General features: G+C 36.5%; 1 protein-coding gene across 4 annotated transcripts; it reads right to left on the reverse strand.

Moving 5' to 3' along the window:
* Positions 1-39,193: 39,193 nt before the first annotated feature.
* FAM204A (family with sequence similarity 204 member A) lies at positions 39,194-78,401 on the reverse strand. Of its 4 annotated transcripts, none has more exons than XM_070945376.1 (9): positions 78,312-78,401; positions 73,572-73,811; positions 72,410-72,503; positions 70,901-70,934; positions 70,366-70,465; positions 68,031-68,120; positions 52,494-52,600; positions 52,095-52,191; positions 39,194-39,212 (listed from the first exon to the last, which is right to left on the reverse strand). In XM_070945376.1, the coding sequence occupies exons 1-8, from the start codon at positions 78,399-78,401 to the stop codon at positions 52,140-52,142; spliced, it is 807 nt and encodes a 268-aa protein (XP_070801477.1). In that variant the 3' UTR covers positions 39,194-39,212; positions 52,095-52,139. The 4 variants fall into 4 exon arrangements, with proteins under 4 accessions (XP_070801477.1, XP_070801474.1, XP_070801478.1 ...); XM_070945373.1 differs by lacking the exon at positions 39,194-39,212 and adding an exon at positions 43,993-44,171; XM_070945377.1 differs by lacking the exons at positions 39,194-39,212; positions 78,312-78,401 and adding exons at positions 43,993-44,171; positions 76,588-76,606.
* Positions 78,402-144,179: the final 65,778 nt, after the last annotated feature.

The raw sequence follows: 144,179 nt of genomic DNA on the forward strand, positions 1-144,179 counted from the left end.
TTTAGCTCCTATGACACCATCAACACAATTATTTAACTTTCTTGGTAAAAGGAAGGAAAGGACTACCATTATCTCTTTCTTTTTTAGTCTCTAGTGTAGTTTATAGATCTGATATTCCACCATGCTGTCCTAATCCTATATCCGTGATAGCGAACCTATGGCACGCATGCCACATCAGTGGGCATGCCAGTTCAGCTCTGATTTTCGCTGGCCAGCTGATTTTCGGGCCTTCTAGGCCCACTAGAAGTAGGGAAACAGGGTGTTTCCTGCCTCCGGAGGGCCTGTGGGGTGGGAAGGCCCGTTTTTCTTTCTCACCTGGCTCCAGATCCTCTCTATGCACCTGGGGAAGGTGAAAACAGCCTTCCCCTCCCCCTCAGAGGCCCTCTGGAGGCCTGTAACATTTCCCAACTCCCGGTTGGACAGGAAGTGACATTTTTTGCTGTCACCAGCCTCCAGAGACTCCTAGAGAGGCCTACTAGGCCATCGCGTGCCAGGAGCAGGGGGGAGGGGGGATTGCGCACACATGCGCAAGGTGGGGCGCATAGAATTATGGGTGTGGTCACACACACACGAACATCTCCCACCTCCCCACCTCCTGGCACACGATGGCAAAAAGGTTAGCCATCACTGTCCTACACAAACACTGGCCAAACCCAGACCTATCCCTATACAGTTTCTAAACCCTCAGGTATTGCTGCCTGCTGAAACTTACTTGGGGATTCAAGCTTCTCTCATGAATTATTCTTCACATCAAGGTGACTCTCCAATATATTGTTCTTGGGATAATCCCTTACTTCTACTTCCACAAAGTAAACTTTGTCATTTGGTCTGAAAAGTTTCTGTGTAATACTGCAATCTCATACTTCAGCCATTAGACAACCTGAAGCTCTCCAGTGTCTTAAACAAACAACTCCATCATACCAGCATGTGAAGAGAGAAGTACTGTTGCTGGAAAAGATTGACAAGAGTGCTTTAAAATGGAAGTAGCATGTTATTAGACATTTTAACATGCTTGCACTTAGAAGGGGTAAGGACAGATACATATTTGTGCCTGCAAACCTCTGGAAGACACGAGGGCATTGAAACCAGTCTGAAAACACTAAAGTGGGCAGAATGTCTTCTAAGAGTTTTGTATTCTATACAGCTGCTGTGCTAGACCTCTAAGACCTTCTTTTAGCCTCGCTTGCACAGTTGTCCCTTACTATGAAGCTTGTAAAAAAGAGATAAGGGACAGAAGCATTGAAGCAGATTTGGGGGCCTCCAAATCGGATAATTGGGCTTCCTGCCATCATTTTTCAAGAGCGGGGTGCATACAAACAAGATCTGCCCCTTCAGTAGCTGCCACCTGCTTGTGAAATGATTCCCCAGGGAAACATCAAGTGTTTAAAGACGTTTTATGGAAGATACATCTCTGAAATAGAAACCCCACCTTCTCTCTCATCCCTAATTTTCTCTCTCTCTCCCTCCCTCCCTCTCTCTTCCCCATCCCATTTTAAAATGGTGGTGAGGAAAAATTCTCAAGGGAAATGGCACGAAATAAATCCTTGATCGTTCAAATATGCTTGAAGTGGGGGGAAGGGAACCATAACAACAAAAATGTCTTTGAATTTCTTGAAACATTCATATATGATAGGAGGTGGCTGCAGCAATTTTTTTTAAAAAAAAATGCCTTTAATTCCATGTAGACCATGGTGTGTGTGTGTGTGTGTGTGTGTGAAATGTCTAAAAAAGAATGTGAAATGGTATCTTTCCTCAGCTGCAAATCAGCTGCTAATTAAAACTGCATTAACCCTAATGGATTGGAACGCAGATCTAATTTAGAAAACCTCTGTTTATACAAGGCAGACCGGAATAACAAACTCCACTGGACTTCCCTCTCTCACTTTCTCACTCTGGCATCCACAATTTGTTAAAACAGCTTTGTGGGAAGGAAAGTGGGGGAGGGGGAAGAAAGGGCGATTCTTCCTGCCTCAAACACTGCGAGCTTGAAAAACACATTTTTATTGTTGGATCCGGCAGGAACTCCTGCCTGAGATATGCTGGTGCTAATCAGTGTCACAGGTGCTTATAAATAGTCCACCTAATTGCTTCATTATTTTTTGCCACTCTGCAGACCAGTTTTGTATTTACTGTACAGTATATAGTTAAACTTATTACAGGCACTTACAGGGATGATTTCCACCAGCCATTCTGTGAATTCTCTCTTGGTTGAGGCAAGTATTGTCTTGTTTTCCTTTTATTTCCCAGGTGGCTCTGTTAGAGGCATCAGTATGGAATCTAATTAATGACAGGAGCTGTTCTAGCTGGAGTGATAAAGGTTGTTTTGGAAAGTCAGTTTAAAACAGGGCAGTTGGAAGAGCAGGCAACTGACTCTTGCAAAGAGACAGTTACTCGCCAGCTATTCCAAGGGTATTCCTCTCACATTCGCTATAACTACAGGCCTTGAGGTCTTCTTCTATGTGGGGGCAGGAACACTAAGCAGTCTGTACCCCCTCCTAGAAGCTTGTTGTTCTAATGAATGTCAGATTACACATTAATTAGCAGGTTCAAAGAAGAATTGTGATGTTTAGCCAGTCAAGCATTGGTAAATCTGCTAGAAGAGAGGGACAGCTGGTGGTGATTGTTTACAGATGTGTTTTTCTTTGAAAGATAACCAAGATATCCAAATGTTACAGCCATTCACATTGGAACACGTCTAAACTACTAATGTTTTCACTCTCCCTACCCAATTTATCACACAAACCAATTTGGAACCGAGTCGCCATCAGCTTTTCTTATGCAGATCTTGAAAGGTAGGGAACATTATGTGCAAATTAGCGCTTGCCAACTTTTCTTCTTCTATTTCAACAAGAGTATGTAAACAAAGTCATTAAATCAACGTCCTCTTCCCTGGGAGCTTCCACCAAGCAGGGATTAAGAGAACACGTTTCTTCTCAAAAAATGGAAAAATAAGGATTACTAGCACCTCGACTCCCAATTCATTTTTCTAGGGGTATACCTGGGTGTAAATTTATTTGGTGCTTGCAAAATAAATAAAAACAGAGAGCTTGTCATGATGGATACCTATGTGAACGAAGGATGGCTTGTAAAAGAAGATTAAAAAGTACACTAAAATCCTTCAAAGGCATCCCAGCCACCTTGTGGCCATTCCTCTGTTGTATTTAAAAGTCCCAATGAGTGGTGAAGGTCAGAGTAGTATGTGTTAGCAATTTGTAGGGTTGGCTTGGAGAGAAGGAAAAATAAAACAAGTCCTAAGAACAGGAAGTGAAATATTAAGGAGCAAGGCAAGAGAAAAGTAATATCTAGCAAGAACGGTAAGGCAAAAGTTTTTGACAACTGTAAAATGGTACACCCATAAGGTTTGCAGGGTTGCTGTGATTCAAAGCAAAGTGTTAGCTTTGCTACAGTTTCTACCAGAATATAGTCAGAAGTATATCAGCACATTGCCCCTAAACAGAGAATCTTGTGAGATGAATTATATGATCATAAAGTGATTTGAAGCACTGTTGTGGTGGTACCCCACAACATTTCTTGCACTGTTGTTGTGGTAAACCTAGCCTTCTTCCTCAAGGTTGACAGATCTATCAGTAGCCGCTTAGCAGTGCCAAACCAAACACAGGCATCTGTTCCTAACCATGCAGATGACAAAATGTTAAGCACCACCATTTTGTATTTGCATCACGTCTTATGCAAGTACATAAGGAACATAGTTTGCATCATGATGCATGTTTCATTGCTTACTCCATTTTTGCTTCATTCTTGCAGATGCCGATGAAATCAAAGGAATTTGTAGTTCTGCTTAAGTCAGTTCAGCATTATTGGGTGTTGAGGTCCCACAGGCCTAACAATATACCATTTCTACTTCACATCAAGCATTCAATCAAACCAGATGAAGCCTGGAGATCTTCATTTAAATATTCAAAACGAGGGTACTGTGTTCAGAGCTCACAAAAATTATTTGCATTATTATTATTTTAAAGAATTGTCTTTTGTTACAGATATATAAATAGTTAGGGTACCGATTCATAACCCTATCAGGCCTCCTGCAGTGTGCAAATAGATCCCCATAACTCTTCAGAGTTCAATATGAGGAAATTCTCTATGATTACTAGATAATGCATATTTATATTATTCTTTAGTGTATAGAAGATTTTAGACTCTTTTCCCATTCTGTTGAATTCTGATTTTTAAAATTATTTCTTATATTAGTAATCATAGTTTTGGAATGTATTCCTTATTTCATATACCACTGTTTCCTGGCATGTTTCTTATCTCTGAAATACTTTGAGTTTAATATTCAATTCAGAACAAGGTTAGATACTATTTTTGTAAATATATACATGATCATTTGGCCCAGGTATGCTGTGAGAACCAAGGTACCTTTTTTATTTTATTTATTTTATTTTATCAAATTTATATACCGCCCTACTCCCGAAGGACTCAGGGTGGTGAACAGCCAAAAAATAAAACACATAAATTACAACATTTAAAAGACAGTATAAAACCACATTAGATAATTTGGCCCGGGACAAATTAAAACACCTCCAATATTTAAGACAAATTTAAAATTTACAATTTAAAAAGTTAAAAAGGGAAAAGTTAGGCCAGGCCAGCCTGTTGAAATAAAAAAATCTTGAGGGTGCCTCAGAAGGTGCGTAGATCGGGGATCCTCCGTATCTTTTTGTCCCTTCAAATTGCTTGATTGTTACCTTTGGAAAGACACATCCTTATAGGAATGGCCTTTTGACTAGCTGGTCTTCAATGCTAGGTCAGTTGCTAGTAAAACATCAATTAACTGAGATTTAATACCACATGAAAGCATTGGACGTGCATTTGTCATAGAACTGATAAAAGAGAAGGGAGTTCATTTCCCTCAGTTCAGTAACCGTGGTTCAAGGCTAGGCATAGAAAATAAGGAAATAAGGGGGAATTCCATCTTGCCAACTAAACATTCCATCTGTCACTCTGCCAATTCATGATGTCTCACTTGGGTAACCAGGACAACATAAAGATGTAGAGATGTAATATTCCTTCTCAAGAGCCAAATCTCAGTTTATCACTGAAATTATAAACTAGATGGGACTTCAGCACAAGTGAATTTCTAAGGACAGTTGTGACTGGAATGAGGCTCTTCTGCAACACAATGAAAATGACAGCATACATTTATTTCTTTGTCTCCCGCTGTGTGTGTGGAGAGTCTGTGCTTACTCCCTCTTACTCCTATTATCCATGATAAGAGTTGTCCCCAGCTATGCTGGCTGGAAAATTCTGGGAGCTGAAGTACACAAGTCTTAAAGCTGCCAAGTTTGAAGACCTCTGGTGTATACCATCTTCCTAAATGGGGCAATATTAATAATACCTCACTGGAGGAGTAAGTAAGATTCCTTACTTTGACCTGGAGATCTATACATATATACAGTAGGCAGTTTCAAACATTCCTTTTCTGTGAAAAGTGATTGAAAAAATGATGGCTTCACAGCTTAAGGCACCAGGCTAGAAACCAGGAAACTGTGAGTTCTACTCCAGTTTTAGGCATGAAAAATTGTCTGGGTAACTTTGGACAAGTCACTCTCTTAGACCAACTGACCTCACATGATTGTTGTGAAGAAAATAGGAGGAGGAAGGTGTATTAGGCATGTTTGTTGCCTTTAGTTATTTATAAAAATAATAAAGGTAACAATAAATAATAAAGAAAAAAGAAGAAAAAAGAAACAGCTTTGGTTGCATGGGTAAGTGATCTACATTGGTAATTAAATGTATGGAGAAAGCACCTTGTATATTATGCTTGTATATTTTGGTGGCTTTTGATATTATCACTCATGATAACTTCCTAGGAAACCCAGCAGCACTGAATTTTGGAGACAGTATTTAACAATGTTTTTAGTCTTCCCTGTAAAACCATAATAGAAAAATGTTTTAGTGCCTTCTGCTTGATGTCTATGATGCCTAAAGGATTCTACAGAGTTCCATCTTTTTGGCTAGGTATATAACATCTACATAAAATGACTGGAGAAAAGCTTTACAGTGGGGTGCAATCAGTACACTAATTAATTGTACAGATCAGTACATTAGTGCATATTTTCATTTTTACCAACCATCCACATCAAGGAAGGAATGAGTATTCTTAAATTCAATAAGGAAGTGGACGGAAAATAACATTTTCATGAAATTATATTGACACAGGAGGTCACAGGTGTTGTTAGTAAATAAACCCTGGAATCAGGATCTCAGATACTCCATTTTGGACAGAATTGTACTTCTCCTGAAAGAGCAAGTTCATAGTCTCAATGTACCTTGAACTTCCGCTAGTCCTATTTTGTAGGTTGTGGCTATGGTGAGGGGTGTATTTGCACAATTATACTTAGTTAACTGGCTTTGTCCCTTACTGACATTGTTTTTTCAACACTGTGGACACAGTTCACAGAGCATGTGTCTATTGACGAAAAAAAATCCTGAATAGATTTAATTTGTTTATTATGCTTCCTATCTTGCATTTGTCCTAGTAGCACATGGGTTTATCTGCTCCCAACAACATTTAGTCCTACTTACAATAAGGGCCTCTGTGGTCTGATAGGTTTATCATTTTTTAAACATTATCCGTGATTGATTATTATCACACAGCAAAGGACTGCAAAATCCTGACCAAAAGCAGAAAATATTCAGCTTGTCACTTGGCTCACCTAAGGCTGCAGAAAATCAGTATGTGCAACAGCTTCAAATAATTATATGACTACACCACCTTTCCCCATAACATCAAGTAGCTTTCATTTAGACCCATCCATTCTCCTACTCTTACTTTAACTTTACAACATACATTATTTTATATCTCTAAATTTTCATCCCAGAATGCTTCATTGCACATCTATGTTTCAAATTAAAAGTACTGTAAATAGAAATTATCTGACATATTTTACATTTTGTCATGAATTAAATGGATTCTCTTTCTTAATCTAAATTCTTTACCCATGAAAGCATATTTAAAAAGACACATGAACATTTTCTTTCTGTAGTTTTTTTTTTAAAAAAGAATGTGCATTGTGACTAGCTTGTATTGAAATCAACAGATAACTTCCTGTGTCTTAATCTTCCAGTGGGAAGAAGGAATGCTAATTTGTTTGCACTGACCCATAACTTTGCTGGCAGAATCTAAAGTTACCATAATGACCCTCAAGCATAGACAAAAAAGACAGGTTTTTCTTTTGCTACAAATCATTTCATTAATCCACATTATTAAAAAGCATATAATCACCCAAACACAACAACTCTTAAAAGATGTAGTTTCCAGTAGGTTCCACGTTTGTATGGACTCCATCTCCAGATTCCATCATATACTTTTCATCCCCCAAAACATGTTATTTTTGTACATTTTTTCTCCTGTGTGTGTGTGCATGCACATGTGCATGCATGCACACACATAGGTACACACACACACACACACACACACACACACACGCCTCTCCCTTTCTTTCCAAGTCATGATTTAGTGCTTCTTTCAATAGCATGATTTCTTTTCTTTTCAGAAGATGGAGACCATAAATCATGCTGTGATCCAGCAGCAATAAAGCATTAATTTCCTGGTTGCAAATGAATGCAGTGCATAATATCCTTTTGCCATGCTGACCCAGGGCTATTAGTCCTGCTGCTCTGCCAGCTGGATACTCCTCTGAACAGAAGATAAGATACTGAAAGATTTTGCCTGGTTCATGAAAACATTCTCCACTGTCACTCAGAGCATGCTGTCTACTTCCTATACTAATTCCTTCTCCAGCACTATCAGTTTAGTATCACCGCTAACCTCTCTCTCACGCCAGGTTATTGCCTCTGTGCAATTATAGGAAGGTTAGAGTTAGAAATATGTGCATCATTTCCAATTTACCATTGATAAGAAAATAAGAAAAAATCCTGCAAGATGTATTTATGGCTGTCTGTCAAGCAAATATCCAGAATACTGCAGCCCAGGGACACTAAAATGATGCATGGATAATGGCAAGTGCTCAAGACAGCAATAAACACATACTGCACTGATACTTGAACTAATATAGATCTCCTGAGATCCACTGGCAGTGACAGTGCTCACAATAGCATTATCATATTTAGTTTTATCATCTACTAGAAAGGTTGTAACTTAAGTGGTGGACAGCTCATTTTACTATTTTTATTTCCTGAAACATAAATATGTTCTCCCAATTAAACTATTTATTTGACTGGTAAGATAAAGGGCATAAGATCCTTAAATAACCCTTCTTATCCTTCAGGATAGAGTTAAAATGTGCAATAAATAACAATTAAGTTCATTATCAGGTTTTTAATTGTTGTAGCATACTGTTTTGAAGGGCTGAGACTCAAAAGAGACATTGGATCAAAACTTTCCATCATAATTGCCACCTAGGAAGCTGTAATTCAGTAATTTCTGGATGACAACATCTTGCCATTCCTTGGCTATTGAAAAGAATATAACAAAGGGAAAATTATTAACATCCTTCAACAGCTAGAGACACTGACTCTTACTCAACACATTTGCTCTGGTCTTTGGCTGTAATAAACATTGACTTGACTACTCAGCATATTTATGTGACACATAACTTTTAACACAAGTAACTTTCCAACAATTTGCTTGGTTTCCTTTCAAAATCAGGGACAAACAGCTCATCCTTTGCTGTATTAATTATGTAATATGAATAATGACATGTTCTATTGTAAGTCTTTAATCAGGTATTTATATTAGATGACTACATTTGGTCATTCTTAAAATGGGAGATGACTATACAGTGTATGTGTCCACATTTTCAATGCTTCACAATTTATCCTACTCTCCTCATTTGGTAGTAGTACACTTGTACAAATTATACAAATCTGCATAATAGTATTTATCTCCATTGTATATCCAACTTATATTAGTGGTAATTCAAGATAGCCTGCAAGGTGGATCTACCAATTGATAGATCTGCAAGGTGGATCTACCTATTGAGACAGCAACTGTTTACTAGAGGTAATGCAAAGTGTTTCCATTAGGCATCTTTTCCCATCAATAAATCAGTGCATGTTTCTGTGAAATGAAACAGCTCATTGAGATGGATCATCTGAAATCCATATATACCTTCCAAGCAATTCTATTTCCCCTATTCCGTACTATCAACTAAGAATGTTCATACAAATAACCAGCATTCCCCAACTAGGAATGCAAGGCTTTGTATACCTGGATATTATTAACTTCATTATTGCAGGCTATTTTACAGGTCAGTGGCACAGCTGCACTAACCAAGTAAACGGCTCCTGCCATGCATTCTTGCCAGCTTTTCTTTAAGTCATCTTGAGAAAATATTTTCTTGATTGAGAAACTTTGGCAACTTTCAAGCTATTCATTCTGGACTGCAGGTTACCATGTGTTCTCATATCCACACAGAAGACATATAAGTGACCTTAAATGTATGTCCATTTATTTGTGTTTATGTGAATATAGAGGAGCACGGTGGCTCAGCAGTTAAAGACTGGAAAGCTGACAGCCTGGCTTCAAGACCTGAGCGCTGTGCAATGGGGTGAACTCCCGTTACTTGCCCCAGCTCCTGCCCACCTAACAATTTGAAAGCATGAAAATGAGAATAGATAAATAGGTACCACTTTGGTGGGAAGGTAACAGCGTTCCTTGTACCTTTGGCCTATAGTCATGCTGGCCACATGACCATGGAAATGTCTTCAGACAATGCTGGCTCCCTTGGCTATGAAACTGAGATGAGAGTCATACATTACTGGAGAGAGGAAACTTTTACCTTTATGTACCAGTGGTGGGTTGCTCCCAGTTCACCCCATTTCATACGAACCGGTAGTAGTGGTGGCAGGAGGCTCCACCCACCTGCCCGGACATAATCAAATACACTCTCCGCATGTGCAAAAGTGGCATGTGCATGAGTGAACCAGTAGCAAAGGTAAGTGAAACCCACCACTGTTATATACATATAACACAGATATAGATTAAAGCATCAAATGCATACATGTGCAATCACAGCAAGCACTGCTGGCTTGTTTACAAAGGTTGATTAAAATAGGCCGAGGGTTGCATATGTCTTCAATGCTACACGTTACCATCCCAATGACTTCAAACCCTTCACATACCCAATGTCATCTTGCTGTTTAGGACTGTAACTTTTTCCCAGCTAGTAAGGCCACACTGCATGTTGAAATTGTATTTCAGCAATCTGGAAGACTTTGGGTTATAGAAGGCCATTTTAATACATTTGTCAGCTCAGCATGAGACAATAACAGCATAAATCCCTACTGCAAACCTGTCCTTACATGGTGATGGAAAAGTGCCAAAATCTTCTAAAATCCGAGGCCCATGAATATGGGTTATCCATTTCTGTCTCAACAGATCATTTACTTGCATACAAGTCTGTAAATGTTTCTGCATCTGTAGCGATGAGTGGAGATGCCCCATTCTTATTTACCTCACTGAATTATTGCCAACATGTGACTCACATCTAGACCAGATTTTTTTTCATTAGTCGACATGCAATCTACACTGACTGGAAACACCTTTCTATCACTTTTTGGCTCCAATAAGTTTGTAAGGCAAAACCAACATTGTTTATACATTTTTGTATTCTCCATTCTATTTCTATTCTGTTCCACATCAGCAATATTCACACTTTCCGCAAATAGCATGAAAAAGGCTCTGAGGTGCACAATTCTCACTTGTGAAAATCTTCTAACTTTGAACTAATGAAAAGAATCTTCTATAGCCACTGTGAACTTATTCAATAAAAGCAAGGAAGCAATTAACAAGACTGAGTGGTATTTTTTTTTAACTCAAATGTAAATTTAAAAAAAACAAACTCCCATATTTGACTTTCAGGTTAATAGGCCGTGACCTGAAGTTTGGATGGAATGGATACTTATAGTATGATACTGTTAAAATTGATGTAGATTTTAAAACTCACTTTATAATGAGATTTTGAGAATGTGGACTAAATATACAACAAGACGGTGCTTGAAAACACCTACTTTTTTCATTAAAAAAATAATGTGCAAAGACAAATGGTTATCATGCCAGGAATCATTGGGAAATCATCAAGGAGAATATAACATTAAATCAAGAGAGCAACATTAGTTGCAGAAGAATCTAATTGTCAGTGGTTTTGCCAATTACCCAAAAAAAATCAGAATGGATAAAAAGACTTACGGCATGAAGCAAAGTGGGTCAGAATTTGCAGTATAATTGTGTACTGATCATGAACATGTAAAATAATTGCTAAAATGCATAAATAATAATAATAAATAATAAACAGAATGTATAAATAATTTTTTTTTGAAGTTTGAAACAAAAAGAACAAGTTAAATAAAGTGGGCTATGAATTGTGGCTACAATATGCAAATGGATCAGTAAGAAAACATGTGGTAAAAAAGACTGAAATTTACCTCACGTTATGAACTTAAAGAGAATGTTCATCATATGTTGGTATGTGATACCAATGAAATTGTCTAGTGTTTATCATGGCAGTTCAAATGTATTTTTGAAATATGAATAACATGAAGGGACATCTTATCATGCTTGGTAGACATGTAAACCACCCCTCAAATGGATTCAAATACATACTTTGATATTAAATAGCAATAGCACTTAGACTTATATACAGCTTTACAGTGCTTTAAAGCCCTCTCTAAGCAGTTTACAGAGTCAGCATATTGTCCCTAACAATCTGGGTCCTCATTTTACTCACCTCGGAAGGATGGAAGGTTGAATCAACCTTGAGCCGGTGAGATTTCAACTGCCAAATTGTAGGCAGCTGGCATTCAGCAGGAGTAGCCTGCAGTACTGCACTCTGACCACTGCGTCACCATGGCTCATTAATTAAGATTCTATTGAAGCCAGAACTTTTCCTTTAGTATTGGTTAAACAGTTAGAAGATGGAAAATGCAATGGAAGATTATTTTAGTATAAATTTACTGCAGTGAAATTATTATATGCAGAAAAATGGAAAGATTCAGCATTTAGCCACCAAGGAAGAAGGGGGTTAAAATATATTTATATTTAAAAATGATATAAAGATTATTGGAATTCACTTTTTTATACTTTTCTTTATATTTTTCTCTTTCTACTTTCTTCTACTTTTTTCTTATTGCATTTTTAATTTTTCCTGTTATTTCTCTTTTTTTGTTTTCTCTGTTCTGTTAATTCTGTTGCTGTTATAACTTTCAATAAAAATTTATATGGATACAGATATACTATAGAGATATGCTATAGATATAAATATATATATATTTCTCCTATATTTTAGTACTTATTTCTTCCTCCACACATTGCAGTTTCAAATGATTGTACAAAAATTAACTGGGTAATTAGGCCAACGATGAGCTTCCTTTTTAAAATGTATTCTGTGTTTTTTAAAACATATATTAATATGTCATTCTTTGTCACTGCTCTTTGTTCTAAAATATTACACACTGGAAAGGGCACATCTGAAATGAGTTTGCCTTCAACATTTTGTGTGCATTTTTGAGGAATAGGAGGGGAATTATTATCTAAAGGGGGGAAAGACTAATCATACTTTGTCCATACATTGAAGTGGCTAATAGAAATTTAGTAGAAATGCCAGTAATGTCACACTAACTGACATTAGATTGATCTGAACTCCAAAATATCTGGAAGGGACAAGATTATTGAAGATCAATTTCACTGGCTCTTACCTTGCATGATTTCACCTTTACAAGAAACATTGGGGTCATCTCAAAATTTGCTATGCATTATCTATTAGGAATAATATAATTAAGAAACGCTAGATCAAGTACTAATTGTTAGCAACAGACACCATAATATCCTTTAATAGTATGCATGTGGCAAGGAATTGGGAGATATTCAGTCTGATAGATGATGGTAAAGATAAAAAGTAAAGGAGTCTCTGTGGGTTTTATTTCACTAGTCATTGCCAATTATAGGGGGGCAGTGCTCGTCTTTGTGTCAAGGCCATAGAGACAGTGCCGTCCAAAGATTTTTCCTTGGTCATGTGTCACTGAAGTGGTTCCTATTTATCTACTCGCATTTGCGGGCTTTTGAACTGCTAAGTTGACAGGAGCTGGGATGTGGAAGGGAGCTCACCCTGTCGCACGGCCTTCGAAGCTGGGCTGCTGACAGTGATGCCAGCAAGCCCAGCATCTTAACGACTTTTCATCAAAAGATTAACTACTTAAGGGAGGAAGCAAAAATACACCAAAGCAGGATACAGAAAAAGCTACATTTTTTTCTGGAGAAGAATGGATAGTTGTCAACCTCATTCAAGAGTGAAAAAGTGCAATCTGCTATATATATTTGAATACCATGCTTAAATAGATTAGAACACAGCTTGAGGTTCTGATGTGGCTCATTCTGACTAGAAACTGGCCGTAATGCAACCGCCTTTCCCTACTCCCCTTTGAACCTGCCCTGTGCCACAAACCTCTTTTGGGCATTGAACGTGGCACATTGTGTAGTAATTAACATGTTCCTTGTGCCTCTACCACCATCACTGTTTTCCGCTCATGGATTACATGCTAATCATGTAAACTACCCAAAACGTTTGGAAGGATGTTTTATAAATTTAAGGAAAAGAAAAAAGAAATGTGAAATTTAATCTACGCCTTTTGTCTTCCCAGAAAATAGCTAGAAAAACCCGTTTTCATCTTTTATACCAATACTTTCATATTAATAGTTAAACATTAGAAGTATTCATAAAAAAATCATTCAGAGTTAAAAAATGCTACTATGTCAGGATATATCTTAAAAAACAATTACTCTCCAAAGTAGCCCAAAATTAGGACAGGCCTAATATCTTGAATGACCTCTGTCCCTCTTGGGGCAGATGGAATTAGGATGGTTTTGTGTGAATATTCATATGTCATGGTTCCTTTTATTAATGAGCTGCAGAGATAAAAATTTAAATGGGAATGAATAAAACTAAGGTCATTATAGCAAATCATCAGAAAGTTTTACTTGAAAAGGAAAAGAAATAAAATCTCTCCATTCTTCTGAAATACTGAATGGTGTTTCAAGGAGAAATATTAATTGTGTTTGTAGAATAGCCTCTGGGCATCCAAATCACTTGAGTATGCCTTCAGGGAAAGGCGGAGTTAATTAAATTATCTTATATTTAGCATTAATTTTCTTCCAGGCTTGTCAGGTAGCAGACAACAAGCCTAGGCTTGAGTGACTCTGAACACTGGCTCTGTGCAAAGATCTGAGCCTCTTCCTACCAGGAGAAGAGTCAAACGAGGCTGCATTATTGCCCTTTATTATTCATTTGTATACCAATTCCACCACCAATTTTCTGACAAAACCCATCACCCGTCAAACCTTGCTGTCAGGAAAATAACGATGCTATTCCATGCTGCCTTTATTTGACTACAAACCTCAATACGGCTAACGAGGGCCTTTCATTCTTTATTCGTCTTCTCCTTGCATCACACAAAATGGTTATGATGTTCTTAAAAAGGCCCTCAAATCTGAACTGGGTTGTCAGTTGGCACAAACTGGACCAGGCACCTTGTCTGTGGAGATCCTCGGTCATCCAGATCAGGGGTCTCCAACTTTGGCAACTTTAAGCCTGGCGGACTTCTGGGAGTTGAAGTCCGCCAGGCTTAAAGTTGCCAAGGTTGGAGACCCCTGATCCAGATCATAGTTGTCTCAAAAGTACTTTTTTAAAAGGTAACTGGACTGTTTTTTCCCTTAGGAAGAAGATGTTTCACTTCTCATCCAAGAAGCTTCATTAGTTCAGAACCAAATCATATGTGAAATGTTTAGTTAGATAAATATATTAGAACTTTTACTATTTTTGGATTATTGAACTCTCAGAAATCATTCAGTTACTTTGACAGGCAATTTTAATAAAGAATGTAATAAAGTGTTTTACTTTACTTTACTTTTATTTGATTTATATACCACCCTACTCCCAAAGGACTCAGGGCGGTGAACAGCCAACAATAAAATACATATATACAAAATTTAAAAAGCAGAAATAAAATCGAATTAAATAGTTTGGCACAGACAAATTAAAACCCCAATCAATTTAAAACAAATTTAACTTTGAGTATTAAAAATATTAAAAAATATTAAAATTATTAAAATTGTTTAAAAAGAGGGAGAAAGTTAGGCCAGGCCCACCTGGTGAAATAAAAAGGTCTTTAGAGCACGGCGGAAGGTGAGCAGATCCGGGATCCTCCGTATCTCCGGGGGGAGCTCGTTCCAGATAGTAGGTGCCCCCACAGAGAAGGCTCTCCCCCTGGGAGCCACCAGTCGACATTGTTTGGCCGACGGCACCCGGAGGAGCCCCTCTCTATGAGAGCGTATCGGCCGGTGGGAGGCTATTGGTGGTAGTAGGCGGTCCTGCAAGTACCCCGGTCCTGAGCCATGGAGCGCTTTAAAGGTGGTAACCAAAACCTTGAAGTGCACCTGGAAGACCACCGGGAGCCAGTGCAGCTCGCCCAGGAGGAGTGTTACATAGGAGCGCCATGTCGCTCACATTACCACCCGCGCGGCCACACTCTGCACCAGTTGGAGCCTCCGGGTGCTCCTCGAGGGGGGCCCCCATGTACAGAGCGTTACAATAGTCCAGGCGGGAGGTGACGAGGGCATGAGCGACTGTGCGTAAGGAGTCCTGATCCAGAAAGGGATGCAACTGGCGAATCAGGCGAACCTGATAAAAAATCCTCCCGGTCACAGCCGTCAAGTGCTCTTCTAAAGACCGCCATGAATCCAGGAGGATGCCCAAGTTGTGTGCCCTCTCCGTGTGGGCCAGTGATTCACCCCCAATAGTCAGTGATGGCACCAACTGACTATATCGGGACGTCGGAAACCACAGCCACTCGGTCTTGGAAGGGTTAAGTCTGAGCTTGTTCCTCCCCATCCAGATCTGTACGGCTTCCAGGCACCGGGACATCACGTCAAGGGCATCATTGGGGTGGCCCAGGGTGGAAATGTACAGCTGAGTGTCATCAGCGTACTGATGGAAATCCACCCCGAAGCCACGGATGATCTTGCCCAGCGGCTTCACATAAATGTTGAACAGGAGGGGCGAGAGGACCGACCCCTGTGGCACCCACAGACTAGGCACCTCTGCCCCCCTGCCAACACAGACTGCGTACGGCCGGAGAGGAAGGAGGCGAACCACCGCATAACGGTGCCCCCCACTCCTAACCCCTCCAGCTGGCGCAGCATGATACCATGGTTGATGGTATCAAAAGCTGCTGAGAGATCTAACAGGACCAGGACAGAGGAGCACCCCCTGTCCCGAGCCCTCCAGAGATCATCTACCAACGCGACCAATGCCGTTTCCGTGCTGTACCCAGACCTGAAGCCCGACTGGAACGGATCCAGATACGTCGCTTCATCCAGGTGCTGGGGGAGCTGTTGCGCAACAACACTCTCAACAACCTTTGCCACAAAGCGAAGGTTGGAGACCGGACGATAGTTTACCAACATTGCCGGGTCCAGGGAAGGCTTCTTGAGGAGACGCCTCACCACCGCCTCTTTCAAGGTGGCGGGAAAGTCACCCTCACCCAATGAAGCATTTATAATCCCCTGGAGCCAGCCTCGTGTCACTTCCCGGGAAGCCAGCACTAACTAGGAAGGACACGAGTCCAATAAACAAGTGGTCGCGTTCAGTCTGCCAGAATCCTGTCCACGTCCTCAGGGTTCACAGGATCAAACTCATCCCAGATAACATTCTCAAGACCTGTCCCAGTCCCTCCCCCTGAGACTACCCAGTCGGAGTCCAGATCTTCCTGAATCTGAGTGATTTTGTCATACAGATACTGAACAAAATCCTCGGCTCTACCCTCCAAGGGGTCTTCCCGCGCTTCCTGGTGGAGCAGGGAGCAAGTCACCCTAAACAGGGCGGCCAGGCGGTTATCTGATGACGCAATAAGAGCAGCAAAATAACTACATTTCGCTGCTTTTATCGCCACTAGGTAATTCCTAATATGAGATCTTACCAGTGTCCGGTCCAATTCAGAAAGACTAGCCGTCCAACTACTCTCTAGGCATCTTTTCCGGCGCTTCAACTCCCTCAGCTCCTCAATGAACCAAGGAGCCAAATGAGATCGGCGCCGGGTCAGAGGCCGCAAAGGCACTACCCGATCCAGAGCTCCAGCGGCCGCCCTATCCCAGGCGGCCACTAGGTCTCCAGTCGAGGTGTGTGCTAGAGCCTCCAGAAATGGCCCAAACTCCATCTTTTATCAGGAGTCTGTGGTTTTCACTAACTATTTTAGTGGTTCCATTTTTAAATTTTTAGTATATTAAAATAATGATATAGTAAAACAGTATTTTGGTGCATTAAATCATTTTTGTACAGTATGCATTATATAGAGAGATATAAATTATAATCTTTTGTTCTAGAAAGTCAATCTGAAAAAATGTGTTTTGGTAGTTTATGAATCATATAAAATCAGTATTCAGCAAAGAACTTGGTCTTGGAAGCTTTCTTGTGACAAATATATAAATAGCAGGCACCTTAATTTTTTCTCCACTTTTTCAATAATGAAACAACATTTGTATTTTTAAGCTGATCTTCTGCCTATGAAAATAGAGGAGGGCTTACCTTTAACTAGCTTATGTGCTTAGCTTTGATTACCCATCAATATCCATAGTATTTACAGTATATGACACTAGCTATTTTCATTCTATTATTAAGGCTCTAGTATGGTTAAGTGGCAAGAAAAGGAGTTAACCTTAAAGGTTAATGTTAGTGTATGGTGTTATAGACAAACATATGTAGAGACTGGCCAAGATAACTACATATGCCTAAAACAAAGGAAGTGGAAATTTATTATGATTATATTATATAACTAATCATAAATAATATTTTAAAAAATGCTCTGGCAACATGTTCAATTTTTCAAAAGAAAACCAAGTTTTTTTTTTTTTTTTTTAAAAACCAATTTGAGGAAAAGCCCTATCAGAAGAGAGCATGCTTGATGGGAAAATAAAAAATGGGAATGGGAAATAAGTGAAATCCTGGACACCAAGTTTGTTTCTGAGTTCACTTATAAAATAAATAATTTAAAGCATTTGTTAAACACTTATAATTGCTAGTCCTGCTGGACTTCTTCAGTGCCTGGAACTTTTTGCAACCTAAATTCTATCTCACTAATCTCTAACAATCTCTCTCTCACACACAAACACACACATGCAAACAGACAAACATGGCAACGAGTATATAGAATGCAAGAAAGTTGTTTCTGTGACCCTCTGTCCTTTAGAAAATCTTTATCATTTCTCAGGAGCAAGGGACGCTTTACATTTTAGGTTTTCTTTTAAATGTTTTGTAAAATAAGCCTCTTAGAAAAGATAAGTTTCAGATGATTATTAAGATTAAGAATATCAAATAAGCATATCTGAACTTTTCTTTTAAAAAGAGGTCTTTGCAGAAGTAATCAAACACCCTCAAATGTCCTTCCTTCCTTCCTTCCTTCCTTCCTTCCTTCCTTCCTTCCTTCCTTCCTTCCTTCCTTCCTTCCTTCCTTCTTCCTCCCTCCCTCCCTCCCTTGTCATTCTGTCATTTCTATTAAATTATAGTTTCACGTTGTTAATTATGATACCCAAGTTTTATACAACTTGGTGTCCTCTAGATTTCAATTCCTTAATTCGTCCCAAATCTCATCATTGGACAATATTTGAATAACTCCTGGTTGGAGTGAGCTACAGGGAATATAGAGAACCCTACACACTTTTTGGCACATCCTATTATTAATTCCACTGTAAGTAACACACCGTGTATGGATACATCTATGGAGAGCATTGCATTGCAGTCCATATGACCCTGTGGATGGGAAATCAAGAATGATTTCCTACTTCACATCTTCCCTGATCCTGACTGTAGCTGGTGAAGAGAAAGAAAGGATTTCCATTTAGTTGGCATACAACCAGGAAACGATTTCTTTTATCTCCTTGCTCAGGAATCCCTACTGAAGGTCAAAAGAGAGAAAATGATAGCCAGAACCATGCAATCAAAGCACCATCCTTTTTTGGCTGGCATCAACACACATGAAACAAGGCAAGGTTTCATGGATGTGGCTGCAATTATTATCCCTGTTTATGAATAACCAAAAAAAAAAAAAAAAATAAGATTTTGCTCTTTCCATATCTTCATCTTGTGATCTAGAAAGTGTGTTGTTCCAGCTGAGTAAATTATATCTATGATTCTATTTTGAATGACTTGCATAATTAGATGGAGAGGATGCACAGTTAATCCATTTAAAAGTATAAAGAAATTCATTTAATGAATATTATGGTCCTATTAGACTTAGAAACATCCAACCCTTTTGTTGAATAAAAGTTCAATGAGATTAACTTCTTTTAGTTGGTTTTAAAGAATAATCAAACATGTCCTACTCTGATAGCATACTACTATTTCTTAGTGCATGACTTCTGCATACCAATATCTTCAGTATAGGAATATAAGATTAAAACTGGATGACATTAGATTTCAGTTAAATAATTAGAAATTAAAGAGGATCACTTCTACTTTCCTTGCTTACTATAGTACGATAAGACTGCTGAACTACTTGAACTTGTAATTATATAACTGAAATGTTAATCTTCTGGTTTGCTATTCCATTTGACTCCATTAACTATTTTCTTAGAATTGTCAAGTTTACTCCTTGACACAAAGACACTTCCATTGGGAGAACTATTCTTTTATCACATCAGGTTTGACCATAAATACAGTAATGAAATTTTGTTGCCCAGTCTTTTATTACAAAAACAGTTAATAGGATCAGTCTAATATTTAAATAAAGAATCTGGGGCGGAAAGTGCAAATGACTGATATTTCAATTCACAATGCTAAATAAATCTTTAAATATTTTTACAGTTTCACCACATTTTTACAAATAAAACAGTAACTATAACTGTCAATATTTAAATACAGCATTGTCTAAATTGCATAAATGTTCATAAATGTATGGTAGAAAGTATTTATCCTCCACTAAAAAAGACAGTAGTTCTGGCCACAATCTTTCAAGCCTAACTTTTTTTTCACCAAACACTATAATACATGCTTTAGCTTCAGCTAATGAGATATTCAATATACATATTTGGCCTCTGTTGTTTATTCGTTTATAATGTTATCTGTGAATACAAGTCACAAGACCAAATGAATCTAATTAGACTTCATTGGTCCAAGTAGAAACTCTCTTGAACCAGGGTCCCTAAATGTTAGCTTCCTCCTAATGACCAAATCCAAAATCTGTTCAAAGTATCTATTAAAAGCACTTATTTTAACGAGAACACAGAACTATGGCATCACCCTGAGTGCAAAACTAATCCCTTAAGGAGGAATTTCATCATTCTCCAAGAATGGTTCTGGCTTGTATCTTCAACAGGAAGATGCATTCCACCTGGCCACTATAAAATTCTTGCTTTGTTGATGTAGTATCCTCTGTAATTCAAAGTCATGGAGATGCTGGTTGATTCAGTAATTATTATGTACACTGCTACAGAATATTTATATTTCAGCCAACTTCAGTGATAATGTATAATGGCAAATCTCTTTGGTCCACAGAAGGTCTATCCAGAATTGAGAAATGGATAAAATTATGTGCAGTTACAACAACCAAGAAGCAGATAGATATCATGCTTTTAGATCCAGGTATCATGTAGTATCAGTTCAATCAATTCAGTGTGAAAATGTTCAACCAATGTATTATATCCATGTAGTGAAAATTTGTTTTCATTATTTTTTTTCCCACCGTTCTTTTTCAGTTTGGGAGTAGAGTGGTTTTGTTATTGTTGTTTGAGAAAAATGCTCAAATTAAAATTAAAAAATACAAATTCTTTAAGGTGGGGATCAGCTTCTTCCAATTATGTCCGTAATGAGGTTCTCTGAGGAATGTGTGTGTAGCTACCAACATGTTCATTGCACAATCATCTTTCTGGACATTGACCACCATATTTTGATTACATTCTATGGGAGGTCTTCATGTAGAAGGGAGAGAATCATTTTGTTTTTTTTCAGAACTAAGAACAACAAAGAGGACTGTGCAGTAGGAAAGCCTAAGAGGAAGAACAACAGTATGCTCACACAGTTTGCAACAATAACGAAAAAAATGATTTATCATTATTAGAATGTCAAAATAATTTCTAAACCATGCTGAAAATAAGGTTGAAAAAGCAGAGTTCACAAGGAAAAATAATTATATAGAACTAATCCTACAGAAATGTAAAATCCACGAATAAATGATGCCTTTGGAAAATTTGGCGGACAGAGAAGAAGATAGTAAGAAATGATCCTAATAAATTCATGTGACCCTCGTTCAAATATAGCCTAAAGATTTTCAAAATACAACTGAAAAAAATCCCCAGATATTCCTAAATCAACTGTTTCAATATGGGGAGATGCTTCACTTGATCATTCCAAAGACCCATAAATAAAGGCATTCAGTGAATCTATTTTAAATCCACATTTCTCTCTCAACTGTCCTGAAAACACACACACACACACACACACACACACACACACAGAGAGAGAGAGAGAGAGAGAGAGAGAGAGAGAGAGAGAGAGAGAGAGAGAGAGAGAGAGAGAGAGAGGCATAACCTCTTAAATTTGTAGTAGCACTTGCAGATCAATATATCTTGATGTGGTTTATAGAGACCGCTTAGATACAGTATCATAAGAGAACAGCTTGGGAAAGGCTCTTCGTAACCATTAAAGATAAAGCTATGGGAACAGGCTAAAACTCTGCCAGGAGAATATAAAGCTGTAAGATTAGTAGAAGATAAATTCTTATTGCTTAGGAGCATGCCCTGCTCTAGTGCTTCTGGAGGAGGACAGAAAAGTTATTAGATATGAAATTAATTCCATAGTACCTAGAATTCCACTGTTATAGGCTGGATAACCTAATCACTTTATCCTTACTCCCTAACACATTAATCCACCTCCTAATTCTTTACCTAATTAGAGAGAAATTTGGAGCAATGCTGGTCAGGAAGGTAAGGATTAGGGTTAAGCAAACACTTGTATTTGAAACCCACTGCCTCCCTTAGTCAGTGTGAAAGATCCTTTAAGAAACTCCCACCCTAGCTAATCCATGACCCACAGCAGGGAGGAGTGTTAACAATTTAGTTTAAAACTCACACTCTCTGACAAATGCATTTTTTTTTTAAAAAAAAAAACAGATTTGCTTCTTTGATTTATAGGTATTAGTTGTTTTTCCAAAGCCCATTAATGACTCTTCATCATGTACTTGCAAGGAGCATTAAGCAAGAAAAGTTGTTCCCAGCTCTGTATTATTCAAAGGCAATTTACACTAATTATTGGAGTCCATGGTGTTGCCCATATTAGCAGAATGATCAATCCCAGCAGGCTAAAAATACTTTTAAAACGCTGGGGTTTTGTCAAGGTACAAAAGAAGGGCTTTCACTGAAGTGTGATTTTTTTCACACTTTAAATCTCAAATGTTTGTAATGTTCAAAGATGAGCTTGTTTGAAGACAGAGCTTTATTTACTGATGCTATAATGTATCACATGAAAAAGGGTTTAAATAAAATATAAAAAATATAACCTGTATATTTTAAATAGTGCTTTTAAAATTTACATCCCATTCAAGATTTGTTTTAAAAGATTATTTAATAGTTTCAAAAATCAGAAATATTTGTGAACCTTTCTTGTTAAAAAGTTTTTCTAAGATCTACTTAACTGGTCAACTATATTTTAAAATAACTGATATATAAGTCAAAACAGAAGAGGCTCTTTATTGTAAATCTTACCCTTGTTTTACCAGGCTCCAAACATAAAATAGGAGGAAGAAGGAATATTAGATATTTTTACCATCTTGAGTTGTTTATAATAATAATATAGGTGGAATATAAAATAAATAAATAAATAATAAAACCTTTCTATTTCAATGTATATCCTACTATAATATGGTCTAATGAGATTTGTTAAATTATTCAAAGGTAAAATCTTTGAAACTAGAACATATTTGTGCAAATAAATTAGAATTTGTACCTTGTAGGTGATATTGCAATTGATTGCACATTAGCAGGGAGAAGAAAAAAACTGTTGTGAAAGGTACAACATTAAAATATTCAAGGATATTATTTCCAGGATCAGTGGGAACTAGTGTCCTGATATAATTTATAGATATTTTAAAAATATTTATTTTACATTTATATTGTAGTTGCACCCATTTCTAAATAGGTATCTATTTCTTCATCTACTTAGAGCACAAGTGTCAAATTCATGGTGTCACGTTGCCATCACATGACATTTCATGACATTTTTCCTTTCATGGAGCTAGGGTGGGTGTGGCCTGCATATGATGCATCCGGCCTGTGGGCCACCATTTTGACACCCCTGATCTAGACAATAAATTAGAGAAGTTCAAGATTCATCATCAATTTTTACAGGGAGAAGAGCAGGGAATGTAAATACGAGTCACTTTTCAAAATGAGATGGGCAGCATATAGAATGAATAAATGAATGAATGAATGAATGAATGAATGAATGAATGAATGAATGAACAATTATTTTTTATACTGTTCATGGGGGGTGTCTTTGTGACAACAAAGGGTAGTAAGATGTTGTTTTTAGAAAGTTATAAACAGACTCAGGGTCCAGGGGGATTTGAAATAAGATTTTAAATTAATTATAAGAATCTTTCCCATGGAAAACAACTTAAAAATGATAGGATTGGAGTTTAAAGATTGAACACTAGAAGGAACCAGAAGAAACTGAAGCTTACAATTCAAGAAGTACATTTAAATTCATCTAACTCTTATAAATCAAACTACTTTAATATTAGATGTATTGAAGGATATTTGTGAAAAAAATGGACGCAGAAGTTAATTTTAAGAATATCTGCTATTATAAACAGATCGTATGCAAATGATGTTATTGAAGAAGAGCATTGAAGAAAAAGAAAGAAATAAGAGAAAGGGAGAAAGGGAGTAAAATATTAAGAAGTGGAATTCTGGAGAGCTTAAAAGAAAATAGCTAAAAGGAGAAGAAGAAAAAAGATGGTAGAAAGGGAATTAAAGCAGTAACATGTTGATTTAATCCACATTGTATATATTTGATCATTTGAAGGGGGGGGACTTGAAATGCTGATTAGTTCTTATGAAGAAAAGCTTTTCTTGCAGTTACTGCAAAGCTAACTGGTACAATTACTATCTTCTTGAAAAGCTATAAAGTAAAAAGAACAGGTTACAATTTTGCAACCGTTTACTCTATCCCCACCTGATAATAAGCAGTTAGACTGGAGAGTGGGGGGAGGGTTAGAGAGAAGCATTACTCAAACTGTCTACAAACAGGAATATGGAACTTGATGAGAAAGATCAGGGAAAAGAGAGATTGGGGAGAACAAGAGTTCCTGCATTATCCACAAGCTTTGCAGAGCTTCTGTGCTGAAAATGAAATGATTACCTCTTTTGTTATTCTATTTCCAGCATATATCACAGCTGAGCCAGGAATAAATTATCTGAGCCAAAATGATAACACTAGTGCAAAGCTTCTAGAGCAGAATAAACATCTTATGTCAAAGGACTTCAGTCAAGACTAAATTACGTTCAATTAAGTTCATGCTTTACTTTCTGCCTCCTCACATTCTCCCCTTTCAAGAAGTTGCAAACTCAAGTAATGATAGTTGCAAGGCTATGGCCTTGAGGTCATTCTACCCCAAATATGGTTCTAAATCTAATATCAGAATATAAATTGAATAAATAAATTGAAAAGCAGCTTAATTAATTGCATAGTGTTCTAGATGTTTTCCTTAAATCGTTTTAGAAAATTCACATAAACAGACTCCATAATTAAGAAATCTTCGTTTGATTGAAACAGACATAAAGAAATTAATGCATAAGGGGTTTGCAATCATCAACAAAAGTGTGATGCATTTGTTTTCTCATAATTCATATTTCAACACATGAAATGTTAGAGTTGAGTTTAAAAGATGCATGATGTTTAAGCCTTTTTTAAATAAAATGAATAAACTTCTTTGTCTCTATGGTTGGACTGCAACCCCCATCCTAATAATTATCAGAAAGTGTGGATCTATAGTCTAACTATTTAGGAAATTAAGGACACGATATTCATTTACTTTACTAAAGCAGTGCAGTGAAAATGGTCATTTTACTCTTATTTTTAATATTAATATTGTAGACAATTGTCATATTTAAGGTATTAAAACCATCATCATCTAGCTCAGGGGTATCAAACTCAAGGCCCAGAGTATCCCTGGAAATAGTAAAGGACCGGTTCGCAGTGCCTCTGGCAGAAAAAATGGAGCTTGGAAGGTGATGCGCAGCCCTACCAAACTCCATTTTATTTATTTATTTATTTATTTATTTATTTATTTATTTATTTATTTATTTATTTATTTTTCATATTTCTACGCTGCCCACTCTCCAAGGACTCTGGGTGGCTTACAACAAAGACAGTATACTAAATAGCATATTGCCCCCAACAAACTGGGTCCTCATTTTACCCACCTCGGAAGGATGGAAGGCTGAGTCAACCTTGAGCCGGTGAGATTTGATCTGCTGATCTCCTGAACTAGCAGTCAGCTGAGGTAGCTGCAGTACTGCACTCTAACCACTGCGCCACCTCGGCTCAGCTGCGATGGCCTCCTGCAACTCTCTGCCAGTGAAAACAGAGCTCGGTTTTCACTGGCAGAGTGCTTGAGCTACCACAGGTGCCTCTGACATGAGTGATGTCAAGCTAGCCATGCCCCCCTGGCCACGCCCCCCTGCCTCCCAAGGTCAAACACAACCCTGATGCGGCCCTCAATGAAATCAAGTTTGACATTCCTGGTCTAGTTGTAGCAACACTATTACAGGTAGGCCTCAATTTATAACTTCATTTAGTGACCATTTCAAAGTTACAACGGCAGTGAAAAAAGTGACTTGTGACTGTTTTTTACACTTATAACAGTTGCAGCATCCCCACGGTCACATGATCAGAATTCAGATGCTTGGCAACTGGTTCATATTTATGACGGTTGCAGTGTCCCAGGGTCACCTTTTGCAAGCTTCTGACAAAGTCAACAGGAAAATCAGATTCACTTAAGAACTGTGTTACTAACTTAACAACTGCACTGATTCACTTAACAGTGCAAAAAAAAAAGTCATAAAATAGGGCAAAATTCACTCAGCAATTGTCTCACTTAGCAACAAAAGTTTTGGGCTCAATTGTGGTCAAAGGTCAAGGACTACCTGTACATCCAGTAGATTTTTAGCTCTACCAGTTGGCTGATCAAGAGTCACCTGATTGGATCTTCACACTACATTAGGTTGTTCCCATCACTATTTCAAAAAATGAAGATCTACTAACCTTCAGCATGCAGTCCCTAAACATCCGTCACATCTTGTGTTCTGGTAATAATTGGGAGAGTCTTAGAAGGAGCAGAGAATATTTTTCTAATGAAGAATTAAAATAACATTATGTAAAAGCCTCTGTAATATAATTTTAACAGCAAATCTTCTGAAATATAAAAGACAAATAACAAATGAGTGGGAGCAGTGGTGAACTCCAAATTTTTTTACTACCAGTTCTGTGGGCATGGCTTGGTGGGCATGGCATGGCTTGGTGGGCGTGGTAGGGGAAGGATATTGCAAAATCTCCATTCCCACCCCACTTAGGCCCAGCCAGAGGTGGTATTTGCCGGTTCTCCGAACTACTCAAAATTTCCACTACTGGTTCTCCAGAACCTGTCAGAACCTGCTGGATTTCACCCTTGGGTGGGAGTTACGTCACCAAATGCAAAATGACAGCATCCCAAATCCTGGGCTGGTATCTTTGAAGCAGGTAAGAAAAAAGAAGTACTTATCAGAATTGATTTTCTATGACACATATTAGAAATAGATAGTGGGTTCCTGGAAGTAGAACACAATGTAATGGAATGCATGTATTTACACTGAACACAATGTAATGGAATGCATGGATGACCTTGAGGAAAGGGGAGAAGAGAACTGCCTAGGAAGCAGAAATCAGACATGGGAGGCAGGAGCTTCCAGTTGCTTAATGGTCAGAGAAAATAAACTCTAAGGAAATACCATCTTAATAGAACTTAAAAGTGGAGATGGGAAGTTTATACCTTCGCACTTGGCCAGATTCTGTTAATAACGTAGCCTAAAGTAGATTCATTTCATCTAGCCATGTTTCCTGTCTGGTTAACCCAGGAAGGCCAACACACCGCAACCTCACATTTATGGAACTATGTCTCAAACTAAGCTATAAGCCTTGTAACATATATGCCGAGTTTAGAAACGTTCCCCCTAACTGCTTCAGACTTTTTGATGAAGGATGTAAAGACAACCGGCGCGAAATGGATTCAGTGTTTTAAACTAAAGAAGGGAACTCTGCTTATGAATGAAAAAATAGTGAACTATAGGCCACATCAAGACATAATCTGTGTATGTGTAGCCAGGGTTGGAATTCAGAATACCGTATTTTCCGGCGTATAAGACGACTGGGCGTATAAGACGACCCCCGAATTTTCCTGTTAAAATATAGGGTTTGGGCTATACTCGCTGTATAAGACTACCCCTCTTCCAACGCACACCAAATAAAAATTAAAAAAACATCAACTGGCTCACCCACAATGTAAAAGCAGCTGTGCTAGACCCAAAATGGCCCCTGAAACAAGCAGGAACCTCACACAGCCACAAAAAGCCCCAAAAAACAACTTTCACGCTTTACACACACACACAACACAACACAACACAACACAACTGGCTCATCCACAATGTAAAAGTAGCTGTGCTAGACCCAAAATGGCCCCTGCAACAAGCAGGAACTTCACACAGCCACAAAAAGCCCAAAAAACCAACTTTCACACTTTACACACACAAAATTCCACATACAGCTTTGTGAGATTTTGTGTGTTTGTGTAGTTAGAGTGAAACACTACAGAAACACACTAAATCTCAGAAAGCTGCACAAATATTATTTTATTTTATTTTTATTTTTATATGAAAGCTAAATTTAAAACTTCCTAAACTTTAAATGGCTAGGTCTAAAAAAGAACTAAAAAAAACCCCAATTAACTATTTTTTTTTTAAAGATCCCAAAGGGGAAAAAAACTTACGGTACCCAATAGAACAGGGGTCTCCAACCTTGACAACTTTAAGACTTGTAGACTTCAACTCCCAAAATTCCTCAGCCAGCTTTGTTTTGCTGGCTGAGGAATTCTGGGAGTTGAAGTCCACAACTCCCTGCCTGCTTGGTTGCAGGCAGGGAGTTGCTTGCTGATGGAATGGATTCAGGCAAGCGAAGCAAGGCAAGCAACTAAGGCAGTGGTTCTCAACCTTCCTAATGCTGCGACCCTTTAATACAGTTCCTCATGTTGTGGTGACTCCCAACGATAAAGTTATTCCTAAAACCATCAAAAATATGTGTTTTCCGATGGTCTTAGGCCAGGGGTCCCCAACCTTTTGGACCTCAGGGACCACCAACTTCATAATTTTAAATTTCGCAGACCACTAATACGAATCCAGTGCCCCGCTTGCTGAAGCACCTGGACTCCCAGTACGGGATGGGGTCCTTCAGGCACTCTCCATCCTCTCTGTCTCTCTCTCTCTCTGTCTCCCACTCTTTCTCTCTTTCTCTCTCTCTCATTTTCGCTTTCTCTCTCTCTCCCTCTCTTTCTTTCTCTCCCACTCTTTCTCATTCTCTCTTTCTCTCTCCCCCCTCTCTCATTCTCTTTCTCTCTCCCCCTCTTTCTCATTCTTTCTTTCCCCCACTCTTTCCCTTTCTCTCCCCTCTTTCTCATTCTTTCTCTCTCTCCCACTCTTTCTCTCTCATTCTCTTTCTCCCCCCTTTCTCTCTTTCTCCCACTCTTTCTCTCTTTCTCCCCCCCACTCTCTCTCATTCTCTTTCTCTCTGTCCCCCTTTCTCTCCCCCCCACTTTTTCTTTCTCCCTCCCCCTCTTTCTCTTTCTCTCTCTCCCACTCTTTCTCTCTCATTCTCTTTCTCTCTCCCCCTCTTTCTCTCTCTCCCCACTCTCTCCCTCTCATTCTGATTCTCTCATTCTGATTCTCTTTCATTTTCTCTCCCTCTCTCTCATTCTCTCTCTGATTCTTTGGTTCTCTTTGATTCTGTCTCTTTCTCTGTCTCTCATTCTCTCTCTCTCACTCTCTCTCTCTGATTCTGTCTGTCTCTTTCTCTCATTCTCTTTCATTCTGTCTTTCTCTCTCTTTCATTCTTTGTCTCTTTCTCTCTGTCTCATTCTGATTCTCTCTCATTCTCTCTTTCATTCTTTGTCTCTTTCTCTCTCTGTCTCATTCTGATTCTCTCTCTCATTCTCTCTTTCATTCTTTGTCTCTTTCTCTCTCTGTCTCATTCTGATTCTCTCTCCCCCCTCTCTCTTTCTCTCTCTCTCTCATCTCATGGGCCAGCCAGTGTCTTGGGGCTGAGAGGAAGTCAAGCATCTCCCTGAGAGACTGAGGGCCGGAAGAAGTGTGGGAGCGAAGCACTACTTGAACTTGTGCGGCATGAGCATTCGCCTTGGTATATTTGCGCCAGCCGATGGCCAAGGCAGCCCTCATCTGTCTGCTGAAAGTGCAGCATCAGGATTCTGCCTTGCTATATTTGCGGCGCAAGGCAGCCTTTGTTTCCTGCTGCTTGGGACTCAGAGCGGTAAATAGCGTCTGATCCGGAGAGCAGCTGGATTTTGCTCTCTAATCTGGATGCCAGATCGGCCCCCTGCAAACTCTCGTCTCTCAAGGAGCGCTCCCTGAAGCGGGGCTGGAAACTTTGGTTGGACTGCTTGAGAGAGGAGAGCTTGCAGGGGGGCGATCTGGTGTCTGCAACGGAGAGCGGCATCCGGCTTTTTCTCTCCGCTGTAAGAGCGCTGTAAGAGCGGCAGCCCTCATCTCCTAATGCTTGGGACTGCAAAATCCAGCTGCTCCCCGGACCAGTCACCATTTACCGCTCCGAGTCCCAAACATTAGGAGATGAGGGCTGCCGCTCTTACAGCGCTCTTATAGCGGAGAGAAAAAGCTGGATGCCGCTCTCCGTTGCAGACACCAGATCGCCCCCCTGCAAGCTCTCCTCTCTCAAGCAGTCCAACCAAAGTTTCCAGCCCCGCTTCAGGGAGCGCTCCTTGAGAGACGAGAGTTTGCAAGGGGCCGATTTGGCATCCGGATTAGAGAGCAAAATCCAGCAGCTCTCCGGATCAGACGCCATTTACCTCTCTGAGTCCCAGGCAGCAGGAAACAAAGGCTGCCTTGCGCCACTCCTGACACAAATATACCAAGGCGGAATGCTGCTGCCGTACAAATGAAAGTAGTGCTTCACTCCCACAGCTTCCAGCCATCGCAAACGCCGCTTCTTCCCGCTTCTGCCGCCCCCTCCCCCACCGCCACAACAGCACCATTCATTCCGGATGGCGAGGGTTGCGCTCGTTTTTCTGTATTGCACCACCATCAAAACCCCTGTGAAAGGGTTGTTTGACCCCCAACCACTGAGCTAAGGTAAGCAAGCCAGGAAAATGCGCTGCGCACTCCCACCCTTTGCCTGCGAGCCCGGACGCTGATCCGGATGGCTGCAGAAGGAACTGGGCACCGGCTGTCATGTCTTTTCTGCTGTGCGGGGTTCGGCACCTGGGCTCCCAGGGTTTAAGCCTCTGGGCCAGCCCGTGCTGCTCCAGGATGTTAGCTTCGGGCTCCTTGGAATCGCTGCCGGGTGGTTCTTCCCGTTGGGGCGATGGTGGGTGGCTGCGAGCCTGGAAGAGGTGGTGAAATGCAGAGCAATACCTCGTGGGGAAGGAGTCCGCCGTGGCTCCCGCAATCCAAGCGACGCTGATCGCTGCCGAACCCCGCACAGCAGAAAAGACATGACAGCCGGTGCCCAGTTCCTTCTGCAGCCATCCGGATCAGCGTCCGGGCTCGCAGGCAAAGGGTGGGAGTGCGCAGCGCATTTTCCTGGCTTGGCGCCGATCCGGACGACTGCAGAACGAACTGGGCACCGGCTGTCATGTCTTTTCTGCTGTGCAGGGTTCGGCACTTGGGCTCCCGGGGTTTAAGCCTCTGGGCCAGCCCGTGCTGCTCCAGGATGTTCGCTTCGGGCTCCTTGGAATCGCTGCCGGGCGGTTCTTCCCGTTGGGGCGATGGTGGGTGGCAGCGATCGGCGTCGATCGCTGCGCACTCCCACCCTTCGCCTGCGAGCCCAGGTGCCGATCCGCTTGGACTGCGGGAGCCACGGCGGTGCTGGCCAGGCTGGGTCTGGTGCGGTGGGCGGAGATGAAGGAGCAGCCTTGGCGGCAGCAGCAGCAGCAATTACAACGGGAAAAGCCATGGGGAAAAGAGGACGAGGAAGATCTGGCAAGGCGGTGCGAGCACTTCATGGCTCCTCCGGTGAGCGGATTGCGAGAGCTGTGCGACTGGGGCGGAGACATGCGAAGTCGCATGGAGCTTCTCATAATGGAGACTCAGAGCCAGGTGTGCAAGGCGCTGGCCCAGGTCGACCGCGCCGCCGCTTTCACCATGGACTGCTGGGAAAGGAAGGAAGGTGACCCGAATTCCGGGGTTGAGTGGGGACGCGTTCCTTTCTCGTGGGCCGCGCACTGCCTGGCACCTCTTGTAGGTTGGAACTAATTCGGAGTACAGCTTCCCCTCAATGTTGCCGGCGCTCCCAAAGTGTCATCGGTCAGCGCCAGCAACTCAGATTCGGGTACCCGGCGTATAAGACGACCCCCGACTTTTGAGATGATTTTCCTGGGTTAAAAAGTCGTCTTATACGCCGGAAAATACGGTAGTGTTTTGCTTGCCATTTGGATCACATAGCAGCTGTGCATTATGCATTGTATGTAATGCTGTTGGCACTGTTCTTGTTCTAATTAATACAAGTCAGACTTCATCAGTATGATGGGGAGGGGCACCAAATTTCTACCACCACTTGAAAAAAAATCCCCACCCCAATTCAGAGAGGGAGGGAGGGAGAAACAGATCTTCCCACAATTGTCTATGCTTTGCCCAATGCCAACTAATCTGCATAATATAAGAAAAACCAAATATGCAAACAGATGTTTCTCTCATTAAAATAGTATATGCAAATACTCTGGATTGGAGTGGTAATGTTGTTTTAGGGTTGAGAGGTCACTGGGGGTAATTAAAGGTTAATCCAGTTTTCTGTTCACAGGGTGTAAGACATGAGTGGCTGTGAAGAGAAATTGTCACTTAACCTTCAATTCATTACCAACAGGCACATGGATTTCCACTGAAATAACATAAACATATATGCATTTATCCATTACCCACTGTCTAGGCAGGGTGCATCTCACTGGAGATAGCTCAAAATGATTTGTTGTTATGAATCTAGTTAAGTAGGTGCTGGAATGCATTAATTAGGCAAACTGGAATTTGATCAGAAATTCTCAGACCCTAATCTAATGTTGTAATCTCATTAAATATGTTTCAATTGCTTTGAGATCTTGTCAAATGTTAATAGAAAAGTGTCTGAAGTGGTTGCAGAACCATCCCCTTTTCAAAGATAATTAAAATTCTAGCATTTCAGGTGCCGGGCAGTGGCAAGCATCTGAAAGTTGAAGGCAAACATGAGCCAGCAGGCAGCAAATCAGCACTTTGGCTTGGAGCGCCCTGCCAGACAGATTGAAAGCAGCAAACAGGTTAACACTTTGAACTGAGTTCATCTCTGCCAGAAGAAGGTCCCCCCACCCCCACTTTTTGCACCCAGGAGGAAATAAAGCGATAACTGTTTGGCACTGCAATCTACCTTTGCTGCTTCTTCTTCTTCGGTCAGGGTGGGGGAGGTGGGAGCGAGGCAACGTAAACATCCATCAGTCCTTCTGGAAGTGGGAACAGTTTCATAGAGACAAGGAGACAAAGTTTATGATTTGTTGGAAATATGGGTTTGGCTGCATATCTGTCAGTCACCTCTTTAGCACCACTGGCTTTGCAAGTTGTTTTCTTGAGTCAGAAATCACTAAACCCTATCCCATTCTCATGATAAGGGGTCTATAAACAGCATACACATACTATTGTTAAATAAGTGATGACTTCAACATGGGAAAGGTGCATGAAAGCCAAAAGGTCACACAAAATAGATCACTGTATATTGAAACAATCAGCCTTGTTTGTATTAATGATTTATTTCCTAAATGATAAAAGATACTTGCAGTAGATCAGAAAATCAAAATGTATTTCTAGGCATGCCAAATGAAAGCATTCATTATTTCATTGCAGTACACCAAGAAGGCAATGTTTGATCATTGAAAGTTATAACCCATTAACCTACCATCTGAAATGGTTTTTTGGAGGGTAAGCTAAGAATTTAGTGTGTGTATGTGTACCTATACATTATTGACTTTATCATCTTATTATGATTATTCTGGCCTTATTGTTTGTGGCAGGGGTAAAAAAAAAAAAAGTGGGAAAATTGTAACGTAGTTATAAAGGAAGAAGTTGATAGATGTGGTCCCCTCTCCTAAAATGTTACGAAGCAGAAAAAGAATTAAATAAAAAATTCCTAATCTGTAAATAGACTTTAGAATAAACTGACTACAGGTATTGAAATTGATTTAAAAACCTAACATTATTATTTGAGCTATGGCAAATATCTCTCTATTTATTCATTCATTGATTTATCGGAAAACTTGTGGCTTTCAAGAACCATGCAAAAAGAATGAAGAAAATGAGAACAGGTATTAGAACAGTAAGACCTTGAGTTGTGCATAACTAATTGCTTCAATTTATTAAGGAAACAAAACAGAGATCTTTCCTGGCTTTAGCCATATCCAAGGGGATTAATTTGTCACTCTTCAAAAACAACTCTTTGGAGGAATACCCTCTGATTCTTTATTCTCACATTAATTAGGAGTAATAAGAACACTAGATACACTTGGCTTTTAAAAATTAAGAGCAATAAATCTAAAATAATCTCAAGAGGGGAGAAAACAACAAAGATATAAATGAAATATATGTATATACCCATATTTGCATACACAAGCATATCTGCGTATATACAGTCAGATATATATGTGTATAGATCTCTCTCTCTCTCTCTCTCTCTCTCTCTCTCTCTCTCTCTCTCTCTCTCTCTCTCTCTCTCTCTGTGTGTGTGTGTGTGTGTGTGTGTGTATAAAATAATAACAATGCTGGAAGGGAGTTTGGAGGTCTTCTAGTCCAACCCACTGCTCAAGCAGAAGATCCTGTATCATTCTGGACAAATGATTATCCAACCTCTTCTGGAAAACCTTGAACAATTGAGCATCTACAACTTCTGGAGGCAAGTTGTTCTGCCGATTCTTTATTAATTTTAATATTAATAACATTAATTTTATTATTTATTAATTACTATCTAATAATTGTTAATAATTGATATGTGTGTTTATGTGTGTGCACGCGCATGTGTACACATGTGTGTGCACAAATATGTATGTAGGTACATATATGACATCTGACCATTACTAATTTTAAAAGTTCTAATGCTTGGAGACAGGAGAAAGATTTTGATCAGTATTCTTCAACTAAGTCTTTCTATTTTCTACTGGTCATATTTACCAGCAATTCAGGGATCTATTATCCACTTATACCGAAGAGCGTCAGTTTGGGAAAGTATGTTCTAAGCCAAGTTTGAATAGAATGGAGCTAAAGATTTCACATGCTAAAGAGAAAAAAAAACTTAAAACACAGTGATAAAACAATGCTAATCGGTAAAGGTTCCCCTCGCACATACGTGCTAGTCGTTCCCGACTCTAGGGGGCAGTGCTCATCTCCGTTTCAAAGCCAAAGAGCCAGCGCTGTCTAAAGACGTCTCCATGGTCATGTAGCCGGCATGACTAAACACCAAAGGTGAACAGAACGCTGTTACTTCCCCACCAAAGGTGGTCCCTATTTTTCTTCTTGCATTATTTACGTGCTTTCAAACTGCTAGGTTGGCAGAAGCTGGGACAAGTAACGGGAGCTCACCCCGTTACGCGGCACTAGGGATTCGAAATGCTGAACTGCTGACCTTTCAATCGACAAGCTCAGCGTCTTAGCCACTGAGCCACAGTGTCCCATGCTAAACTTAATCCAGCACAAAATAACTATGATTACTATAGCACCTATGTAGAATGCCACTACCGAAGGAGCAGTTTTCATTAGCCTTCCCTTGAGATTGATAATTTATGATAAACATTTTAAATCAAGCAAAATGAGCCTAAATCACCTCAGGAAATGATTGTAGTATCTTTATAATCTGTTGGGGTTGGTTGGTGGGAGGGGATGAATATAAATATAATAAACTTTATGTGGCCACTGTCCAGTAATTTTATTCTTTTATGCTTTGATCAGTGCTGGCTGGGGAGATTTTGGGAATTGAAGTCCATACATCTTAAGGTTGCCAAAATTTAGGAACGCTGGCCTTGATTTTAGGAAGGTAGTTTATACAAACTCAAACCATTAGTTTATTTTGTTCAAAATATTCTGGCAATTACTCTCCAAGATTAAAGACAGAAGCCATTCCCTTTCTCTGGATCAGTGATTATTTAATATATGATCACATATTCTCTGAGCAACATTCTCTACTATGTCCTTGGAAATGGAGGGCTAGTTTAAATGTGAAAATGTGATTTTAAAGGAGCACATGAAATACACCACAAATAACAAGGTTTGATCCAGTTTGTGATTGTGAGGTTATACTACAGCCAAGAAAGAACTGCTGGGTAAAATCTAAATAATCTGAAAGCATCTTCCAGGTATTATTCTTTGTGCTCCCAGATCAATTTATAAACAGAGAAAACAGCTGGTCTGAGATGTTTCTCTCAATGGTGCCACCTTGTTAGTAGGAGGAGAAAAGTTTTCATCTTATCAAACCTGAGTTAGCTAATAGAAGGAGCCCAAGGAGGCTTTCCTTAGGCCTACAGAACTATCTTAGACATTATATTCTTAAAAATATAAGAATACAGATTCATGGTATTTCCAGAACCAGATAATCCACATGCTTTTAGTTTCAATAGACTTTGAGGTCTGAACTGATCACCTTGGATATCCTGATTATTTCTCGCCTCTTCAACTACTTGTAATACTTATCTTACCGGGAACTTTCCATGCAAAATGCATAGTTTTCTGTCTGTTGCACCTTTTTCCATTTCATATCTTGATGATCCTAGTATTGTTAGAGTATTCAAGATATTGCAACAAGAAAGAGATTGTGGAATGCCCATCTTGGATCATACAGGTTGAGGAAGACATGATATTGGTATGATGAGAGCTCCCCCTTGTGTTTGAAAATGAGATGGTGTTACTGGAAACTGGTAGCTACACTCTGTAATTATATCCTGTAATCAGGGAAGCATTGTGAACAACTTTGTCCATGATAAAGGATCCCAGATTTCGTTGAAGGCAGGCTTTTTAACTAGATTAAAGAAATACCCAATGAAATTTAGAGGTCAGTGTTTGCTGGGATTAGCTGCTCTGAAAGCACTCACCTTAAATATTGGCTACAGAGTGTTGTCTTACTGCCATGTAAGTATTTTTTTTTTAATTTTAGAAAATGTTTTATTTTTATTTCTTATCCACATAATGTAAATGTACATTCTCTTATACATCATTGGTCATACAAATACATATTTTTCTTAAAGAAAGCATAAAAATAAGGCATTTTAATTACATTTGAGGTTGCTCTTCTACCCTCTTTTCCCTCATTTCACAACAAACCTTCTCCTCCTCCTTTCTTTCCCTTTCCTCCCTCCTCTCCTACTTTCTCCCTCCTCCTCCTCCTCTTTCCTACTTCCCCTTCCTTTCTCCACTCCTCCACTCTTCCCCCCCCTTTTCACCTTCTCTCCTACTCCTGTCCCCTGTCCTTTCTTCCTCTCCTTTAACCTTTCTTCCATTCCTCTCTCTCCCTCTCCTCTTCTTACCCTCTCCTCCTCTCTCCTTTCTTGTGGAATATATTCCCTATTTGGTATCAGAGCAACTTCAATATTCTAATTATGCTTTCTTTTTGATTTCTTTTCAATTTCACCCATCACTTTTATAATCATAATTGTACATTTATACTTATAATCTTTTTTTCCCCTCCCATCCCACTTTTCTATTTACTCTGGTGTCATCTGGGTTTCTATTTCTTTTTGTCCTCTCCCTCATTTAACTTTCTATTATCTAAATCATTTATCTATCATCTTTTATTCATATTTCTTTTCTAACCATACATACAATCTTTCCCACATCTTGAAATACACCGATTCCTCTTTATCTTTTATTCTTACAGTTAATCTATTCATTTCTGCAGAGTCTAAAATCTTTTTTATTACTTCATCTTCTGACGGAATTTTTTCTGTCTTCCAATTTTGTGCAAATACAATTCTTGCTGCTGTTATTATATGTATAAATTAAATACACATCTTCTTTGCTGTATCTCTCTGGCAGAATACCCAATAAAAAAACCATGTAAGTAATTTTTTAATGGCCAACTGAATTTTAGTAAAATAGAGTTTAGAAGTTTACTTTTGCTTAAGGTTTACTTGTTTTTTTAAAACTTATTATTAACCTTGGATTCTTTGCCTATTGATTTATTTATCACATTTGCACAGCTATTAACCCACCTGAGAGGTATAGAACACTTAATTAGAAAAGAAAAACAATAAATACATATAAAAACAATCATTGTCAAAAATACATTTTAAAAAACTACTTTGAAAGGCACACAGACAAGAGAGGATGTTAACCGTAGCAAAGGAGCCATCGAAAGATTGAGGGACTGGACTGAGATTTTACAAGGTTGGCACCATAGCAGAGAAGGTTCACCCCCTGGGACCCCAGCAATTGCAATTCCTGACACTTTCTGTCAAATCTGATGGGACAGGCAGATGTAAGTAGGAGAGATGGTTTTTCAGATAACCCACCACTAGTGAGTGAAAATGTCATCATATATGATGGAATATGAATATATGTGAAAAAGTTCAATTGCCGCCAAATGTTTCTTTTACATCCTGCTTGCTAAAGGTAATTGCAAAGATGATTTCCATGCTTGTGTGGGTTGTTGTTGTTGTTGTTGTTGTTTTGACACATCCAAAGAACCATCTTTTAATTTTACTCTTCAGAATGTAAATACGCATAGTATTTTGAATATGATCCCCCCGCATTTTTAAGGGCAGATGGTATTGTGACGCCTGGTGGCAACTTTAATTTGCCAATTTCGCAATTGGTTGAAGAGAAAATCTCATTTGAGCGATGGAGTTTAAAAGACTTCCTTATTTCTTTATTGATAAAGTTCTTTATTTGAAATTATGCCTGGCTTTTCTGAGAAATTTAAAATAAAATACAATTTCATTTATTCAATAATGAAATGAAGAGAATCTAAAACGAGATTTAATGTTAATTAAATTTGTACTGCTAAAAGAGAGATATCAAAAACTGTGCCACTGAGTTTCAAAGGGAAATGGAATTGATCTGATTAACAAACCAGTACATGTGGAAACATATAGCTTTTATATAGGGGGAAAAACAGGTATATTCATGATTAAAAGGAAAATGCCTTCAAATTGATACTTTAGAAAAACTTTTCTATTATCTATCCACCTACCTACCTATCTAGCAATTAATACCGAAATTCCTCATTTGATGACTACTGGAACTGATTAAAATATGTTGACTTTCTACTTTTTCCTTCCTTCCCTAATAAAGAACTGCATCCAATTTGTATGTTACTCTGATGTAACAGTTTAAACTGGAGAAAATGATGAGTTTGAAAAATAAAAGAACTTTCCAAAGAAAAATGAAGTGCTATCACTGAAATCTTTATTTATCTGGAAAGAAAGAGCTAAAACATTACCTCAGAATTCAAGATTACAACTTCAGTGGGGCATAATGTAAATCCATTCTAGTGGTGAAACATCAGAAGACATAATCCTTTTTCAAAGACCTTTTGTTATTTTAATGTCTGACAAATTATACTTTTAAAAAAAGAGAGAAACAGAAAGAGGGAGAAGGAAAACACTTACATTTAAGAGGTTTCTTTTATTTCAGAAAAGGAATTTCCCTGTTTAAAAGTTTTAATTCTCCTCTACCAATGGTATCTACTAGGCTGGATATGTATTAACATAAAAGTGGAGTTATTTACTTTCAATAGGATTCAATACAAAGTTACCACCAAAGATTTTTTTGCATCAAGTTGTTATGGCAACTTCACTTCTGAAAAGCACTTAAAATTTAGCGAAGGCTTTTGTTTTGTCCGTGATAATTGATACTTGGTCCTTAGATTTAAGTTGTTTCTTTAAAAACTGTAGCCATATACATTGTTGATATTTGCCTGTGAGAGAAAAAGACATTAAAGTGCACTAGAATTTTGCATTTTATTTTTTATTAAAAATAACATGATGGAATTAATGTACACGAGCTATTTTTCCATAGCCTTGGAATGTGAACTTCATTTGTTTATTTTTGAAATTAAAAATACAATTTATAAAATAAAAGTTGAAGGAATTTTATCTGAGTGAATCTAAATGCAAGCAAAATGGGGTTGACTCGAAAGTGCTTATTTATGTATAAATCACAATTGGAAGCCAACCATTCAAAGCAACTCTCCCCAAGGTGAAGATTAAAAATCTGTGTTGACAGGGGGGCAGAGGTCGACCCCGAGGCCCCTCATATGTCGGGTGCCGCAGGGATCAGTCCTCTCGCCCCTTTTGTTCAACATTTATGTAAAGCCGCTGGGCGAGATCATCTGTGGTTTCGGGGTGAAGTACCATCAGTACACTGACGACACCCAGCTATACATCTCCACCCCGGACCACCCCAACGATGCCCTTGAAGTGATGTCCCGGTGCCTGGAGGCCATACGGATCTGGATGGAGAGGAACAGGCTCAGGCTCAACCCATCCAAGACTGAGTGGCTGTGGTTTCCGACGTCCCGATATAGTCAGCTGGCGCCATCGCTGACTATTGGGGACGAATCATTGGCCCCCACGGAAAGGGCTTGCAACTTGGGCGTCCTCCTGGATTCATGGCTGTCTTTAGAAGAGCACTTGACGGCCGTGACTGGGAGGATTTTTCATCAGGTTCGCCTGATCCGCCAGTTGCGTCCCTTTCTAGATCGGGACTCCCTACACAGTCACTCATGCCCTCGTCACCTCTCGTCTGGACTATTGTAACGCTCTCTACATGGGGCACCCCTTGAGGTGCACTCGGAGGCTCCAACTGGCGCAGAGTTCAGCCGCGCAGGTGGTTATGGGAGCAACGTGGAGTTCCCATGTAACACCTCTCCTGCACGAGCTGCACTGGCTCCAGGTGGTCTTCCGAGTGCACTTCAAGGTTCTGGTTATCACCTTTAAAGCGCTCCATGGCTTAGGACCTGGTTATCTACAGGACCACCTGTTACCACCCATAGCCTCCCATCGGCCAGTACACTCCCATAGAGGGGTTCCTCCGGGTGCCGTCGGCCAAACAATGTCGACTGGCGGCCCCTAGGGGGAGAGCCTTCTCTGTGGGGGCACCTACGATCTGGAACGAGTTCCCCCCGGAGATACGGAGATCCCGGATCTGCGCACTTTCCGTCGCGTGCTTAAGACTTTTTTATTTCATCAAGCTGGCCTGGCCTAAATCTTCTCCCCTTTTAAATATAAATTTTAATTTGTTTTAAATTATGGGGTATTTTAAATTCAGCCAAATTATTTAATTCGTTTTTAATCTATTTTAAATTTTTGTATTTATGTGTTTTATCTTGTGGCTGTTCACCGCCCTGAATCCTTCGGGATTCTGATCCAGAATGCGGCCACGCGGGTTGTTACGGGAGCTTCCCGCTATTCCCATGTAACACCTCTCCTGCATGAGCTGCACTGGCTGCCAGTGGCCCTTCGGATCCGCTTCAAGGTGCTGGGACTCACCTATAAAGCCCTTCATGGCATGGGCCTGGGGTACTTGCAGGACCACCTCCTACCGGTCTCCCACCACCCAGCGCGCTCACATAGGACTGCCCTCCCCTGGGTGCCGTCAGCGAGACAGTGTCAGCTGGCGGCCCCCAGGATGAGGGCGTTCTCTGTGGCTGCACCAACCCTCTGGAATGGGTTACCCACCAGGCTCCAGACGGCCCCTAATCTCCGCACTTTCCGAGCTGAAGACATGGCTTTTTCAGCAAATTCCCTGATCTGCCGCACGGTTTTTAATTGTCGGGGGGATTTTAAATTGACTAATTTTAGTATTTGGATTGTTGTGTAGTTTTTATTTTGTCAGCCACCCTGAGTCCTATGGGAGAAGGGCGGCATATAAATTTGAAAAATAAATAAATAAATAAAGTAAATAAATAAATAAGAATGGGCCCACAAAGTTCTGTTGTCAGACACTATTTTATTGAAGAGAGGAGTTAAACATTAGTTTAGTAGCTCCTTCTTATGTAACTTTTATATTAATGATATTGTAATGGCCATGAAGTCACAAAGTTTTTCTCCCTCTTATTTAGTGGGTAGAAAATTTCAATAATAATTGAAATGCTGATGGCTTGGGTCTTACTTCTGTACTGAGATTGACCTTAGAAATTGTTAGCCAAACTAGCTGCTGAGTGTGAAAAAGAAAAACTGAGGCTAAATTATAATAAAACAAAGGTGGTATTACTTTTGGCAGAAGTAATATTAAAGATAGGCAATTAATGCCCAACAAATACAGCAATGACTTTCTTTTAAACACCTGGGCATCTCTTTTAAAAGTTCCTTTTATGGAAAGCACATTTAAAGAGTGTTTTAGCAACCGCTGAAGATACAGTCAGCATTAATTCTGAAATTTCACCATTCTAAAGGAGGACAATTGCTAGCTTATGCAGTTAGAATACTTCAAGGCAACTTTATAACCCATATGTTGTATGGGGATACAGGTAAGGATACCTTCTATCACTATTAGAATACACCTGGCATTGTTGGGACACTTATCTGTAAACTACGAAACCTATAATTGAAGATGTAGCTTGAATTTGTACCCTTGTGGCGTCTCAAATTCCTATTAATTCTTGGACCAGAAAAAGCCACATTAGATATCATAAAAAGAATATTATGAAGAGATCCTATATATACGCTTAAGTACTCTTAATAATTTTTCCAGCATTTGTTAAATGCCCATATAGATGGGCATTTAACACTAGTATTAAATCTCAGTACTGAATAGACTAGTAACATCCCACAAATCTCCCCTCCGAATAGTCTTGAAGGTAAATTTTTAATATTTACTACTGTAAATGCCCTACTATTTCAGCTGACTAGAAAAAATCGGTGGAAAAATAAGTTATAAAAAAGGGGAAAAAAGTAAGTAAAAAAAATTAAAAAATGAAGTTTTACTGAGTTTAAAATCAGTAATATTTGAGTTCCGTGAATTATACTTACTGCAATAGCAGTACAAAGTGGAAGTCTTAAAGGTAATAGAGCTAATACACAGTGACTCAGCTGAACAAGCATGTCTTCTTTGCAAAGCAGCCAATGAACTAATGAGGTTAGTTTGCAACCAACTGAAACTTCTAACCCAAATGGACAGGGATAATCAAAGCAACAGAAAAAGGAAAAGTATAATTTGTAAGATGAACAGAAAAACATGCTGCAAAGCTGCTTTGGTAAATTAATAGATGATGATAATATTTCTGCCTCCAGAAGCAGTTAATGGGGCAACAGAACAATGTAGATAACCCCTAAATTAACATTTTACTTCCTTCCTAAAGTACTTGTTGGCCTGAAATAAAAATTGTGTGCTTTCCACCAACAGATCATTCTTCCAAAATGCCTACTAAAATTGCTGAATTCTATTCAGTTGTTAGAAAATTCTGGGTTGGAAGTAAATTTAGGCTTGGTTAGCTAAATTAGGTGCAGAAGATTAGTTAAATTAGATGTAGAGAGTTGGTTCTTTTTTAACATTTGCAGGATTCTCCCTAATGTGTTCATTTTCATCCATAAAAAAAAATTATACTGCATTTGTGTTTTCCTTTGGGTCTTCAACTATGAACTTAACCCATTGGCAATAATAAACGTCAATGGAGTAGCATCATCTTTTTGTAGCATCACAAAGATTTTATTGAAGGCATCAACCGAATCAAGTCATCGAAACTGTACCACCGTTATTTTCATCAAGGTTTTGGATAGGAGTTAGAGCAGGAATGCACAACTTCTGCCAGCTTGAAGGTAATATCAGGTTTTTCAGGTCAAAGGTCACATTCCAAAACATTTGTAGCAAAATAATCAAGAATAGCTAACAAGTATTGCATACTTTTTTTAAAGTAATTTTATGACAATGAATAATAGACACAATCAATTATGTTTATTTTCAATCTGAGGCCAGAAAACAAAATAGATAACCGTACATTGGCAATTTTTGGACATGGAATTTTAATGGTCCAATGGTGCAGAATAATATGATTCATCCTGAAAAGGTGGAGTTTTAGGCAAGTCTCCTTGAAACTCTTTTGCATAGTTTCTGAAGTCACTTTTACTTCATCAATTAGGACTGCAGAAAAAAAAAACAATTGCAAACAGCCTATCTTCCATTGGGGACCTGTATACTGCAAGAGCCAGAAAAGAGGGCTGAGAAAATATCTAGAAACCCTTCACATCCTGGACATAAACTGTTTCAATTCCTTCCCCTCAGGATGCTGTTACATGGACTTGCATGCCAAAACAATTAGACACAGAGTTTTTTTTTTCCCATGCCATCACTCTGCTAAATACCTAATTCCCACAGCACTCTTATGCCTAAGGATGTAGCCCAATGTAGGAGGGCTGTATTGCTGTTATCCTTATCTTTCTATTACCTTCTCTTATTGGTATCTTATGACTTATCACTTAGTTGCTTATATCTTATGATTTATTATTGCATTTTATGATCTATTCTAAAGAATATTCTATTCTATATTCTATTCTACTTCTTGAAAGTGCTGGAAGAAGCCTGAGCAGAGTGAAGTGGATCAACAAGTTATCTCCCTTTGAAAACATTCTTCTCTTGAAACAAGGTTGAAATGAAACATCTCTTCATGCCTTGTTATAGCCCTGGTACTTTTATCATTTAGACAAACACATTTGCTCAAGCAATAAGACATTTCATTATTTAAAATAATTTTCCAGTAGTTCACTTCCCGATACTTTCATATTTTATTTGTATATAAAATATATTCTGTAGTTCCAGTACCCATCCACTTTTGCATAGTGGGGCCTTGTTCTTTGAAAAACTTCATTGGATCTAAGGCCTGTCAAACTGGCGGCCTGCAGGCTGGATGTGTCACACGCAGGCCACGCCCACCCCGGCTCTGCAAAGGCAAAAAACTTCATGATACGTCATGTGACACGATTGAGTTTAACATCTGTGATCTAAGGCATGAAAACATTATCCACATAATGTGCACAGCAGACTTCGTTTTGGCTTGTCAAAGACAATGCTCTAAGGGGTGGAAATAATTTCCCCTGGACTTAACTAAAACATGCCCATGTGGTAAAATAAATAGGAACATTCTGTGAAAGTACCTGTATTTTACTGTAGGTACTTTTAATACTGAGCAATTGAAGATTTAGAAGACACTTCAGAATTGTCTACCTGTTTTCCCTTGTGGCAGATAATAACTGTTAATTGATTTGCTTATAAAGTTTATTTAAAGAGATATTAAACTATCATTTTTCATGGAGGTGTGAACATTGCTAAGCTTCTTAAATCTTCATCAGATAGGTTCTTTAGGATACTAATATGTGGTAATATGAAATTTAGAAATCAGTTTGTAGTGGTGTTACCTATACAATACTGATACAGCAAGAGTTAGAGGTGTGTGTGTGTGTGTGTGTGAATATATGTATATTTGTGCATGTATCTAAATACATAGATGGACAGACACAGATTCCTTCAAGCATATTTATAACCCTTAATATATTCCACTGTGTAATCCTCACAACAGTGCATAATTAATATTTACCGTCTTTGTAGGTGGATTTTACTAAATCTACTTTTTGCTAGCAAAATCTTGAGATTTCTGGATGTAAAACATTTTTTAATCCTTGTTATTTTTAAGACAAATTTATTTTTGGGGCTGTACTGTGTATGTTACTGAACTGCTAATACAATTCTCCTGCTTTCTGCTGCTTCTTTCAAAATTCCCTTTGATCTTACTGTTACAAATTGCCTATAAAATGCATCTTGTATAACATAACTATTCAATCAGAGATCAATAGACCAAATAAAATATGCTTTTTGTAATCTAAAAAGATGTAATTTTTAAAAATGTATGATCAGTATCTTGAAAATGCTTTCTCCAAACAATTGATGGATGGATGGATGGACAGTTTTTTGAAATACATACATCTTCAATGAAACAAAGAACAATTGCAGAAATATTTAAACATTTATAACTTATTATTTTGTTATGTTTTAAGTGAATACTTCGCATGGAGGTGAATAATGAAAGGCTCCAATATGAGCCAAACCTAATATATTGCAACTGCATGTGAACCAAATATCTATATAGTAAGATTTTTTTAAGTCATATATTGTTAAATTTATTGAGCAAAAGAATACGCAACCTAACTAGCAGCTGAACGACTTTTTCTACAAATATAACCAAAAAACACTGTAGATAGGAAATCAGATGTTTTTTTAGATCAAGCTAAGGGATCATTTCATTCTGTATCCAGCTTGGCCTAATGTTTAATTAGATGCTCTACAAACTCCACAAGAGTATGAAAGCAATTGCCTTTCCTATTATATGAGATTGCCTAACAAATAGGCATTAATTATGATGAACACTGTTCTATATCTGAGTTGCCTACAGATGCTGCAACCTGTGAAACACCAGTACTAAGAATCTAAAGCTCTTTCTCCCTTCCCAACCAATAGATTTGTTCTTAGCGCAGGTGTTTCTGCTGAAGAAGAGCTCAGATACATATATATTTCCCCACTATACTGGAATTTAGCTAATTCAAGTGAAGAAGGTAATATGCTACCACTGAGATGAAAGCACAGAAACATTCTTTTTATTCAATGTTTAGGAATGAGAAAAAAACCCAACTTGTCCATAAATAGGTATGACATTATGAAGGTACTCAGATTTAGATTTCATGTAATCATATATTAGTTGCATTTATTCTGAATTACGTTCCTAAATGACAAATTGCAAGGGAAGTGAGTTCATCCCTCAAACAGTGCTGACAATCTTATGGATATTTTTATGATTTATCTCCAAATGAAGAAGTCTCTCATAAATGAGTATGACTTTTGCTTATTAGGTTTTATGTAGTTATATTCATGAAAGCTCTAATGGAGCCTTTGGTACTGGACAGGACACCAATGACTACTTGCAAGTGCACCCATCTTTTCTTATAGCAAGAACTTCATGATCTGTGGCAAACTCTGATCCATTAATCAGGAAATGAAGGTGTAAATATTCTTTGAATTAGTTATTTTAATGCCATTTTTTCACTTTTTTGTATCTTTTGTACTATATGTGGCAGAATATGAATGTATAGGCAAGGACTGCCATTTTAAGTTTTGTGCAGAACTAAGGAAGCATTGCCCTTGTGCATGTGCGTGTATAATTTCCTGATGTCCTGAGGAAAGTAAAATCACTACTTTCCTCAGTGTTTTAAAAATCTTATTAGCAAGAGGTTTAAAAGCAGTTTTAATACCTGGCACAGATTTCATCATTTATGTTAGATTCAACATTCAATTGCAGTTGACATTCCAACTGCTGTCATTCATTGACTGAAACATGATAATGTTACTGCTGTATAAATTCTGCATACAACTTCCCTACTGATCAGATGCAGCATTTTAAACCCAAATTTTAGATTGTAATAAAAGACAAAGATTTAAGATCCACTTACATGGATTTCTAGTGGTAGGAATGGCTACATCACAGTGTTACACAACTAATCAGGATTAATCATGCAGGCCATCTTTCCCATTTGATTGTTTCCCTGCTCAAAATCAGTAATTGTGAAAAGATATGTACAACTCTATCCACGTGATTTTGGCATCCAAATTCAGAGCACAGTTTAGGAGGACCATATCATAAAATGTTGTCTGCTCACCAACTTAACAGATGTCTTCCCATGATAAAGATATAGACAAGTCACTGGCAGACAAAATAATTATTTTAAGATATTAAAGAAAATAAATGGGTTTTAGTCTTATGTACAGGAAATTATTATCACTTCTGGCTACAATTTTAATGAACTGTTTGACAGAACCAGCAGAAAGCAAATGAGGAGAAATTTTTATTTTGATATGGATTGCAATAAATGTTAGTGATGTGCAGAAATATATTTGACTACTCAAGTTTAAAGTGTTGGCTACAAATGCCCCTTTTATTGTTGAGATCTTGTTTACAGCTGAATTAAGGCTTCAGAAATTACTTCCTATCATCACTGAAAAGTGTTAGAAAGCTTCATTGAGAAGAGAAAACCTGAAACTTTGAATGCTGTTTTGCCAGTTTAACCACACCAGTAAAAAAAAAAATGTTTGGAATACTAGAAGCCTATGATTCACACCAGTAATTTATGATTTATCAACGAAAAGTTCCCATTACTTGTTAAGGAAACTAACATCAAGTCAAATCATGCCAATTTTTATAACTAATGGTATTAAAATATTAGATATTAAGTATTCAGATAGGCATCCAATGGACTCTAAAAACTGCCACTGTCCTTCACACATATCAAATATATACATATAGTGTATGTATCAAATTGTGTGTGTGTGTGTGTGTGTGTGTATGTATAATTTTATTGATATTAATTAAATTTATGTGAAAAATTACTCTGAGCAATGTACAGAAATCCAATAAAACAGTAAAATAAAAAATTACCTAAAACCATTAGAAAATTATTATTAAAAGGGCATTAAAAACTATAAAAGCAGAACTAAAATAAGAAATGAGAATAAACAGAGAGATAATAATAACAAAGCCTCCACACAAGTTCCCCTGTCCTCTTAAGTCCTCAGGCCTGATGGCATTACCAGGTTTTGAGGAACCTTTGAAAGTTGAAGAATGGTGAGGCCAACCTCAACTTTTGGGAGCTAAGATTCCACAATGTGGCACCACAAAAGAAAAAGATGCGGCCCGCGGGCTGGATGCGTCATGCACTGGCCATGCCCACCCGATTTAGCGAAGGGGGAAAAAAGTCACAATACATCATGTGACAACCATATGATGACGAAAGTTTGACGCCACTGATTTAGACTATTATTTAAAGCTTACAATGGATAATTCTCTTATACAAGGAATCTAAAATTATCCATGAACGATCATTTCAGATATATCATCTGTATTATTTGTGACACATATCATAAATCAATTGAAACAAAATTGAAATGTTCTTCAAAATTTACTTGTGTAGTTATGATCATTGACAAACTATTTCTGCCCAGAATATGAATATCATGTGTGAAAAATATAAAACACTGTTATATGTCACATTCCTCATTTCTTTCTATAAATATAATTGTTTTTTTATCACTTTTAGTTGCAAAGATTATTATCCTACAACTGTTAATTTCTGGGGTGGGTGGGTGATAAAAATAAAGGTCATTTAGATAGGTAGATACAGTAAATCAAACTTGGTTTGTGGCTACATCATGCCTACTGTGAAATAAAACATGTATTTAACCAAAATGCCTATATATTCTTTAAAAGCCTTAAGTGCTATTTGCTATAAAAAGATAAAGTTCTTAGTGCAAGATAAAAACTTGGACAGGCAGGTTTATATTTTTCCATTGCTTTAATGGGTCTCTTAAATGTTACTAAAAGGATACCCTCCATAAAATTTGTCAAAAATGTTCTTGAAATGCTCTTATTTCATGCAAAACTAAATAGACTGACTAGTCCGTTAATTATGTTATAATGGTCTTAATCAGTGAGTACCTATTAGTTCAATCGGTATGGCAATTATTGGATTACATATCCCATAACCTTTAGTCATCATGGCAATGTCTAAGGCTATGAGAATTGGTTCAAAATATCAGGAGTGTTCCAGGTTGCCTATTATGTATCTAAATAAGGAGACAGAATTAAAGCAAGCTGGTCAAATAGGTGTACATCAGGATGATTAAAATTGTTCCAGTTGGTTTGCTATAAAAATACAAATATCAGCTACTTTGTAAACATGAAATCAACTGACTGTCTGTATCAAAAGGATGATATAATTGAAATAAAAACATTATTAAAAGATACTAAGTACACAAATAACCTTACTCCCCAAAGATTTCTACACTAAATCCCAAAGAACCACAGACTTCTTTTTTTAATTTGCCCTTCTAAATTGTTTAAAACAAAAAGATTTGGTATATCTCTTACATCATTTCTGCCATGTTTGATGTCAAATTAAAATTGGCTTTCTAAGCCTCAACATTCTGTTCATGCTCTTCTTCACTGCTACATATTAATATTTATGAAATATTATTAAGCCTTTCCCAATATTAACACACCCATTTCCAGCATGGCTCTAGGTAACCTGACCTTGACATGTCAACTTTTGATTCCTTATTCAAGGTATTTTGGACCCACTAGGTGAACTTCAGCTTTTTCCTGGATGTTGTAATATCAGCAAGTGTTAGTAGTCGGGTAGGAAAACAATCTACTTTGAATCTATTGTATCATTAACATCTTTTTTTATTGCTGTTTCCATTTTTGATTCTATCAGCTCAAGTATTTCACCTCAACTGAAAACTCAAACTAATTGCTGTGAAAGAGATACTTTTTCAGGTTTACTGATGAGGACTGTTTTTTTAATATGTGGAAGATGACCATCTCCCTAATTGTCCCTAGGTGATGATGGCAACTCTCTCAGGAGTTGCATTTAGCCCCAATGTCCTCATCATTAATGGATTCATTTTTCTTGCAAGACTTTTGTTAATTAATATTAATACTAATTTTATTTTCAACTCTTTAGCTTATACCTTTAGTTTTTATAAAAAAATATATCTTGAATATTTCCTAGAGTAGCAGGATGAGGTATAAACTGACTAAATAAATTCCATCATTAAATTGAATAAGATTTATCTACAATTTCTCTGTCATATCTTTCTTTTCAAAGAAGAAAATAAGACAAGTCATTTGGGAAAGCAAGGAAAAATAATCATTATTTCTTCTAGACATACATTTTCCTTAGGCTATATTGTATTGTCAGCTATGAACTAATGAAAATATTCCTGTTAATGTTTCAAGGAAACTGAAATTGCCCCACTGCATGCATGCTTTGTTGGTTTGTTTATTCTGCCATCCATTTCATTGTCCTACTAGCAATGCCAAATCAACGCAAAGCTGTTACTTGTATATACAAAGTTTGAAGAACAAAAAGCATTGTCCTCATTTTAATTTAACTTCCAACATTATTCATCATCATTCTGTAAACAATTCAGAATTACAGGAATGCTTTCTGCACTTAACTCTGATGATCAGCTGAATAAAACAAATTAGGACAAAAAAAAAGTTAGTTTTAAAGTAGCAACAGCATTTATGTACAGTCATCTTATTCTTCAGCAATACTGATGTTTCTGAGTTGTCATTACTCAAAGGGAAGGGATATTAAGGACTGCTTTAGGTTACCGTAAGTATATTCATATTTCTATTGGCATTTATCGTAGAACTTCACTGAAGTGCCCAAATTCTGATCACATGACCATGGGGATGCTGCAACAGTCATAAATGTGAAGATTGATTATAAGCTCTTTTTTTCAGTGGTATTCTAACTTTGAATGGTTGCTAAAGAAATGGTTGTAAATTGAGGACTACTTGTAGCAGTAGCATAGGAAAGCTACTATAAACATAAGCAATGAATCTAAGTGGCCAGTTCCTGTTCCAAACTGATGGCAAGAAAAAGATGCAATGGCAACTCTATTTTGTTGGCTCTTGAAGAATGTAGGCATTTCTTTTTTTGATATTGCCATTAAACCATTTTAGTTGAAATCCTAAACTCTAATTTATGGAAAGAATCTAGCTACATGATGAAATTTGTTGTATGTGTTTAAAATATGTTGCTATTTTAAAAACTATTTTGATAAGGTATTATATTCAAATGGGTCATTTGGTAGATTCATTTGTCTTTGAATATCTAACTGTAGCAACATTATGTATACTTGTAAGATAACTCAAGTTGGAAAATAGATGCTTTTTCTATTTTCTTTACAACAACCTGCTCCCTTTTCAGCAATTCTTCAGAGATTTATGATGCTACGCAGTAAACCTGCTTGGTCAGTAATTTATACCTTTTGCTATGTATTTAACTGTCAATATAACTAATTGTAGTTAATTCCACATTACTTTATGGAAAACTCTTCTTTGTGAAATATTATGTTTCATGGGAAGGGAATGAAGGAAATCACCATCCTGAGGCTACAAACAAAGGGGGGGGATCTATATTAGGACAGAAAACTAAGGACTTGCCATAAACCATGAAATTACTATTTCTTCATAAAATATTTTAACCCAAGTTTTCAAAAACAATCAGTTATTGTTAAATTAATATTCCTTATCCTTGGATATATTACTTTGTTTAATAAGAACCAAGAGCCTTGCCTTCTCAGTGGCAGCCTCTGACTTTTCAAGCAATTTTCCACCTAATAAACAGTTGGCCCTGCAGGGCTTTAGAAGGCAATTAAGACCTGGTTATTGTCCAAGTACTTGGTTCAGGATAAGCCAAGCTCCCCTACTTTGTAGGGAGAGATCTAGATTCTGGTAGCCATTTAAGGGTTTTTATTTTATTTTAGTAGCATGTACTTTTTTTCTTCTGAATTTTTGTTTATTTAATTAATACATTGCCCAGAGTCACATGTTTTAAGGTGGGTGGCTACATAAATGTCCTAAGTAAATAAATAATAAGAGAATGTAAATGAAATATATTTCAGAAATTAATGGAAAATTTACTTTATGTTTTCAGGAAACAGGAATTTTAACTTATTGTAATTTTAATTGAGACAATATATTTATATTAATATGAATAAATAAATAATATAAAAATAATTGAATAAAGCTGGTATATTTTTAATCTTAATGATTTTTGATAAAACAATTTATAGCTTGAATGTTTGTGTGATGAAAAAGACAGAAATGTTTAAAAGGTTGAAGGTAGAATGCCTAAATATAGTAACATATGGAAGGGAAAGCAATTGTTCTATGACTCATTCAGCAGCAGAAACATTACAAAATAAAACAAATAAATTTATAATTTATGCACCATATATATTAACAAACCTTTTCCCCGGCTTTATAATTTTCAGCTTTCCTAGACAGAATTAATTACATGTATCCCATGTTGCTTTTTGTTTCCCATCTTTTCTTTGCTTCAAAACTGTAAAGAAATACAAGTATATGTCAGTTTCCACTGAAGTACACTTCAGGAATTTTCAGTGACATTTCATTTAGCAGCAATGTCTAAATTGTAACGAAGTTTTTAATACTCCAGCAATGAAAAAGGAAATGTATAAACATTTGAATAATGTGTCAGTTGCACTAAAAATCCTACACAAAATCGATAAACTATTCAAAGAAAGAGCCACGTTTAAAATTAAACAAATATGGATCAAGCTCAAGAAGAAAAACATTTAAGTCAAATAATCAGCTAGCTGCAAAAAGAAATGCCCACTTACTTACCCCCATGCAAGTTTTTTCTTTTTTCGGGCCTCTTGAGTAACCTCTATATCTTGCTTGGCTTTCACAAAATTTCGGCAAGCAACAGCTTTTGCAATTTTCACACCAAGCTAAGAAAAAAAGAATATAAGTAAGTCCACAGAAGTTAGCAAAACTAAATTAGATAAAGCAAAAACAGTTTTTTAAGAACATACTTGGGCAATGTTTGCATGGATCAAATTTGTCCTTTATCTACCATGGAAACTGTCTACTTATATTCAGTGGATGGTGTGGTCAGTTCTGATTTTGTGAAGTAAATGTGTATTATTTATCTAAAAGTCTATAAAAGCTTACAATTGAAGCTAGCAATATTCATGGTGGGCTAATATTAGCTGACTGAAATTATACATATTAAGCTTTTTGTTTTCTTCCAGCTGAAAATGAGGCAATGGGGACTTTATAATACAAATTTATCTGTTACTATCACAATGGCCCTTGAGTTTTCCTTATACATATAATGCTTGGGAACCAGGCATGAATAGCTCTATGACTGGAATTTTCTGACTTTCTTAAGTTGGATACACTAAAAGAGGAGTTCTGGAAGACATCAAAAGGTTGGAATATGAAAAATGTATGAAGGGAATATAGACAAGCAAGAAAAAACCAAAAGTTATCATCAAATTATGTTTTTAATCAGTATTAATGTAAACAGTAAATATGTTATTCTTGATTCATATTTTTCATAGAAACAAGCTGTTCAATGGTGAACTTGAGGAAGGATATACAAAGCCATTAGAGAAGAGCTACATACATGATGGAACATATATGATGAATTAGGAGAAAAGGGGGAAACATTTAGTGCATGCTAGCATAAATATACATACCGAATTTTTCAGTGTATAAAACACACTCCTTCCCCCCCCCAAAGTGAGTGGAAATGTCTATGCGTCTTATAAAGCGAATTTTGCCGAAGCCCCGCCCACCTATCAGCCCCACCTTTTGGCCTCTACCTCCCAGCAATTTGACTCCTTGCAGCAAACAGCCTGGTCAGCTTCAGCACAGCCTGATTTAGGATCGCCACCACCTATCGCCACCCTCACTGCTGCCGCCTATTGTAGCCTCCACGCACTCCATTTTAGCCCGTTCCAGGAGACTGGGATAGGCGGCGGCAATCCCCGCTGCCTGGAGCGGGCCAAAAACGGGATGCACAGAGCCCAAAAGCGGACATGTGGAGGCTGAAAATGGGGCACAGGGAGGCCGCGATAGGCAGCAGCGGCGATGGGCGGCAACAGCGGCAATGAGTGGTGGCAATCTCCACAGCCTGGAACAACTGATAGGCGGTTTTCTGGGAGGCAGATCCAACCGCTGCTGCTCGTGCTAAATCAGGCTGTGCTGAAACTGACCAGGCAGTTTGCTGTTTGCAGCAAGGAGGCAAATTGCTGGGAGGCAGAGGCAGGTTTTTTTTTTTCTTGTTTTCCTCCCCAAAAGCTAGGTGCATCTTATAGTCCGGAGCATCTTATAGTCCAAAAAAATACGGTATGTGTTTTATATAAATATTCACTTATATGCATATAATATCCAAATGCAGAAAATCAATCTTATATTTCTCAAGAATAACCCCACCTATCATTTATTTTACAATTAGAAGACAAGTCTGTCTGTCTATTTCAGGCTGTGCATGAAAAAAATGTGTTATCAAATCAAAGTAATCCCATTCTCCCAAAGATTTTGTGCAACCGCCCTGAGGGATTTCCTCACCTATCCAATGTATCTTTCACTGAACATCCAATCCTGGTGCAGTTTTATTTCATTAGTTCTCTATACAAAGAACCCCAGAAGCAACCATGCCAATGTTTGGGAGGATGTGACCATATAATCACTTTGCTTATGTTGCCAGTCTCCCTTTGAAAATGCCATACTGTCTTCCTATATATTTCTTAACACTACATAAAAACAGTGATTTCATCCTGGAACTTCACTAACTGATAAATCTCATTATCTCAAATTTTCATAATTAATATTGTAGATACAACAGCTCCTGTACTATAAACCTGCAGTTTTATGAATACAGGTAGTCCTTTACTTATGACTACAATTGACCCCAAAATTTGTTAATTGAATTTTGCCCATTTTATGTCCTTTCTTGCTACAGTTGTTAAGTGAATCGCTATAGCTGGTAACATGGTTGTTAAGTGAATATGGCTTCCCCATTGACTTTGCAAAGGTTGCAAAGGTGATTTACATGACCCCACAACACTGCAAGCATCATAAATATGAGTCAGTTGTCAAGTGTTTGAATTTTGATCAGGTGACCATGTGGATGCTGCAATGGTCGTAAGTATGAGAAATGGTCAAAAATCACTTTTTTCAGTGACACTGTAATTTTGAATGGACACTAAATGAACTGTTGTAAGTTGAGGAGTACCTATACCTCAAAGAAAAAACTTATTATGAAAAGAATGAATGATGAACTTTAATGGAAAGGATTGAGAGTCTTTTGCCAACACTAGAGGGCTACATCAGCTGAGCAATTTTGGTTCAGAGGGAAATGTTTAATATACAGTATCATTAACCTGGATCATTAAACTCATTTTAGACTCATTTTATTGTTTCCACAACAAATCTAGCATAAGTATCATAAAGTCTAAGGATGTCACATAAGCTTTTTCCTGAAGTCTTCAAAACAATACAAATGGAGTGAAGTGCTCTATAAATGGCTTTCCTCAAATATTATGCAGAGTAATAATGGTTTTTTTAAAAAATACTGTATGTGGAGGTTTGATGAATATAACTGCATCACTAATACATTAATGAATTGCATTAATCTATTTTCTAATTACAAATAGGTAAAATCTTTTAAAAATGGTTTATCAAATAAGGCTCCCAGATGAAAAGAATTAAATTTCTTTGTTGTTCAATAATTAATATATTTTGCAGCTTACTGTGCACTTTTATTTTTGTTAGATAAAATATTTGTAACAATAACACTAAGGAATTCTTCTTCATGGACCATAAAATAGATGTTATATAGATACCCTTGACCTTAATGGAGCATGCTCCTCATGGTTGTAATCATGATCATAATTAATTGGGTCACCCTCACCCATGACTGAACTGATTTTATGATTTTTGAAGCGGACATTAAGTGCATGCTATGTTTCTTAAGCAAAACAATGGTTTCCTATGGGGTCAGTTTTGCTGAAAACCAGAAGTAAATTCTGGGTTTTGGCAAGACCAATGTAAAATGTGGTTATGTGATTTTGGGATGCTGCCAAGCACCTTGAATGCAGTCATGTGACTGTGGGAAAGGGGGATGGCCATTGGAGCTTTGAATCTGGAGGGATAAGGACTCCTCAAATTGGTCCATCATAAATTCAAATATTCATTAAGCCAAAGACTACCTGTACTCTAACAAAAATTATGTCCACTGAGTTTTATGAGACTTCTTAGATAAAAGTTCATATAGTATATAGTATACTATATACTATATGAACTAAAAGTTCATATACATATAGTAATAGTATCAACTATTAACCCAAATATACAGGACTTATTACCCCTGGCACATGTTATTCCCATATTTCTGCTATTAGACTGAAAAGATAATAATATCTAATAGATATTAGATATCTAATTATGATGTAGATCCAAGCATTTACATTGAGGCCCTACAAGTGCAGCAGCTCTTCTGTCTTTCAATATCACTAATAGGGCTTATATAAATTCTTTGCATTGCTATCTTTTGTTTTGGTTTCTTAAGAATAAAATAACTCAATTATCAAAGCATAGATTAAAAAGGACTTAAAATGGTACATACTGTTAGAGAAGGAAAAGTATGTCCTGAGAATTTAATAATTAAATAAAAGTGATATTCCTATTGCAGTAAAGATATTACAGAACATCAAAAGTAACTTTTAAAAGACAAATGCAAATTAATTGCAGAGAAAGTGCATAAAATAAATTACTATGACTATGCCTTAGTGAAACAAACATTTTATGCTTCTATATACACTCGTGCATGTAGTTTCACTTCCCATTTTAACAGGGCCCACCAAATCTTGGTCAATAGGTTTTATACTTTTTTAAAAAAGGTCATCAGATAACGTAGCAAGCTGCAATGCTATAAGAAGCAATAAAACATGAATAAAAATACATACAACATTTTCTTATGTAGTCAAAGTATCAGCATTTTCCATATAGAACATCCAATATTTTGCTGCATTTTAATTAAGGTGTCTAAACATTATCACAAAGAACTGCAAATTGGTCAGAGCATGCAGTAAAGAAAATTAAGCTCTAAAGGCTTTTTATCACCACATTTCAGGAACCAAGGGTGTAAAATGTTCTAATTTGGGATATATTAAAAGCCATAAAAGGTCTTTCAAAAAGATTAATGGTACTTTGCTTGGATTTAAGATAAGGGCTTTAGCTGGTTGGAAAAGCAGGGCCCTGGCTAGACCCTTGAGGCATTCATCTTTACAGCCACTTGGAAGATTTGTAAAAGCGTCTGCATAACCTCAAGCAAACGCATTGCGACATTTTTTTTTTAAAAAAAAAAATCCTGTCAATTTTATAGGTTTAATATGTGGAAGTTGTATTGGGAGTAATGTTGATATAGTGATTCATCTTCATTACCATTTTTAAGAGGCAAACTTTTTTAATCAAGTAAGTTTTCTATGAGGTAAAAAGCATTCATTCATATTGAAGTTCAAAGATAATCATTTCAGAAATCTTGCTCTAGCAGCTTAAAGAGCAGAGCACAAATTTCCTATCCATTAATTTTCACAAAGAAAAGCTAAATAGCTATCAAGAATATCTGGTGACAATTTTTAAAATCTTCATTTTCTGTCAAACAGTTTGAAGGTATTTATTTTTTTAAAAGGCCGATTATCATACTAAAGTTGTTTTGTGTCTATGTGTGGAATAACAGGTTTCTATATAAAATATTCATACTATTCACTTTTGTTCTTTAATTAAATGAAAACAGATGTTTTCTAAAGTAAAGCGGAACCATTACTGAAGTACTTAAAGTGCTAAAGTCTTTAATTTTTATATCAGTTTGGTCTACAATTCCTGATTGTCTTTACTCAAGCTCAACATTAATGTCAAGCAAGTTACCTAGGAGACGAAAGAGATCAAAGAGACAAAACCCCCTCAAATGTCTGATTAATCAAGCCTGCAAACAGCTTATTTCTTTTAGCCTGCATGCAAGTATGAAAATGAGATTCAGGGAGCCGTACATTGTGCAGATTTGTTCATTCTTATCAGAACAAAGCCAGCGGCAGCTTATTTCATGGATCATTGGCACTGTCATCAGTGCTACACAGAACGGGTGACAGCTCCTCATTTTAAGGCTTGAACAAAATTAGCAAAAAGTCGGCACAAATTAGCCTCTCATCTTTTTAGTAATATGACATTATTCATTTACTTTTTATCCAATTTTTAATTTTTTCCTTGTCATCTATCCCTCTCTAGTGTTGCTTGAACAGCACCATAAAGCCCCTTCCTCTTTTTTAAAAAAAAAACTATAAAAGAGATGAAGTTCAAATGGTAAATAAAGTTAAGGCAGAGAGAAAATACATTATCTTATTCAGCTGCAAAAATATTTAACTTAAACTTCCAGAAAAAATTATAAAATTATTGATGTTTGTTGAAAATGTTTAAAGATGAAACATTCATGAGCTGTATGGGCCATGATATCCCCTAGAAATGGTCTTCTAGAATTACCATTTATGTGCCAATCAAATTAGGACATGGAAGTATGGAAGCTAACTATTACAATAAAGTAAAAGCCATGAAACTCATTCCTTTTGGAAATTTGTGTACACAGAGCTGCCTTATTGGAAAGATGGGTGGTATATAAATTTAATAAATAATTTATATTTATTATTTAATAAATAATAGCAAATAAATAATAATCTTGGCTTATTTCCAGGGGTAAAACAATGCTATTTTGCTTAGGCTGGTCTTTAGTTGACTCATAACTTTTTAAAATTGTGGCTGACCTTATAAATATTTCCTTATACATATTTGTATTTTACCTTTTGGTTACCTCCTTGGGCCTTAGTGGTATCAAATTCAAAAAAAGCAACAGACAAACAGTGAAACAGCCAGGCAGTTAGAGATAAAGATTTATTTCAAAGACCTATTGTAATATACACACTCTAGGATAAGAATAATTCGATGGAACATTCAAAGCTAAATCAAAAATGTCATATAAGATCTGTTCTATAAAAGGCTAAACCCAAAGGGGTTTTAGCAGAACATCTCTATTCTAACAGGTCCTGAAGCATCCTGTGGTCTATCAAACCAAACAGCCTTTTAATACTGTATTACAGTTTCTCATCAAATATGAATCTAGTTATTTCAGATTCAGCCTTTGGCAATGATTTTCCCCTTTTATGTTATGGAATGTTATCCACTACTGATGTATATTACATATATAAAGCAAACAAGAATCTCAGTTGATTTTGAAGAGAAAATGATAATCACCCAATTGTTTGTTCAACTTCAAAATACTCCAATCTCTTTGTTGTGTGCTACTGCTATTTATTGTATCAAAATACATTCTACTGCTGGATATTTATATTAAAATATAAAAACACAACACTGTTCACATATTTTAGCTTTTCTTTTTATTAAAATATTTTAATGCGAATAAATTCTTCCATTCATAAAAAAATGAAAAAATTAACCATAAGCTATTAGATGTTTTACAGTTCCCTTGTAAGAAAGGCTGCTTTTAAAAAAAGAACTGTAGTACTGTTTTCAGCAATTTCTTTATCTCTGTTCTTCTAAGTAAGAAAGCTTATTAACAAGCTTTGAACTTAAAATCACATTTACAATAATGTGCCATCAACAGTTTTATAAGCTAATTAGAAAAAAAGATTAATTAATGACTGGCTGCTAATAAAATGGCAATCATGAAGAAAGAAACCAAGGGTGCTAAGCTTCAACTACCACCAATTAAGAGCTAATTACAAACAAATTATATATGTGTTTTGCTGTGGGCTTTAATTTACTAAAATGGTTTTAATTAAAAGAGAAAACATGCTGATTAATTGAACTGCAGAAAAAATCTACAGTATAAACTGTGCTTTGTCTCTTTAATTAGACTTGTAACATTTGAATTTTTTAAAGGTTTGTTAAAAAAGATATACATAATTAAGAGGGCACATGCATACAATCATAGGTGATAACCCCTGTCATATAATAAAGTTTAAGGCAAAATACCCTGATAAAGAGAAAACGATTGGATTAAGAAGGCAGAATAATTAACAATACAGTGCAGTATTTGTCCATAATTCTTTCCACAATATAATAAATGATTTGAAAATTATATATAGTTCTGTCTTTAAAATATATGAACAGTTAAAATATTAATATACATTTTTCATGTTTTTTAACAATGACTTTTTTCTTAAAAATAATAAACTCTATATTTCTCTATATTATATAAATCGTTTCTTTCAAGCATTATTTTTACTGAAATTGTGGCATATAAATTTAAATATTTTTTCTATATTAAAATATGTGTCACAAAATTCTTCTACATAAACACTTCAGATAGAAGGTATAATGTATAGGAGTATTAGCTTTCTGTGGGCTTCTAGCTGTGAACTGCCACACTGTGCTCCATGTTAAATACTGCAACAGAATCTGATTATTGATTCTTTTAAAGTGGGAGACAGTTTAAATTTTGATAGAATACTATAAATGGCTATCAAGCATAGACAATTATATATCAACAGGGTGAGTAAAAGTCAACAGAAAGAATGTAAAAATTATGAATTATGATAGAATACACAAATCAATTTGAATTATTTCAAACAAAAATAAAGAGCATATTCAAAAAATAATAATTGTGAAATCATTCATACTAAATGTCAGAAAGCGCTGGGCTGACGTTTAGAACAGTTTTGATAGTATTATTTGTATTTGGAGAACAACAACTAAAGTAATTTGGAATGCAATTCTATATTCATTTACTTAAGAGTAACCCCTGATATAATTTACTTCTGAGCAGACATGTGAAGAATTAACCTATCAAGTTTCTTGACAGGGAATCAAATAAGATTTTTTTTTCTTTTCAAGATACAGTATTTATTTTTTAACCAAAAGACAAAAAGCAAAAATATAGCAAACCTGCAGGTTACTTATATTTATGGCATCACACAAGCAAAATGTTTCATCTTAGAAATCTGCAAGACTGGTTTCATTTTTTATATCCCTTGACTTTTTAAAGCATCCATATAGCAGCAATTAATAATTGGGGTGTATAAGGCTTGACTGGGTTATCTGGTTTAAGGAAGCCTCAATCATACCACTCCACTGAAGGAGATTCACAAACTAAAGTGGGTAGCTGCTTTAAAGGAACAAACTGAACTGACTGGCTCTAAAGCTTTTCAGAGATTCCACAGCTTTTTCTGCTGCTTTCAGAATTTTTGCAAACAACACAGAATATTACAACCTCAGTTCCATACCTTGGGGGATGTTTGAGTGTTGTGATAGGCTCTCTATCATTATTATGAGCAACCAGCAAATAAGATTTACCACTGCATTAAACTCTAGGGTTATTAGAGCTCTTTTGGAGCTAGCAAGGCTAACATACTTTGGGCTTCATTCACTTTTTCACTTCTCAGCTTCTTTAATGTGGCTAGCCATAAGCCCTCACTTTTGCTAATGGAATGTTACATTTCCATGCTGTTCCTGAAAATACAATTAAGGTCTTAATTCAGTTTTCAGCATTCTAAATATTGGCTCAGGCTGATCTTACTTTTAAATTCTATATGATGGGGCAGATACAAGTCTTGATAATGAATGAATGGTCGCCAGATTAACATGGCTCAAATTTACTGCTTTAAAAGTAAAAATGAGATAGCAAGACTACAGATATACTTTCTCTGTTTTATGTCATCCTACTTCTGCTGTTTCTCCCAATATAAATACTAGCCAGCAAGCCACAACTCGGGCACAGTCAATCACAGATGGTGATGAGGTCATTTCCATGAAAGCCAAACTTGCTAACAAGATACACAAACCCTCCTGACTCCCCAAGAAATTCAGTGATCACCTTCCTGGAAGAGGCCCAGCTTTGCCAATGTGCCCTGCCCAGCTTGGAACAAGGCCAAGGCCAGTAAAAATAGATCATTCCCAGGAGGGACCATCTTTTCAACTAGTTAAGACAGCACTTCTGGCAGAGCTTGCCATTCATCTATGCCACATTTTCCACTACTTCAGAAAATCCTATAATCAGATTAATTATATGCCATGCAAAAAAGGCAAATAAAATATGTGTCATGACTGAACTGAGATAAATAAGAGCAAGTAATCACCATCAATAGAAATGGTAAAAAGCTCTAGTGACAAAAAGGTTCTTACAAAACAAAATGTCCACTGATTTAAGATCAAATTGTTCAATTGGACAAATGTGCCACCCTTATCAACAACAGGTGAGAAAATAGTGAAAACTGAAGTAATCAAGATGCCCTATGGAAATAATATCAAGAGTTTGGATGAAGAAGATTGCTATAAATACCTTCAGGTTGAGAACATCAAGCACACTGAAGTCAAGAAGGTTAGTAATAAAAATGGGCGTAGCATGTAGCAAAAACAGCAGATAGTTGAAGAAGAAAAAAAGGGCATTGGAAGAATATTTGAAGAAGATACACTGAAGCTAGTATATCAGGAAGGCTTACCGAATACCAGAGACGAAAATGGCCTAAAAGAAAGACCAGATAAAGAATAGAGAAGAGACATGGCAAAGGAAAATATTACAGGGCCACTGAATTTTTTAAAAAAAAAACTGCATGTAAATCAGATAACAACAAGCTCTGGCAATGGCTAAGAGCAGGAAAGTTGAAGCAAAAAACAGTGAGGCTAATTCTGGCTGCACAAGAGCAAGCCTTAAGAACAAATGCATACAAAGCCAGAATGGAGAAGACATCAATAGTCAATAAATACCATTTCTGCAAAGAAGCTGAAGAAACAGTGGACCAACCGATTAGCTGCTGTGAGACAATTGCACACTTATTACAAGCAGCAGCATAACAAAGTAATAATAGTGATGCATAAAATACTACTTGTCCCCAAGCAAGAAATAACAAACTTTATAAAAAGGAAGTTGTTGTTATTGTTATTTATAACAATGTGACATTACATCTGCCAGTTCTTTAACTGGTGTTGATTTTCAGATACATCAAGTTCTTCTCAACAACCTAGGATCGTGATGGCGAACCTTTTCCGGACTGAGTGCCCAAAGCATTTGAGTGTGCACGCAAATGTACATGCACCCAAAGCCCCAAAATGCAATGTGCACATGGCCCCGCACATGCGCCCACCCCGCACATGTCCCACCCCCCCACGCATGTGCAGCAGAGACCCCATGACCATGGCTGGCAGGACGCGCACACGTATGCATGGCAGAGCTGAACTGGGGCGACGGCTTGTGTGCCCACAGAGAGGGCACTGCGTGCCACCTGTGGCATGTGTGCCATAGGTTCATCATCATGGATCTAGGATGTGTAATGTACTAGTGGATATATGTGCAGATCTCAATAATGTGGTATTTTGTAATTGACAGACGGATATTTTGTCAATGTGCTGATCTTCTGAGTGCTGTCAAAGATCTTTTAGTATGATACCCAGTCTTCTGATAACCACTGGGATCACCACAGATTTGATTTTTATCCTGCCTGTATTATTTTATTACTCTAGTTATTATAAGTAATTCAAGGTTACAATTATTTGGAATACTCCTTCCTACTTCTATTTTACCCACAACAACAAACCTTAAGGTGGACTGGGCTATAGAAAGGTGACCTGCCCAAAGTCATCCAGCTGGTTTTCATAGTTAATGCATGACTAGCTTTCTAGGACATCACTTTAACAACACACCAAAGACCATAATCTTATTATTATGGTTAGCAGCACAGTCAAGCAGGTATTTAGATTGAATATGGCATTTTATCTACCATGGAGTCCTTCTCAAGAATCTGTGACAAGCAGACGTTGTTTGATGGTGTTAAAAATACTGTCCCAAGATCTAGGTTGTTCCATATAAAGCTGCCTTTTGCAATGGGCAACAGGCTGAAGTGATTTTGTCAATACCAAATGGTGCTCCAGAGCTTTTGGGATTGTACACAAAGTACCTATTACTATTATCTTTGTTTTCTTTTGCCATAATTCTAATTTTTGTCTTTTATTCTACTATAGCTTGGTACTGCAATGTCCTCTTTATGGACTTTTTATTTTTCTTATTGAAAATTGTTAAATTTGAGGTATTATGTGGCAAGTCTGTTTGCATTCTAAAGTTCCAGAATACTTGCGCTTCTTCATTTTTTATTACTTCTATTATTCCCATCAGTTCTGGCTTGTGGGCAGATAGTATTTCTTTAAAATATTAATAACAGATCACTATTTCTTTGTATTCATTCTTTGTATCATTGTGGCGGGTACACAACTTTTTTTCCAGTAGTCCACCGCTCCTGGTCCTTGTTTGACAACCAACAGTCCTGAATCCTGTAGTTCATTTGTCCCCTGATATCTAGGAACACCCAGCAGAGTCCTTATTGACCCAACTGACAACTGATCTGGTATAAATTGCTTCTTATCATATTGCTTATGGGAGAAACACTCTTGTTTGGCTCCTCTAATGAGACCTGTCCAATATAACTGAATCTCTAGCTCTCATCTTCCTCAGAATACAAATGCCCCACAACCATCTAAGGTACTGCCTACTGAGGGTTAATATTCACAATAATGTGAAGTCACAGCTGCTTGTTTAATTGATGTTGGCTTTCAGATGTTTCAAATTCTTTCCAAGAATCTAGGATGCCATAATATATTGGTGCATTATACGAGCAGATCCAAGCAATGTGGCATCTTGCAATTGATAGATGGAAATTTTGTCAATGGGTAGATTTTCTAAGATTTATGGGTATGGCACCCAGTGTGCTGATAACCACTGGGACTACCATGGCCATTTTAACATCATAGTCATTTAATTTCAATTTTCAGATCTTGATATCTTGATACCAATTTTATTTATTTATTTATTTATTGGTTTGATTTATATGCCGCCCTTTTCCGGAGACTCAGGGCGGCTTACAATGCATTAAGCAATAGTCTTCATACTTTTTGTATATACCTGCTTAGTAGGGCTTTCGCCCTCCCCCCAAGCGGTGTTCTTTTTTATACAAAGTCAGCTTATTGCCCCCACAAACCAGGTCCTCATTTTACCTACCTCGAAAGGATGGAAGGCTGAGTCAACCTTGAGCCTGGTGAGATATGAACTTGCAGTAATTGCAGGCAGCTGGTGTTACTTAACAGTGCTTTAGTCTGATGCGCCACCAAGGCTCTGTATTTTTAGATCTTTTCCCAAATCTTTGTCTTCTATTCTACTATCCCCTGGAATTGTCAACACAATTTTGAACCATACCTATATCTGATATGTTATGACATTACTTGAAGGGATTAAATATTAACATTGTTAAAAGGGAAGGAATATAATGTTTGTCTATTTGATCAAAGTTAAACCAGACATTATTACTTCTTTTGTTGACCAGGCTTAATGACAAGGTTTTAAGAATACACTTATTGATAACAGATGGGATATGAAATAAAGTGATTGTTTCCTATATTTTAAGAGAAAATGTTGTTTAAATTGTTTATACTAGTTGAAATGAGAAGGAAGTTCCTTCTTTATTTATTTTTTGTTACAGTCCTTTTTTTCTTTTCTTTACTCTTTCATTTTCTTTTTTGTACTTTTTACTTTTTCTTTCTACTTTATTTTTTGTAGTTTGTATTAGCTTTTTTCTCTATATTGTAGTATGTAATAAAATTTGGAAAAAAGAATATATTAAAAGCACTACTAAGACCATGAAGACAGGTAAACCAGCAAACATTGTTATACAGTAGGTTCCCCAAAAGCTTTTGAAGAAGATATTCATCGAACAGTTAACCATTACAGTATCTCAAAATCTTACAAAGATACACAGAAAATGAAAATATCAACAAATCTGATATTTATCTCACTATTTTGTAAGCATTATTGGTTGGCAATTCACAGAAATATAACAAAATGTACCAGCCATATAATAGTAATTTAGTGGGAAAACATGTTTTTCCACAGAATATCGTAAACTATTCGTAGTTTACGAATATCGTAGTCTATTAATATTCACCTTAGGAAGAAATTAAATTAAATATTCTCATAATTCCTGACACTTCAAAGAAAAGTGCACACTTGTTAAAAAAAAAGCACCCCAAACTGTTCTGAATATTCATTTCTATATCCTAGCAATACTATTATCAAAATAACAATAACAGTCCAAAAAGGATTGTCAGGTGTATTAAAATTAAAACTGCATCGAGTACACCATAGTAAAATAAAGTTACTCATGTTTCAATCTGCTCTTTCTATTGGATTATGTATATTATTTACAATTTTTTCAATTCCCAGGCAACCTGATTCCATAAAAATTGGTTCTCACTGTGACATGATAGTACACTGACAGCTGTATTTTGGCATTGCTTAGCTCTTCAGGGCATGTTTCATAGCTTCTCTTAGCCATTTCTTTATTTTTGGCCTCATTTCCCCTTTAAATACTCATGCTGCTCTATCTGTTTCACAGGCTTATAAATGTTATACATCAAAATTAGTTTCACTTATTACGGAAGGAAACATTTTAAAGCATTCTGGAATCCATGCCTCAAAGCAAAGGCTTTATCAGCAGGTTCCCGTTACTGCTTTTTGAGAATGGAAAATATCAGTGATCAAAACTGTACCTGATCTCTACAGAATACTTACCCCCTAAACATTCATTCATCAAATTCAAAAGAAAACAACTATACCAAGAAATTTATATATTTATTTTAAGTGGAAAATACATAAAAGCATTAGTGATACTTAGTAAGTTGTAGTCAACCTTTATTTTTTTAGGTTGGAATTTGGTCACCTAAAGAATATGAAATAAAAAAAGAATAGAAATCTGCAAACAATCTTACCAACTATTCAGGCCACTGATTACATTTCTGGGAATTCGGAATTTCAAAGATAGTAAGGAAACGTTCTTTTTAAATGACTGAATCTCAAATAGGAGATTGACAATCTTGTTTAGAGTTATCAGTAGAGAACAATTAATAACTGTACTTGCTGTCTATTCATCCCATCCATAAAAGAAAATAATAAATGTGTCTCAAATGTTAATTATACAAAAAGTCAATTATACAAAAATAAGGGCTGTTATTCCCCAGTTAACAAAAGCAATTCGGGCTAGAATTGCCATCAGTAAATGAAACAATCATAAAGGATGATGTCATGTTACCCTTTCATTTAGTGATGGCAATGCTTGTAGTCCCGGAAGCTATTATTATGCGAGGACCCCATACAACTCAAAACATCTCAGCTTCCCCATTGACTTTACTTGTGGAACACTGACAGGAAAGTTGAAAATTGCAACCATGTGACAATAGGGATGCTGCAATGGCCGAATGCTAAGGACCAGTCATAACTACCATTCATTCACCTATTATTGTCATAAGTTTCAATAGTTGACTACTGAATGAATAATCATTAATAGAGGACCACCTGCATTATACTTTATAGTAATATTGATAATTAATTAGAAAAAAGGCTGGAAATAAACAATATCAAACCTTCCCCCTTAGTTGCCAAGTTCATAATAAAATAATATATTTATTATATTCCCAAATAATACCTTTGATTGTTTTTCTCTCATTAAACCTGCTATCCTTCTAAATCAGGTCAAATATATAGTTCTTCACCTCTTCAATCCAATTAAATAATCATAGCTCGATGAATAATAGCACAGATTATTGATGTATTCTTTTACTTTGTACCTTGACACTATCTTTTACTGGTTTATACAGCCTTTCAATTAAGATTGAAAAATTAGTTTAGTTAATAAACTCATGTAAAATACAGTTAATGAAAAATATAGATTTGATAAACTATACATAAAATACAGTAGAGTTACCATTTAAATACAAAAACAAAATCTATTACAGTTATGGTAATTTATTTATAGGCTGTGACATCAGATTGTAAAGAGGATTTCTTAATTTAGAGTTAAATCAGGGTGGCCTCAATCTTTTGTATTATTATGGAACACTTATAAGAATCCTAAAATTATATACTAAAAACTCTTTTTTCACTTTATACTGCTCAATATATATTGCCATTTCCCAATTTTATATCAGTGGTCCCCATAATACTGAAGTATATTCAAATTTAGCAAGAAGTAGTGTCTAGAGGAGGATCAGAAGAGCAACTTGGCCATATGGCCTTTAGATATATTGGATCCAAGTATTCATTTAAAACTTGTTTCTTGTATTCTGGCACATTATTTATTTATTCCAGGCTTGTGCACCACAAATTGCAATAGAAGCAATTAAGAAATAAAATATATCCACAGGATTTCCCAACTAACTCCCGCAATTCCCAAACAATAGTAACTTAAAAACTATTCCATAAAAGAATTGCAAATTGTCTAATAATATTTATTACCATATTGAAAGTAAAGGAAAATTGTAACTTACCTCTCGAGTAGCTAATCTATCACTTAATTCCTCAGCTTGAGCAATATTACCTTCAGCTACACATTTGTCTATACTGATTTCAAGGCCAGACTAGAAAACATACCAAAAAGAGAGAGAAAAATGAATGGTCCTCCTAGAATATTAACTGAACATTATAAAAATGTATTAAAAAAATCTATCAATTCCAAAATAATATGAACTTCACACCTGTAACTTTCATATATAGCAAATCACATGCAAAAGATTAAGAAAGAAAGAAAGTAGATTAGGAAGCTATGACTGAGTAGGGCTCAAACTCTGCTAACTTCCAAGACAAATCCATATAGTTTTGTTATCAAAAGAAGCCCCTGAGTAGCTTGCAATTAGGATATTCTTTTTGGGATATTCTTGCCAACTTTACAGCTTACTGAGTAGTCCTGGAATGTTTTCCATCCAAGTTGGAAGCAGATCTGATTGTAAGTGGGTTTTAATTTCTAATTTGAATAGCCTGCCCTATTGATAGCTACAGAACTGTTGTATAAGAACAAACTTCTGTATTATTTTCATTTTACTTTTTGAATAAATTCAGCATTTAAAAATGTCAACTAGTTTAAACTTATCTAAATATTTCATTTCAATGTCTGATTCATCAATTCCTTTCCTGAACAAAATATGGTATATTTGCATCAACTGCATGAAAAATAGTAATTTCTATTGTAACTTTGCAATCTTAGTTTTTATATTCATCAAGGAAGTGATTTCCAAAATGCTACCTCTCATTTATCCTGTAAATTGTCAGATGTAGGTAAAGGATAAACTTTTAATTTCTAAAATCAAACATTAAGAATAAGCTTAAAAAATCAGCAGCAAATCCTAATTTATCTTAAGATTTTACAAGTGAATAGATGGTCCTTGAGTGATAACTGCAACAGGGACCAGAATTTCCCTTCCTAAGCAAAGTGGTTGTCAAGTGAGTTGTACTGAATTTTATGGCCTTTTTTGCCATGGATGTTAAGCAAGTCACTGTAGTTATTAAATGAATCACATGGTCATCAAACAAATCTGGTTTTGTCCATTGACTTTGCTTGTCAGAAGCCAGCAGGGAAGGTTGCAAATGATGATCACATGACCCAGGAATACTGAAACTGTTGTAAATATATGCCAATTTCCAAGTCCCTGGATTGTGACCATGTGTTTGTGAGGAATACTTGTAAACCACTTTTTTTCAGTGCAGTTGTAACTCTGAATCATTGTTAAAGAAACATAAATGCAAATCAAGGACCTTAACAGAATGTCAGATTTTTATCTCTAAAACTCTAGTTTATCTTTACTGAATTTGTAGCATAGATGAATAACTGGCAAAAAAGAAATAGAACACTGAATTTAAGTTTATTAGAAGAATAATTATGTTTAAGTAACCAATATGACCCGTACTATATTAAGAAGTGGTACCTGATTAATCTTGTCTTTCTTTTTCCTTAATCATTCTTATGTCATTCTAAAATCATGCTTTTACTTGTATCTTTTTTAAATGAGCTTGAAAGTGGGTGTTTTTCTTTTTTTCTTACTGATCCATAAAATGAGTTTTTCCAATTTATGTGTGAAAGTGAAAGTTTTAAATGAATATATACATTTTATACTGACATCTATCACTGACCATGGAACACCAGAAGATTGTATACTCATTCTTAGTCCAAAACAAGAGCACAAGATCAACCTGGTCAAGATAAGGACTTTATTTCCCCCATTCTTGCTTTACTTTGGCCACAGCAATCAGCATGAGTAATTGATGGCTGCTGAGTTACATGGATTCTGTGTGTAGGCATGCATATGTATAACATTCCACCTTACCTCATTTACACATTGCTATTTTTAAATTTGTCTTAAAAATTGAGGTGTTTTAAATTTGTTTTGGGCCAAAGTATTTAATGTATTTTAAATGGTTTTTAACGTTTGTACTATGTGTATTTTATCTTTTGGCTGTTCACCGCCCTGAGTCCTTCGGGAGTAGGGCGGTATATAAATTTAATAAATAGTAGTAGTAGTAGTAGTAGTAGTAGTAGTAGTAGTAGTAATAATAATAATAATAATAATAATAATAATAATAATAATAATAATAATAATAATTTTAATGTTTTAATTCTTAATGCCTAATGTTTTACTATATATTTAACCTTATATTTGTTATTTCTGATACTGTAAGTTGCCCAAGGTCTCTTGATAGTGAGATGGGCAACATATATAATTAATAAATAATAAATATATATTCATTGCACTCATATGTAATTGCAGTGAAATGAAATGCAAATGAAATGCAAGCCTAAAATCAATTTTTTAAAAAAAATCTAGCAATCACCTTTTGAGTAGTTTCCTTGCTTTCCAGTGGTTTAAACCTATCATTGATTCCAAAATATTGAGTGAGCTCTTTGAAGTGTCTTTCTTTTACAGACTCTTGGCTACAAAGAAAGAAAAAAAGAAAAAATAGTTGGACTAGATCCTATCACAAGAAAATAGTCACATATATAAATATGTAACATATTTTATAATATGAAACATTGGAATTAATAATTTTATTGTTGGCTTATGTAAAGAATTAGTATATATTTTACAGAAACTGTATATTCTTCTATTTTGTGATGTAATACAATTCAATTTTATTTACATTTGTATATTTGATATAAAAGAATATACCTATTTTATGAGAACAAAAGCATATCTATTCTTTAGCAGATGGGCAGAAGTAATATTTTTTTCAAGTAATCAAGTGATCTTGAAAGGATCACTTCTGTACAAAAATCCATTGTTTAATCACTCAAAGAGAATGAAGAGGAGCTGAACATTTTGACTATGTAAAAATAAATTTTAAATAATCATGTCATATTTTGAAATACCTTTCAGTTATTTCTTCATGGCTTTTCATTTTACCTAAAAAAAATCAAATTCTAAAATTTAGTATGAAAAATTCCTCATGAACGAATACAAATGTTTTAGGACTAAATTCTGATGCAGTAATAAACATAATGAAATCAGTGATGTTTGTGATATAATTAACAGTGAAAAACCAAATTTAAAATTAAATCCCAGCTTAGACAGAGTCTACTTCCACAGCACTAAACACAAATATTTACTGATACCTAAGTTTAGAGGGAATTAAAGCTTATATAATCTGAAGAATAGTATGTTATGCTGTATGTGGTTTTTAAGCTAGTGGTGGTAGGACTACTTTTAGCTACAATAGAAATCTGACAAATACAGTATTTCTCACATGGCTGAAGATTTCAAGACAATGATGGAGTGATACAACCAGAGGTAGGTTTTGTTTCATTTTGAAGGTTGGGACTGATGGCAGAATCAGTTTCATTATACATTGCCTTTGCATCTATAGCCAAATAATTTGTAGAAAAATTATTCCTGGTGCTTTCATTAATAAATTTGTAAAATTTATTAAATAAATAAAAGACACAGTCAAGAGAGTACCTCATAATTGGAGAAAGGTGTGTGTGAATGAGGTAAACCCTTTAAAGTTAAGGGCACTATCAGGGAACAAGTCATTAACCGCTGAAGATATATATTTTCAGTCATAATGACTTATTACAACTTTCCTGTGTAAGCATTGTGTGGGTATTACCAAAGGTAGTATTATTCCAAAACAGAATAATTACAGAAACAAATCAGCTTAATAAGTTTCTAGTACAAAGGTTCAGACTAATTTGAATGCAATATACAATATAAATATGTGAAACTGCATAGTCCACTGTAGCCCAGAACTCCTGGGGCTGAGGAATCTAGAATCACTAGATTACCAGACTAATAGCACTGCATATAAATAAATTAAATGTTAAATCAAAAGCCACAACTGAAGAGTCCTTTTTAAAATTCTATATGGTTTAACCATTAAAACACAGAAAAGAATGTCTGAAATATAATTAACAGTGAAAAAGATCAAAATTTAGAAAATCGCAGTGTAGACATTGATATTTGTTCTCTTTCAGCATACTCCATGGTAGAACATAAGATATCACCTGTAAATACCACATGCAAAATTAGATAAATAAACAAAAATGCATAAATCTATTTCATGCATGTGAATATTTTCTGTGATGAATGACTTCTCTAGCCTTATCCAAAAGAGTTTAGAAAAAGTTCTCATAAATTCCATCATGATTTGTTCTACTGCAAGTAGGCTGTGGTTTAGAAAAAATGCCAAAGCTTCTCTGAGTACCTGGAATTAGGCAAACATTAATATGGACTAGACTACAGTAAATGTTTTTTTCTACTAGATAACAACCAAATAACATAAAATCAATAAGGTGATTATAAAATTACCTAATCCTAATACCAAATTATTTGGAAACTTTATTGTAGTGTTCCCTACATTTTAACAACTGGAAACAAACCACCTTTTTGAGAACGTTTTCTCTTTTGTCGCTTATCTCTTTGACATTTTTCTTGATTTTTCATGTCAAGGTTTTTCTTTTTCAGATTCTGAAATTTCTGTCGAAAGAGAAAATTGATTTTTTTTAACTTTTGTTTCATTACTGTAAATTGGGTAGCATAAAATAACAAATTATTTTAATTGATCCACAATATCAAAAAAGTACAATATTCATAACAAAACAATCAATGAAGATGATTACAATATACACTGAACATACGCAATTCAGCTCTCATATATTCAAGGATTGTCTTGATATTATTAAATGAAACTGTTCACTTTTTTATGTAAGGACGTTCTTTAGACATTGACTTTGAAACTCTAAAATAAAAGCTAAGATCCAAAAAGTTAATATAAGCAAGCATGGCCAATGGGATTCTATTTTCTCCTTTAAAAAGCATAACATCACTGAGCATTATGATTATGCAACATTTCAGAACACATGGGAATGTGAATGCAGCAGCTGTCTATAATAAATAAGACAGCCACATCTGCTTCTAGATACCATAAAACTTTCCACTTTTGAACTTCTATGTGTAATTGGTGTCTTTTACACTATCCTAAGAAGCTGAGTTTCTGAAGTTAAAGTAGCTCTTCCAAGTTCATGTGGAAGAAAAAAAATGGAATGTTTAATGAATAGGAGAGATGCTACCCTGATGATATCTGAAGCATTTCTTCAAAATTGTTTTTAAAATATGCAAGCCCTAACAAACAAATGTGAAATACATTTAATGAAGATAGTAAGTAATCATTCATGAGCAAGTTAAAAATTCCATAACATTACTACAGAGATACACACAGCAATAAAAAAGAAAATCAATTTTGAAAACCTTAAAAAAGATTTTAAAAAATACTCCAGTATACTGTATAAGCACTGAAGTGCCTACATGTTTGGTGAAAGGGAATTCATCACAACTTCTTCCAATTTTACTTTAAGACAGAAGTTTGTCAAACAATGTTATTAAAATATTTCTTCACTTTAACTGAAAAGTTTAAAAAGATTATATTTCATTCAAAACATATTTAATTTACTCTTGCCAGAAGGGTTATGTCCCTAGATATCACAACAGAAATAACTAACTTAATATTTCAGTTTCGATTAAATACAGAGTTGTAAACAAACCTACATTCCACATATCTAAGGGAACTCCAGGAAGGCATGCCAGACATTCCTGTTCTTCTGCAGAAGGAAGTTGTTTTTCAGCCATATTTTTTTTCTCATGATCACAAGTCTGTTTGTCTAGGAATTTCTTTTCTTCTTGTTTTTCATTTAAGATACTCTCAGGAAGAGACACTCTTTCTTCATCATCTGAACTTATGGCAACATCAGCTTCATTCACACCAGGAGGTAGCAGACCACTCCACATCTATACAAATGAAAAGATCAAATACTGACTACCATCATGAAGGAATCTTCAGCAAAATTATTAAAAATATCTTTAGGGCATCTTTACCAGTGTAAAATGAGAGCAAGAAAATTTGATGCACTGCAGTCTTCCATTTTTATTCATCATTGGAAATTAGTTTTTCGTTCGTTATTGGAAATTGACTATGAGAATAAATTAGCCATATGAGGATTGAGAAAAATACAGAATTACAAAAATAACAGTGCTTTGTTTAAATAGCTGAAAAAGACATTAAAATTGACCTCCAATAAAAGTCCCTATAATTTATTTTAAAAAATATCAATGTGCTCAAGTAAATAGTGATATTATATAACTATTTGTTTGTACTGTTGTTTTAGCAGTTATAACAACAAATATTTTGAATCATATTATATATTTTTAAAAAAGAAGAGGTACAAGTGCAAATCAGATGCATTTGAAATAATTGAATAAATATACAGCACATTCTCTATTAAATAAACTTGTTAAATAATCATACAGTGCAATATAAAATTTATCCAAGCTCAACCTTGTGAATAAATTATTACACTATAATAGAAAAAAAGATAAAGATACAATAAAAATAAGAAATATAAATAAGAAAAAGGCAACATGGCTTATATATTTAAAATAAAACGTAACTGAAAAGAGAAATTAATTAAATGCTAAATATTTGCTGATATTTTCAGAAGTCTTTTAACAGTTCCTTGGAAGAAGACGACTAATGTCCAATTCAATAGCACTACCACTAGAAAAGCCTATCTCCTACTTCCAAAAGGAGAAAATTCTCAAGTTATGAAAAACAAAATTTTATTTTGGTCTTCAAATGTATTGTAAAGAACTTGGTATAGTACAGAAATGTTTTTATACATTAAGGTTGGCTATTGTCTTTATATTTACCCTGTTTCCCCCAAAATAAAGACATTCCCTGATAATAAGCCCAATCAGGCTTTTGAGCGCATGGCAATAAGGCCAAGCGTTTATTTCAGGGTTCAAAAAAATATAAGACAGGCTCTTATTTTTGGGGAAACACGGTATAAAAGTTGGCAATTGCATATTTTCCCTAGATGGATTTATGATTGACCAATTTTTCAAACAAAACATATACTGTAGTTGTTCTAGATGTTCCTCTTCAATTTATGTGTACCTATGTATATTTGCGGTACAAAAATATGGATGATGACAAAAAATACAGAATGGAAAATATCATCTCAATACCTTGTATTGTTCCATGAACATAGAAAGCTATTTAAGGCTCAGCCTGTTTCAGTTATAATTGTGAATGGTATGGCACTCTCTCTGAAAAATATCTGTGGCTATCCTTGTGCAAAGCTCTAATTCTTTGGGCAGACACAGAATATGGCCAGGTAGGCCTCTATCGAGCTTAAGCAGATGTTCCAGTTGTAGTCATATCTTGATTGAGAGCCCAGTGACAGTAGCCAAGCCTCATCACCACCAAGCTAGACTATTTCAAAGGATTCAACATAGCATAACCTTTGAAAACTACTCAAAAACATTTGGGGCAAAATACTGATAGAAGATGGACACCTGCCTCATGTTATACCAATAGTGCAGAAATTGCATTGGTTGCTGGTAGTTTATAGGGTTCAATGTGTTGGTTCAGACCATTAAAGCTCAACTTGGCTTGGTAACTGAGTTCCATCAGGACCATTTTCTCCAGGAAAAACCATGCTATCGACTATTCATCTCAGTTATCTGGTGAAATTGAAGGGAGTATTTTTCAGTTATGGAACTCACTTTATGAAATAGCATCCTCTTTTTCAGGCTACACTGGCACATATTTTAACCCAAATTGTAAAATTAACAAAGACTAATTCATTCCACATGGTGTTGAATATTTAAGGTTACCTATGTTGATGGTGCTTACAGATGAGGCATTATATTGTTTTTACCGATTTTTTTGTTTTGTTTTGTGAATTATCAGTTATATTTTATTTTTATTGCCCTATTTTGTTATTATGGACCATTATGAACTGTTCAGATTGGTGCTATGTAAATCCAACAAATAAACAAATACCATACCGCACTCACTAAAATATTAGGTGGTTTCCTTTGAATGACTTATCTCTTATTTTTACAGTAATGTTTTTCTGTTTGCTTATTTCTACATTTTGGTTTTCTTATTACTCTTTTAAAAACAAATACTCAACTCAATATTTGTTACTTATATCAGCAATATTATAAACATTTATCTCCATTTGTTACATGTTTTATTTTAGAAAACTCAAATTCTGGAAATTTTTAATTACATAAGATTATGGTAGATATAGATAGATAGGTACATAGACTAGAGATCTCCAGATAAGAGGCTTGATAGTCACCTGTCAGGATCCTGCATTGAACAGGAAGAAGTACTAGATGAGCTCTAAAATCTTTTCCTACTCTGTTCCATAATACGAAACAACACATTAATTTTATTCTTGATTTTTACTACTTCTGAATTTTTAATTGTTAGCGTTTCTCACATGTGTAGCATTACTAAGAATAAACTTAAACCCAAATGATTTCTACTAAACTTGATAAATGTATATAAAATTATGTATTGCTGAATCTTGATAGTCCCTAACTCTGAATATACTTAGAAAAGTGAAACAATACAAAACAATTATATAAAAATTTGTTCTATTATGTTTTCCTATTCACCACTTATTTGTATTATTGTTAAAGAGTCTCTGATAGGTACACAACTTGAATATACATCTATTTATGCTTCATTGAAGAAAAATCAATACTTTACCAGTTTAGAATTTCAAGATGTTTTCTAATCCTATAAATACACAGAATGCAAAAGGATAGCTACAGATTACAATAGGTGACATCAAACCACATTATCATATGAAGATTTCAGAAGCAAAGCAACACCTGAATATAAAGATGTCTACCCTCCTTCACACAAGAACATTATCTTTTTTGCCTCAAATCTCGTTATGAGGGCAAACATACACAGAGGTATAAATCCAGCATTATTACACTTAGGTACAGAGCAGGTGTAGGATCCTGTTTTTGGACCAAACATGCTCATATGGAGTAAGTATAACTAAAATTTCTTTTCCTCCACCAATCAATCAATCTGCAACATTAAATTCATGGTATTACAATTTTATAAGCCCATCTGAAAGAGAAATAATCAGCAACAGAGGGAGGAAAACACCTTAATGTTTTCAAAGCAGAAAAGGAAAGGTTTTATCAGCATTCCTTTTATTTCCAGACCACTCTGTCATTGACTGCAACAGGTCTTGGTCCAAAATTATAAAATAGCCATCGTCAAGCGTACATTCTTCCATTACACACTTTGTTTTTTTTATTATTTTGATTTATATGCCTGGCTAAAGATATGTATATATTTAGCCAGGTTCTTCATACGTAAACCAAGGTTTTTATGCAGCCTTAGTTCAGTGAAATCACAATCCACTAGTTTCTAGGCTTTTTTCAGGCAGCCAGCAAGCACCCTGCTGCCCATTTGGAGACTAAGGAGACTACCCAATGGGCAGCAGGGTGCTTGCTGGCTGCCTGAAAAAAGCCTAGAAACTAGTGGATTGTGATTTCACTGAACTAAGGCTGCATAATAATCTTGGTTTATGTAGGAAGAACCTGGCTAAAGAGAAATACACATAAAGGCCTATCTTGGTGTATTCCGGTCTTTTCCCGTGTAAGTATTAAGAGCCAAGATACTCTCAATCTTACACGGGAAAAGACCCGAATACACCAAGACGTGCATACATCTACCTGTGAAAATCTACGAAAACACACACACACACATGATATAGATATATTCGTTTTGTATATTGCAGCAAACCTTATAGTGTGAAATGGTTCAGCATTTGGATTGCACCTCCTTCTAGATTTAACCTATGCAGTTTATCCCACAATGCAGGTTATCCCACTTTTTTAAATCCCTCACCAATTTATCTACGCAAAATGTTATGCAGTCAGTGTGAAATGCTAAGAAGACAGTGGAAGATGATGTCTAATTCGTTCTATCTAGTTTCTTTTTACAGAACAGCAGCAGCACAACCATCGCCTCACCTAAACGCAATTTCCCTTTTCCCCCAGACAACCGTTGGCGGCTTTTACTCGAACCTCGCCGATGGCCTTTGAATGGCTCCAACACACCGACCAATCAATAAAAGCAACGGAAAACCAGGATGAAAAGAAAGAGGGAGGACGAAACTCGAGGACTCTCGTCACAAAGCACGCTTCAGACTTGGGAAAGGAACGCCATCAGCCTCTAAGGCGCTTCTTTCAGAACAAGCCGTCGTCAGCCGGGCTCATCTTTTCCGTATTGCACACCCGCGTCTGCCACCGAGATGGCTTGGATACACAATCTGTGCAAAACCGCCGCTTGCCTTAACCAAACCGCCCAGGCAATTTACTCTCTTGGTTCCCTAAAACCATAGAGTTTCGTTTCCCCCCCTCCCCCCCCCCAATAAAAAAATCACTCAAATTCCCAGCCTGACTTACCGCCGGATCTTGTTTACATTGCCGCCATCTTGGAACTTCTCCCACAGCCGGCCTTGACGGCGCGAGCTCCGCCTCTCCGCCTACCCGCATTGGCCAGCCTTTAGGCGCGGGCGTCTCTATAGCAACCGGGCGTTCTTCGTTTTTCCCCAGCCGAAATTTTCTCCTGTCGAAAATTTCCGAGTTTTTCTGCCGGGCGATTCTCGGGATTCGCGGAAGCAAAGTTGATGGAGAAATTTAGTGAAGTTAAAAAGGTTGAAACCTTTCTTTGCCTGAACTGTTTTGAAAATGGTCTCGGTATCACCCCTAATACACACACTCACATACCATACATTACATTAAAATAGCATTCTGAGAGTACCCACAAATTTAGGCTTTGCCCTAATTAAAGAAATTCAGAATTTCTTTTAATTTTGTGGCATCAAATCGTTTTGGCCTGCTGGAGGTAAATTAGGTTTTATCCATGACCAATAATTGTCCATAACCTGGTCTTTCAGGTCTTCCAACATTGCACCCATTGGCACTCTATCTGGGTCTATCAACATCCACTTCTCTTTCCTTAAGCCAGTGTTTCTCAACCTTGGTAGCTTGAAGATGGGTGGACTTCAACTTCCAGAATCTGGGGGATTCTGGGAGTTGAAGTCCACCCATCTTCAAGCTACCAAGGTTGAGAAACACTGCCTTATACGCTTCCAGGTATTAGAGCCTTTCCAAAGAGCAGGGTCGTAGGATAATTTGAGCTTGGTCGTTTGTGCCGTGAGTGAGAATTCTACGTTGATTTGTTTGATGAGCCATTGGTTTGTTTTCTTGGATGTCTAAGGCATTTTCAGAAGGATTCTTCAACATCAAAGTTCAAAGATGTCAGTACTGTTCCTATCCTGCTTCTTCAAAGTTCAACTTTCATTTTTATGGACTATCACATGGAATACCAAAGCTTGCATGATTCTGATCTTTATAGACACAGACACATCATGGCATTTTTTAAAAAAAAAAAATCTATGCCATGGTTACCCTTCATGGCTACTCTACATAGCAGTCACTAAATAAAACATCTATGGACTCTATTCCCTTGTATTAAACATAACCTTGAAAATGTTTAAGTTTGTGTAACTAACAGAACTGTGTAACATACTTAAAACATAATCCTTTCACAATGTAAGGGGGAATATATAGACATGTAGTAGAAGAAAACTTCCTGAGAGAAAAATGGCTGTCTATTGATTTCCTTTGATTTAATAATCATTAGCTAAGACAAAAACAAGCGTACAGCAAGTTATTTCTGCCAAAAATTAACTCCCAAGGGAGAAATTTTGTACTTAATTACTGTACTACTTAGAGACCAATTTCTAAAAATAATAATATAAGAATTAAATGTATATTGGTCTGGGGTTTTTCTTTGTAAGTCAGCTTGGACTAGTGGTTAAGGCACCAGGGTAGAAATTAGGAGAGAGTGAGTTCTAGTGCTACCTTAGATACGAAAGCTCGCTGGGTGACTTTGGACCAGTCACTCTCAGCTCATGACATCAGATAACAAGTTAGTCAGTCAAATCCTACTACAACCAATGAATCAACAATTAGTTGTGTCAGATGTAAATGCCTTATTCTCTATTGTGTAAATAATGTATATATGGGACATCAGGGGTTAACTTATTCTTTGGATTTTAATGTATTCATAATTTACCACTCCCATTCCTGGCTCCACCCCTTGTATATATAAGGAGCCACCCTCACCATTTTCTTTGCTTCTTTCTTGAATATTCAGTGAATATAGAATGCCTGTTATGATTAAAGAGAAATATATTTAAACCTCTAACTCCTATTATCTTTATTGAGTCTGATCCTGAAAATATTGCAACAAGCTGGTAGCAGAGGATGGTTAATTGACTCAATAAAATAAACATGTATAAGAAAGAAATAGAAAGCAACGATCTCAGATCAGAGATACTGAGAATAATAAAAATACAAAAGGATGACTACGATCTCATCGCGAACCTTCAAAACTTCTTGAAAGAAAACGAAGCAGCGAGAGAAAATAGCATCGAGACAGCTGAATTCAAAGAAACAAAGACGGTGAGCAACCCATCTATAAAAGAGAAAATAACGAGAAGAAAGAACAGAGATCCCGCTCAAAATTTCGAATGGCAGCCATCTTGTCTTCAACCGGCCACTGAGACAAGCAAAGCAGAGCCAATCACGATACACCATTCAAAATCTCTGGCGCGAAAAGAATCAAACAGTACAAAAAATAGTAAAGAAAATCTTTATTCTTCAGAAGGATCAAACACGGACACAAAAGAAACATGTATTGAACTGAAAGTTGAAGCGATAAAGAAACAACTATTTAGAACTTCTGATCCAAATTTAAAAATGGCGAAAAAATCAACGGAAGCCAATGACCTAAAAGTAAAAAGACAAGCAAGCAAAAAGAAAAACCAGAACATATCCAATTCAACTCGTACAGAAAGGATGACGACACCTGAGCCCAGAGGACCCTGCAGGTTTTTTCCCACACCGCAGACGGTTCCGGAGGTGGAGAGCTTCAAGCGGAGCGGCTTTGGCGAAAAGAGGCAAGCATCAGCCATCGGCAAGAAGATCAAGATAGAAATGGAGACCGAATCGTCGGAGGAAGAACCTTACGAAGAAACTGCAGCGACAGAGGCTCCCTATGACAACTTCGACAGAAATACAAACTATGCACATGCGCAGATGCATTCAGAGAACTACAGAAGACATTATGATGAAGAAAAACCACTCAGACTAATGCACAGCATACCCACTCCATCCTGTGACTTTCAACACTTACGAGACCATGGACTACCCTCCGTTGTAAGTAGTGGGGATAATAATACTGGGGACTTACCTAGCGATTTTCCAAAACTTAGAATTGATGGCATTAATTTGCAAGAGTGGTATCAGCAACTTCAGGTTGCCTTTATGAAAGAAAACCTAATGTTTTTTATCACCAGTCCCCCAAGAAGACCTTGGACTTTAAAAATAGATTGCTTACACCATAGAGCATTTTTTCTGACAATATCTAGCATGTCTCCTGCAATGTATCATAGCATCAAACCAAACCTAACTGTGTCAGAAATAATTCAATGCATGTTTAATCTGTTTCACAGCGATAGCGTAGCTACCACTACAAGAATGTCTAAGGATTTCTTTTCTTCTAGAGTGAAACCAGGGGTTTCTATAAGTGAGCATTTGATATCTTTAAACAAAATAAGAGCTGAGCTGCAATTGAGGGGGGAAGTGATTTCAGATCAAACAATGAAAAGTGTTATTATCAATTCACTTGATCCATCATGGGATAGTTTTATGTCACACTTAGATACCATTAATTTAGGATATTTATCCATAGAAAGTCTATCTAACAAATTGATAGCAGAAGACAATTCAAGAAAAAATCGTTCCAGTAATCAAACAGAACACAAATCTTTTAGGAAAGTAGCTTTCCAAGAAAAATATAATGAAGCCTTTAGATGCCACAATTGTAGGTCCAGGGAACACAGTAGAAGAGACTGTCCCAAAATCTCAAGGGAGAGACATAGGCCAGAATATAGGAGCAAATACAATTATAGACAGTCTTCCACAGATAGACACAAATATAGAAGCCCACCAAATTACAGAGAAAGTAGAGGGGGTAGAGAAAATTCAAAAGAGAGGAAATCTGGGTCACTAAATGGACTAAATAAACAAGACAGCACCAAAACACAGCAAAATGAGAACAATAATTGGCTTATTGATTCTGGTGCAACCAATCACACCACTAACAACAAAAGTATATTGTCTTCATTTACAGAAGATAAGTTTGTGATAAAGGTAGCTAACCAAGAAAAGGTTCAAGTATTAGGCAGAGGAAATGTGACCTTACCTGGTCTAGGAAAAATAGAGGGGGTATTATTAATCCCAGAAATACCTCATAACATACTAAGTGCCATAAAACTAAGCAGAGATTCTGACATCAATATAGTTTTCTCAAAGGGGAAAGCAACTTTAGAGAAGGACAAAACAAATGTAGGCACTGTGATAATTAAAGGAGGTCTACCCTATCTGATAACAAAAGAAAGATGGTTACATAACATTGATTCAAATATGGAAGATTGTATTGAAGCAGATGATGAAAATGTTAGTAACAGTGACAATGATGAATGTAAAATATCTCATGATCACAAAAATACACACAATGAGAAGAAACCAAAAATAGGTAAACCAATTCATGATGAGTGTGCCCACATCTTACATAGGAAGTTAGGACATGCAAGCTTTCCTGTAGTACAAAAAATGACTGAACACGCAGAAGGTGTCAAAATAAAAAATTGTGATAATTATTTGGAATGCTCAGTATGTAAATCCACCAAACTAAAAACCAGTCCCAGACCAAAAAAATCTAACAGATCAACTAACAATATTTTCGACTTAGTACATATGGATTTAGTTGGTCCATTAACTCCATCAATTACCTATAGAAAACGTTACTTTCTAACAATAGTGGATGATTATAGTCGCTATGGTTTTGTTTACACATTAAAGCACAAGGATGAAACCTTTCAGAAATTTAAGGAATTCTACAAACGCATAGAAACACAACATAATATCAAAATAAAACAAATTATGACAGATAGGGGATGTGAATTCATGTCTAAAGAATTCTCCCAATGGTTAAAGGATAGGGGAATGCTACATTTCACGTCCAATCCATTTTCTGCGTTTCAAAACGGGATTGCAGAGAGAAAGAATTCCACACTACAAACCATGATTAGATGCACATTAGAGGATGCTGGTTTAGGCAAACAATTCTGGTCAGAAGCCCTACATTATTCAAATTACACTCAAAATAGAACCTGGTCCAGTATTGTGAATAAGACACCGTATGAGGTGATGTACAAGAGGAAACCTAAATTAGCACACATGCACATATTTGGAGTCACTGCAGATGTGCACATACCTAAGCAGTTGAGGAGAAAGGGAGAAAACGTATCCAGAAGATTAAGATTTATGGGATATGAAACTGGAACCAAAGGGTACAGATTCATTGATAATAATAACAAATTTATAGTCTCCAGAACAGCTGTGTTCCATGAGCAGGCCAATTGGTCTAAACTGCACCTTAATGAAATATTTCCAAATAAATGCAAAGATGCGATATCTTGCGAGGAAGGGACAATAGAAAATCAAAACATTAACAAAAATAAGAACAAAACCAAAACTTGGACAAATAGTCAGCATAAAATAAAGACAGACACATTAACAAAAAAGGAAGCTAGATATTTGCACGACAACCATAGCAAACCTGAAAGAGCTATTAGAAACAATAGAAATCAAATACCAAGTAAATACAAAGATTACATAATGCATATGAATGGAGAACAAATAACACCTAATACATATGAGGAAGTATTAAAACTCCCTCGTGAAGAAAGAGAAAAATGGGAACTAGCTATGAAAAAAGAGATGGAAAGTTTGCAAGGATTAAATGTATTCACTCCTGCGATCGCACCTAAGGATAAAACAATTATAGGTACCAGGTGGATTTATAAAATTAAGAACCTAGAAGGAGGCAATACTTTATACAAGGCTAGACTAGTTGCACAAGGTTATGCACAAAAATATCCAGAAGACTATACTGACACATACTCCCCCACGGTGAGGACAGAGAGTGTTAAAACAGCTCTAGTAGTAGCATCTGCACTCAATCTGGACGTATTTCAATATGACATACAGACTGCGTATTTACACGCAAAACTAGATAAGGAAATATATGTAAGAGCACCACATAGTCAATACACTAATAAGAATGAAATTTGGTTATTAAACAAGAGTCTATACGGATTAAAGCAATCTGGCAAGAGATGGTACGATTGCTTGGTAAAAGTACTAAAGACCATGGATTTCAACGCTACCACTGCTGATAACTGTTTCTTTGTAAAAAAGAGTGATGATCACATTGAATTTGTATTAATTTATGTGGATGATATTTTATATATAGGAAAACACAAAGAGAGCAGAGAAATCTTTGTAAATAAGTTAAACGAACATTTCTCGTTGAAATCTCTAGGTAAAGTGAATAAATACCTTGGTGTACAAATTAACAAAACCAGAAGGGGATTCAAACTTACTCAGAAAGATAAGATCATTGAACTTCTAAACAAATGTAATTTAAACAATGCCAAAACCTGTGACACTCCTATGCAAACTGATTTCCTTAGAAACACTGATGAGTCTTCCCCTGAATTTAAAGATAATACATTTTACAGATCAGTTATAGGCTCACTCCTTTATATATCTAATTGGACCAGACGAGATATTGCATTACCTCTCAATTTATTGTCAAGATATGTTAGCAAACCAACCATGTATCATTGGGAAGCTGTCAAAAGAATTCTAAGATATTTGAAAAGTACATTAGATTTTTGTTTAGTATTAGAACCTAATAATGACAAAGAACCAAAAATTACCTGTTATGCGGATGCAGATTGGGCTGGTGATACATCATGCAGAAAGAGTACTTCTGGTTATATTTTTCTATTGAATGATTGTCCAGTTTACTGGTACACTGGTAAACAAGAACTGGTAGCCACTTCAACCACAGAAGCGGAATATGTTTGTTTATCCAAAGCTGCAAATAACCTTGTATGGTTCAATGACTTGATCTCAGATGTTTGGAAAAAACCTGCATTACCTTTTGTTGTGCATGAAGATAATAAAGCAGCCATTGAAATATCCAGATCCGATGCCATTGGACAAAGGTCCAGGCATATTGATATAAAATTTAAGCACGTGAGACAATTATCTCAAGATGGGTTCATCAAAGCAATACATTGTGATACTTCTGAACAATTAGCTGACATATTAACGAAGCCTTTACCTTCTAAACAGCACAAATATTTAACTTCCAAATTGTATGTATTATATTGTCCTGAATCTGAATGTAATTGGTGTTGTATAGCGAACCGGCATTTAGAGGGGGATTTGTCAGATGTAAATGCCTTATTCTCTATTGTGTAAATAATGTATATATGGGACATCAGGGGTTAACTTATTCTTTGGATTTTAATGTATTCATAATTTACCACTCCCATTCCTGGCTCCACCCCTTGTATATATAAGGAGCCACCCTCACCATTTTCTTTGCTTCTTTCTTGAATATTCAGTGAATATAGAATGCCTGTTATGATTAAAGAGAAATATATTTAAACCTCTAACTCCTATTATCTTTATTGAGTCTGATCCTGAAAATATTGCAACAAGTTGATTAAAAAAAACCCCTACTCTTCCTAACAGAAAAAAATGTTAAGAAGAAAGAAAAGAAAGGTTTGGGGCTTTTTCATGTATATATATATATGATTATTTTTTTAAAACATAAACATAAAACACATTTTTTTCAAAACAAAGCTTTTGATCCAGTCACATATTCATACTAATCACTAACAAATCTTAATTTTCAATTAACACAACTTAATATTTTACTATTTGGGGCTTTTTCTAGCCCTAACCTAGTATAAAAGTTTTCACTTCCTTGTTTTCCAATTAGAAAGTTACCTTAGCTGTCAGAATAAAGCAATAGCCAGAGTATTTATATGAATTATTATTTAAAATATATAAAAACAAAATAAAGGCATCTAGTTGCCAGGAAATGGATAGTTGCTTGTATATCTTTCTGTTTGGGTACCAATAATAGAATTGACTCAAGGGGAAGGGAGTTTCAAGATCCTGGACTTTGAGATTTTTAGATCTAAATTGGATGACACTACCTCAGGCAGACCTAGTTCACAACTTGGGGCTTTCCTCGACTTGTGACTCAAAGATCAGGTGGCAATAGCTGCTAGGAGAGCCTTTGCACAACTTTGGGTTGTGTGTCAGTTGCGGCTTCTGGATCAGGAGTCCCTGCATTTAGTCATTCAAGCCCCGGTCATCCCATGTTTGGACTACTGCAATGCACTCTTCATGAGACTACCCTTGAAGAGAATTTGGAAGCTTCAGCTGGTGCAGAGTGCAGCAGCATGGGCAGTCCTTGGGGCCCCTAGAGTGGCCCATATTACACCTCTGTTCCGAGAACTGCACTGGTTTGCTTCCAGTGCAATTCAATGTGTTAGTTATTTCTTTTAAAAACCCTGCACGGCATGTGTCCAGGTTACCTGTCCCATAGGATGGACTTGTCCCATCCTATGGGACAGGTCCATCCCATTCGTGCCAACAAAGGAGGCATGCTGCAGATGCTGTCAGTCAAGGAATTTTGGCAGCAGGATCCAGGAGAAGAGCCACCTCTGCCATGACCTTGGCCTTTTGGAACCTATTTCCCCTGAGGTGAGGTTGGCTCACACTTTCCTAACTTTCTGTAGGTGCCTGAAGTCCCGGCTTTATTGTTGGTTTGAGGCCCCAATGGGGAAATTTCACAATGAAGGTGGTTAATCGACTAACAGAAGCTCCCAGATCCCCCCCCCCATATATTGTCCTTCCTTTGCCCCCATCTTTAGTTAAAACTTGTACTTTATTGAAATTTTAATGTGATTTTATATATTTATTCATATATTTATGGTTTCATTTTAATGTTGCAATCCACCCAGACTTGCCTTGTGGTGAGATGGGCATCAAACAAATTTAACAACAACAACAACAACAACAACAACAACAACAACAACATGTGATACCCATTATATCAACAGTGATACCCATTGTAATCCGGGCACTTGGTACCAAGTCCAAGAATTTTATAACATACATCAGCAAATTGTGGCTTTCTGCAATAACACCAGAGGAACTGCAAAAAACTGCGCTAGTTGGAACATCATACATCTTAAGAAGGTACTCCGTTGATACCTAGGATGTTGGCAGCAACCCGTATCAACCATTACAAATACCATCAATGGTATTTGTGATGCATTTTTGAATATTCAGTTGACTGAGTTTCATATTTAATGAATAAAGATAATAATAATAAACTGCTTAAACTAGGCCAACAAGATGGCCATATTTATTAATACATTGATATAGATGTACATATTTATTAATACATATTAGGATATTACTTGCATCTTTACAGGTAATATTTTTTCCTCTCCATTATTTCAAGACATGGGAAACCATGAACTATGATTTACATGTCACAGTTTTTGGAATTGTATATCATGCAAAACCCAAACCAAACTAACTACATTGTGGCTTAACATGAGTCAAATTACAGAATTGTTTTTCAAGGGAATAATCAAATAAGGAATTATTGATAAAACTATGAAAATCTCGTGTCCCTTGTTATAGAAAGGTTCAGCTATGTTAGTTTTTTGTGGATAATGTCATTGTACTGAGGAGTAAGATGATCACGACAGTTGCTAGGCTGCTTCTATTTATTATAAACAATATATAGTGACTTCTGTATATCAATCAGAGGATTTGTATACAAGATGAATATAAATTTTTTTCTGAATATGAACTCAACACCTTAATCAATCAATCCATAAAAATACTTCAAACTGATATTAGTAATCAGCATGGTTCAATCTGAATTGTCCTGTCTGTCTTAAAACCCAAAAAGTCCTTGTGGAAATAATTGGTTATAAACATCTCTGTTAAGACTATGGGATTTGGCTGCACAGATCCAACAGACTACTAGAGAGCAGTAATATTTTGAAAATACCCTTTACCACAATGCAGATTTTGTAGCCTGTCGGAAATGTAAGTTTAGTCAGCTTTTATTCTGACAAGGAGCCAGGAATCCATAGAAATGATTCTTTTCATCGTTCAGAATAATTATCCTTTGAGCCTTTTTAGACTCATTATCCTTACCTTGAAATCTATACCTTCCATTGATTAAACAATTTAATGTGTATTTTGATATTCTGTTATTAGTCCAGTAATCTCAGAACTCTTAAAATCCAGATAAAGTCATTTGAGTTGAATATGTCTCTTGGGCCACAAGTAATGTCCCATTGACGGAAGAGAACTTTTATGCTAGTAAAGATTGTTTTCAAGGAATACAGTGCGTTGAGTTGCTGTCCTCAAATAAGTAAGAATAACTCTGTTCCTATCTAGGAGAATAATTCAAGGGTTGGAGTATATGACAAATGGATTAATTGATATAAATGTAATAATTGAAAGTTCTAGGATAAAATGTGTAAATCTATATTTACAATTTATTATTTTCCTTTTTTTGGGAAACAAATATTTTTTATCATGTTTTCGATTTTACAAGCAATTCCTATCTTATTGACTGCCCACAAGTGGCATAGGAACTAAAGTGAATGTTTGCTCAGTGAACTTCCTTGTACCTAAGATAATTAAGCTTGTATCAAATGTTGGCCAGTTTTACATCCCGATTAATCTCTGTCTCACTTTCTGTGTGTGTATGTGTTTCTCACATCAGCAATCTAGTTCTTGTATGTCAAACATTTGATTTATTTTTTCAAGTTAGTGGAAGTAACTTCCTTTTTTTACTCAAATTCCTATCTTGGAATTCTTCCAAACAGTTATTCATATAAATGAGATGTGTCATAATGTAAAATAACTAAAAGGATCAGCAATTACACTGTAGGCTATAGAACCATTGTTGCTGTTGCTTGAAAAATTAAGGTAATAAATAATAAAATAAAGGTGTTCTGTACATCATTCATCTGTGTCAGCATTAGTTATAGTCAAACTTCTCTAAATATGGCAGAATTTGCTACTGCAAACACCAAAAAGCTTATGCCACATTGTACACAACACAAATCAACAAGTGGATATATATCTTATTTCAGTGTTGTGTAACCTGAAAGGCCATAAGGAAAAGTAAATATTTCGCCTATTCAGTTGTGTCCAACTCTAGGGGGCAGTGCTCACCTCCGTTTATTAGGCAAGGGAGCCACAGTGGTAGGTTGCTCCCAGTTCCCACCAGTTCGCAAGAACTGGTAGTAGTTCGGAGAACCGGTAATAACATTGGCTGGCCATGCCCCCAAACCGGTCCCTGGCCCGATCGCCACTCGCTTACCCCGCCCACCTCACCAGAGGCTTTTTTTTTTTTTTTACTTTTAAAAGCATTTTTTCTACAACCTCTTCGGCTGAAAAAATACTTTTAAAAGTTAAAAAAAAGCCTCTGATGATTGCATGGCTCAATGGGATCGTCAGAAGCTTCTGAAAGCATTTTTTCTGCAACCTCTTAAGGTTGTAGAAAAAATGCTTTTAAAAGTAAAAGTAAAAAAAAAAATGTTGGACATGCCCACCCAGTCACATTACCCCCAAGCCATGTCCACAAAATAAGCCGTGCCCACAGAACCAGTAGTAAAAAAATTTAGAACCCACCCCTGGAAAGCCAGCATTGTCCAAAGACACTTCTTGGTCATTTGACCAGCATGACTATACCCCAAGGAGCACAGAACGCTGTTACTTTTCTACCAAAGTGGTACCTATTTATCTACTTGCATTTTTATGCTTTTGAACAGCTAGATTGGCAGGAACTGGGACAAAAATGGGGCTCATTCCTTTGCACAGTGCTTGGGTCTTGAACCCAAGCTTTCCAGCTGACAAGCTCAGCATCTTGAACCACTGAGCCATCAACCACTATGCCACATTGTACACTGCACAAATCAATAAGTGCATATATTATTTCAGGGTTGTGTAATCTGAAAGACCATATCAGCATACAAAGAGCTACAGCAGGTATTAAGTAGCATTCCATGGTCTAAAGAGTTAAAATACTGAATGAGGACATTTTTAGTTTACGTTCTTATCCAAATGAAAATAGGCTAATTTTTGCCTAGCTACTTGTGGAGAAATTCTGGGGCCACAAAAGGATGGGCTAGAGGTGGCATGTGAGCTGTACTTCTTATAATCCTGTCCCACCCAAATGCCCCGCAGAAAAATCATAAGACAACAGGCAGAATTTGCAATAAAGCAATATAGATGTCATATTGTTTTAAGATAACATACTTTTTTCCCAGCAAACATCCATTGATAAAAAGACATGTAGTATATTGAATGGAGATACATCGGTTTTGTACTTTTTAACATAGCCATAGCATAATCCTGTAGCAGATGCATTGCTTGCAAAGTATCACAGATTCAACTCTTAATTTCCCCAGGCAAAACTAAGAAGGGCAGGGCTAACATACTGACTAAGCCATGATTTAGTTTTGTTTAATTTGGGTTTAGGAGATTAGGTCATATTTTAACATTTGAAGCAATGTTATTAAATAATAAAATTACTTAGTGGTGGCTGGCAAATATGTAGGATTATTATTTTATGTTTATACTTTTATTTCATAATTCAGATACATATCAGAACTAAGACCCATTACATTTCTTGAGGTTTACCCTCAGGTTCACTGATTATACCATCGCATTGAATTTGACGTGCACAAATTCTGATTTTCAAATACAAAGTCTCTATTGTCCAGTATAATGTCTAAACAATCAGTGTGTCTTCAGAGCATCAGTATTTAACCATATCTTTCTATCGCATATAGAATAGAATATATTCTATATATTCAAATATATAAAATATATTTGAATTTTGACCAACATTCTTTTTTTTTTAATTACAACATCTCCCTACTGTTGTATTTCTAGATTACTACTGTCAGTTATACTGGTCATAACGGATGTTAAACTAAGTTGATTAAAGCATGATATGAAAAACATAAGATACTTGCAATTGTTCTTGATTTAGATAAACAGAATATCAAGCAATATTTATGGTAAATCCCTTCAGTCGACAGGATTTTTAAAAATTTAAAAAAAAAATTAAATAATTTTTTTTAAAATTTATCTAGAAACTGATAAAATGAAGGAACTAAATCTTAGACTTATTCTGGATTTTTAAAACTTTGATTCACATTGAATAACTTAACTCTTGTTTAAACATTTGGTTGGATATTGCTTGGAAATATTACTATTAGAAATAAAGGTTCTTTAAAATTTACATTGCATATGTTTGCACAAAAGAAAACAAATTATATAATCCTAATGTTAAAATGTATATTTAAGATAAACTAAATAATTACATATCACTGTATGTTCTTGACAGTGGCTGACAAGAAATGAATCTGAAGTTATTTTCTTTCACAAATATAAGGAAAATATTAATTTTCTTCATTTTAGATAGTGTTTTGGAAATAAGCTGAAATAATCAAGAATGGAAGTTCTTGTTTAAACATACTTTGAAGAATTTATTGTATTAGTAGATTACAGTCATTGTGTTAGGATAGTATCTATGCCATATTCATTTTTGTGAACATAATGGGAAATTCTACAGAGTGATTGTGTTTTAATAAAACACCCCCTGCTGAAAAGGAATACTAATGATTTTAAAAAGAGATGTACAAAGACAAAAATAGCATCTAAATTTTCAGGTTTTATTTTGTATTAATCTTTTGAAATAATAATGTTCAAGATAGCTTTAAAAGGATTTAATGCTGTTTGGGGCTCTGTATTTTGTGTCAGTTTGAGATACATTTATAATAGGATTCTAACATCTTTTAATCATGTATCTTAAGGCAAATTGCAGCCAAATAACAGAATTTTGTAGCATTAGCTCATATTGGGGTAGGCAGACTAGGATTCATTCAAGGTTTATAATGACCTTGAGATCAACTGTTGTGTTGGAGAGTACATAAACTGCCTGGAAATATTTAAGAAAAATTGGTATATAAATGTACTAAATAAATCACTGCTCTTGTACATCAGTGCTGCCATTATGGAAAGGGTCATCAGAGTGTTGCATCAGCTATTATATCAAACTACTAAAAGGATTTTTTTTCTCATTCAAGTCCAATTTTGCAAAAAGAGAGAGAGAGAGAGAGAGAGAGAGAGAGAGAGAGAGAGAGAGAGAGAGAGAGAGAAGTTTTACCTCCATTTATTTAATATCCCAAATTCAGTCCATAATTTGGCATTTGAAGCAGATCATGACCCAAGTGTCAGGATGAGACAAGTGTAGCCCTAGACCTTTAGCAAAAAATGGCCTGAATGCCAGGAGAACAATAGGTAATGACGTAAAGAACCATGAAGCTCATATTTTAGGGGATAAAATAACTCTAGCATAAGTACAGCGTTGAACTATTATCTTTCCCCAAAATAAAAATTCTAGTATTTTAAAGTCCAAAATGGCAGTGAAATGTTTCCAGTTGTTTCTGGGGCTATTGTTCACAAGTGCTGTTATTACTTCCAATTATATTATCAAAAATGCATTCTTACTATATTTTCTTTCCAATTTATTATTTCTTTTATAATGAACATATATCTATTTTGTATCCTTATTTATAAAGTTTAGATTAAAAGTTTTGTATTCATCTTAATCTTTCAATTTAATTTGGATGGGCCTGGAAAAACGATGACCTCATTTGCTCTGAATTTTAACTGGATTTATATCCCAGTGAGAAAATATTCCTAACCATTATAAATACATGCAAAGTTACATGGAGCATGCTCCTCATAAATCAGAAATACAGTCTGGAATGCAAATCAAGACTCTGCTAAGCAAAAAACCAAATTTTCAACCCAATTCTAATTTATTTTGCAAAGCATCAGTTAAGCAATTGAGCCATGTTACAAGGTGTTTTGCTTTACAGACTTAGTACTGAATATAGCCGAAAATTTTTTTAAAAAATAAACACACTAATTCTGAGTTAGCAGATAGTGATTGAATTGAATGACTTAGACATAAAACCACCTCACAAGAGTTGCCCAACTCAGAATGTAAAAGGAGAAAAAAAAGCTGTAACATCTTATTAAATCTACTTTTCTATTTTCAAGAATGATTGTTTCAGTGTTATCAAAATTAATACAAATATTAAAATAGATGATCCTTCATTATGAGTCAAGTATTAAGATCAGAGAAAGGGAAGTATAAGGTTAGACAGAAGAGGAAATATCTTTTGGGATTTTCATAAGTTGGCAGTATTTTTACCAAGCTCACTTTTCCTATGCGCTAAAACTGGAGGTCACATGATTTTGGAATGTGTATCCAAAGATAATACTACCTTTAGAAGACTCTACTTACAGGTAAGTAACTCTTCTTTAAAGGAGGTATCTTTGTGAGGCAGGCTGTTTATGGGAGCAATTTGAATTGAACTTTAAATGAAAAAGGCATATCTCTGTAAGTGGTAATAATTTTAGTCATCTCACTGTAGCTAGGGGTTGTGGAATTCATTAGCACAGATTAACATATAAAGTGGGTGAGATATCGAATAGCAAACGTAAGGTTTAGGGACCTTAATTCATCACTGAATGAACAGCGTGTACAGTATTAGGGACTATGAAATTTTTAATTTACACAAAGTGTCCAAGAATATAGGGAATAAATTTAAACCCCAAACAGATAATGGAGCTGTGCCCTGCCTCACTGGCAAGTTGAATTGTTTTTACACTGAGTGAAGAAAGCTAATTATCCCAAGCACAAGGAGACTGCTAAAAATAATAAGATTATAAAGAATAATTTGCTGATATAATTACAACAAAATTGGGTACACACAATCGTCAGATACATGTATTGCTTGACCTGGGCGAGAAAGTGAAATAAATCCTTCCTCTATAGCCTTCGTAAATTTGTTTTTATCATCTCAAAGTGGTGTTTGCATAGGCAACACAATTTGCATGTGTAATGTGGCTGTACAAATTGACAACAAGTAAATTATTCAAAGAAATAGGCTGGTTGTGGGTCTGAACTATCTCCACAAAGCCTATTCATTTTGAAGAATCACTGAAACGTGAAGCCCATGCATCAACCATTTTCTGACAATCCTCAGACTTATTGTCTCCTAAAATGTCATTATGACTATTATTTATGAAGCTAATTCATTTATTAATATATATTTAACTCTGACTTGTCATGCACCTTAGTAGGCTTTCTGCGCTCTGCATATTTTTTGAATAGATGAAAGAGTTTTGCATGCTGTAATGATTACTCTAAGCTGCTATAGATTTATAGAATGCAGCTTTATTATCTACTTGCATTAATACCTTTTTATAACTTTTTTCCCCTTAGGGCCATGAAATATAAATGGCAAATGACATATCCAAAGATTGTGTAAGAAGAGATTTTCTTGGAGTTTGCTGAATATTAGAACAAAATGGGTTAGCTAACTGTTTAAAGCTTATCTCATTTTTAAGAGGGTATAATAATTATATTAGATTGACTACTTCCCAAGTTACATGCATTGTCTACCCATTTCAGGAAAATGGAAAATATTTCCAAAATAGAAACATTTTGCTTATTATTTACTGTAATCCAAAAAAAAAAAATGGGGGAGAGATTAGTCTGATAAGCATTCAGGGACTGGATAGGGACTGACACCGAAGTCGACTTGCCTTATCATAGTCAAATTGCTTGTAGCATGAACCAGTGTGCATAGAATATTAGTAATTTAACATATTTTTTCCTCCTAAGCAACTTAAGTTATTTTAAGATGTTTGATATTAAAAAATATGTTATTACAATATTAAAAAAAACCAAACATTAGACCTTTCTGAAAACAAACCAACTGACTAGAGATGCACATAGTTGCAGAAGCACGGATGCCTCTGAGGAGTCTCTTGAGAGGGACTGTTTACCTTCAAAAATTTCAGACATTTCATTTTAAAGCTTCTTCTGTTATCTTTGTTTCTCTATTTTCTCATGACCTTATTTCTATCCAGGTTTGTTCTTCCTTTTGCCCTCAGTTATTTCCTTTTGTTCCTATTTCAACTATGCTTGCTTTTACTTCGCCATCATGTCCATCCTGGTTGCTGGCAGTTGTTATTTTCCTTCTTTATCTTGGCTGGAAGGAGAGTGGGGAGTGTGAGCATACTCTCGTGTCTCTGTGAGAGAGAATAATTTGTATGTGAAGGGGGAGAGGACCAGTAGTGTATGAAAATGGGCAATCAATTAATTTTAGCAGGAATTATTTTTACAAATAATTTAATTTTAATAACAAGTTATTTAATTACTTTTTTCCTTTCCTTCCTTTTCAGACTGTTGCTCCTGGCATGAATAGTTGTGTGTGTGAGTAAGTGAATATGTGTATCTCTATATATTTCTTCTTTATCACTCTTTTTTTTTTTTTTTGCCAGGGAAAGGCAGCTTGCTTGCTTATTTTATTTATTTATTTATATTTTATATTTCTAAATCCCCATCTCCCTCAAAGCGAGGCTTAAAGTCAAGTCATTCTTCTTTTCAGTGAGGAAATAACTACCAAAATGAATCTCTGGCTATTACCTTTAAAATATATTTTTTTCAGTATGATGTCATCCACTACTTTTCTATCACATGATGTTGGAGGTCTTTTGTATTCAAGCTGAACAATTTCTGGTTCTTCCAGATCACCAAAGGTAATGCTGGGTAGATGATGTTGAGGTATGATTGCTGACATTGTTTTCCACTGGCAAGATTACTTGCCTCACTCAAAAATGTTTGTTTTCATTCTTTTTCCCTGAAGTCAAGATACTATGATGCACTGCCCTGGTTAAACTGAGTGGATTTTTGTGTTTCATTACTAGAACAAGAACTGATTAAGCCTTGAGAGAAGGGCTATTCATCAAGTTTCTGAGATTTGGTGGGATGAAGGTGATGGCTGAGCAGAAGTACTTTAAAAATCAACATAATAATACTTTTAAATATTAAAACAGGAGAAAGGAACTCATGCAGTTATTGAGCTACAGCTTCTAGCGTTCGGTACTCCTGGCTATGCTGATGGTTTTTGGCTGCTGTGAGTTGTTCATCAACAACTTCTGAAAAACTATCAGACCTCCAACCTTGGAGACAAAGATTTAAGGAAAAGATCTGAAGAAAAATTAACTCACTTATTTTCTCTAAATTTATTTATTTATTTATTTATTTATTTATTTATTTATTTATTTATTTATTTATTTATTTATTTATTTATTTATTTATTTATTTATTTTGCCGCATTTCTATGCCGCCCAACTCCCAAGGGACTCTGGGCGGCATAGAAATTATGATTCACTGATTATTCTTGACAAATATATTTTATTTTTTCTTTATGTACATTGAGAGCATATGCACCAAAGACAAATTCCTTGTGTGTCCAATCACACTTCGCCAATAAAGAATTCTATTTATTCTATCTATAAAAATTTAAATATTGCTTGTTTAGTTCTTGTAGTAGACCTACAGAGACCTATAGCAGTGGTGGGTTGCCCCCGGTTCACACCGGTTCTATAGAACCAGTAGTAAAACCGGCAGGAAGCTCCGCCCACCGACCCCAACATCATCAAAATGTTCTGCGCATGCACAGAAGAGAGTGCACGTGTGGCCCCGTTGCGAACCGGTAGTAAAGGTAGGTAGAACCCACCCCTGACCTATAGAATATGCAATTAATCAGACTGAATATAGGCATCAAAGTAACATGTTTTCGACATACATATTTAAGTTTTCCAGTGCTTTCTCAGCCTATACTTTCCTTTCTTTTCAGAAAAATATATTGAGATTATTTCATTTTATTTTTACTGTTTTTTTAAAGAAACAGAATATGTATTTTCCAAAAAGACATAGTGATTATCAAGAATATGTGCATGTAATTAAACTTTGGCCTATATCATTTAAACGAAAAGGAAATGATGTTACTCTTTGATCCTCAAAAAGAAGCTATGCATTAGTAATTGCAGAGTAAAAGTGGAAGTATTGCACATTTCCTATGAATGCTTTCTGACATGTGTCAAATGAGCTCATTATCAATGAGACTCAGGTAATCACACATTCGGTCGTAGATGTTCAAAGGCCAACTTCTTGAATTGTTCCTACACGGTTGAAATACACTGGAAAAGTGGGAACAAGAATTGTAGCTTACAGTACTGTAGCTTTTTTGAGTTTTTAACATTAATTTAAATTATGGTAATTTAAAATAAACACAGGTTTATTGGTTATAAAATTTTTATGTTCCTTTTCTAAAATCAAAACACTTTTCCAATTGAAGCTTATATCTAGCTCCCTTATTACAACCTTTTGTTCAACTTTCTAACTTACTTTTATGAAAATGAATACATTTTTCATTCTGAAACTTTTAGATAATTAGGGTTGCAACACACTCAAATGTAAATATAAAAAAACAAGAGGAAACTTAATTGTTTCAGAGGATTTAGTCTGTTCATTTGTATTTCAGATTTAAAATAAACCTGCTTAATAGGTTGTGTATCTAAAATGAACAGGTTGTGTATCTAAACAGGTTGTGTATCTAAAATGAACTACTATTACTACTACTACTACTACTACTCTTTAATCTAACCACTGAACCAGGACCCATCACTGTAAGTTCTCCATTATGCTCCATGGTTATATACTTTTCTCCCCTTTTTTACTTGTTTTCGCTTGAAAAATAGACCAACTTCAGCTAGATGAGACCAGCTAAAACACTCTTTAGGAAACTCAGCTTTTTTTTTTTTTACTGAAGACTTACATGGGGTAATTTTTTAGATTCCTTACATATTATTTATTATTGGAAATATTTTGCTGTTCTTATTGTGTCTGCTGGATGTCCCCCAGTGGCACTTTTTAGTTTCATTCCTTAAAACTAAAAACATCTGAAGGACTACTGTGAAGAATTCTTGCAACATTTGGCAGATGAAATAGCCCAGATTCAAATGGTGTAATTTATTTGGAGGGAGGGGAATGCCACTTCATGATATTTCTGATTGTTAGCCACTCAGAACTTTCTGAAATGGGAAGCAGACAAATAAAGCAAATAAATAAAAACAAGACACAGGTTGCAAAAAAAAAACAAAAATGACCAGCAATTTGTTAAAGTTTTCTCCTAAAGGTGCTTTTTCAAGAAGCAACTGGACTTCCTTGTTTTTCCTTGAAGACGTTTTGCTTCTCATCCAAGAAGCTTCTTCAGATCAGAGCATCTTCAGAGAAAAACAAGTGTAGAGCTGATATCACTAAAAGCCATCTTGTAAAGCATTTAGAAATAAAAATGAAGGAAATCTTTGTAGGGATTCTTTTTTTCCCCTCCAAAGACCATCTTTTATATTTTGTTCATTTACCTTGGATGGTGGTTTGCTATATTTATGAAGGTGACTTTGTATGGTGAAAAGGATCATATGCCAATTCCTAGTTTTGCCCCTTAATTGGCTTTTTAAGTACAGTATAAAGTTGACCCAAACTATTTATTGATATAGATTAGATCTTCAACCAATCAAGAGATACTTTTTTCCCACTCATAAGATCAAAAATATTTTCCCTAAGAATTGTAAGATATACCTGACACATCACAGGAATTTTCCATTTAATTGATGTTTTGTATAATTTTTAAATTTTGTTTTGAAGCAAACTGAACCAAAGCATAATATTCTGGGGAAAAGAAGATTTGTATTCTCAGAGTCTGGATATTTCACAGTGGTGCCAAACAGGGATAACAGACAGTGGCTTTAGCGTAGTGGTTAATGCATTAAACTAGAAATCAGAAGACCATGAATTGGACTTCATACAACAAAGATGAATCCAGAAGAACAGAGAGATGTTCTAGGGGAGAGAGAGCGCATTCTGGTTTCTGAACTTGAGAATTGTCAATTCTTGTATGGTTAGAATTAATATCATTTTACTGAACTCTGACATATTTATCCTGATTTTTACCTTTAGTTTCTTGTCATTATTTAAAGAGTCTAAATTGAGCTGATAGCTGATAGTTTTATGTAAGATCACATTTATTTCCCAGAGGCATTACTGAACTCTCCCCAGATGAATGATAATAAATTAAAATGGCTTTAACAAGCTATAGGGAAAAGCTCTGTTCCTGCAGCCAGCAACTTTCTTCTCCTTAAAAAAGCTGTATCTTTTCTGGTATTTCCACAGTAGCTCTGCAGATTCAAGAAAATCCACACTATTAACTTTAAGAAAAAAATCAGGCCTTTTAAGTAGTCACCAATCGGTAGGGCTGGATGCTGATGTTGGAGCTAAACCACCTATATTTATTTGTATCTGAACATTGTACCAAAATATGCAGTTAAAAGTAAAGATAATGTAGTCCCCTAGTGGGGCTAAGAAAAAGGGTCTTCTTTGTGGTGGCTCCCTCCTTGGACAATTAAAATTTACCTCCACTGTGAGACTATTTTGAAAGGTCCTGAAGACATGGTTCTGCCAACAGGCCTGGGGAGCCAGGGTAATGTGGAGCCCATCAATTGGTTGATCTGATTGTTGTTGCCAGGGGTATGAGGGTTTATTGCTCATTGTATTGGGGTTTTATTGCTGTAACCTGCCAAGAGTCACCATGAGTGAGTTGAGTGGCCATTTTCTTAATAAATAAATAACAAATAAAATAAAACATCAACTTTAATGTTTTTGAACAATTTGAACATAAATTGCAGTAGTAGATAGTTTTGGTTTATAGTGTTCAAATTAGATATAGCTGGATATTGTACTAGAGAATTAAAGAGAAGATTATTCCTAGTGAGGAAAGCAATGTCAACATAAAACATGATCAGGAAGGATATGCATATTTAAATGACAAGAAAGATTTCAATTAATGAATACTAATAACTCATATTCCCATAGCAGTTTCTAGTATCTTATCCAGATTACTCAACCAACATATTAAACCTAATATAGATTACTTCTCAGGTTAAAGTGTGTACCATAGTTATCCTTACAATAAAACAAGAAACTCTATTCTCAAATGCCTCAGTAAAACTTTTCATGCTGAATAAAATCTACTAGTTCTAGTAATTTGAAAAGAAATATACTCCTAAGATTGTATGGTATGGTACAGTGGTGGGTTCCTCCCGGTTCCTCCCGGTTCCGCCGAGCCGGTAGTGGTGACGGTTCTGCCCCACTGCCCCCCACCCCCCGCATTATTCTTACCTTTTATTTGGCCCCACCCCCAATCTATTTCTGCCTCCTGAATCCCAGCTGATGGCTAGAGGGAAAAAAACTGTTTAACTCTTGCCCCCGTGCTTCAAAGGGCCGCCCTACAGCTGATCAGTGTTAAAAGAAAACAAATGAGTAGACCAGTGCCTGCAAAAATAAATGGGTAGATTGGTACCTGCAAAAATAAATGGGTAGACCAGTGCCTGCAAAAATACATGAGTAGATCAGTGCCTGCAAAAATAAATGGGTAGATCGCTACAGCTCTGCAAGAAATTAAAATCCTGGTAGACCAGTACCTCTGCTAAATCCTGAATAATTGTCACATGACCATCAAGCCACGCCCACAAAATAAGCCACGCCCACAGAACCGGTAATAAAAAAATTTAGAACCCACCCCTGGTATGGTATGTAAAATTATGTAAACCTGATATTATTTTGTAAAATTTAACATTCAAGTATCATGGCAAACCTTACATGTTATACTTTCACTTGGAAAAGAAAAAATCAATGCTCAGAAAAGTCGTTCAAAATCCAGCCACGTAAAGTAAATTGTATTAATATGGAGGATAGTCTCACATACCATTTTCACACAAGAAAGAATAATTAGCCAAAATATAAACTGCAACAGGCATCTATCTCCTTCCCTCCTGCATAAAAACAATAAGTCTCTCATTAGGACACAGGGCACTTTGTATAGTCCCTATTTTTGGAGAACAGAAAGAATGTCCATTTATTTCTCTTTGTTTTTAGCATGGCCTATCTCCTCTTCCGCTGATCTTGACTGAAACTTCTGTGCAAAATGTTCTCCTAATGTAAGCAAATATTTATGTTTAAAAAAGAAAGTCACACATATTGCATGTTCTCAATGCAAACAGTATTTAATCCTTGACATATTACTAACATTTTTTTTCTTTTACAGACAAGCTATTTCTTAAACTGTTGTAAGTGGGATAAAAATACAAAATAAAAGGTAGAAATGCTTTTCCTGGCATATCCATATAATCCATATAAACTTCTTTTTATATGGAATTAATTTTGTAACGGATGGTCTACTATTTAAAATAACCACCATACTGTCTATAATCTTAATGATCAAATACTTGACCAGACCTGCATTTGCAAGCTATTATTGGGGGCGGGGGATATTCTATAGAACAAAAAACCTCCAAGGATGTCTTTGTCTTTTTTCATTAAACTATACAGCGTTTTATAGGAAATAAAACAAGCATTTGGTAAATCTTATCTGATTCTTGATAACTTCATGACTTCAGACTGAGTACATAAGATCTTTTCCTCAGAAATAAATAACCATTTAACATAAAGTGAATTCATGGTCCTCTTAATTACTTTGGGTCATAATATGTCTTCTTGTCTTCCTCTTCATCTTGTCTAGCATTTAATTTTCTTCCTTGCTTTCCTAAAATTTACTAGGCTCAGATTAAGGCCAATTGATGCCCTACGTACAGCCCCTTGGCCCTTCCATTGCTGAATAGAATAGAATAGAATAGAATAGAATAGAATAGAATAGAATAGAATAGAATAGAATAGAATAGAATAGAATAGAATAGAATAGAATAGAATAGAATTCTTTATTGGCCAAGTGTGATTGGACACACAAGGAATTTGTCTTTGGTGCATATGCTCTCAATGTACGTAAAAAGACAAGATACATTCATCAAGAATCATAAGGTACAACACTTAATGATAGTCATAGGGTACAAATAAGCAATCAAATCATACTAGGAAACAATATCAATATAAATTGTAAGGATACAAGCAATAAAGTTACAGTCATACAGTCATAAGTTGGAGGAGAAAATGAGTGATAGGAATGATGAGAAGACTAATAGTAATAGTAATAGTAATGCAGCTTTAGTGAATAGTTTGACAGTGTTGAGGGAATTATTTGTTTAGCAGAGTGATGGCATTCAGGAAAAAACTGTTCTTGTGTCTAGTTGTTTTGGTGTGCGGTGCTCTATAGAGTCGTTTTGAGGGTAGGAGTTGAAACAGTTTATGTCCAGGAAGTGAGGGGTCTGTAAATATTTTCACAGCCCTCCTTTTGATTCGTGCAATATACAGGTCCTCAATGGAAAGTAGGTTGGTAGTAATTGTTTTTTCTGCAGTTCTAATTATCTTCTGAAGTCTGTGTCAGTTTTGTTGGGTTGCAGAACCAAACCAGTCAGTTATAGAGGTGCAGATGACAGACTCAATAATTCCTCTGTAGAACTGTATCAGCAGCTCCTTGGGCAGTTTGAGCTTCCTGAGTTGCGCAGAAAGAACATTCTTTGTTGTGCTTTTTTGATAACGGTTTTGATGTTAGGTGTCCATTTTAGGTCTTGAAATATGATAGAACCTAGAAATTTGAGGATCTCTACTGTTGATACTGTGTTGTCTAGTATTGTAAGAGGTAGTAGTATGGGAGGGTTTCTCCTAAAGTCTACCACCATTTCTATGGTTTTGAGTGTGTTCAGTTCCAGATTGTTCTGGTCGCACCAAGAGGCTAGTTGTTCAACTTGAGAAGTCACTAAGACTGTTGAAAACTAAACATGACTGTAGCAGTGAAAAAGTTATGATAGGGCAAAAAATTATTCGGTGACTCCTTCCCTTGGTGCTTTAAATGCATGCTTATTTTGGTTAAATGGTTAATCCAGAGCTGCCAGTCCTGTGTATAAACTTGTAACCTATAAATTTACCAAATGCTGTAGAAGGTTCTTCTCAAATCCTTTTTTTTTTCTCCAATAAAGACACAAACATACATTTCCAGGATCTGTGTTTCTTCTCAGGCAGGAAGAACTTTCTTTACTTTCTATGTAACATGCATGGTCTTGTACTCAAAACTCCTCCATTTACTTGATTAGCAATTCATTCTCTGGGGGACCTAATTTTCTGCAAGTGCCCTGAAATGCCTCAACTAGATCAGCAGAAATTAATGTTCCAAGTCACAAATGATGGGCAATTAATAGCACAAAGTAGTTGGAAAACAACCTCATTCATCTTTTTGCCAATTTAGAAAGCTAAGGGAGGGAGAAATCACTATCCTATCCCAATAAATCAGGAGGCTCTAAAACTCTCCAGGCCAAATAAAAGCAAGTTTGGACTCCTTTACAACTAGCTGAAGCAGTCTTTTGAATCAGCCTTTTGAGTGACCTCTGAAGACTGTATTCATGGTTCATGTTCCTTTACAAAGTGTTATCTGTCAGGTGACAAATCCAAAGGAGAAGCAAGAGAAAAGGTGTGACCAAAACTCATAAAAGTCACTTTCAGAGGAAGGGACTGCAAAAAATAAGCTATGCTGAGCCTTCTTCTGACACACTTCTGAGTTCCATCAAAAAGTACCTTACTCCAAAGTTTGAACTTAAATTATGATTTACATGACCTTTGGCTAATCAAACTGGGAAGTTCAACTCTGAATTTTCATTAAATGCTTTTGCCTAGGACAAAGTGTTTGAACTTCTAAATCTGTTTTTGTATTCTTAGTAGGTGCAGGTGAGCATCTCCAAATTTGCCAGGTTGGTTAGAGTTAAAAGTATGGTCACTGGCTCCAATACTGCTGAAACCTCCAGCATAAAGATTGCTGCCACGTGATATTTCTGGCTCCATTTTACCCACTCTTTTTATCTGATGACAAATCCTGTAGCAGGAGTGTAGCAACAGCATTGTCTCCCCTATTAGTTCCAGAATTGGGGTAAGGCAGAAGACCTTTTACTCCAGATAACTCTCTAAGTAAGACCTTATGGAGACTGCACTAGAATTTTTTTTTTTTTTTTTACTGGAAGAAAATATAGCAATATCTCAGATCAGGCCAAACATGTGTTTGGCTGTTGGGTAACATGGGTTCTCTACACATACAGTATACTACTATGTTCTTTTTATAGCTGGTGTTCAGACTTAATTGGTCATATAGTCAGGTGAGGAGTAATTACTGTTTCCTTTTATGGAAATGTAGGCAATAACTTTTGGAAAGTAACTAGAAATTTAATAGAATGTGTATAGCTTCTGCGATATGTCTGAGCTTCAAAAGTGCATTGCTTGTTCCCTTCTGTATAATAGATATGGTGCTAGATCAGGGGTGTCAAACTCAATTTCATTGAGGGCAGCATCAGGATTGTGTTTGACCTCAAGGAGCCATGGTGGGCGTGGGTGTGGGTGTGGCAACCATGGCCATGATGGGCGTGGCCACCTCCACATCACTCATGTCAGGAGGCACCCGTGGTGGCCAAGTACTAAGGAAGGACTTCCCTCAGACCCTCCCTCACTCTCATTATAATCTCCTTCTTTCCTTCTTTCCTTCCTTCCAAACGTGCTAGTTTTAACTAGTTCTAAGGCCACTCCCAGTGTGCTCTTGACCGCCTTTACGGATTGCTCGAGTGACTTAATAGCCTCCTTTAAGCCCCCTACTCTTACCCTTGGTAGACCTTCTCAGAGGAAGAGTTTAATATACACTGTATATTAAACCCCCTGGTTTAATATATAGTGCAAACAAGCCAGGAATCGATTGAGATCCATATATATCCTTTGTAAAAATTCTGGTTCGTCAAGAGCCCCTCCCGCTTACTTTATGGCTAAGAAAGCATATAAGTCTGCTCTTTTAAGAGCCAAACAAAATTGGCAACGACTAAGATGGAATTCCTTATTAGATGCTGCGCAATCCCGTAATCCTTGTGATTTTTGGAGTTTGCTGAACAGAAGGCCAACTAGTAGGTTTATTTACTCTATATCTGATCTAAGATTTACTCTATATCTGATCTACTCTATATCTGATCTAAGAGTTCCCACATGGGAACTCTTCCTACGCCAAGTCTTTTATGACGCAGATTTGCCATCCTTTACGGTGTTAGATTTCCCCCCAAACAACTCCCTAGATGGCCCCCTATGAACTCCTCCACCATCTCGAAGCTAATTCGACAACTCAAATTGAGAAAAGCCCCTGGCCCTGACCTTATCCCCGCTGAGCCCATTCAAGCTCATAAGGACTGGTGGACTACTGTCCTTACTGAAGTATTTAATGTGATTAATCAAACAGGCATTATCCCTTAGGTCTGGAAGGATGCCATCATTGTGCCAATTCATAAGAAAGGTTCCCCCTCCAATCCAGGCAATTTTCGAAATATCAGTTTATTGTCAACTCTATGCCCGGTTCCTCCTGTCCAGGCTGAAGTGCTGGGTTGAGGAGGCTGGTCTGCTCGGTCATGAACAGAAGGGGTTCAGAGCATATCATTCTACTATTGACCATGCTCTGATCCTATAGCATATAGCCTTAAAATACTCTACCCCTAGGAAAGGCCGTCTCTCTGTTGCCTTTATAGACTTAAAGGTGCTTTTGACAGTATTCCCAGATATAAACTGTGGGGCAAACTCCTTTCCTGGGGCATCGATAAAAGACTTCTCTGGCTCATCTCCCAACTGCACGTGGGAACAGAGGCAAAAGTGCGCCTTACCTCCCAAGGGGACCTTTCCAACGCCATCCCTGTTAATAAGGGGGACAGATAGGGATGTATATTGGCACCCCTTCTTTTTAACTTATATGTTAGCGATTGGAGAAGGACGTTAATGGTCCAACTGGATTACATCCATGCCCCCAGATTAGCTGACTACAGGTGCCCGCTCCTGCTCTATGCGGATGATGCTGCGATTCTTTCATTCTCTCGGGTGGGTCTGCTTAGAGCCCTTAAAATCCTTTCCAACTATTGTTGCGCCAATCAACTGTCTATCAACCACTCTAAGTCTAAGATTATGATCTTCTCAAAAAGTAGGAAAAACTATCAATGGACGCTCGATGGAATACCAGTGGAACAGGTCCATAGATTCCAATATTTAGGCATTCTTTTCCAATCTAATGCCATGTGGCTTGCGTCAGTTCAAAGCCAGTTCTTACGCCACCTAATGGGAGTTCCTCCCTGTGTGAGCAATGCTGCAATCCATTTGAAACTGGGCACACCATCTCTCGCTACTGTTCTGTGGAAGTGTGCTATTGGCTACTGGCTGACCCTGTGGGTCAGACTTCCAAACTACTATTTTTATTTTTTTTTTAATTTGATTTATATGCCGCCCTTCTCCGGAGACTCAGGGCGGCTTACAGTGCGTTAAGCAATAGCCTTCATACTTTTGTATATTTATACAAAGTCAGCTTATTGCCCCCACAAACTGGGTCCTCATTTAACCTACCTTAGAAAGGATGGAAGGCTGAGTCAACCTTGAGCCTTGGAGAGATTCGAACCAGCAGTAAATTGCAGGCAGCTGTATTAATAACAGGGTGCTTTAAACCACTGTAGTACCAAGGCTCTTCTACTATTTAGGCCAGTGCTTATGGCGGGATGACTTCCACAGTCCTTGGGCCTGCAATATTCACACCAAATTTATGAAGATAGGTATTCCCCCTAGTGAAGCTGTCATGCTTGGCCCAGATGTAGCCAAATCGCTGATATTTCAACGATTAGATGATATTGAAAGACAACAGAATCTGGCACTTGGTGCGGGAGTATGTTCTCCATTTTCTCTCGGTATTACTCCCTGAATGCACCCCCCCAAATATCTCTCTACGCTATCCTTTGTTAAATACAGGTTGGCCTTTCTAAAGGCACATTTTAATGTGATCCCCTCCAATGTCCTAGATAGCAAGTGCTCAGAGTGTGTGAAATCCACCCACTGTTCATGTGATGGTCGATTTCCGGAATCGTTGGCTCACATCGTATTGACATGCCCCCATTATCAGGAGGTAAGGTCAGACTTTATCTCTCCCATTTGTCAAAAATTTCCTGGATTATCTGAAAATCTTAGTCTTCGCTTCTTACTCCAAGATACTGATTCTAAGATTACATTAAAGGTAGCAAATTTTTTTGCTGCAGTCTTGGGATTTAAGAGCCGGGGGAACGGACAGGCTGGACCCATTGACTGAGGTTAGCTTTATTGATCGCCAGCGGTTGAGTTAGCTGGTGGTTGTATAAAGTGCCGATGTGTGGATTTTATGCAAATTGCAATATAGTATTTTCTACCTATGTACAATCTTAATCGACTATAGTCCATATAGTTTGGAGCTAAAAATTTAAAATACATGAACTGTGAGTTTGACGGAGTGGTTTCCACCACTGATCTTGTTGCCGTTTTGCACTTCAGTCTGGTCGTGTGCCAGCTATGTGCCTTGGATGTTTTGGTTTTTTGGTCTATGACCGCAATAAAGTATTAAACCTACCTACCTACCTACCTTCCTTCCTTCCTTCCTTCCTTCCTTCCTCTCTTTCTTTATTTTTTCTTTCTTGCTCTCTTCCCATCTTTTCTTCTTTTTCTTTTTCTTTCCTCTTTCCCTTTATCTTTTCCTGTCCCTTCTTGCATGCTCAAATGCAAAAGGAGAAACATTTCTCCTTTTATTTTGTTTTTAGTTTGTTTTGCTGGCCCTCTGCCAGCAAAAACATTTTGGCTGCGACAGCCTCCTGCAACTCTCTGCCAGCAAAAACAGGGCCTGGGAGGGCTGCATGCTCCGTTTTCACTGGCAGAGGCACCGCGGGCTGGTCCTTGGCTGTTTCCAGGGCGGCCCCATGGGCCAGATCTAAGCACCCTGTGGGCTGTATTCAGCCCATGAGCCTTGAGTTTGATGTGCTAGATAGACTAATGGACAATGAGTTCTAATGCAGCTTAGAAGACCCTGCTGCAGAAATACTAAGATAAATATTGTTGAAATAAAAATAAAAATACTTGTCAGCAAGCCCATTCCTGTGAGAGTTTTTCTGAGTGTTGGATGCTTTTCTCCTTTATTAGCATCGCTTAAATTATGTATTAGAGTAACCCCACTATACCTCAAATGGTAGAAGCTTTACACATTCTATTAAACTTCTAGCTATCATAAAAATAAATTAGGCAGCCTACATTTCCAGGTTAATCTTCAATTTCATAATTGCATTGGTAATTACTATGTTAATATAATTAGGTGCTAACATTTAATTGAGAATTATTTATTCAGGATTCTCAAGGATTGCAGGCCTTTTTTCCCCCACAGCACCAAACCATTTCATGCATCCAGCATGCATAAACTCGTTATTGAAAGGACAACATTAATAGCTCTGTTGCTAAATTTCATTTTCTTTGCTAATCTTAATTTAACATTCCAAGAACAGAGACAAGTATTTGGCACTTTTTATAAATATTTATGTCTGACCCAATATCATTATATTAGAATATTGATAAAAGGATGCAGAATCATACCACATCTTTTATAGACTGGAGTCCAGATTTCAATGACAGATCCAATAATACTTTCCATAATCATACACTGGAAAAATATTTCCTCTGATTGCAACCTTTTCAAAGTGTATACTTCATTTCCACTAAAACAGGGATGAGAAAATGGTTCTGTTTGCAACATTGCTTGTTAATATATTGTCTCATACATACTCTTCATCTTTACATTTCCTCCTATGACATGCAACAACATACTCTTTCAACAATGCTTTCAACAGCATTTTTCCTAATGTTTTCAATTTGTATAGAGAGAGTATATGCTAACCTCGTCTACAATCTAAGTCATTTTTGTTTTATAAAGTTTGTATCCAGCCTGTAGTCTCTAGAATTTTGAAATTGAATAATTGCTTAAATGCAGTATTCCTCATTCTGAAATACTGGTTTTCCCCAGCTATGTCTATGTCATGCTCTTGAAGAAACACCCTTATTCTTACTCCAGCTGAATAGCTGCACATTTGTGAACAGAGAACATGTGAATTTTAAAATTACAGGCTTGAATGTAAACAATTAAAGACAATAAAAATTGTAGTAAATATATACAATAGAATATATAATTGTATTGAAATACATATTGCACCAAAATGGAGAAGATGAAGCAATAGATAGCTAGATTTAATAATATTTTAAAGGTTGAGCTAGTTCTAGGTTATCATTTTATGGATATATTTTTAATTTCTACAAATGTCACTCATTTATTCTATGTGTATGTATGTATGTTACGTATGTTGTATATATTCATTTTTATTTTATTAGCACTGTTATATTTTTGGTTGTACTTTATCATTATATCATACTGATGTAATAACTTACACAAACACACAGACTCACTCACTAAACAGTAGGCCTGGTACATTTACATGCAGAAATAAGTTGTTAACTGATTCCTCCCCTACAACTCATATTCCAATCATGGTACCTTCAATGGTTTTATCTAACAATACAGTCAAAATCTTGATGGGTCTATTTTCTAGTTTTAATTGCCTTCTAAACCAGATAGTTGTCATTATTACTTCCATAAATGTCTTAGATATTGCACAAAGAAATGCTATTTTGAGTTCTTTCTGACTCTATTGGCTATCTCTTTGTTAAATTAATTCTATTTATAGCAATATGAAAGAGAATAAACTTCCTCTAGTTTCTATAGACCATGCAACAAAGCAAATAAGCAAGCATCTGTTTCCTATTGATTGTTCCTAATATCTGATTAGATAACTAGGATGGTAAGAAGAGGTCCTGCTTCATGCATTGAGATTGATAGAGGTCACTTCCACATACACCACTTTTATTCCATTCTGTATTTACTTTACTCCATATTTTTCTCCAAATGATCTAATGATTATCTCCAAATCTCCCAACTTCAAAACCTTAAAATCACTGTTCTGCAGATTCTGCTTAACAAAAATCCTCTCATCTAAATGCCATACAAAAGGATAATAAAGAAAATAATCAGTTCTTACTTCCTGTTGCATGTACTTGTTTATTGATGTGGTAGTCCATGTAAATAAACCAACTACCAAGAAGCTCTTCAGAGAAGCAATATTTCCAACATATCCCCCAAACAAACCAACAATTAGCTTTACTGTGATTTGTAGATCAACTACAGATGAGCCAGAAATGAATCATCTTAATTCTCAAACACAACTGAGATCAAGAGCTCCTGTGAAGCCTAATGAGAATTTTTGTGTGGAAGCACCTACACCAGCGCTGTCAAACTCACGGCCTGTGGGCCAGATGTGTCATGTGCTGGCCATACCCATGCCCATTTTAGTGAAGCGGAAAAAGTCACGATACATCATATGATACCACCGTGACGATGCAAGTTTGACACCTCACCCCTATTTTTCTGTAATGATTCAAGGTGAATGCATTTCAAATCTTCTCACTTTCCAAAATGTCTGAGGCTCTTATTTTTCTTACTTTTATTTACTCCTGAATTTAGCTCATTTTCTGTTTAATTGAACACTCAAGACAACTTGCGACAATAAAATAAAGTAAAACATAAAACAAGAATTAACACCATTAAAATCAGACATTAAAAGAATTAATGTAACAATGAAAAGCTTGGCAGAAGCTTTTGTATCACCATTGCGTTTGTACCATCTTCCCAGATATTGGGAGAATGGGAACGAGACATACAGTACTTCCTCAAGGAGTGCATGCCATTGTCTAGGAGTTACAAAGGAGAAGACTAGTTCCCATGTACTGATTAGCTAAGTTTCTGAAGGGGGGTGCATAGCATCTTTAGAAAGGCCACTGACCTAAGTAACGAGGCCTAATGGGAGAAACAATTCTAAAAATAATAAAAGCACTAAGTCCTTTAAAATGTATCTCTAGTATCTTAAAATGTATCTAAAGGACAGGTAGCAATCTGTGCAGTCATCGCATACGTCCTATACCATGAGCAGTCTGGTCAATCTGTTTTGCACCACCTGACATTTTCAGACTTTTTTCAAGAGCAGTCTCATGTAAAACACATTGTAGTAATCAAGATGAGTTCCAACCAAAGTATGGATAATTGCTATCATTAATACATCTTTTAGGAGCTTGTTGAAGAGGCATTCCCCACCTATACATTGGATAAATGTTCCCATTTTGCTTGTTTCTCTACTCCAATCCCATACCTTCAATGAATATGTTTTCTACATACCTTACTTTTAATACAAATTCCTTCAAGGTGTTTTGTATGTGAAGTTGTATAAGAAGTTATACAAATGTTCAAGTTCTGAAGTTGGCTGCATGCTGTTCACTAACTTGTGGCTGGAATAATTTTTAAAATGTTGACATCTATTTGCCTTGTTCTCCAAAAGTCATGTCTCCATAAAACACATGGCTAATTCATTGGCTTATATTGGATCCATGATATTATAGGTCTAAATGTATTTCTCACTTCAGAATTATGATATAGCAAAACAACTTATTACCTGATGGATTCTATATGTGTTCATATTTTCATAGACAGAAAAGTTAAAGGAGTTTAACTGTGATCTTAAATTACATCTTGGTTGGGGTCAGCTTTTAACTGGTTTCTATCTGAAATGAAATCATTATGATAGATTTGCATTCCCAGGGAAACAGCATAATGGAATAATCACAATAAATTACTGTAGCTATTTAGGATGCTACTAAATATAGCATATTTGTGACCTTTTTTTCATATACTCTAAATATCTCTTAATTCCCTGTCAACTTGTTCTGTGAAAAGTTGGTTGAGCAAGGGAGATTTGATTGGATCATTTTATTAAAACCTCTCCTCTCTTTCATGAATGTCATAGACAGTCAAAAATAATTTAAATTAGAAAACCTATATTTATGGAAGTGTCTTATATTTCTCCACAGGTGATTTCAACATTTTAAATGTATTTTTAAGTGGTTAACTTTGCACATGACATCTTGATTATTCAAATTATTAATTAGAAAATCTTCCCATTACAATACACTTAAGTATTTGTTGCCTCATTGAAAGGCAAAGCCACATCCTTTTCATCCTTTTCTTCTCCCTGCTCCTCTCATGGGTTACATATGGTCTGTATGATGGACGCAGTGCTTTTATAACATTGAAAATGTAATAGAAAATGGAATGGAGGGAAAGAGTTGACATATTCATTTCTGCTATCTCTCCTTTTGTATGTATCCTATATATTTTAGAAAGATTGCTCAGGAATCTAGTGTTGCTCTTTGCCTGGGAATAAAATATAGCCTATTTGAATTTTCATTTTCATGTATTGTCCATTGCACTGAATACGCATGTGTTCAATCGTGTTCCTGTATCCACATCCACCAATATTGATACCAGAAAAGAATGCACTATCTCTCAATTGCCTGCGTTATCCAAGCATATAACATCATATGCTTCAGATCTTTGCTCCTATTACAACAGTGGGAATAGACTATAAGAAAGTAGGCTAGTAAGCAGAGTCCCATTCCTATTGTCATGTGTCAGAATCTATGAGTACTACTTGGCATGGTTCAGAATGTCTACATTCACTATGACTGGTGCAAACATAGTATATTTTTACAGAAGTCTTTAATAGCAAGGGAAATATAGATTGTTAGTTCCATTCAGATTATTGCTATTTATAATAAACTTTTCAAGTATTGTACATGCTTCTAAATGTGCAATATGAACTCTTCTCTCCCTCTTTCTAACTGATTCACTGCCTTATAATAAAAGAAACAAATGTTTAAAAAATACTTATATTTGAATGTTGTATCTCCAGGGTAAATAAGATTTACTATCTTGTTTCTGCAGTTACATCCTGCCTTTCTTTGAGAGATCAGTGTAGTTTACATTGGGGTCTCCCCAAATGTTCTCCTCATAACCACCTTGGAAAATAGATTAGTTGACAGAGAATGGTTATGCCTCAGCCATCCAGTGGATGCTGAACTTAAGTGAGGACTTAAAAATCTTTCCAGTATAAGCCAACTGTCAGCGTCTCAGAACTGACATAGAAAAGGGAGGAGGAGCCTGAACTTTTGCCTGCTAAATCCCTTTGAAGATTCGGTCTCCTCAGAGATGGGGAGGGGGGAGACATTCCTGTGACCTGACGAAGAAGAAATCAGGAAAGTGACTTGGAAGATAGCCAATGAGAAGCAGAGAATTGGGGATCAGAAAGGGAGGGATTGGGGGGCAAAGGTCAGTACTGACTGTGAAAAGAGTCAGGATCAGATTGCTGTGCTCGAATAAAGAGAAATTTCCTTAAAGATCGGCAGTTTGGAAGTTCATTTATTTTGAGATAGCATTGAAACCTGACACCAACATCTTAATCACTACACTAAAGTAGCTTTCATCATCTTATTGAATGACTTCGATATTCATGTGTTCATGTGAATCTCATGCCTTTAAAAAATTCTATATCTCAAAAGAGCATGCTGTCAAAAAAGAAGATAAAAGAAATAAAATAAATTATTAAAATATTAAACCAATGTTTCCAGCATGATTGCTCCACAGAAATAAAAAAAATTCACAAACCTAACCAAAAGGTGGGGCGGGGAAATCACCTCAGTTTTATAGAGGTTGCATAGTCAGCCAGAAAATGCAGCACTTGAACTTAAGGTTGCAAATGTGTTGGAAAGTCAAACACTCTGACCTGCATGTTTAATGAATTTAATCAGGTAGAAGCGAATGCTAAAAGTGCCCTGTGGCTTGATGTTTTCAGCCAGAAAAAAGAAGACTAATCCAGTTGAGAGAGGCCAGAGGTAAAATGACCAAAGACATATGGTCCCACATTATTACTGAGGTATTCAGGAACCAAGTCAATTTTAATATCTTGTAAATTAATAAATGGGGCTTTACAAGTAATCCTCTACTATACAGGTAGGCAGAGCAAGTTTTACAAGCAGACTAATGTGATTTTCATGCATGATGTCAATCAAAATTTCAGCAACTGAATTCCAAACTAAGTTTGCTTATCAAGGTTCTAGAGAAAAGTGGGGGAGAGGGAACCAGGCAGACCTTTCTGCCTGAATAAATATTTTATGGATTCTTATAATTATGTTTAAACGTCACAGTGCAAGACAAATACATCGATATTCTTTCATATTCTTTTCATCTCTAGGGTGGCCTATGAATGTGCATGTCCTCTGATTTTTCCATACTATCAACTAAAGATGCAGAAGCTGTTTATTTAGAAGACTATTGTAAGGTTATTTATTTATTTATTTATTTAAGGGGGCATTTGGAAGATTTGTTTTCCTTAGTATAATTATTGCATTTATTTATGATTCTGATTAAACTATGAAAAGCCTAGATGCTAATGCAATAGGTTTACAATATAGAGATTTCTTGTGTAATGATGATGCAAAAATGATGGCACTTGTATCTTGATATCATAATGGAAACTCCACATTCTGTAATGGATTATGATTTCACAATGTAAGTATAGAAGAGGCAGAGTTTTGCAACCTGAGGTTGCAATGCATCTTTTGTTATTTGTCCCCTGCCTTGCCATAAGCACTATATCAACAATTGTATTTTTATTTACAGTGATACGTTACTGTATAGTGCAAAGGGCTATGGAAATATACATGCTCGGCACCTCAAGACAACATAGAAATACCTGGATTAGAGAACGAATGTAAGTATACGAAATCATAAAGAGAGTAAAAGAATTGAAATGGAAATGGGCTATTCACATAGCAAGAAGAACTGATGGCAGGTGGACCAAGGCAATCACAAAATGGATCCCTCTTGATAAAAAGTGTCTGGGAAAGAGACCTAAATCAAGATGGATTGATGACATCAGCTAGTATTGCAGGCCCAATTGGCAAAAGAAAGCTCAGGACCCGTATGGGTTGGAAACATGAGAAAGAGGCCTTCATCTTGCAATGGATAAACAATGGCTAAGATGATGATGGTGGTGATAGTGGTGGTGAAGAAGAAGTTACTGTATGGCATGTTACTTATTTACAAGATATGTTAGGGAAAGGAAAGAGGATTCACTCAGCTTTGTTTCTTTTTTCACTTCTTCCATGAATGAGAAAACACGCACCAACCATTTTTCTCAGTGACGAATAGGATTGGGTCTTGGAACAAGGTGAATTTGGACAGATGGCTAAACTGGTGAATTTAGCCATCTATAATTCTCATCCTGGTGTTCTAGTGTTTTTTTGGGGGGATATTCAAAAGGAGCCTGAATATCAGCTGATATTCTGGGCTCCTTTTGGTCGGATTTTAGTACTATCTCTGAAGAACACTAGTCCAACCTATATAGGTTGGAGATAATTGCATGTTACACTTCAATGAATAGTAACAAAAGAAGAACCAGATATGAGTTTTGGAAAAATTGTGAAACATTCTGTATGAATGTGATCAATGGAAAAATGTCATTCTGTTAGGTTGCATGTATTAGGTGGGTAGGAACAAGATGAGAGAATTAGTCAAGTATACAAGTATTTTGAATGTGGACAGACCATATTTTGGCAGTGTCAAAAGTAAATATCGAGGGGAAAAATGGAAGAAAAGGAAAGAAATGAAAGAATGAGAGTGAATGGTGCAGTGAAAGAAAATATGAAACCTGAATGAAAAGTAGGTAAAAGTGTAAGATTATTCTTACATCAGAATAAATGGGCGGATGTGTGGAAAGAGGATAGGGAAATTGTGTGGAACAGAGTGAAAACAATTATGTTACAAAGTAGCACAGAAATGTGTGTAGTTAAGTTAATGAGAAGACTGAAAAAATGTCTGCTGGACTGATAAAGTGAAAAGAACCATGGGTAAGAAAAAAGCATGCAAGAGGATGATTCCTGCAAAAAAGAGGATACTATGTAATGCACATACTGTAGAGATAGCAATAAAATTACAAAGAGTGTTGTCAAAGACAGCAAGAAACAGTCAACTCATGAGAAACTCCAGACCAAATCTGATGGAAATGAACCATTGATCCAAAAGTGGATACAGTATGTGTGGCTAAACAAAGAGCCTCCAGCAGGTTAAATGAAATCAAGAATTAAAGAGATCACATAATTCAAGATGATGCTAAAATGAAGGAAAGTTGGAAGGAGTGTTTTGGAGTTTACTAATCTTTTTAAATAATTCAGAGACATAAGTTAAAAGGAAAGCAGCAACATAAAAAGATTAGCACCAGCTACACAGAAATTGATATTTGATATTGACTCAGGATGCTAAGATGAACAAAAGCCTGAATTCCACAGTTTTTCTGTACAATTAAGGTTATCATTAGTATCATTATTATTTACATATTTCAGCTTGATATGTCGCATACTAGTGCTATGTCAAAAAAAGTCACAAATATGATAATTTAAACTTAACATTGGCTACCAATTCAATACTAAAATAGGTTAAAGGCTTTGCTGTAAACAAACCAGGATACCAGACAGATCTCTTTCATTGCTAAAAACTGGATCAATTAGTAAGATCATGTGCATCTGCCCTAAAACACACAGATTAACTTCTTGAAGTTACAATGAACCTCCTCAATCGTAAAGCCTATATTCTGGAACATTTTCCCTCCTGAAATTCATGAGGTGCTCACAATTAGACCTTCTAACTACTTATCAAGTACTTGCTTCTTTTCTAGCCTTTTATATATGAAAGCTGAATGTATAGATTTAAGGTGGTTTTCCTCCCCCCTTTTTTGGGGGGAGGAAGGGAAGCAGCCTTCCACTCTCCTTCACTGTTATATTAACTAAAACAAATAATGTAATAAAGTCATGACTGAAACTTGATTGAGAAGGTTATTATTTAGGATCCTTCAACTTTTGAATGTTCTTAGAATTATACAGTACTCATTTTAATGACCTCTTATTAAAATATTTATAATTTTAAGAAAAAAATCTTCTTTATAAATTCTATTCTAATTAAATACTATACTCCAATTAAAAAGTTGATACTGTCTTATTTTTTTAAAAAATGAGGGCAATTTCTTTATCCTTTTTGGATTAGGAGATCCCAGTAGTAGATCAGTAATCATTTAGTTTCTTAGATGTCTGTATAATATAATAATAAGGCTGTGTAATATCATAGTCTTAATAACATAAGACATTGTTATGTAGTAACCTCATTGAAAGTAAATTAAACAATGGACAGAAATTACTTTTTGATTAGCCATCTAGATTATCCTACTAATAAGAGACAATATGGCAAATAAAGACACAATGTGGTGTAAGCAATCATTGTAGTTTCTCATATTATTAAGGGCAGATGAAAATGAGAACAAATGAAGGCACTGTAAATTAATGAATGCCAAAACAGAAAACTTACATTGTCAATGTTAGTTAAAAACTGTTTTCCATCTAACTGTAATTTCAACTTTTTTACACCTGCATTTAATTACTTGTAATCTAACTTTACTTTGATGCAATTTAATAACAGTTAGATGGTTGATTAAACATTATTCTGAGAGAATCGCATTCAGAGGTGAACTGGTGGTGACTCTATGATCTACATTTAATTGGCCATTTATGCTTCATGTTTTTCTTTCCTGGTTTCCTCACAGGAATAACAAAAGAATAGGCATAGCTACAGATATCTGAATTTGAACTGGAAACTGAAATCTTTTCCCTGCATTGCATGATAGCAATAGCAGGTAAATTGTTAACTACCAATCCACATTCAGAAATCTAAAATAGGTTTTTTGAAACATACTTTCCCCTCATTTTCTAAAACACAAATGATTCACTAAAGCAGATCAGTATATCTCCCCATCCCATCCCATTGAGGGCTAGCTATGATAGTAGATTGGGATCAATCTATCAAATCAAAGACTACGGGTTGCATACAAAATCTCTCACCCATATATTCATGAAAAGACTGGCCTACATGGAGTATTAAACCTCACCTTCTCACCTTCTCTTATTGCTATCTAAATGTTTCTCCCTTGTCCTCTAAACAGCTGTTTGATGGACTGACAACCAGAATTTTGTATAGCATATAGGACCTATTCCACAGTCAGAGATTAAAAAGAGCATGGGGCGGGGAGCCAATCTAATTTGCCCAGATCCATCGTACCTTCCTGTGACTATGTTGAATCCCCTTCCTGCTCAGTTCCTTCAGTTTTCAGGTGATCGGCATATTTATCTTCCAGGTGAACAGAACTCTTGTAATACCTCTTCTTTCACAGCATAAAGCTTACAAAAATCTAAGTCTAATTTAGTTTCAGAGATAAAGCTGGTTAGACCAGCCACTTATCCCCATGATGGTATTTGGGGGAGGGGGGTGAGGTAGGAGGGCATCACTGTTGACATGCTGAAAACAGTGAGAGTTCTGTGATCTACTTGCAACAGGAGGCTGCCGCTCTTTATGAAATTCTTTTGTGTCTGCCCAGAACTGCAACATTAAATTGCCCTTTGATTTTTTTCAAAGCCTGCAGTTTATTTGTTTCTCTGGCACAAAAGAACATCTTAAGCTACAGTTAATATAATCTCTTTTTCTTATTATGAGTTTAGATGTTATCTCCCTAGGACCTTCTCATGTGCAGCTAGAGAAATCTATCCTCACTTCTTAATCAGGAGGGGAAGTGAGGATTCACCTTGGCTAACTGTGGTTGGGCCTCAGAGCCTTTCTCATCTTTCTTTGCTGGGCTTAGAGTTAATAGCAGAATCAGGGATACCAGAGTATACTGCAGCAATTTGTATGGTATTTGAGTTTTATGGTTCAAGGTGTCTAAGCACTTTCTATCTGAATCTGGAATTAATCGTGTGTGTGTGTGTGTGTGTGTGTGTGTGTGTGTGTGTGTGAGAGAGAGAGAGAGAGAGAGAGAGAGAGAGAGAGAGAGAGAGAGAGAGAGAGAGAGAGAGAGAGAGAGAGAGAGAATAAACCATGGACATATGTAATAAAATCTTGGGCTTGCACAGAAGAAAATCGTAAGTAAGGATTCCATAAGAGTATGAAAGAGAGACTTTCTAAAAGTTCTGTTTTCCCTTTCTGTAAGCCTCATAGAAATACTCTAAATGCAAGACATATATTTGAGGATTTAAGTCTATTATATCGCTCAGGGGCACCTGATTCATTTCCTATTCTTTTATAAGATACTTTTGTGTACACAAAATAACTTCGCTCATGATTCACTGTTTATGAAGATAACATCAAAACACAACATGAATGCCCTTTAAAATACATCCTAATCTGTTCTGTGAGGAGGGGTTGAGAATATGCCTTAGTATAAAATTAATTAAATACTAATTAGTTAACCAATTAAGAACATTTATAAAAATAATAAATTCAATAAAAACTAAGCAGATATGTGAATAAGTCATTTAATATAAAAAGTCAGACTGAAGCTAATTATTTTCATCACATAACCCAAACTGAACAGGTCACCATAGTTCTCAGGAAACAAAAATCCATGGCCTAAATATTGTTACCAGGAAGGCCAATCTGATACATGATCTAACCTAATTTACTTTGGTTGCATCATATAGAACAGTGTTATAATTTTTAAATTCATGTGCAAATCACTGGTATGCAGATAGCATGGCATGGGTTTTGAAATTTTATAAGGTTTAAATTAACTGTAATTTCCAAAATATTGGATAGGATATCACTAAAGAAAAACAAACTTTTGTTCACTGTTTTGAGATTCAGTGCAAATGGGATTATATAACATTGCATTTTCTCGAACCAGTTATTCCTGGGGATTACTCTGAATGAAGAATAGCCCATTCTTCACATACTTGGATGTTGGCAACATTATCAGAAAAAAATCCACATTGTGGGTTACCTGAAGCATAGCTCTGCCTGATAAATTTGGGGACTCATTGATTTGTTAAGGTTGAGAAATCATTCTGATGGAAATTCTAAAATCTAAAAATATATTTTGGCCATCACAATATGATTTTGTTTTGTTTTTAAGTATCAGAATAAACGTGTATGTGTCCTGGTGAATAGTTTTTATATATTAAATAGATTTTTTCTTTTTTAAATAATTCTATATTCTAATGAGTATAATAGTAATTTAATCTTGCATTTTCTCATTTGGCTTTCTTTGAAGTCCCAATATTAAACCGCCTTAAAAATATTTATGTGTATTTAGTTAACAAAAGCTCCTGTAAGTTGAATCCATGCTGGCAGAAGGTTCAGGTAAGCTCTCTCTCTATAAGCTTACAGACAATTGTGTAAATCTTCAGCCATTAAAGAGAAAGGAGAAAAAAGCCATCCTCATTACACTCCTGTCATTTACTCTTCATCTCCTGTCCTCTTTAGCAGCATTAAGATGGGATGTAAATTTACCAGTTAATGCTGTTAGAAAATGGATGGTTCAAGAAGGGCAGGAATTAGAGATCAGTATTAGGTGCAGATAAGCTCCTTTCCCTCCACAGTGGCAGCTGTTTAACATTCATGGGAAAATCATCATCAAACAACGTTATCACAGCTCTGTTGATGGCAGAGGAACTTCATCACTATGATAATTTTTTTATAGCTGTGAGCCAAAAAGCTCAGTTTATTTCTGCCATCTATAACTGCAGTAGGAACTTGTTTATATGGGTAGAGTATTGCAAACTCTTGGCTCTTCAGCCAGTTAGATTCCTCCTCCTCCTCCTCCTCCTCCTCCTCTCCTCCTCCTCCTCCATCCATTCCTCCCCCATTGTCTTGTGTGTGTTGTGCTGAACAGTCATGCTGATAAAAACAAGGAGTGCTGCTCAAACAAACCCTTCAAAGTATATCTGGTGTTTATTTATGATCAGTAATTCAAAGTTTGACAAGAGCTCTGTACTGAAAGAACCGTCCATCTTCTTGGGAACAAAATGTTGGTATTAAAGGGGAAAAAATAGAGATGGATATCTATCTCAGTAAAGAAAGAGTTTTGACTAGAGGCTCAATATAAAAAATATACTGTTATTCAAAAACTTCCAACAGACAAGTATGCTATTCGTAAGGGTATGAATTGGAGTGCACGCTTCCCAAACATCCATATCACTTAACTCTATTAATTAGAATCACCTACCTGGAAGACTGTGAATAACCAGAAAACTCTTTCTTGGATTCTCAAAGTCTGGATCACATATACCCAGGCATTTGTCATTTTGTTAAGGCTTAGTAAATGAGCTCATTATAGAAATTATGTGCGTTCTTTTCTTAGAAGAAACACAGGAATTCTAGGAAAATGTAAAAATATTCTCTAAACTATTTATTATAGAATATTATTTTGAAATGAACTTTTAATATGCATTTTCATATCTCTTTTATGAGTTTACCTGAGAAATGACAAATTATTTGTCATTTCAAAATTTCCATAAAGTTTTGTAATTTGATTAAAGCATATTAATTTCATAGATCAGGGGTTTTAACGCAATTTAAATGGACAAAATTCTGATATTTGAGGAGCCAAAAACTGACAAGCCAAATTGGCAAATAGTAGTCTTAGATAGAAGTCATTGACACCTGTCCTCTAATTCTTTGCTGCCATCTAGTGATTGTTTAGATTTATGCAGAACAAATCTGATTGTCCCATTATTGGATTGCTGGATTAACGATAGACTGATGGATAAACCCTTACCTGGGGCTTATATGTTATAGGGATAATATATAATACTAAGTTTTGTTAATATTAAAATAATATTAATAATATGGTCATTGTAAAAATATACTGTATGTACAACAAAATTATAATGTTATGTTTCCCATTCCTACCACCATCTTTGCAGCAATTTTATGCATGTTTTAAATAACCCTTGACATTCCTATCATTTTGCATGCAAAAAGAAAAACAGCATTTGTAACATATTCTCTTGAAATATGCTACATAAAATATTCTCCTGAAACCTCATGAGATGAATCATGAGCTTTCCTTTTGTGAACTGATAGCACTTTGTTCCTTTGTGTCTTAAGGATTCCTGGCAAAGAAAGAATGTTTTACATTTGCAATGAAGAATAACATTATAAATTTGGTTTTAGGATTGTACCAAAATAATGTATGTGAAGCCCCATGTATATTTTTATTATATAAAATTATTATTACTATTATTATAATGATATTCTGAATGCCCGCAATACTGCAATCATTCTGGAGGTTGACATATAGAAGGAACCAACCTCCCTCCCCCCTTCCTTCCTTCCTTCCTTCCTTCCTTCCTTCCTTCCTTCCTTCCTTCCTTCCTTCCTTCCTTCCTCAATATCTGGAAATTCTAGACTAGTTTCTTTATTCAGTTTACATTATCCTGGTATGAAAACTGAAATAGTCTAGTAAAACCTAGAGCCCTGGTAGTACAGTGGTCTAAGGCACCCTGTTATTAAGCTGGTTATTAAGACCAGCTGCCTGCAATTACTGCAGGTTCGAATCTCGCCAAGGCTCAAGGTTGACTCAGCCTTCCATCCTTTCTAAGGTAGGTAAATTGAGGACCCAGTTGTGGGGGCAATAAGATGACTTTGTATAAATATACAAAAGGATCAAGGCTATTGCTGAGCACATTGTAAGCCACCCTGAGTCTCTGGAGAAGGGCGGCATATAAATCAAATTAAAAAAAAAAAAAAACAACAACAGTAAAACAGAAAGATCACTCACAAAATTTTGCTTTATTGCAATACCGATCTCTTCTCTTGATTATTTATTTATTTATTTATTTATATATTTATACACACACACACATGTTTATTCATTTTTAAACATGCTAATCAGTATTGTCCATCCACTCTACCCCTGTTTCAACAGCAGTTAATGCAGATCAATTGTTATGTTTCTACTTTGAATTCACTTTTGGCTGGAAGACTTAAATAATTTACTTTTGACACTGCATACTCTTCATCTTTGCCAGCTGTGCAGGGATTTTTAGTTATGCCGAATTGAACTGAATTTATGTTTGCAGTTGAGAGATAAGGACTTTTGTCTACTAAAGATTCAGCTTAGGCCGTCAAAGTCATTTCCCATAGGACGAGAACTTTAATCAAGTCAAGATCCTAGAGGTGAAAGGGTAGTGTTTCATAATTTGAATATTACCATATAAACATAAGTTTACTGGAGATACAGGATAGGTAGCAGAATACATTTTAACTAACAGAAACAGAAGTGGCAAAGAACTGCTCCCCAAAGATCGGAAGGGCTCAAAGTCTTTTCTACCAGCTGATCCCTGTAGGAAACTGGTTGCAAATGCTTTGGGCAGCTGATCTATTTTTCACTGAGTCTCATGGATCTCTTCTAATTTTGAATGCTTCATGTAAGACTCAGATCTGAGAAACCCTTTGAAGCCCCCCTCCCCCCTCACAATGACATATATGACTGCTTACAAAGTAATAACTTTGTTAACAGTATCAAATCTGCCTACAAAACTATTGCTATAGTCCACAGGCATATCTGATCCAATGTTCTATTTCTCACAAGTACCCTCTGAGAAACGAGATGAAAACATGCAGCCACTCTGTTCAGCTGTAGGTCTCCAGCAACTATTTCACATGTACACTGACTCTACATTTGGAGATAGCATATATTGCTATATAGAGCCATCAATAGCTTATTCCACTCTCTTGGGATGGAGGATGACCCTTTACTAAACAGATGACAGGATAAAGAGGACAATGTGGTAAATACTCTTCCACTCTGCATGTAGTGGTTGTAGCTCCCATTTCAAGATTTACTGATGTGTACCATAAATCAGAACATATTATTTCATACTAGCTAATTTTGGGGTCTTATTGTTACTGGATGAGGCATTGGCATCTCCAACTGAGTATCTAGGCCTCAAATGACCAATTCCAGATGGCTTAATAAGATGTCCAACCGTCCGTCCGTTCCCCAATGCTATAAATGCAAAAATGCTAGCTATCCATCAGCTGCTAATACAGATTAAATAGTACTAAATACTATTAATACTAAGAATTCAATAAATACTCCTGGGTTGATTTCAATAAGAAGAGCATATCATAAGGATAGAATTTAAGAACAAACAATTATCTCATACTGTAACAAAGAGTGTAATGACATTTCTTTGCCTGAAAAATAGCTAAAGATGGGAAGATACTGGAAAAGATCCTGAAAAGACATTCCTCCCAAGAGAGGATAAGGATGGGATAGGATAAGGGATAAAATCAGATAGAAGTGACTTTTGCTTGTTCAAGAGTTTATCTAGAATCTGTCCAATGTTTAGATTTTGAAATATCTGTTTTGATATTTATGTCATCTTTTCCTATCTAGCTTCCTATCATTCTAATAGTGCCTTAAAAGGATTATATGAAATGAATTTATATTAAATACATTTAAAATATAAGATCATATTCAACAATGAAAAAATAAATGCAAATACAAACACTTATTCGTCATAACACTATGGTAAGGGGGTGCCAGAAGGATTTTCTTAGACTAGTATATGTATAAGATATAACTAAGTATAGGACAAATTTTTTTGATCTACACTAGTACAATCCAGACAATAAAATACTGTACTATAAACATTGCGAACAACTGAAATGTGCTATATAAATGCTAAATCACTACATACTTAATTAATTTAATACATAAATTAATATATTAAATTAATACATAAATTAATAACTTCGGGAAATAATTTCAGAATGAGGATTCATGGGTCCTCAATAAAAATCAATGCTCTTTATTCTTAACAAGCAAGTATGGTCCATCTGTGTGGAATCAAATAGGAAAAAGGCTGTACTAAAGCATTAAGACCTTGTGCAATGTGGAGTTGCTTACATTTTATGGAATATTTTATTCATCTATTTATTTGTATCTTGCCATTAGTAATTTTACAAATAACTCAAGGTGACAAACATATCCAATACACCTTCCTCCTATTGTCTGGGACAGTCCACTAGTATGTACAAATAATGGTCTCATGACCCCATGAAACTTTATGGAATGTAGGACCCAGATGGTAAATTTTGCCCATATTATGGTGCTGCGTAAGTATCATGCTATTATAACTAGGCTACTATGGTTAAAAATGCTCTAGGTTCAGGCGAACAAAAGACAATAATTGCAATTTTCTTTTGCCCTTTAGCAATGCATGCAGCAATTTTCTCCTATTTCCCATCCTTCTATCTATTTATCATGTTATCTAGCAACACCTTAGATTTTCTCAGAAATTTTAAATGATTAACCTTTCACAAGTAAGTGACTGAAAGCTTCCATTGTTAAAGTATTGTGTCATAATAATTAATGGGTTTTCACTTCTTTCTTCTTTCTTTCTGTTCCTTGAAAAGTGTAATTCCTTTCTTTTTCTTTGACCATGGAGATACACCATCATGACAATTATTGGAACTTCACATTTACTCATCATCTCAATGACAATAAATGCAATATTATAAATTTTCTGCATCCTCTTTGGGATATTTTTTTATTCAATCAAGAAAGTGAGAGTATAATATGTTTTTCCAAACAATTTGTGAGTGGTATTCATACAGGGAGACAAACAGAGAGACAGTGTTTGGGAATAATATTTGCAGCTTATTAGAATTTTCTTCCAAACTCAACTACTGTAGATGAATACAGAAAGATGTAAGTCCTATTCATATGATCAGATAATACATGGAATCAGTTCACTTAGGGGAGAAGTGCATGAAATCGTTCTTCTCTGTCCTATGCACTGGCCTAAATTAAGGATAATTCCGATGAGGAAGAAGTTGTGTGCAGTGGTGGGCTGCTGCCAGTTCGGACTGGTTTGGGCAAACCAGTAGTTCCAATGATCAGCTGGCCCTGCTCACCCAGTCCCACCCAACCTGTCTCCGCCCTATCCTATCCTATATTTCCTTCTTTCTGTCTCAGCTGATTTGTGCAGCACAGCTGATTTCCATGCCTTCATTGTTCTACTTACTGGGGCTGCCTGAGCCCCAGTAAGCAGCTGAGTTTCAAATTTTGAACGCTGCGCACAAGCACGCAAAGCACGCGGTCACCAAACCGGTTGTTAAACCAGTTGCAGCAGGGGTGAAATCCAACTGGTTTGGACCGGTTCAGGCGAACTGCTAGGGACAATTGATTACTACTGGTTCGCTGAACCGGTAGTAATCACCGCTGGTTGGCCCTGTCCACACCCGCCGGGTTGCCCGGTTGCCGCTCACCTCTTCCGGCCGCTCACTCGGCCCTTCCGGCCGCTCAATATTCCACAGAATTCAACATTAAATGTAGCAGAGAGAATCCTAACTGTTCTCCCTCCATTCACAGCGAAGCAGCTGCAGCCTGTCCCTTTAAGGTAGTCCCTGGGAGGGAGGGGGGCCAGGTAGGACCAGAAAAGTTAAAATTCTCTCTGCCACAGAATTCAATGTTAAATGCAGCAGAGAGAATTCTAACTTTTCTCCCTCCATTCACAGTGGAGCTGCTGCTCCCTTTATGGTCCCCCCCCCAGGCCACCTCCCTCCCAGGGACTACCTTAAAGGGACAGGCTGCAGCTGCTTTGCTGTAAATGGAGGGAGAAAATTAGATCTGTAAAAAATGCAAAAATTAAGAGAAATCATGCAGAAGTAGTTCTTCTCTCCATTTCAAAAGTAACATAAAAAGTACCAATTCCTTCTTTTTGGGAGGCTGGTGGGAGGCTTGTGCAGTGGCACCGGCACCGGCACCGGCATGGGGGAGGCAGGCAATCCAGATGCCCCATGCTGGTGCTTGTTTGGTGCAGCTGCAGGCAAGCCAAGAGACACTGGGACGAAGGGGCTGGTGCATTGGGATCGCCTCTGCATCCCCCATGCCTCTGCCTCCACCTTCTGCTGGTACCACCATGCAAGCCTCCCATGAGGAAAAAAGCAAAGTGGCTGGCTGCGGTAACTTTGGTTTTGATTTTCATTGAGATAAAGACCGTGGTCATTATGGTTTATATACCATAGTTTAATAAAACTTGGTTATGAAGCAAGTATGGCTGAAGAAACTATTCAGATTTCTTTTGTATTTACAGTAAAGACCTGAAAGTGGATAGAAAGCTTTTCATGTTTTGAAGGCTGTACAGACAGACAGACACAAAGGAACTTCTAGAACATTCAGCCAGACCTTGCTGTAAACGTCTGTCTGAATCTCTATGGAAATTCTCAGTCATCCAGATCATGGTTGCAAGGTCTACATATATCTGTCTGAATCAGCACAGTGGAGTCGGAGTCTGTCTGTACAGCCCTTTTCCCTTGCTCATGGAATTATACAAAGTCCTTTTTCCCAGTGGTAACTATCTTTTCAATTCATGTAGCTCCAGGGGAAAAAATGGAGTAGAAGTAAGATTGTTGTTTGTTTCCTCATATCGCATGCAGATTTTTTACATACAGAAGACTGAGTGAACAGAGAAATTAGTGAGAGCTATTATTGCACAAAATAAATGAAATGAAAATTGAGTTGAAATGTTTGCAAGGAAGCCACACATATATGTTGGGGGGAAATGAAATTCTGGTTAATTTGGAATACAGAACTATTGGAGGTAGCTGCAGCTAGACTTTGTGTTTTTTTTTCTGGTAGTGATACTAAAATGTATTGTATCCAAAGGTTAGTTTTCTAACTAGAGTTCAAATAATAGACAACTTGGTATACTAATGCTTTTCTTTAGGAGACTACAATATTAAGCTAGACAGAAACTAATTCAAAACATATTTGTAAGTTTTAAGAATTTGCTATGCACATCCACCCTTTCCTTTGTTACATTATCAATATTCTACAGAGCTAACTGTATTACTAAGCAGCCTTTCACTCATCTTCTTTGTTCTAGTTATCTAATCTCCTAATTAAAGTTTCTAATTAAATTCCCACAGTTGTTTTTAACTATGTTCAAAATATACACTGTATAATTTCTCTCTGTATCTGCTTACATGCCCTTCTTTCTCTGCCATTTTGTCCTTACCCATCTGGGTACACACATGACTTGTAGGCACCATTTCCATGACAGTTGAAGTCCAATTTATAAACCCAGCCTATTAATCAAAATGCCCCGAAAGACACAACCTTGTTTCGGGCTAAACAAAATCAGGTCTGACATGTAAACTGTTTAATTGTTCTTATGAATATGTTGAAATACGCAGGAGCACCCATGCAAATGAGGCTCTACATCTAAACACTGCATCTCTGTGACTATGTGCATTTTCAGTCTTATGACATAAGAAGGATGGGGGGAGCAAGTATATCTTGCTTAGTTGACACCTTTGCAGATTTTTATGAAAAAAAACCCATAAAAGTCAGGAAGTAGAATGGAAGTGACAGATTCCCAGCTTTCTTGGTAAGGAAGCTAAAATGTCTAGTTTCCAGATGACTAACTCAATCTTTTGAATTCATATGCATGGGAAGGTTTACAAATAGGTTGAGGAAGAAGCATTGGTGAAAGCTCTTTTGTGCGAGTAAGTCTTCTGTGTGTGTTTCTCAAAATGTTAACAATTTACTTGTATTTTCAAAGAAATGTAAGATTTTATTTTGTTCAGGATGTTGTTTTCCTCAATGTGAGTGCTCTAAGAATATGGGATCACCTGTATTCCAATAATGGCACTAACCCATTCATATTTTATCACTTTAGAGAAGTTCAAGGAACAGAAGAGCCAGGACAGGCAGGTACAGGTGATGTCACTATGGTGTCACTATAAATTACTTATCTTTACCTTCAGCCTAGAAGACCATTTCATAGGAGAGAGCACTCAACTCAGAGAAATTTTACCTCAAAGTCCGCTGTGCAGACACAACTTGAATGAGCATATTTTTTTATGTGGTAAATGGTCAACAGACCCCAAACCATGCAGCCATTTTAGTTAAGGATGTCATGTAAATCCAACCAAACATAGGCATACTAACTCCCTTTTTATTACCCTGTAATCCATAACTAATCACAATATACTAGGATACAATTCAGTTGATTATTTCATAACCTAGTTTATAACTCATATTAGTGTAGTGCATATTTTAAATGTTGATGCCTGATCCTATTTCTAAAAATGAAACAGTTACATTGTTATGCTTTAGGTGGTCTGATCCCATAGGTCTACTATTTAAACTTTGATTCTCAACGAATAAGTTTTTAAATAAATAAAAATAAAGAGCCACTAATGCAACTCCAGGTGTTCTGGAAGATCTTACATTAGAAGAGTATTTGTATTTAACTTCAAGTGCTGGCCCTGGTGAGTTTGGCTGAGTTGTAATAATAGAATTAATAATACTTAGTACTACTTGATCATACTCAATGTCAAATTTAGTTGAGTCAAGAGCATGAATATCTGCATGGAAGTCAACAGTACTAAAAGGGTAGATGCATCTGGGCAATCAAAGCCCTGTGCTGCTTTACATATATACAATGAATGTGATGCATCTCCAAAAATGGCAGCATTTCTGTCACTCATTCATGTCTGCCATTTTGAAACTGACTCATCCACAGCAGGGGTGGGTTCTACTTACCTTTACTACCGGTTCACATCGTGCATGCGCAGATCACCTATGATGATGTCCAGGTCAGTGGGTGGAGCCTTCTGCCAGTTTTACTACCGGTTCGTGTGAAGTGGTCCAAACCGGGGGCAATCCACCACTGATCCACAGATACTCCTGCTCATGAACCAAAGAATGTTAATCAAAATAACATTCTCCTTCCTAATTCTCTCATATTTGTTGCATTCTCACAACATGGCAGCAAAAGAGACTAAAGGGAAAGATTTTCTATATGGCTGCTTATTTGGAATTAGATTTGTTCTTCCACCTTGTAAATGAACCCTGTACCTGAGTATGGCTGTACAAACCACACAAGGACACTTTGTGAAATAGCTGCTTAAAGCATCATGGCTCCTTTATTTCCTGAAAGTTGCTAAAGCACTATATGCTGATAGAAAAAAATCAAAAATTCCACCATATTTTGATATCAAATGAATTATCTGAATCAAAGGCTGAAGAAGTAAATCAGAGTCTTTCTATTTCCAGAATAAGAAAAAAATCAGACACATATGGCCACTTCTTGGTAGCTATATCTGCTCCCTTGAACAGTGTTCCCTTTTCCCTCCCCAAGGTGTATTTGGCCCTGACAGTACTGGGCTTTTCTGAAACTGTTAAAACTTGCACATGACACCACACAGTTGTTTTGACATAAATCTTCATTGTGTTGACAGAATAACGTGAGTTGGGGAATTTTTGGAGTATTCAAATTCTTTTTCCTGATACATATTTATCTTTGAAAAGTTATTTAAAAAAACATTAAAAATGTACAACACTATGTCTAGTTGATTAAATAAGCTTTTGATCTATAAGTGCTAGAGTTGAGTAAGTGGCGTTATCCAGGAAACATCAGGAGATCTTGAGAAAGTTAAGCAGTGTTAGGCATGGATAGTATTTCAATGGGAAGCAACCAGAGACATCCATGGTTCTAATCTAAACTGGTACTTGATAGTACATGGTTCTAGAAGGCAGTGCCAAACCATTTCTGTACTGTTGCATGGTGCCTGGAAAAAACTATATGGCTATATTTAATCCCACTATCCAACAGTGCAAAGCAATAACTTCCCCTAGTAGGGAAACCATTTATCCTCACAGGTAGATACAATTTTCTTTGGCCCAAAGTCAATTATTCCATGCCACTTATTGCTGCTGCTAGCCAAACCGTTTTATAACATCAAAAAAGAATTCCACTGTGACATCCATGGGGGTGAATTTGAGTATTCTATTCTCAGCAGCCCTTTCATTTTGATGAACATCAAATGAAGCCAGGTTCACCTTTCCTCGTAAAAATCCTCCTATTAAATCAATGGACTTCACTTCACTTAATGTCTGTGATCGAGTCTTTTTGTGTCTTCAGTCTTATATTTTATGTCAATGATGAGAACTCTTCCCTGAAAGGTTTTTCCAGCATTTTCTTGATTCCACCTCCCCCCCCCCATTTTGAGGTTATCATGCAAATGTGCAGTTCACATTCCCAGAAGAATCTTTATAAAAAAGGAGATTTATAAAAGACAAAATGGCTGCTGCAAAGAAATGTATCAATTGTTTATATTTTTTAGGTTTTTCTAATTCTCTTTAGATTTTCATTTGAATGTTGATATATTTATGCTTCTTTTTAATGACTTTAATCCCACCCCCTTATGCCTTTGAATGACTGTAATAAATATTTGATTTGATGGTTGATATCCTCATCCAAAGAGGCCTGAGAACAATAAAGAATTTTTAAAAAAGAAATACAGAATCAATATATGGACATTGTGGAAGAACAAATGGGATTGCCATATCAAGCTATATTTCTTTCATCTCATGTCTTTGATTTCTTGGCTTATTATTCATGACTTATTTTCTATATGTTGCATAATATTGCTCACCTTGAAAGGGAATAGGCTGTTATGTGTGTATGTAAGCATGGGAGATTCCTTTGTGTCAGAAAACATGGCAAAACAGGAAGATTACATATTGCAGGAAGATGTACAAAACAAACAGCACCTTTCACTGATTTAGATGACTGAAACCAATTAAAACAATAATTAAAGAATGAGCTTGATAAGATAAAGTTTTTTTCATGCTGGAAAATGGTTCCGGGGAAATTGGAAATAGGGTTTGGCATGGCATTAGCTATATAAAAATAAGGATATTTTCTGCCTTCATCATGTTTTCATGTGTAATAATCAAGCTATTGGCAGAGATCCTGGCTGGTTGATTTTGACTGTGTTTTAGGGATGCTGAAGGCATGACTTTCTTTTTAAGTTCTTACCTTCCCAGTTTTCTAAGGTGTGTGCTGCGGGCTAAGCAGCTAATGATACAATGGCTATCCTACTGGCTTTATGCCAATATGCATCTGCTGGTCCTAGTATAATTTATTTTATTTTATTAATTTATTTATTTTTGTCAAGAACGTATTTGGTGAGGCAAGGATCAGAGGAGCCGAGAATAAGTATAATGTATACTTATGTATATTGGATACATAAAATAGATATAAATAGAAGAAATATTCGGACAGGGATGGTAGACATGCTGGTGCTCTTAGGCACGGCCCTTACAGACCTCTTAGGAATGAGGTGAGGTCAACAGTAAACAGTTTTAGGTTAAAATTTTGGGGGTTTTGGAATGAATCCACAGAGTCAGGCAGTGTATTCCAGGCATTGGCCACTCTGTTGCTGAAGTCATATTTTCTGCAATGGAGTTTGGGGTGGTTTACCTTAAGTTTGTATCTATTGTGTGCTCGTGTATTGTTGTGGTTGAAACTGAAGTAGTCATTGACAGGTAGGACATTGTAGCAGATAATATAATGTAGCAGATATATAATGTAGCAGATTGCTCAGGTAGTTGTATGTACAGTATGAATATGATCAGAAAAAGATCCAGGGAGGGACTTCAGGCATCATTGCAAAGCACATATCTCATAACTATTTCCTACCCTTCCTGTGATGAATACACATTAGATGCCTGAAGCAGAACTGTATACAATTAGACAATTCTTATGCAATGCTATGGTTCATGTTTCAGTGGGCCTCTCAGGAGAAAAAGATTTCCATACAACATAAATTTAACACTTCATGAAAACCTTTCCCACTTTATATTTCTAAAATCTCTTTCTATCTCAACATAGAGCATTCACACCGCCATCCTTACATGTAGTCTGATTTTATATGCTTCAACGACCATATGAATGAGCAGCCTTTTCATTGCTTTGACACAAAGGCAGGTGTTTCGCTGCCTTAAGTCAATAGTAAATTAGCATCTTCTCTTCTTCATGAACGAAACCCAAAGAAATTTGGCACTTGAATGTTTTTATTTATTTACTATTCACATTTCTGAATCACCCATTTCCTTTGGGGAGGGACTCTTGGCGGAATACAGTATTATGTTAAAATATAAAAACAGCATATAAAAAAATAGAAATTTAGGAAATTTAGAATATAAAAGGAGGAAAGAAATTAGAAATTAGTGAAAAGCCAAAAAGGAGGGCTCTCTCTGCTCCAACCAGCTCCATGTCTGCTTGCTCTTCTGAGCTACCCATGCGAGACCTTAGAGCCACATTTTAGCTCCTTTATGGAAGGCCATCAGAATGGGAGCCTGTCTCCCCAATGGGAGGAGGATATTCCATGGGCAATGGCAAAGAAGGCTCTCTTCCTAGACTCCATGAGTCAGAACTCTTTAACTGACAGGGATCTGCAATATACCTTGCTTGTCTGAACAAGTGGGACTGGTTAATATAATGGTACAAAGATGGTACTGTAGGTGCTATATAAGGCTATATAAGGTGCTATATAAGGCTTTATAGGTCACAACCAACATTTTGAATTCAAATTGGACCTGGAAGCATACAGATACCCAATGCAGGTCACAGAGCAGAGGTTTTACATTTATCCTTCTTTGGACACCCAGAATAGCAATAGCACTTATTCTTATATACTGCTTCACAGAGCTTTACAGCCCTCTCGAAACAGTTTACAGAGTCAGCATATTGCCCCCAACAATCTGGGTCCTCATTTTACTGACCTCAAAAGGATGGAAGGTTGAGTTAATCTTGAACCGGTGAGGACTGAACAACTGACAATGAGCTGAATTAGCCTGCAATACTGCATTCTAACCACTGCGCCATACAGCCATGGCTCATACAGCCACATGCTGCACTAGTTTCAAGGGTGTTCCCATGTAGAGCACATTGCAATAGAGCAGTTGGGAGATGACCAGGGCATGAGTGACCAAACAGAGAGCTTCCCTATCCAGGAAAGGATGTAACTGGTACATAACACAAAGTTCAGCAAAGCCCTCCTAACCACAATTGCCACTTGTGCTTTGAGCAGGAACCATAAGTCCACCATTTGCAATATCCCATGTGACTAAATCTCTTATGGAAAGAGGAGTGTAGTTGTGAGGACAGGCAGCTATGTGGTCCACTGTGAATGCCAGACAGAGGTCAAAATCCACCCGGGTGAGCGGACACCCTCACACAATGTTGACTTTCAGCTTCAGATACATCCACACCGATAAGAGGATTTTTTTTTTCCAAATAAAAACAAAGACCTTGTGAATAAACCTCTCACTTCAGAAGATATCTACAAAAGATAACATTTAAAATATATTGGGTAGTAAAGAGTAAAAGGAGAATTAAGGAATCCAGACCATTTGCCCTGAGAAGCTTTACAAAAGGCATATCGTAAGAATGTTATCTAACCCCATCCTATTTTTCCTCTCAGGTAGACAGGCATTAGGCTGCATTAGGCCTATCACTTATAATTCTATAAATATCTCATAAAGTCTGTTATGGCTATTCACACTGGCACAATAGAGGAGGACGGCGATCTTTTTCAGGAAATTTCACAGGCATTCACAAACAAAAGTCCAGTAATTTAATCTCCCAAAAGCTCAATAACACCATACTCGGAATTTCAGGCTGAAAGTTAATGTACTTGATAAGTAATGATGACAGAATTTAAAAGTCCATTATTTGGTAATCTAATAGTTCCAATCCCAGTTATCTGTCAGATGGTATACTTTTACTTAAACAGCACTAATGTGTTCACATCTACATTAATCTCTCCTGGAGAAAGGACACATTCTTCTGGAGCTTTATCTGTTTCCAGGAGTCTGACTCCCTCAGGAGCCAGCTTGTGCCACTGATGAGACTGTGTAGATGATTAGGAGGTCTTGGCTGAGTAGGTGCTATTTCATCTGGATGGACCAGATATTGTCCCTTTGAAAGGCACTCTGGCCTCATTTGTTAATTTGTTAAGCTGCTATCTTTTTGCCTTCAAAGCTGCATTTGTGTAATACTATTCTTTTCTCTTATGTAACCTGATGGGAGTTGGGATTGACAGCGCAGTCCAAATCAAGTCATGTTCAAGTCAGTCCCCTTACTTCTACAAGTATAGTCTTAAATTTGCTTTTGCATTGATCACTGCTAATAATACATGGTTGAGATGTCTATGGAGATTCTCAGTCATCCAGGTCATGGTTGTTCCAAAGGTGCTTTTTTTCAATAGGCAATTGGACTTTCTGGTTATTCTTTGAAGACGTTTCGCTTCTCATCAGAGAAGCTTCTTCAGCTCTGACTGGATGGTGGGGAATGGAAGGATTATCCTATTATCCTTCCATTCCCACCATCCAGCCAGAGTTGAAGAAGCTTCTTGGATGAGAAGTGAAATGTCTTCAAAGAATAACCAGAAAGTCCAGTTGCCTCTTGAAAAAAAGCACCTTTGGGACATGGTTGAGATGTAATGTTTTAATCCAGAAGAGGGCATATGGCAAGCATAGTGTAAGTAAGGAGACACCATGTTTGGTGGCCACTGTACACCTTTGAAAGTACAACCATGATTTTCTATACAGGTAGTTTTCGACTTATGACCACGACTGAGCCCAAAATTTATGCTGCTAAGTGAGACAAGTGATTTTGCCCCATTTTATGACCTTTCTCGCCAAAGTTGTTAAGAGAATCACTGCAGAATTAAGTTAGTAACACAGTTGCTAAGTGAATCTCGCTTTCCAATTTACTTTGCTGTGCATCTAACTATATTTGAAGGAAAGGTGATTTGGAGCAAACATGGGTGTGTATGTTGCACCTGTCAGCAGTTACTTGAAGAATTGCATCTTTTTCTGGATTCATTCCAGAAAAAAAATCATTTGATTTAAACAGATGCTGACAGGTATGACATGTTTACATGATAGAAAGAGAGAAAGAGAGAGAGAGAGAGAGAGAGAGAGAGAGAGAGAGAGAGAGAGAGGGAGGGAGGGAGGGAGGGAGGGAGAGAGACTCAAAAAGGCAATAGATCATATAATTTTATATTTCTAGGGGTCTGATAGGAATAAGGAATACAATGAAATTGTATGAAATGCGTAAGCACTATATTAGGAGCATTCTGTCCTATGAGAATCAAAGCTATATTCTGTTCCAGTTCCTTATTAGCAAGCATTGGATTAAAAGAAATGAGTTTTATTGGTTTTTTTACTTTTTTTTCCTCCTAAATCCACTTCAGATTCTATGTGGATATATAGATTCATGACTAGTTAATCCCCACACATGGTTGACTGCTGGTTTATCTAAGTAGCTTTAATGATAGGAAATAAGAATAAAGGTCTACCCACATTTAGGGGGTGCCCAGCTGGAGGAAGGCTTGACTGGGAGCTCAACTCCTGGCCTCCAAAATAAGGGCAATGACAAAAGTATCCGAAGAAGGATGGGCTGGGCCAGTGGTGGGTTTCAAATTTTTTTACTACCGGTTCTGTAGGTGAGGCTTAGTGGACGTGGCATGGCTTGGTGGGCGTGGCAGGGGAAGGATACTGTAAAATCTCCATTTCCATCCCACTCCAGGGGAAGGATACTGTAAAATCTCCATTCCCTCCCAATCAGTTGGGACTCGGGAGGCAGAGAATAGATTGGGGTGGGGGCAGACAGAGGTGGTATATACCGGTTCTCCAAACTACTCAAAATGTCCACTACTGGTTCTCTGAACTACTCAAAATTTCCGCTACCGATTCTCCAGAACTGGTCAGAACCTGCTGAAACCCACCTCTGGACTGGGCTTTTCCAAAACCACCATCTCACAGCAGCTTTGTTCCTCTCCCAGCTGGAAGGAACTGCTGCTCGTTTCTTTTTACTCTACATGGGCTACAAAATTCAGATATCCACTAGATGGCACAAAAAGAAGTGGACAACTTGGACCAGGGGTTTTTGTTGGGCTTCTAAATTTTTGTTCATCACATATTATAACCCTACTATAATAACATGGCTCATCTGAATCACCAAATTGGGAACTGAATGAAGTGGTTTTTTCAAAGAATAGCATTTCAAAGCTGAAGTTTAGTAATTTAGGGAGCCCTGTTTTGTGTGTCATGCTCTAAATCTTATACAAGGAGGGCCAAACAATAAGACACCTAATTTTGAATAAAGCAATAACCATGACAGAAGGCAATCCGTAACAATTTATAGTTGTGTGGATTATTCGTTATTCACAATATGTCTTTATGTGAAGTAAACAAAAGTAACCAGTTGCTGATTAATATTATATAGCTAGTTTTAATTATGCCAGCAACTTCTTTGCTCCCTTTTCTCCTTAGGGACGATGGGTTTTGCTCCCTGCTTCTTCTGAATCTACATTTGTTTAGTTTTGCCAACAAACTAAACTAACAAACACTAATGGCAAATGTTTCCATTTTCTAAGAAATCTTTCTCTTTTGAGAAACGTTACAAGTCTCATTGTCCCCAAATTTCTGTCCAAAGCCTATTTGAAGTATGCTTTTAAACATCCTGGGTTTAAACTCCTATCTTCAGGCAACGCAAGTTTGAGATTCAATGTATGGGTTTTTTTTTTGGTTTTTTTTTTTTTTTTTAATATATTGAAAAACTGCTCTACAGGTCTTTAGCTCCAGCTAGTGGTTCACAGCATGATGCTAACTTTGTTCAGCACCTTAAAACAAGATCCTAGTGCTGGTGTCTGAGTTATTGTTTCCACTCTATTCAAAACACAACATGAAACAAAAAAGCGATAAATGGCCATTTCTTGCATTTCAGGTGTCAAAATCTTAACTGTGTTCATCTAACACTGTATTCTGCCTACCCAACAGATCTACATTGTAATACAATGTAGAAGCATTGCTTTGCTGAAATATCCGAATTATTAGAATCCTGAGATCCAGTCTTTTTCAGGTGAATAGTTTGAACTCATACTTGTTTGCAAATGCTACACAAGAAGAGGTGGATGCACAGGATAAAGTAACTGTAACCTGAATTCTGTTTGAACCTGACGGAGGCCCATTTTGGTTGGCTCCTGACGCCTCTTCATGGCCATACAGTTTTCCTGATTGGACATTGACGAGAATCTTCTGTCTCCATCCCAAAAGCTCAAAGCAGTCAGGTGAAATATGTGGATACCAAGTTATATCTATCCAGGTCAGCCTGGATAGATATAACCAGGCTGACCTGGTTATTCAAATATTGAATTGGTTGTGGTGGGATATAAATGCAATAAATAAATAAATAAACACAATGATGAAAAAGTGGTGACATATCTACACATAATGACATACCATTCATAATGAGCTGCGGGGGCACAGTGATTAGAGTACAGTACTGCAGGCTACTTCTGCTAAGTGCCAGCTGCCTGCAATTTGGCAGTTTGAATCTCACCAGGCTCAAGGTTGACTCAGGTCTCCATCTGTCTGAAGTCAGTAAAATGAGGACCCAGATTGTTGGGGACAATATGCTGACTCTGTAAACCGCTTAGAGAGTTCTGTAGAGCACTGTAAAGCAGCATATAAGTCTAAATGCTATTGCTATTGTTATTCACCCTTTTGTACATATGGGAACACAAATACGTAGGTCACATGGTTTGAATTGTAAAGTCAGGATGCACAAGTCATCACTTGGTTCTTTTTTTTTTTTTTTTTTTGAATTGGTTTATACTGTTTCTCCTCACCCACTGCAACATGTCAACTCGAGGCTTTTTTCATGTCTGCCACAGAAACATCTCTTTATCCACCTGAATATGAATTTTGCTATAGAGATGTCTTCATCCTTCCTCATAACAACAACTGTATGAATTCTTAAAATCATGAACTAATTTTAAAAGCTTGGGAGATTAATTGTTTTGCCAGGCACTTAGCAAAACATTTACAGGAGAGGTGTAGGGAAATTTTGGGGAGTATAGAATAAACCAAGAATTTTGAAAAGATAACCTAATGGCTTAGTCATTTAGGGGATAGAGATATCTTTAAGTGTGCTATAGAAAAAGGAAAACAGGAAAAAGGAAGTTGTTTTCCCGGTAAAAATTGTCGATGTAATAGGGAATGCATTAGACAAGGACTCTTGCAGCCCATGTTCAATTACAATTTTTAAATTTTACAATTGGTTTATTTTTTCAATTGGTTTATTATTAGTATTTCTTTGTTGGGGATGGTAATGATTTTGTCTATGAATAAAAGTCTAAGATTAAAGCCCATAAATATCTTATAGAATTAGTCAATTTATTATTTCCCTTTCAAACCTTCATTTGGACAGTTTAAATTTGGGGATATCTGATCTGATATCTGATACCCTTGTTGCTAGAATATGTCTGTAGACAAAGGGCTACCAAACCTAGAGACCTTAAATTTTAAAAAAACATTGCATTATTGAATCTTTATTCCCATTGCTTAGTCATGCTCTGAGTTATGTTTATTGGAAAATCTGTGACACCTCTTATCCAGGGGTAGAATTCAGCCAGTTCGGACCAGTTCGGGCAAACCGAATGTTAATTTTAATCTGGTTTGGTGAACCGGTTGTTACAAGGACTGGATGACCCTGCCCTCCCCACCCCACCCATCCAAGGAGTCTCCACAGAGCCCATTTTGGATGCCAGGTAAGTGAAGGGCCTGTGCAGAGGCTCTGAAAAATGGGCCTACCAGAAGTTTTGGAAGTCCAGAAATGGGCCCGTGGTGCAGGAAGCTGAGGAGGCTACACCCACCATGGCCACGCCCACCAACAACCGGGCAGAGAACCGGTTGCTAAAATTTCTGAATCCCACCCCTGCTCTTATCTATCAGGTGCAAACAACCAGAACTATAGATGAATAATTGAAGTTAATAACATTATTGTCTACCACCTATGTTATAAGAATCTCAGTCGACTGATTGCCTTCTGCTTGGAATAACCAGCTAAAGCTTCATGGTTCTTGAGGGAAATCAGGTTTATGCCTTTTGCAGCATAGGCCCTTGCTTGGCCTTGCTTCCAATGGCTGGCAGCTTCCCAACACCATATGAGGCACTCAACAAGTGAGGCCTCTATATAGAATATAATGGAATAGAATAGAATAGAATAGAATAGAATAGAATAGAATAGAATAGAATAGAATAGAATAGAATAGAATAGAATAGAATAGAATGACAGAGTTGGAAGGGACCTTGGAGGTCTTCTAGTCCAACCCCTGTTCAAGCAGGAAATCCTATACCATTTCAAACAAATGACTGTCCAATCTCTGTTTTAAAACTTCCAGTGTTGGAGGATTCACAACTTCTGGAGGTAAGTTGTTCCACTGATTAATTGTTTTGTCAGGACATTTCTTCTTAGTTCTAGGCTGCTTCTGTCCTTGATTAGTTTCCATCCATTGCCTCTTGTCCTGCCTTCAGGTGCTTTGGAGAATAGCTTGACTCTCTCCTCTTTGTGGCAACCCCTGAGATATTGGAACATTGCTATCATGTCACCCCTCGTCCTTCTTAATATATGGTTAAAGTGCAGTACTATAGGCTATTTCTGCTGACTGCCAGAAGTTCAGCAATTCAATTCTCACCAGCTCAAGGTCGACTTAACCTTCCATCCTTCCGAGGTCAGTAAAATGAGGACCCAGATTGTTGGTGGCAATATGCTGATTCTGTAAACTGCACTGTGAAGCAGTATATAAATCTAAGTGCTATATGTATGTGTGTGTGTGGATAGATAGATAGATAGATAGATAGATAGATAGATAGATAGATAGATAATAGATAGATAGATAGATGAAGAGCATGTAGTACAGTGGACTAAGCACTGTTATTAACATCTGCTGCTTGCAATTACTGCAAGTTCAAATCTCACCAGGCTCAAGGTTGACTCAGCCTTCCATCCTTTCAAAGGTAGGTGAAATGAGGACCCAGATTGTGGGGGCAATAAGATGACTTTGTATAAATATACAAAAGTATGAAGGCTATTGCTTAACGCATTGTAAGCCGCCCTGAGTCTCCAGAGAAGGGCGGCATATAGATTAAAAGAAAAAAAAAGATAGAGATAGATAGATTAGACAGAGACAGAGACAGAGGTAGAGATATATATTACCTATAGATATTTTCTATTAATGTGATTCTAATGATATCTAATAGTATCTGCAAAAGGAAAACCAATGTACATACAGTTGTATATGTATAGACATTTCTCACTATAGACATTCTCCCTATATGTGTTTTAGGAAATCAATTTCATTTGAGTGATTTAATGAAGGGGGAATTTATTCAGAGTCTTTCAGTTCCTGAAATGTATGATCATGGATCTGAAATTGGAATTTTCACTCTTTCTTCTTGTCATTCTCTCTAGTAATATCATTGTAAAATATTTTATTTCTGAGGAGCCAGCGGAGTATTATGACTGGATCCACTATGCTAGGGTGCCCCAGGTTTCTCATTGTCCACCACTTGTAAAATGGTTTTCAAAGTATTTGTAGGACTTAGGATGCTGAGAGCAAAGTCTCACATAATTAATTATATATTTGTCATTTATTTTGAAAGCAATAATTTCTCTTCGTTTGATTCATAAATAAATGTTGTCACTTGGAAACTCAGGTAAATGGCATAGGAATTTTGCTTAGTCCAACAAATGATATTATTCATACACTGACAATGTATTAACCTTGTTTTTATGTATTTCTATAAAAATGTCCTGTCCTTCCCCATGAATGTAACGCTCTAACATTTCTTCAAACAAGCAGAGATTTAATTATTATGAAAACTGTCAGCTAAAAGACCTGGCATCCTACTTTGAAAGTTTAGATCTTACTTTGTCAAATAAACCACATATAAACTAAATTTGCCAACAATGAGTTTGAAAATATAACTTGGATACAGTTATACTCAATATACTATGCATGCTGAATAAAACAATACATCAAGTATCTTTTTAGCTTTTTTCCTAAATTTCAGGAGTCAGTGGAGTAAATGTAGACATCCAAGATTAGCAAAAATAAAAATATTAAGGGTGTTGTTAATTATCGAGAAAACTAACTGTATATTCAGAATCAATGCAGAAGATTATCTGTCCACAAGATCAACTACGGTTAACTATTCAAAATTATTTCTTTAAGGGGAAAAAAAATAATATCCGACTCTCTTTGAATTATAGTGGTCTTTCAAAGTCTATGTAAAGTGTTATGCTAGGAGACAAAGCTATTTTACCAGGCAGGCATATATTCTAAATTACTGGTTCTTAACAAGCATAGTAATACATCAGTCAAAAGCAATAAATTTAAACTTAATGAAATTACAATTTGCCTACAGTGCATTTCATTTTGACATTTTCTGCATTGCCATGGTGCTTTGATAAAGTTTTTTAAAATGCAAAGAAAGCATCTGTGCAGCTAAAGAGCAGACTTGGTGCCATTGTACCCAATAGAACATTATACTACTTAAGTTTCATCACTATCTGCCCTCTGGCAGAGTAAGCCTGAATATTAACGTAGGCTCCGTTTTCATTATCATCATGTGATTATCCATTTTACTGCATTTAACTGATAATACAGCGACCAGCTCACCTTAAAAGAATTAGCTTGGAGGTTTCATTGCTTTCCAAATGGAATTCGTTCGACAAACAAATGACAATTAGCACTCTCTCCCTGTTCCATGTCAGGATGGGTTTTGACTGAACCTAGACCAATTTACCATTTTTAAATGAGTTTAGACATTTACATTTAAAATGTCTAGAGGAAATTAGCCCTGGGATATCTAGCAGCCAAAATGCTTTTTGAAGTTGATTATTATTTGATCTAGTACCCTCTACCTGTACATTTTGTTCTGACTTCAAAGTTTTGGAATGAAAATGCCACCTACACCTCCAAGCGAAGTGAAAAACTTAAAAGCACATTTACTCATTCTGTTATGCAAAGGAGCCCATATTTTAATATTCTTTTAATATGGTTAGTTACCTTTAATGACAACAGTTTGACAGGGTCATCGTTTTCAGTTCTGAGACATTGATTGAAGTTTCTGGTACTTGTCTTTTTCTTTCTTTTTCCCTCGAAGTGGAAAAGGATCGTTTGAAGGTGCAATTCGCATGCCCTATTCATCCCATACCAGAGCAGATATAAATGTAACCCCTTGGAAAGGATTATGACAAAAAAGTAGCGAAAAAACTTTATTGTTCAATGGTGAATGCTATATATGTGGTTTAGATATGTAATCAGACATATTTAGTGTTTGCTTCAGGAAGCTGCCAGTAATTCATAATAAAGCAAGAGTTGATAATTCATTGATAAAATTTGGAGGGACGTTATGTTGTTGGTTTGAGCTCTGAGTTTGGCAATTTGGTTGCAAACATTTTGTCCCCATTAGAGGAGACATCTTCAGTGCGCTTTGGATTGTTCTTGTCTTGGGGAGCACTGGCCTTTAAATAACTTTCTGAGACCTGATCTGATTTCAGATTGTGTGATTGGTTGGCTGTAGTTGCTGAGTCATAGTCCTTGGTTTTAAGTACCGTCTGTGTGATGTAAATTAGTGTTGTTGTTGTTGTTCGGATGTCTTCTGATGATGTCATGGTCTGGTTTCAGGTTGATGTGATCACTGCATGTGATGTGGTCTGGTTTCTTGTGATCTGTCAAGTTATAACTTTGTTTGCAGCATGGCTGTTTGTTGGTCTTGATAATTCTGTTTTACCATTCCTCCTTTTGCTAAATCTCTCCAGACTTTGAGATTGATGATGAAGACAGTGCTTTTAAGAACGTCACGAAAAGTGGATTTAAGGCAAGTTGTCTGTTTAGAAAAGAAGGTACAAGTCAATCTCATTCAAAAGGTGAAATCTTTTGACTCACCAAGGCTTAAAATAAATTATTAGCCACAGTAGGCTGCAAGCCACAGAACTACCATGAGTGCAGTTTAGGATTGTCTGGTGGATTGACTCATTTAACATCGGAAGACAGATTTCCTAATGTCAAAAGCAATCTGACAGTAGAATCAGTTGGCTGAGAAGTTGGTGAGCTTTCTGTCAATAGATATATTGACAGAGCCTAGAGTGTGAGGTTTTAAACTCTTCCAACACAGAACATACTTTCCTATTTTTACGATTTAATGATAAATCATTTCAACATCAATTTCAGTTACTTGCATTTGGATTTGGGCTGCAATCCTATGCCATTGATTTAGAGTATGTGCTACTGAACTTGTTCAGATCTTTTGAGTAGGTATGTATAAGGTTATACTTTTAGCCACAATTAATTATTTTGGAACTATTATGAAAAAAAGGTCTTCAAATAATGTTTCTTCAAGATAATCAAAGTCTAGGATGATAGTTAGAATATCTCATTTATTTATTTATTTATTGGTTCGATTTATATGCCGCCCTTCTCCGAAGACTCAGGGCAGCTTACAATGCGTTAAGCAATAGCCTTCATACTTTTGTATATATCTGCTTAGTAGGGCTTTCGCCCCCCCCCCCCCAGTGGTGTTCTTTTTTATACAAAGTCAGCTTATTGCCCCCACAAACCGGGTCCTCATTTTACCTACCTCAAAAGGATGGAAGGCTGAGTCAACCTTGAGCCTGGTGAGACTTGAACTTGCAGTAATTGCAGGCAGCTGGTGCTACTTAACAGCACTTTAGTCTGCTGCGCCACCAAGGCTCATAGGATCATAGTTAGAATATCTCAGAATACATCACTTAAGAACAGACAAAAGATTGATTTTTCCCCCAGCAGTATGAAGTGCCCAAAGTCCACAGCATTGTTTAGTTTGCATTCATTCTTTTGATTTGAAAATAGAGAATAAACCTGATACCCATTATGTGGGTATAACTGTATGCATTTAAAAAAAAAAAAAGATTGCTTCCAGAATGTTGGTAGAATATCCCTTCTTTAGGGGTCACAGGAGGAAAATGTGGTGGCTAATTAGATTCTATAATTC

Source organism: Pituophis catenifer, unplaced genomic scaffold, assembly GCF_029215685.1.
Source record: "Pituophis catenifer annectens isolate HBS135680 unplaced genomic scaffold, rPitCat1.0.hap2 SCAF_6, whole genome shotgun sequence".
Lineage (NCBI taxonomy): Eukaryota > Metazoa > Chordata > Lepidosauria > Squamata > Colubridae > Pituophis > Pituophis catenifer.

Coding starts and splice junctions, on each gene's coding strand:
- FAM204A (XM_070945376.1), bottom strand. CDS start 78,401: ATGCGGGTAGGCGGAGAGGCGGAGCTCGCGCCGTCAAGGCCGGCTGTG. Junction 73,812..78,311: donor AATGTAAACAAGATCCGGCG/GTAAGTCAGGCT, acceptor TCATTTGTATAG/ATGTGGAGTGGTCTGCTACC. Junction 52,192..52,493: donor AAGAAAAAACTTGCATGGGG/GTAAGTAAGTGG, acceptor ATTTCTTTACAG/TTTTGAAGCAAAGAAAAGAT.